We start from the raw sequence: 144,179 nt of genomic DNA, 5'->3' as shown, positions 1-144,179 counted from the left end.
GAGACTATAGAGCCTGTTACACATGCGTTATTTACATCAGTTATGCACGTATATGACGATTGCAGTACAGTACATGCATCGATAAGTGGGAAAAAGGTAGTGCTTCACTTTAAGTACATTTTCGCTTTACATACATGCTCCGGTCCCTTGCGTACGTTAATGCGGGGTATGCCTGTACACTGATTTTACCCTTTTATATTTAAAGCTGTCCATGGCTACACCATCTAGTATATCTCATCATTTCTCACCTTAAAGGCACAATCCAAGTATTTTTTCTCCCCCAACATTTAGTTTAGTTTTATTTTTTTACTCGGGATTGAAGCAGGGGGCCTCTGCAGCTGAACCCCATTTATTTCAGCTCTGGGGACCCCCTGCTTCTGGAGATACTTACCTCCATAGTAGGTGCCGGTAGCCGCTCTGGCTGAGCTAGCTGGGGTTTAAAGTTTAAAGCTCCCGCGTCACGCGGGCCAATAGGAAGCCGCACCTGATGATGTCACGGCTTCCTATTGGCCCACAGGACACGGGTGCTTTGAAACGCCCCCATAATGTGAACCCAGCTACCCGAGCGGCTACCGGTACCTACTACGGAGGTAAGTATCTCCGGAAGCAGGGGGTCCCCAGAGCAAAAATTAATGGGGTTCAGGGGCTTTTAAGCAGCAATCCCCACCAGATGCTTCTATGAGTTTAACTCATAGAATATGTTAGTATTTTATCCCCTGAGCACGTCCTGCTCTTTAAATGCTTTCTAGTGTTAAAGAAAAACATGATTTTCTTAATCTCTAGCTTCTGTTGTTACCATGGTAACCTTTACACTGCAATGAGCTTGGGAGAGTTTCATTTTAGCCTCCCGGACACTTAGTATATGGAAAGCTGATATCTAACAAATGAAGCATCGGATTTTGAAAACAAGAAGAAATGTCTTAAGATAAGTGAAAATGACGATAAAGCAGCTTTCCTCCCTGTAAATTCATCTTTAGTTCTTATCTGCACCAGAGCTTAAGGCTGAGTCCCCGCTGGCGCTGAGTGGGCGGTGCTTGGCGCGGTTACTTGCATATATATATATATATACAGTATATATATGCAAGTTCCGGCTCATGCGATGCGCGCGCGCATGCACTAGCACACACGCACGGCGCTTTTGTACATAACATTTTTATAGTTTCCCGCTTGCTCAAATAGCCCGCAATTGCGCTCCCCTCTTCCCCCCCCCGCGCGCGTCCGCAAGTTGCAAGACACCCGGCGCTCATGCTCTAAGCATGAGCGCGCTCTGCGCCAGCGGGGACTCAGCCTAACACCGCCACTCCGAGCACCAACTAAACTCCAGATAACAGGTCAACCCGCAGGAAGCTTTCTATTGGACTATTGGAATAAGCGGCCATATTATTTATCCCAGACAATTCTGGACAACTGGGAGGTTCAGGGGAAGGGGGTGGGGGGTTGTGCAATTCAGCTACAGGGGCTTTCTGGCTCATGAAATATGAAGGGATTTTTTTTTTTTTTTAAATGTCATTTAAAAATTAAGTGGTAAAAATAGAGTGACATTTCCAATGTTAAATTTACCTGGAACTGTTTTTTACAAGTAAGCCTTATATCTAATCAGCCATTGCTTTAAAGCGACAGGAAAAGGTAAGAATCGATTATCCATCCACTCCGTGAAAAAAATGATAGGTACTCACCAGCAAAGAGTTTAAAAATCTTCTTTATTAAACTACATAAAAAAACAAAAAAAAAACAGACAGCACAAACTACTCTCCCACGCGTTTCACGCCCATCATGGCGCTTTCTCAAGGAGTAACGAGATGGGGGAGGTCCCGGGTATTTAACACACTCCCCGTCATACAAGACAGCTCTTTTAAATAATGAATTAATCTTGTCTAGCAGAAAGAAGAGAAAAGAAAACCGAGGAAGAAAAAGAAAAAAAGAAGAAAGAAAACTTCCCTTCAAAGGAAAGAAACAGCAAGAAAAACTTTTACTCTTAAAAAAATAAAGTAAATAAAGAAATAGCATGATTGACAATATTTGTGTCCAGCATGTAAAAAATGGCAACTTGAATGAGTAACAGTACTCACCCGATAAAAGTTAATCAGATGTGACAGAAAACAGAGCATATCACATTAAACATATACTTATGTGCCACTAGTATGTAATTAATAGAAAAAATACTATCATAAATCCTACACATGGATTGGTATAAATAAATCAGAATGGACAGTCATAATTGAAAAGCATTCAAAAACAGTTTAACCATACCAAAAAAATGACATGATAAATAGAAAAATAATAAAGACAGACAAAAACATCAATAAATGGCAAAAATGATAATATAGCTATATCTGGAATCTATGAAGGACACCAGAGATGGGAGTGGAGACAATAAACTAGAGGATGAGGAAAGCATTGAAATGGGTTAAATTGGGTAATTGTATTAATAACTAAAACTAAATCCTCAATAAACACAGTAGACATAGATGAATCCTATGAATATTAAAGAACCATAATAATATACAACCATGATTAAGTTTAGTTAACTTATATATATAATATGAAATAATGAAAACAACATTTTCAATATCCATAAAAAATAATTAATTACAGAATTCATATTGAACTTATAAAAAACTTTTTAAATCCCACTCGATATTTAACCCATTGGGTGCTAAAGTATTGAGTGTAAATATCCAAAATGCCTCACGTCTGAAGGGAGACGCTTCTGGCAGCGTCAGGGCTGCAGCTGGAAGGAAGGGGAGCCAGACGGTGTTTCCATCGTAAGTAGAGCGTGCTCCACACCGGGCATAGCCGGGGCTAGGGAGACTGAGTGAGTAATCATCACAACGTATTGTCCCCATTGTGTTAAGCCCTCCTTGTTTCCCCCATCATTCTGCATTTATTATACAGCCTTTCAATCCGCATGTTCCGGTGTCAACTCCTTTGAATTTATTTCATTCATTATTGCCCTTTAGGCATTATTTACCATTACTCTTGGAGCTTGTACACGGTTATTTTTCTATGTATTGCTTTAAAGCGACCTACCTTCCAGAAAACCAACCTTTTACATTATTTTTTTTAGAGGATTGAAGCAGGGGTCGTCGGAGCTGAACCCCACAAATTTCAGCTCTGGGGACCCCCTGCTTCCCACGATACTTACCTCATTAGGGGGTGCCGGAGGCCACACCGCTCAGCTACCATGGTTCACATTATGGCGCTGTTTCAAAGCTCCCACGCCGTGCGGGCCAATAGGAAGCTGTGACGTCATCAGGTGCGGCTTCCTATTGGCCAGCGCGACGAGGTAGCTTTACACTTTAAAGCCCAGCTAGCTAAGCCAGAGCGGCTACCGGCACCTGCAATAGAGGTAAGTATCTCCGGAAGCAGGGGCTCCCGAGAGCTGAAATGAATGGGGTTCTATTCCAGAGACCTCCTGCTTCAATCCCGTGTAAACGTTTTTAAAAAAGCGTTTTGATTTCTCCTTTTACCCCAAGGCAACATACATATATATGTTAGTGTTCGACAAACCTATACTTTTGCACGCCCCGGGCGAGTGGATTTAACATCGTGGCGAGCTCCTATTGGCCCAAGAAGCACATGTGTGGTACTAGGTGGCGAGTAGATTTTTTTGTTCGCCGAGTAGATTTTTTGGTCATTTGTCAATATTTACTCGCCCGGGGGTTAAATCCACTCGCCCGGGGCGAGCAAATGTATAGGTTTGTCGAACACTGTATATATATATATATACACATACACGCACCTTTTTCACCCACCATAACTTTAAAAAATATATATATACACACACACATAGACATATACACAACACAGATGGTACAACAAGTGTATTTTGGGATGCGCATCAAATGTGCCTTGGTGACTGCAGTTGACCCTGCCTTTGTAAGAGACAAGAAGCCAGATCTGCCCTGATCACTACGGATCCACTCCAGACTGACATGGAATCCTACAGACGGGAAGCACAGAGCATGAAGGCAGAGAAGGAATGTTACCTGATGCTGGGACACTTGGATGTGAAACCAGCACAGAGACAAGGCCCCAGCGGGGAAAAGTCACGCTGTGCCAAGATATTGTGATGACACAAACGAAATAATATGCTTTGTAAACATTCATTTTCACCATGCCAGCTTTGGGTGTAGAAAATGATCAAATAATCTGACATCTCAATTGCAGTAAGGGACACACACACGAGAATGTAGTTTCAGGCATCTGTCAAATGATTAAACATTTATTTGTTTATATAGCTCGCTCTTTGTATACAGTACATGCAACAACGTACAATAAGTTTCTGCAATTCGGGGTTTATCCCATTTCTGCACCTGTGTAAAAGACTTCTAATGCTTCCAACTCAAGAGTATTTATTAGACACCTTTCTGTAATGTTCGGATTAATGAAGGTCACAAGGTATTGAGAAAACATTGCAGGCAAACAGATGGTATAAAACAAAACCAGAAAACTAATAAGGGTCATGAAATTGTATGCACAAAATCCCACTGAAAGCATTGGTGCTATTTCTGCCACAACAAGAAACATATTCAAGTAGGTAGCAGTATTGATGGGGTATCTGTGAAGAGAGGGTGTGGAAAACCCGCAGTAGTAGGTAAAGAAGAAGGGGATCGCTTACAGCAGGGGGTTAAACTCTAGTCCTCAAGTCCCCCACCCCCACCCCCCCAAAAAAACAGGTCAGGTTTTCAGGATATCGCAGCTTCAGCACAAGTGGCTCAATCAGAGGCTCAGTCGACTGAGCCACCTGTGCGGAAGCAGGGACTGATTGAGCCACCTGTGCTGAAGCAGGGACTGATTAAGCCACCTGTGCTGAAGTTGGGATATCCTGAAAACCGGACCTGTTGGGGAGCTTGAGAACTGGATTGGAGTACCCCTTGTTTACAGTACAGTACTCACAAGCTTCTCCCTCCCTTTAGCTATGCATGTAGCTCTGCTGCTTTCAGCCTATAACAGCCTGCAGTCGCCACTGTGAACGGTGCCCGAAGAATGAATGGAAATATACCTTATTACCAGTATACATTAGCATCTGCTTAACAGACGGTCTGCAAATTAAAACCTATTGATTACGCTTTTTCAGTGGTGGAGGTCAGTTGAGTTGTAACATGTAGAAATATATAGCTACTAGATTTATATACATAGATTGTAAGCTCTGCGGGGCAGGGACTCCCTTCCCTATTGTTTCATGCCTGAAGCGCTAATTCCCATTATGTGTTGTATTATGGCACGTGTATTGCTGCTGTGACGCTTTGTGTTCATGGATGGCGCTTTATAAATATAGATATACATACATATATTTAGACATACATTTTTTTGCATTAAATGAACAGGGATATTTCCTGGCACCACAGACCCAGCCTTACCTCAAAGAAAGTCCCTCAGTTCCAGAGCAGTTCTTCCCTGGCTATACCCGTCATTCATACCATAGTGGGGTGGATATTGATTACAGACTACGGTAGTTCCTCACATATCAGAGGCCGCGACCTTGCTGAACACGAGTGCGGAGATACTGTACTGAACACTGCAGCGGTGTAACAATTACCCCCTGCACAATTACCCCTCTGCACAATTACCCCTCCGCACAATTGCCGATTCACACATGCCAGAAATTAGGAGGAAGGGGGATATTCGGGTGTTTTCCACACAAAGAAGGCCCATCTCACTCAGGTCATATTTTCCATAGAAAAATACTCCCGCTCACGTCACTGAAGCGTATTAGCCTGTGGGATCCCATTCTACATGCGAGGCAGCCATTGTGATGGAAAATCCTTAACTGTTAATGTCTCCGGAGAATAGCGGGGGGCTCGCTCGGGGGATGATTGACGCTGCCATGTATTGTAAAACCCCATAGTTTAGATTAGGGGCGCTCAACTACAATCCTCAACAGGTCAGGTTTTCAGGATATCCCTGCTTCAGCACAGGTGGCTCAATAGGTCCCTGCTTCAGCACAGGTGGCTCAGTGTGAGCCTCTGATTGAGTCACCTTTGCTGAAGCAGGGACATCCTGAAAACCTGACCTTTTGGGGGAAGGTAGGCTTGGGGACAGGTGTTGAGCATCGCTGGTTTAGATTACAATAAAAAAATAAACATAGGCAAAATTGTTATTTTGTTTCTTTCTACATACAGTACAAGTAAAACCTTATGCCAAGTAATCTTCCCAGAAGACTGTAATAACAGTGTTTTCCCTCAAGTATGGCAACAGTGTCAGAAAAACGACACGAGCTGACAGTATTTAAGTTTCCTTCACCCCCAAAATACACGGTACTATCACACACTTCAAATCTATTCTTACCAATATCTGCTTTTAAATCTGCTAACACTATACGTTGCTACAATGTTACTGCTACAGTACCAAGACAACCAGTTTAGAGTTCTTGACTAAGCCACCTGTGCTGAAGCAGGGATATCCTTAAAACCTGACCTGCTGGTGGTCCTGGAAGACTGGAGTTGGCCACTCATGTTTTAAACAGAAAGGAGTCACATTTCTGAGAAGGGGGAAAAAAAAGTGGAGACCACGGGTACATTATCTCTGGCTGTGCAGAACGGAGTGCCAGTTATCACAATAGCCTGGGTAGAGTTTGCTTACCGCCAGTCATTTTTTTTGTCCCCCTCCCAAAAATGTATGCTTTCCTTTTAAACTGCAGGGCAGTATTTTTCCGAGTATTCAGAGTTCCAGAGAGCAGCACTCCAAATTCGTGGTACTGGTGGGACGTGCTTTCACCATGATTCAGCAGAAAAAGGCCTTTTGCCGTTAGATTTAGAAACCCACACTTAACATGCATAACAAGCAAAGATTTAGGCACATGTTGATCTTGTGTCAAGTCATGCTTAACGCCTGGCATCTCATGCACAACCTGCAACATATCTCTGTGGGAAAGGACCTCATTATTTAATTATTAAGGAAAAAAACCCACTTATGCACAATGTTCCTCTCTTTTCATCCCATCCCCCAACCAATATTTTCCAGGCATTATTTTTAATGGTGCAGAGCACACAGGTTTACGCAGGCGCACAAAAACCAAAGTATTTCAATTTTAGAAACGGAGCCAAGATAGATCACTGTTACCTATGCCAGGGGTGTGCAAACTGGGGGCGCTAGATTTTCTGGGGGGGGGGGGGCGTGGCAGTTATAGAGGTCCCACGCTCTCCCACAAGGCATTTAAATTATGCCGGGGGACAGCGCGAGGCCTCTATAACACACGTCCCTTCTCTTCCAGCGACGCGTCGTCATGGTAACCTGGTGTTAAATGATGCCGCGAGGTCATGTGACGTCACCATGGCAACGTGATGTCACATGACCCCGCGCGTCATTTGACGCCGGGGCCAAGCAGGGGGAGAGGCGCCAAGGAGAGCAGGCAGGGGTGCGCACGGGGAAATGTTTGAGCACCCCATAAGTGCGCAATTAGTCCAAGAGAATCGTGAGGTACATCAGGGGTGCTCAACTTCAGTCCCCAAGCCCTCCCTCCCCCCCAAACAGGTCAGGTTTTCAGGATATCCCTGCTTCAGCAGAGGTGGCTCAGAGGCGCAGGACTGAGCCGCTGATTGAGCCATCTGTGCTGAAGCAGGGACGGATTGAGCCACTTGTGCTGCAGAAGGGATATCCTGAAAACCTGACCTGTTGGGGGGGGGGGGGGGCTTGAGGACTGGAGTTGAGCTCTCCTGAGGGTAGATCCTCAGAAGTTCGTTAAATATTTTATCGCTGCGCTACCGCCATTTATCATATCGATACCCGTAACGCATATCCACAAAGGTGATTAGCGTTACAATGCCCTCGTGTTAACGCATTGATAAATGAGCTGTTTACCTAACATCACCGATCCTCAAACCTCCGTTCATGTTAGCGCGTGGAAATAACGCTACGGTAATTAGGTCACGCCAAAACCTACCGCTCCTCACATCCAGAGCCTGATTATCATCCCGTTATTTCTGGGGAAAGCCTATAAGCAAGGTACTGAGTATAGGACTTAACCCTTTCATTACAAAAAGTTACACGTGTCATAGAAATACAGTATATATTAGGGATCGTATAAATGTCTGAACAAATCATAAACTATATAATGGTTTTTAGTGATTACAATGAATGTAGGATATGTTTGTGTGAACTAATATGGTATATAGTGTAATCCTGACTGGATTAAGTATGGGTGTGCAATAATATTTATACCTCTCCAATAATAATTAATAATGTACAATTAAAATAAATAAAGGATGGACACTATAATAATATGTTCCTGTATAGCGCTGCTAGATTTACGTAGCGCTTTACAGAGACATTTTGCAGGCCCAGGTCCCTGCTACGTGGAGCTTACAATCTATGTGTTTGGTGCCTGAGGCACAGGGAGATAAAGTGACTTGCCCAAGGTCACAAGGAGCCGACACCGGAAATTGAACCAGGCTCCCCTGCTTCAAACTCTCAGTGCCAGTCAGTGTCGTTACTCACTGACCCGCTCCTTCTACCATAAATAACAAAAAAGTTAAGTTAAAAGTTTTATAACAATAGTTATTATAGTGTTATAACAATAATCGCATTAACTTTGAGTAACGTGTTTTGAACGCGTGGTAAAGTTTGCCCAATGCGCAGTGTGTTGATTAACACACGTGTAATAAAAAATTCCCGTTAATAGTGCTGCTACTTTTACAAATGTGCGTTATTTTTTGCATATTATTAGCTTTGTGGATACCCGTTAAACGGGTGGGAAAATAACGGATCTATTTCGGTAATGATCGTTGTTAGCGCGAATGTAACAGCGTTCTGACTATCTTCCCCCCGTGCTTTCCATCAGAGACAAGCTCAGCCAACCTTGGATTTTCCAGATGCCATTCTATACAGTGCTTGCTTCCCTCTAATTCAGGGGCACTCAACTCCAGTCACCTCAACAGGTCAGGTTTTCAGGATATCCCTGCTTCAGCACAGGGGGCTCAATCAGTCCCAGCTTCAGCACAGGTGGCTCAATCAGTCCCTGCTTCAGCACAGGTGGCTCAATCAGAGGCTCAGTCAAGACTGAGCCTCTGATTGAGCCACCTGTGCTAATGCTGGGATATCCTGAAAACCTGACCTGTTGGGGGGGGGGGGGGGGTGTTGAGGACTGAGGTCGAGCACCCCTTCTCTAATTTATTGGGATAATAATTAAAAAAAAAAAAAAAACATGATTATCTCAGACTGCCCCATATAAACTAAAAAAAAATGATCACTTCCAACTTATAACGCTCAATAATATTGTATCACTGGAATGATCTAATGACCTCAACTTCAGCTGTATTTACAGCTATGGGTGGTAAGACGAATGTGGTCATCAAATGTGATACTTACTGCTCAGTCCAGCACGATCCAAAAAAAGAAAAATCTGCATTTCCCGCCACAAGTGCCGGCATAGCAAAAAAAATATCATCATTTAGCTGTGCGTTCAATTGTGAGAATTGCTACCCAAAGCGCGGGAGAAACACGGGCAGAGCCTGCTGGCTGTGCGCAGTAAAGGAGTTATTTGAAAAATAAATAAATAAAGTACTGTAGCACTTAAAAATGTAACGGTGTAATCCCACCCAAAATCAGCTTTCAGCTAAAAACATCACATGATGGAACGGTCAATTACACGTACTAAACTAATACAGCAAATCTCTAACGCCAGTGACAATATTTTTTTTTTGCCAACGCCGCAGAGAGACTCAAAGGCCCAGACAGACTTAATGTTGCCGCTAAGCTTGCACCTTCCCTTTCAATGCAGCGGTGGCCAACACCAGTCCTCAAGGGCCACTAACAGGTCAGGTTTTTCAGGATATCCCTGCTTCAGCACAGGTGGCTCATTCAGTCCCAGCTTCAGCCCAGGTGGCTCGGAGGCTCAGTCTTTGACTGAGCCACTGATTGAGCCACCTGTGCTGAAGCAGGGATATCCTGAAAACCTGACCTGTTGGTGGCCATTGGGGACTGGAGTTGGCCAGCCCTGTCCCAATAAAATGGCTGGGGGTTGAGGCATGCTAAGTCTTAGCAACCTTTAGTGAATCTGGGCCCATTGTTGCTATTATCTGGAGTTCATTGTTTCTCTGATTATCACTGTTTATTGTCTTTCTGTCCCAAGTGAGGTCAGTGACATCATCAGATGGGAGTCACAACTTCATCTGATTCTCTGTCTGCCATGTTTTTCTACCCCAGACAGCAGGGATTTTCATAGAAACTTTCTCCCTCTGATAAAAGTCCAAGGAAGTTTATTTAGGAGCGGGTTAGAGGAATTATTATTAAAGTGGAGGCTCTGTCCTTCCAAAAGGAAAAGAAAACATCTTTTTTTCTATCTAAAGAAGAGGGGAATGGTAAATTTAGGCCGGGACCCACAGAACTCTGTTAAATCTGAGCAAATAACTGAGGCTGCATCCCCGCTAGCGCTGAGCGGGCGGTGCTTGCCGAGTTCACTTTGCAGGGGTCTCACTAAATGGCCGTCAGTGCAGCAGAAGAGGACCAAAGATGCAAAGTTCTGTGGGGAAGATCATGTGACCAGGCAGTCACTAGATATAATTGGTGCACTGCTAGAGAGAGGGCAGGGCTCAAAAAGGGGTGTACCAGAGCCTGTTTCAGAAGAGGACGGGGATGTGACTTTGTAAATGGTTGCTATAGAAACAAAAAATGCTTGTTACATTATAATACCTTAAAAATGTAATTCAGAGTTGTTGTTTTTTTTTTTTTTAAATGCTACAAGTATTTTCTCATAGTACAAAACTAATTTATGAATTAAAAAAAAAAAAACTACACGTAGGATATTTCATGGTCTGCAGCTTTAAAGCAAAGTATGACCACGAGAAAATACTCCCAACAGTAAACAGTAAACAGAGCGTTTGAAAAGAGAACACTTTAGTTCGGTAAAAATACTTTTATGTTGACAAACACTGGAGTCCTTTAGAGGTGTTGATTGCAAGTGATTTTCTGTGACCACACGTGGCATTTGAAGAAATGGCTTTTCAAAAATTCACACACAAACAACATTTCCCACGGACTCTCGTGGTCTGTTAAATGATGCGTGGGTATCCTCTCAAAGAAAAGGCCCACTCATCATATTCGTATATGCTCCTGACTACAACATATATTGATTTTTCTAATGTATTACTTTTTTTTTGTATATGTGGGCTGTAAGTTGCCTTCTGCAAATGGAAGGTGCCTTATGACCTAGCCTCACTTAGTAAACATGGCCCATTCAACTGAATGAACCATAATGTGTCTTATGGATTACCACGACAAATATGGCACTTAATGTCTGGTGGACTTTAATATTCGTTCTAGAGCCCTGCACACATGAATATCACCAAGGCTGTATATTTACTATCCCTGGTTACCCAGAATCCTCTTTGGGTAAAGTCCAACAAGTAACAATGACCTTTAACCCTTCGGGCGCCCCAAGACGTTGCCACGATGCCATGGAGTCGGGCACTCTAGGGGCCCTGTGACGTAGTGTCAACACCCTGCCCTAAGAGGGCACCTCTTCTGGTGGAGATCACGTTCTGCCCACGCGATCTATAATGCAGGGAGATGGAAGAGGACTCCTCTTTCGTTTCTGGGTCAAGGGTCGCCGCTATCACATGACTGCTCCCCAGAGAGGTCATGTGACCATGGTTTGCCGGAGGAGCCATGGCCCTCTGTTTCCCGGCCCCTCCGGCAACCAAAGGCTGGAACTAAACGAACATTTATATCATTAACTATTTTTTAAATTTTTTATAAAGGGATAGATAGGAGTTTCTAAAAGGGTGCATACACCGTGTTACATACATGTATAGCTGCATACACCGTGTTACATACATGTACGGGTACATACACCGTGTTACATACATGTACGTGCATATTTACAATTGATTATTAAATGGGTAAACATAGTAAATACGGAATCAAATTATATGTGTAGTAAAGCGCTATATACCTGGAACGGCGCTATATAAATAAAGATATACATACAGACATGGAGGGTGTGTTTTATTTGGCTGCTCCGAGCAGCTCTGCATGCAAACTATACTATGCAAATGCTGCAAATATTGAAAGACTATGGTTGAGACTACTGGACTATGACATACGTTTTTTGTAATAAGACGTTACAACCCTTTTGACAAAATAGTCTTAAAATGTGGATTTGTCGTTACTGTTACTATGACTTTGGCAGTACCTGGACTTCTTGTTACTGGGTGGATTGTAAAAAAGCTCTTTGTTTTCTTGATATTTTAAAATGTATCCCTATTTCTATAGCAGAGTAATATCTTCTGTAAGAGAAAGGTCTTCAATACATTGTTACACAATACTCTGCGGGGCCGCCAATGTCAATTGAGGAACAATCCCTTGGGGCTTATTTAAAGACTGTCACTATAGTATCATTTGTTTCACAACCTTATGGGATAAATGCAGGTGCTCCAAAACTCGCAAAGAGAGCAAACCAATTATCGGCACTTATGCGGAAAGAAAAAGTCCTTGCCCAGCATCTTAAAAGGTCTCCAAAGAGAATGAAACGTCCATCAAAAGTGTGAGAGTAAATCGAAACCTTATTGATTATATAAGTATGTGTACCTGTAGCATCTTTTCGATTCGCATAGTTTGCTTTTCCTGAGGTCTTTATCAAAACTTCCATTTCTCTTTAAGGAATTCTGCGGAAATGGAAAATACTGCACTCCAGTTTTGAAAAGCAACATAAAGTGGGGTGTAAAAGAAGATTAAACTTGATTAAACTGGGCTAGCATTCCAACTGCACTCCACCCAAATTATATCATTAAAGGGAAATGATTGTGTTCAGCATACTGATACCAAACTTGCCAACAAAAGCACAGTTGAGAAAGCATTTTTTTCTCCCTTTAAGTACTAAATAAAAGCGGAGATATCAGCGTTAGGCCTCGGCCATGGTAAGCGCTTACTCGCTGAACCGTGCTGACGCTCGCTCCCGCTCAGCACTGAGCCCCTACAGCCGCCAGCGCGCGGAAGCGTAGGTCTTACCAGAATTTAAAATTTCCCCGCTTGCCGGCGCGCAGGGCCAGTCACGTGAGTGGTTCGCCCAATGAGGGCGAACCAGCTCCGTGACGTCACTGGCCCGCCCCCTGACGGCGCGCAGGGAAAGAAACCGCAAGGCCAGGGAAAGCACCCACTTTCCCTGAGCCTCAGCGCGCCTCAGCACGCCAGCGGGAACCCTGGCCGAGGCCTTAGCATGCTGCCGCAAAGCTTTTACCCCTGACGTGACTGGTGACATGAAACAGATTGGGAGGCATGGCTTGGGAGCGAGGAGCGAGGACTCCCCGTTGGTCCGTCTGGTGAAGCTGAGTAGACGTCAGACGTGACCCCTGGAGCGTGGCCTGGCGGTTAGAGGGCCAAACGTGGGTATTCTGACGAGCTCTACACCCACGTGTATAAGTGTTAATGCACTTTTATACCTGATCTATTGTAAGTGCACTACTTACCTGTCCTTTTTAACATGTGACTGACCTTTTGCGCTTTCTCTCTTGGTTATTGATGAACTAGTTGCTCACTTGGGTTATTGTGCTCACATCGCATTGAGAGCCTACAGCTCTAAGGCTTGTTATATAGAGGCCGCGTGCGCTACGCCGTGCGTGCGGCACTTATAATTGGCTGAGGTTAGTCAGCCCTGCTATACAAGGGCCGCGTGTGCGCACGGCAGTGAGCGTGCATCCGGCCGACAGCGGGGAAGACGGGGAATACAATGATTTTGCGCCACTACCGGCGCTGAAACGTATGTATATGTGTTTGTATATATGTATGCATGTGTATGTATGTATATGTGTGTGTATGTATGTGTGTGTATGTATGTATATGTGTTTGTATATATGTATGCATGTGTATGTATGTATATGTGTGTGTGTGTGTGTATGTATGTGTGTGTATGTATGTATGCATGTGTATGTATGTATATGTGTGTGTGTGTATGTATGTGTGTGTATGTATGTATATGTGTTTGTATATATGTATGCATGTGTATGTATGTATATGTGTGTGTATGTATGTGTGTGTATGTATGTATATGTGTTTGTATATATGTATGCATGTGTATGTATGTATATGTGTGTGTATGTATGTGTGTGTATGTATGTATATGTGTTTGTATATATGTATGCATGTGTATGTATGTATATGTGTGTGTATGTATGTGTGTGTGTGTATGTATATGTGTGTGTATGTATGTGTGTGTATGTATGTATATGTGTTTGTATATATGTATGCATGTGTATGTATGTATATGTGTGTGTGTGTGTGTGTATGTGTGTGTATGTATGTGTGTGTATATATGTATGCATGTGTATGTATGTATATGTGTGTGTATGTATGTGTGTGTATATATGTATGCATGTGTATGTATGTATATGTGTGTGTATGTATGTGTGTGTATATATGTATGCATGTGTATGTATGTATATGTGTGTGTATGTGTGTGTGTTTGTCTGCACAATGTTAATAAATATTTTATTTTTACCAATGTGTTTTTTTTAAATAAATAATAAATTACACATACCTACACACACACACATATACATACACATACATACACACACATACATACACACACATACAGTACAGTCATACACTCGCGCACAGTATACACACAAAACGTGTGCGGCACGTGCACGCGCCTTCGCACAGGCACGCGCGCGTGCGCACGGCCGCACACACTATATAACAGCCCTAAGGAGCACACACATATATAGTAACAGTGCACAGGCTCCGAGTCTAAATGAAATGCTTTTATTGAACTCCAATTGTTCGATTTCCAAAATCTATCACCTAAGAACTTAACAAGGTAGAGATACTTTCTGAAGGTAAGTAGCCAGACAGCAAATGTAGGGCTCTACATAACATTCCAATCCTAGTATCTGCGAGAGACAGAGAGCACAGAACAGAAATGGGATAGAGACAGAGACAGACAGAGACAGGCAGAGACAGACAGAGACAGACAGGCAGAGACAGGCAGAGACAGACAGAGACAGACAGAGACAGACAGAGACAGGCAGAGACAGGCAGAGACAGACAGACACAGCACAGAACAGAATGGGATAGAGACAGAGACGGATAGAGACAGAGACGGATAGAGACAGAGGCAGACAGAGACAGACAGGGACAGAGACAGACAGGGACAGAGACAGACAGAGACAGACAGAGACAGACAGAGACAGACAGACACAGCACAGACCAGAATGGGATAGAGATGGGATAGAGATGGGATATTGTCACCATCTTCTAAATGGGAAAATGCAGCTTGATTTCCAGTGGCAACAAGTTATGATGTCAGATTGTTGCACATCCCTGCAACCCAGACACAATAATATCAATTATTACATTTTCAAGACAAGGATTTTCATTCTCTGTGAATTTTTGTACAGTGCTACATACATACTGTACATACATACATACTGTACATACATACATACATACATACATACTGTACATACATACATACATACATACATACTGTACATACATACACACATACATACATACATACATACATACATACATACTGTACATACATACATACATACATACACACATACATACATACTGTACATACATACATACTGTACATACATACATACATACATACATACATACATACATACATACATACATACGTACATACATACATACATAAATACTGTACATACATACATACATACATACATACATACATACACACATACATACTGTACATACATACATACATACATACATACATACATACATACATACACACATACATACTGTACATACATACATACATACATACATACATACATACATACATACATACACACATACACACATACACACATACATACTGTACATACATACATACGTACATACACACATACATACTGTACATACATATATACTGTTAACATTATCTGTAAACTGGGAAATGTATGTGAAACATCACCATAATCACATATGTTCAATATAGACTCACTGTACCTTATACCAGGGGTGCTCAACTCCAGTCTGCATGTTCCCCCCTCCCCCCGCCCAACAGGTCAGGTTTTCAGGATATCCCTGCTTCAGCACACGTGGCTCAATCAGTCCCTGCTTCAGCACAGGTGACTCAGTCTTCGGCTGAGCCTCTGATTGAGCCTCCTGTGCTGAACCTGGGATATACTGAAATCCTGACCTGTTGGGGGGGAGGGGGGGGAATGAGGATTGGATAAACAGTTCTTAAAAACAGAAAATGAATGGAACACTTCATGATGAAGAACATACATTTGGAGTTAAAGGGTGAAGTAACAGCAGTTGTACAAAGGCATTTTATCCTGCTGGGTGGGAATCCATTGTAACACACTTTGGCCAACACCATAAGATTTGGATTCTGGCGTAATTATTCATAGATATGAAGGGGCTATGTATATCCAATGATATAAAGAGGCATTTGACCTCAGATTGTAGGCCTCTTTCAAAGATGATGGACCCTGAGAGGTTGGAAAGCTTGTAACATATCAATGACTTGATAGTCCAATAAAAGGTATCATACCCCCTACTCCTCTCCTTTGTTACTACATGGAAGACAGGACCAGCACGGCTCCCACCCTTGTTTGTCAATGAAGAGAATCACTAACAAAGTTAAGTGTCTTAAACTTACTCTATAGCCTAGAGCCAGGAGGTGTCAACGGCATTACCAACATTATGCCACGTTAAAAGGCAAAAATAAATACAAGTTGAAAGTTACAAAAATGAGCACACAGTTGTGGTTGGGGATTTCTACCCATGGAGATTATATAAAGAACAACCAAAGTGTAAGGAACTTGCACTTTTGCACACACTATGTACAATATCTTGTGGTTACCAACTCCAAGACCAACATGGACATTTACTGGGGTGGCAACATTGAACCAATGAAACAATAAATCACCCTTTTGAGCACAAGTTTATGAGTGTAGTCAAGGTCATCGGTTCACTCTGCTCCTGTGGTTTCCTGTGGCCCTATGTGCACTTGTGGCAGTAAAACCTAAAGTTATTGTTACTATTTACCAACTCCAGAAGACATCATTTGCACGCATGGGATTGGGTGTAAAGTGAGTTCACTTGCCCGAGTCCAAACTTCCAACTGAGAGAATTGAAATTCTGACAAGGACTCCTAATATCTTATGAAATTGTGGATTTTTCAGAGAATACATTTGCAGTCCAATTTACCAAGTCCTCTAAAAGTTGACAAATGTGACATTAAATCGCATTTATTTGAAACGTCTAAAGTTTGAAGGCATACATCCCTGACAATGTTATCTGACTCATTCAAACCTATGTTCCTAAAGTATGTGCTGACTTAATTAAAATGAAACCTCCAATTACCTCCAAGAAATAGAGAAGGAACAAGCTGACAATATAAGGACAGATAAACTGTTAAAAACAGAAAAGTACACTTCTCCGTTGCTTATAAGAGGTAAATAACATTAAACACCAACAACTTGGGTATTAAAACAAGGGGCATAGCATTTTTTCCCATCTCATTTTAATTTAGCTTTATGTTTGTATTACTATAAGAGAGTCGATAGGCATTCTGTCTGATTTAAGTATGGGTTCCAAATTCTACAATGTGTGTCTAGAGAACAGTGGTGGTAAAAGCTGGTTGATGGTACAGTACTTGTCTTTTGTTATAATGTATAGATCCACCATGATGTTTGGCAGAGTACCTCCCAGTGACATATGATATAATGAATTATATATATCACTAAGCCTATTACTGAGTTATGCTGTTAGTGTTGTAACACAGGACACATCACATGATGCAAAGTAGGGTAATGACTCTGAGACTCATGAACAGTTCATACAGGAATATGGCTTGTTTGAAAGGTAAGTGAATCTGAAAATGTCAAAGATGCAAATATAGATTTATATAAAAATGATGTGGAAGCATAAATATGCATGAAGACATGCAGTACAGTTATTGGAAAGTAAGGGTTTGTACAATGCAAGTAGGAACGCGGTGAAAAGAGTGACCTTTCACAGTAACATACCCTATTTCCTCAATTCTAAGACTTTCGATTTTCATATGTCTGAAATCGGGGTGCGTCTTAGAATCGATGTATTAAAAAAAGTGTCTACAGTACTAACCCCTTCTTTTCACTTAACATGTTTCAGGAGAGGTCCCATGTCAGCGGAGGACGAAGTGTGCGGCGGCGGCAGGAGAAGTCCCACGTCTGCAGATGGTTGAAGATGGCAGCGGGCGGGAGTGCGGTGGCGGCGGAAGGATAAGTCACAAGTCTGCAGGTGAATGAAGATAAGAAGACAGCGGGCGTGCGGTGGTGGAGGCGGCTAATAGATCATAATAGCAGGAGCAGAGCCGCTTAGGGGAATGGCTTGGGAGGTGCACACAGTAACACCGGAAGTTGACTTCCGGTTACAGTGTGCACCTCCGAAGGCGTTCCCCTATGCCGCTCTGCTCCTGCTCAGCTCTCCTGCAATTATGATCTCCTGCCGCCGCACCCCACCGCACGCCCGCTGTCTTCATATCTTCACTCACCTGCAGATTTTGGACCTGTCCTGCTGCCGCACACCCACACGCTGTCCATCTTCAACCATCTGCAGACGTGGGACCTCTCCTGCCGCCGCCCGCTTCATTGTAAGTGAAAATGTAATTTTCCTCGATTGTAAGGGCCAAATCGATGGTGCGTCTTACAATCGAGGAAATACGGTAACTTGTCTGTGTGAGCCAAATGAAAAAGTTACATTTTACATACTGTATGTGCATTTGATAAACGTGGATGTTCACATGAATATCTTAGACCAGACCATTTACAATTGTCCTCGGTACACAAGCTAGGCAACTAACCAAAACACGCACAAAGAACCTGGAAACGGTCCAAATAGTGGGTAGCACAATTAAATATCATAAAGCATGATTCAGTATTATGACAAGTCAGCATATGAAGCATAATGCTATTATCCACAGAGTCATCAGAGAGCGTGGCAAATCATAACAGATAATAATGTATTTCAAACGTACTAATGGACATGGGTAGATCAAGCATGAACATCATCATACTTTGATGTTTAGATACAGACATTGTTTAATGGCTGGAATCTTGTTTACAGGGTACTGTATATGGGACACTGGTGACTGTGAGTCACTGAACAATGGTGCTGTGCTACAATGTAAAAATACGCTATTGACAAGTTGCTTCCTCAAATTAGAGTTAAAAAGCTAACATCAGCAAACAAACATTGTATCACTAAGGAAAGCATGTGCCTGGGTAACACATGCACTGGATCAGCACTGTGACCTTTATGGTGCAGTGCATTTCTCTCGGGTAAATAAGACTGTGTTTTTGTTATTTCCCACCCCACACAATTCCCACAGAAGTTACAATAACACTATGTCTGAATCCTATGTGCACACAGATCTGCCATCACAATGGCTTCAGCTAATGCTGCTATGGACAAGAACACCAGTTATTTGTGTGCGGAATTTCTTTGCTAGCAGGCCAGCATTAATACAGTTTCCTATGTTTTGTGACACACACCCTGTTCCCCCCCCCCCCTCCTCACCCCCCTCCAAAAAAAAAAAAAGAGAGAACAGGCTGATAATACTGTACAGGAAAAACACTGGTCTCTGAGCACAGTGCTTATTCTGTGCTACTCTCTGCAAACTGAATATTTCCATCCACTCTCTGACCCTCCACACATAGCAGGGACTCACACGTTATTCTGTATTTAACAATGTCCTTCTGATTGCATCTGCATGTATAATAACGATGCTGCCCAAAAGTTACTGCCTCAAAGCACTAAACAGTTACAGTCCACACCGTGCTCAATATCCAACTGCAGCCCCCATCAACCACCCTGTGCCTGTTGTGTAATGTGCGTCCTGGGAAAACAGCTAAAGGGATAGAGCAGCAGCAGGTTTGATGTGAAATGTTGGCGCACAGCAGCGACAGGTTCAGCTGAGAACCTGAGAAATAACCATTTCTAAAACCAGCCAAGTGTACGCTGCAAACCACAAAAGTAACACAAATAGGAACAGCAAACACAGACCTCCACAATACACAGGTCCAATGATAATCAGCCTTGCTATTACAGCACAGCGCAGATGTAGATGCATGAGAGAGTATTCTACTTACATATCTTTTTAGTTTCTTTTCAGGGGGTGATTTGATCAGCCAACCAGTGCACACAACGTCCCCTGCACTCATCTTGTTCCCCCCCTTCACCAGGAGGCAGAAAAATCCAGTGTGTATTGTTCCTGTTAATTTTCAAACTAACAGCAGCAGCAGCAGCAGCAATCAGCTTCCTTCAGCTGTGTGTGAATGCTGCTGTATCACAAGGAGGAAGTCAAGAAGACATTGATAACTGACACAGCCAGCTCCCCTCCCACTACAACACAATGCATGAGGCTGCCAGCACATGATCTGGGAGCGCTGCCTTATAAACACAAACACAGCACGTGCAGAATTACCTCTACACTAGCTTGTCTGCCCTGCAAGAAGGAGACATTTGTTGTTGTTGATGTTGTTGTTGTCAGGTGGGGGGGGGGGGTGGTCTGCTTAGCTGGGAAGTGCCACTTTGTTGTTAGTGAGAAGGGGATGGAATGCAGATGGGGGATACACTTATATTCCAGTGCAAACTCCCTGCACATTCCCAGCTGAGATAAGATGCATGGCAAACTCTTCCAATATTCAAGGTTATTTAAAAAAAAAAAAAAATGTGAGCCATCATGAGCATAACAGAGGAAAGTTACTCCGCTACCTCATACAGTACATTGGGGAGGTCATTTAACTCTTTCAGCGCCACAAAGAATGGCAGAGCAACATATTGTTAGGCTTAGTGCAGGGGTGGCCGGCACCAATCCTCATGGTCCACCAACAGGTCAGGTTTGAAAGATATCCCTGCTTCAGCACAGGTGGCTCAACCAGTTGTCTTGAAGCTGGGATATCCTTAAAACCTGGCCTGTTGCTGGCCCTTGAGGACTGGAGTTGGCCACGCCTGCCTTTGGCTGCGATGACAGTGGCTGCGCACCACCGTAACAAATGAATGTAGACCAATGAAGGTGCACAGGGGGCGCGTGCGCGATCAAGCGCTACGGAGCGACAGATAACACAGGAGACAAATGAAATTGTTTTTGCAGCGCGACGGGCACTTCACGTGAACGGTTCAGCCAATGAGGGCGAACCGCTCACCTGACGTCACGGCCACGCCTCCCTGTCGCCTCCTGATCGCCTCCAGCCTAGTTAATGTTTCGCGCGCGTGATGTCACGCGCCACTATAATCATGGTACTGGGACGGTTAATAGTAGCAGAGGAGCAGGTCTTATATTTAAAAGATCCTCAAAGCAAAATGCCATGAAAAGTTTTGCACCACACCTGTAAGTTTCCCAAGGGCCCGGTGTCAGACACAGGAGGGATGCATGTGGCAGAGGTACAGGTATGAAAACAGCACGGTATTTACAAAGAAAAAGTCTCATGATGCAGTCTTCATTATTCTTGTGCTGTGATCATCATGCAGCGATAAATCAATTAAACAAAATACAGGTGACTCTTTCCAAAACCGCAACTAAAATGTATCTGCATAGTCCATGGGATAGAGACTGTCATCATTAAGCGTAACATGTCGTTTTACTGCAAACAGCATAATTGCATATATTCTATAAATTATTATAGCATAAGCTTTTTTTTGATGGGGGTTTGGAAAAAAATCCCCCGTATTGCATAACAGGGTAATTCGGAAAGCAGACCACGGCCCACGGTATCACATCTATACATATACAGTACAAGTTGCACATATTTTTGGTTTTATTTAAGTAATAAACAGTGTTTCAGAAAGAAAAAAAACACCTCCACCATTAGTAAATAAACAAAAGAATCTCTTCCAACATTCCGAAGTAAAAAGTCTTATTATTTACTGTGCGTGGAAGTTCCCTTCACCATTTTTATCTCCTGCTAATGCCTGTGCGCTGAGATAATTTTTTAATAAACTATTAAATAGCAGTTACAAAGATATATTATAAAACAAAAATATATATGTACTGTGTGTATGTATATATATATATATATATATATATAAAAAAAAAAAAAAATATATATATATATATATATATATATATATACACACACAGAACGGTATCATCTATTTATTTGTTGACCTGCCTGAGACATGCAGATGAGCATACAGTTATATTTGCATATATATATATATATATATATATATATATATATATATATATATATATATATATATATATAAAACACTGATATTGTTATGCAATATATGCTATAGGCAGGAAGCTATAATCAGCACCACCTCCCAAGTGTTCTCCATGTTAAATGCAGTATTACAAAGAAATTACAAAAAGTTCACTTGTGCGTGGACACAAAATATCACCCTGAGAAAGCAGGTCATTTTCCTCATCTGAGGAACGGTTCCACATTAGCAGATGTATGTTTTGCTGCACTAAACTCAAATTGCCACAAGTGAAAGACTCACCAAGCAGACAGAATTCCAGCTGTCTCACACCCACCACTAATACTTCTACTCGGTGACATTCTTTCCTCTTCTACTGGTGGAGTTTTTTTTCCAAGAGAAGTCAAAACATCCATAATGATAAAAGGCCTCATAGTAAATTATAAGTATGCTGTATTATAAGGGTGGCCAACTCCAGCCCTCAAGGACCGCCACCAGGTCAGGTTTTCAGGATATCCCTGCTTCAGCACAGGTGGCTCCATCAGTGGCTCAGTCAAAGACTGAGCCACCTGTGCTGAAGCAGGGATATCCTGAAAACCTGGCCTGTTGGTGTCCCTTCAGGATTGGAGTTGACACACCTGCTGTATTATATTCACCAGTAGCAGCATGATTATTTTAGCCGCAAGAGTTGCAGATATTCAATGAGTTCTTTGTAGAGTGTTAGACTTTCTATTGAACTGTTGGATCAGAAATATAGCAATAATTTATACAACGATGTAATATAGAAACAATATATCATCCTATGGCTATTAAGTGCTTGAGTTTCTGTTAAATGTCTAAACATTGTATACTCTGCTGTACTACCGTAAACTATCTATATTCTCTAACTATATATATACAACTTTGTAAAAATATGTAAACAGCCTGTCTTGGGAAATGCCCTTAATTGACTGAAACTAGTTTCCGCAAACTGCTTAGGGCTCGCTCAGACAGGCTGCTACAGCAGCTTGCTAGCGTTCGCGCCCCCGCCGCTCGCTCCTGCAGCACAGCGATCTGTGCTCAAACTGCAGATCGCGGCATTTGGGGGCATGGCGGGGGGGGCGTGTAACGAACGCGTCACGGAGCTGGTTCGCCTTTATTGGCTGAACCAGCTCGCGTCACGCAACTGTAGCCCCAAATTTCAATTTGGGCTGTGCCGGCAAAATGTCGCAGCAACAACGTTGCACTTTGCCGCCGGTGGAGTTTTCAGTTTGAAATCTCCCACCGCACAACACAACTTATACTCACTCTGAAATGCAGAGAGAATGTGGTTCTGTGGGAGGAGGTGGCAAGGGTGCTGCTGCATATACAGCCAGTTACAGCAAGTAAAAAAACTAAACTAACACAAACATTAAAAAAACTAAAAAGATATAGGTCCGTTCTCCAGACTCCGGCTATATATTGCTCACAAGAACAATCATCATTTCTCCACGCTGAGCTGCTGCTACAAAGGGGTTAAATCCAATTCTATTGGAACTGTTAATTTATTCAGCACTGTGCACAGCAGAATAAACAGACACACAGGATGCCTCCTGCAATGGTTATTATGTAAACTTCAGTGTCTTCTGCACAATGAGGTATCCCCCCACCCCCCCCCCCCTCCAACACAAAATCTCATGCAGGTGGCACAGTACAGGATATCTCACTTTGGCCCAGATTCACAAAGCACCGCAAAGTGATTTATCGTGACGTTAACCCAGGGATGGGCAACTCCAGTCCTCAAGGACCACCAACAGGTTGGGTTTTCAGGATATGCCTGCTTCAGCACAGGTGGCTCAACTGATTGAGCCACCTGTGCTGAAGCTGGGACTGATTGAGCCACCTGTGCTCAAGCGGGGACTAATTGAGCCACCTGTGCTTAAGCGGGGACTGATTGAGCCATCTGTGCTGAAGCAGGGATATCCGCAAACCCTGATCTGTAGGTGGCCCTTGAGGACTGGTGTTGGCCAGTCAACGTTTGACCAACTGATTGAGCCACCTGTGCTGAAGCAGGGATATCCCTAATACCTGGCCTGTTGGTGGCCCTTGAGTACTGGAGTTGCCCGCTCCGGCGTTAACCTAGGGGCTCTCCACAGTCGAACCATGTTGTGGGGACCTCCTGATTCCCGAGATACTAAACGAGGAAATTGCTGCCGTTAGTGTCCTAAATGGTGGTTTTAATCTCCCACATCATGTGGGCCAAAAGGAAGCAGCCACGTCATCCACTGCATCGTCCTATTGGCCCGTGGGACGTAGGGGATTTAAATACCAGGAAATAAACTGGTGGCATCTTTCTCAATAGGTATCTCGGCAAGCAGGGGGTCACCGGAACTGAAATTAATGAGTTCAGCTCTGGAGACCCCCTGCTTCCACCCTATGTAAAAATAAATGGGGGAATAGGAAGGGGGTATGACTCCGTGGACCCCCTGCTTGCCGAGATGTCTATCTATATAGGGGGTGCCGGAATCTCTCTTCAGTTTAAATGTCCTGGTCACACTGGCCAATCAGAAGCTTCTAGGGATGACGTCACAACTTCCTATTGGCCTGCAGGACCCGGGATATTTAAGCCGCCATATTGTGAACCAATAAATGGCTCATACCAGCACCTGCTACAGAGGCAAGTATCCCGGGAAGCAAGGGGTTTCCAGAGCTGAAAACAACGCGGTCCAACTCCGGAGACCTTGCTGCAAACCTATTAAAAAAATAATAATTCATAGCTGTCAGTACTGCTCATTTAAGCCTTACTGCAGGGGTGTTCAACTCCAGTCCTCAAGGGACACTAACAGGTTGGGCTTTGAGGATATCCCTGCTAGATGGAGCACAGGAGGCTCACCCAATGGCCTGTTGGTGGCCCTTGAGGACTGGCATTGGCCACCCGTGCCTTAAATGGTGACCACACACCATTGATAGCTTTGTTGCAGACTGCATTGCTTATAAATGGACAGCCATTCTTTTTATGTAGTTGTGTATGACCTTTTGCGACCTCTAATGTCCTACTGAAGGGATTTGTGATGAGAAATTCTCACGTTGTATATTAAAACATATCACAAGCTCCGGAGCATCAGCTAGTCTCCAACGCCAGAAAAAGTATAACCCCGAAGTACTTTTTCTCGGTGAAATATCACGACTACGATTTCTACCATAAGAGCAGGACAGCATCCAGTCTCGCTTCAATCTGCACCACACAATACGTATTCAGTCACCGTGTCATTTTAAGTTTTATACAAAAAACAAAACAAAAACAAAAGCAAGAGTTAGTGAAATGGCAGAAAGAGGATTTGAAACAAATACTTACAAAGTATATCAAACAGTGCCACCTAATGTATTTTTGCAGAAAGCCTGCATGCCACCAGAATGATCGTAATAATATCAGTCAATGCAACCTTATATAACAGTATACAGTGCACATTCCGGTATGTATTTTGTGTGTACTACTCAGAGAGAGGTAACGTTGTTGAAGCAGAAGTAGAGTATAGATAACTTTGTTCTTGGCTATCCCTGTGATTTTAATATGGCCAGAATTAATTCAACGGTCCATATGAGGGATAAGTGCTAGAGAAGCAGGAGGGGAGAGAGGTGATTTGATCTGCCTTGGATAGCCAAGTTAGAGGGCCGTATAGGCTGGGTGAAGCTCTGCCCACACAATATATATATTCCGGCCAACGACTATGAACCAAGGAAAGGACTGAGATGTAGGATAACCAAGAAGGATGACATCATGGAAGGAGTTAAGAGCTATAGAACAGGAGGAACAAGTGAGTGGAGGGTGTCCTGCAGAGAGAGAGGAACTGTCCCGAGGAGCCTGGCGAGAGATACAGCTCGGTGGCAGAGCCTTCCCAGACTGGCAGAGTAGCACCGACCATAAGTGGCGGGTGCGAGCGAGCGGAGAGTACATCATCAAGTAAAGGGGACCCATGTAAAATGGGGATCCAGAAGCTGTGAGTGGAAACACATCCAAGGAATCGGCACTACAGCACCTCAGTATCATTTTCATCATGCACATCTACCACCATTTTTTGCGAACTATCAGGCCTGCACCTATTAACACACCTACATTTCACATGAGCTCCAACGCTGTGCCGGCACCAACAGTGACCAATTAGCATCTGAGCCATCGAGATGGAGCAAGAGACATTGAGGGAAAATTGCACCGAGGGGTACACTTTTCTCTATACACTTGTCATAAGTATTGCATGTGATCACTGTGTTTTTCACATATAAAGTATTGTTATCCAAAAGATATGTCTCCCTCTCTCTGCATTGTCTGACTCCAGCCTGGTCCCTTGCCAGTTGAGAAGACTATAGTACACACAGGGGAGGTGGACTCAGGCCCCCCGCCCTAGTATTTACACATGAATACATCTAGGGAAATTATGGCCCGGGGTGATGGCAGTGCCATCGGTGCCAATGCACCAAGTCCCATGCTTAGAGAGGCCCTGCGCTCTTCCACACAACAATGAGGTAGATTGCCGGGGGAGAGCGCGGGGCCTCTGATAGTCTCTTACCTATCCGGCGGCATCTCCTCTTTCAGCATCCCGCTATCAAATGACACTGTGTTGCTCTGACAACTTAACGTCACATGGCGCCGTGATGTCACGTGATGCTGCAACGTCGTCTTAGGAGGAGATGCCAACCAGGTAAGAGGCCCCGAGAAAGCCCCTGAACCAAGCCCCGCAAAAGAACAAGCCGGCCCTGTCATGTGTATATATTTAGTTCAGCTTTGTATAATCATTGCTAGCCCCTAGAACACTCAATATATATTTTTAATTTGCAATATATAGATAAGTGATCATTTCCGATAAGAATAGCAATGAACCAAATTATTACTTTAACTCTTTTTCTGGAAATATTCATTATTTGAAACATCAATTGAACAAGTACTTAAAAATGATATAAAAAGAAACTAGTGTCCAGTTTTTATGCATGTTTTGCTAACGGCGTACGAGTAACCATAGATAATAAGGTTGTAAGAATGATGTCTGCTGTAACCTTTACAAATAAGTCTTTATTTGGTCTCCTTATTTGGGTAAACAGAAAGCTCATGTAAAAATACAAACGAACGTCTGAAATATCACAGTAACTTGCAACATTCTAGTTCTGGCTTTGAGGACTCAGTTGTGAAATAACAATAATGCTGTACATGCATTTACCAATATAACATGATACTAAAGCATATTATTCATTATGTTAACATAAATCCTCAAATAACAATGAGTGATTATAAGCAATACGCTCAATGCTTATGTCCATGCCATATTTACTATTGATAAATTGAATCCCCATACACATTTCTACTGGTGTTTCCATTTTGAATTTCTAAAACTTGGAGTTTTGCTCAGATGTTCCTAGAAACGGAATAGTGTTACTCCCTTGTAACTCGCGGATTCATATCCGGGCTGGTTATAATAACACAGTTCCTCCTAGATTATTCCATATGAACTCAAAACGTGGATGCTATAAATAAAAAGTAACCACAAGGACATAGTTCAATCAGTCCCTGCTTCAGCACAGGTGGCTCAATCACCTGTGCTGGAGCAGGGATATCCTGAAAAGCTGACCTGTTGGAGGGGGCTTGGGGACTGGATTTGAGCCCCACTGTGTTAAAACATTGCATTGTTTGTTATATACCCATCAATAGGTTAATGTGGTTACATCTTTGTTACTGATAATTGCTTGTTATATAGACACAATATATACACTAACCTACATGCATAAAAAATAATAATAAAAAAAAAACCCACTAATTTGTCAGAGTTAATTAAATGATTACTTTAATCAGTATAATTATGCAGCTTAATCTATCAGACTTTAGGTTAATGCAAAATTAAGTTCTGTTGTGGAACTCTGTTCAAAACATGCCTGAAACTGGTGTGTTGACTGTAATAATCATTCATTATAAAGAACACAATGGACAGGTAATTATCCTTGACTTTGGATGTGTCACTTTGACCTTGCTAAATAAATAAATGCAAATGTTGAGTGTTTTTCTAAACAATCCAAAAAAACAAAGGTGTGCATTAAACATGCACGTTACATAGCGCTATTCCCTGCCATTTTCCATGATCGCAAATTGCCATCTTCACATATATCAGGGGATAGGTTTCTAAGCAAGACAAGTGCTGGGAAACCCTATATAATTTCCATAGAAATAAGAGATTGCGGAGTCATAGATAAATTACTGCACTGTCACACACAAGGTCATAGGTTAATTTGCCGATTTAACCACTGATACTATGATCAAAGGCAAGTGAAAAAGCTCTAAAGATTGAGTTTATTCTCTATCACTGTTCAGATCAATGATTCATAGGAGTGAGATTTAAGGATTAAAAACCCGTTTTCAATAATTTTCACTTACATCAGTGATATCCCATTGAAGTACAGAAGTCTGTTGAGGCCTGGTGTCTTCCAGCGAGTGTAGATTTGTAATGCCCCAAAACCTATCTTTTAAAAACATTTTTTACATATAGATCGACTTCTTTCAGAATAAGCAAAAACCTTTTTGTTCTTATAATAATATACACATTATTTCAGTCTTTTTAATACGAAGTTAGGGCTTTGCTTTCTTGTTGAACAGGACTAATGTGATTTCATATCTAACACAATACCCTACCTCTCTACCCGTTTTCCTTGGGCATAAATCCTCTTTTTTGTTTTTTCATCATAGTCATACTTTTTTGGACACATCCTTTGCTCTAATAATATATATTTCAATGAAGTCAGCATTTTAACAGGGCAATCCATCCTTAGGCCTCGTCCAGGGTAGAAGTGAGCACGCTGGCGCTCGAGCTGATCGAGCGATTCCTTGCCAGCAACTTGCGTGCGTACGGGGGGGCGTGCCCATGACGTCACATGAGCGGTTCACACTCATTGGCTGAATCGCGCACGTGACCAGGGCAAGCGCGACAAATACATAAATATTTGTTTGCCAAACATCGCGCCTCTGCACGCTCACGTGCACATGAGGGCAGCATGGACCCAACAATTTACTTTAATTGTTTTGATCGTGCGCTCGCTTGCGAACAAGCTCTCAGCCTGGATGCGGCCTTAGGCTTTGTACAGGGTGCAACCGAGCGTGCTGGCCCTCGAGCACCATGACGTCATGCGCTCAGGTTGACCAGGCGATTCCTGGCCAGCTAGTTGCGTGTGGGCGGCGTGTCTGGGGGCGCGGCCATGACGTCACGGAGCTGGTTCGCTCTCATTGGGCAAACCGCTCACGTGACGCGCCAGCGAGCGGCAGAATCAAATTTGTCTCTGCAAGCAGCTGAGCGCCGAGCGCTCACGGGCACGTGCGCACGCTGTACAGACTCATTGCGATCATGAGTTTGATCGCGTGACGCATGAGCGCGCTCAGCTTCATCCTGGACGCGGCTTTAGTCTAAAGTGTACTGAAGGCAGTGACTTATTTATGGGGTTCAAACTGGGCAATAGTTTTTTGTTGTTGTTTTTTTTACTAAAATCAGACAGTATTTTAAAAGTTAGAAAAAGTTCGTTTGTAAACATGGCGAGCTGAGACATGGGGTTTGATATCCTCTTGCTGGGTCTGACTGTGTGGTCAGCAAGAATTTGGTCAGGGTGGGATAAATGTAAAAGACACTGACAAACTCATTCAGAACAAGTCTTTGTGATTCATTGCCAGACACCAATAGTTAAAGCTTTGATATAGACATGGTTATGTTTGTTTGACCTTTTTACGTGCGTTTGGCCCCAATAATCGATTTCTAGGGGTTGACGACCCCATTGAAACGCAAGTTGAGCCCCCCGTCAGCAGAGAGGTGGTCTTTTTAACGCTGCTGAAGCGATCACAAAACCATAAAATACCAGACCTCAGGCACAGTTACGCTTATTGCTGGCTAAGGCTGGGGCCATGGTGCCGCAGACCGTGTTGAGGCGTCCGCGCGCTGAGCGATCAGATTGCCTTCAGGCAGTGATCGCGTCCATGCGGGCAAGAAATCAGTTGAAACTGATTTCTTGGCGCAATAGGCCGGTCACGTGATCCAGCTCCGTGACGCCCCACACAGAGCATCTCCACTGGCCACAAAACACACCCGCTTCACGCGGGTGACGGCCGCGCACGCCTCCGCACGGCGAAGGCACCATGGCCCCAGCCTAACATTGGAAAACACTTTTCTGAGAGATTTAATAGGTAAATGTGGGAGATTTCTTCATATACCATTCAATTGGATTGGGTGGAGAGTTTATGGAAAACACATAAATATAATTAAACATCATTTTTTGAGTGAAATAAGAAGACGTTCCCCACTGATACAAAAGGTAGGACTTGAAGTTGGCCACCATGGCCATTGTCTATATTTTAATATCCCTAACGTGTAAACCCCACCCTCCCCACAGGCTGAGGGAAGGAATCACTACGCACAGGCGGGAGAAACATCCCAGTTGCCTGCCAAAAAAGAACGCGCGAGGCTCTGACATGTGTAAAAAATAAATAAAAGAGCGGGAAAAAAAACGCGCGAAAGAGGGAGAGCGCGAGCCCGGCTCAGCACTGAGTGAATGCGGCGGCGGCGGCGCGCAGGAGAGCGCAAGCGTGCGCACACTCAACTGCCAAACGGGCCGGGAGCGCTCCTGCGGCGGCGCGCGGGAGAGCGCAAACGCGCGCACACTCAACTGTCAAACGGGCCGGGAGCGCTCCTGCGGCGGGAGCGGCTGCCTCGCGCACGTGGAAGTGACAGCGAGCGGGCACGAGGCCCTCCCTCCCTCACACACACTCTCCCTCTCCCCTCCCTCCTCCCTTCCTGCTGTCAGTCCGGGGCGGTCGGTTACCGAGAAAGGAAAGGAGGAGGGGAGATGGGCGTGCTCAGCCCGGGGAGGCCTTCCCTGTTGCGGTGACGTCGCTACCATCTGACACCATAGCGGGTGTTGGGGTGGGAGGGGGGGTTGTATGTGTTCGGATACACCGCGCTATTGCTTTGTTTGCTTTTAATTTCCATCACAAATAGAGATCGCACACCGCCCGGTGGGGGAGTGATGATGGACGGAAAGTCCGAGCCGCCACCGCAGGAGGAGGTGGAGGTTGAGGAGCTGCCCTCCACCTCCCGGGAGCAGCCAGCAGCAGCCGCCGCCGCCGAGGAGGAGGTAAAGGCCAGAACCCGCTGTCTGCGCCGATATAACCGGGGGGAGGGGGGGGGGGTCACCTCCCCACCTCCCCTCCCCACCTCCCCTCCCCACCTCCCCACCCATACCCGGAGAGGGCATCGCCTCCCCCATACTGGGGGGGGGGGGGGGCTCACCTCCCCCCCCCTCTCCCCCCCCCCATACCCGGAGAGGGCCTCGTCTCCCCCATACGGGGGGAAGGGGGGTAGCTAACCTCCCCCTATATCCCCCAATGTTGGCATCAGAAGCTTCTAGAGAGCGAGAGGTTGGCGAGAAGCCTGCCCCCTCCCCCTGGGCATACAGCGCCACCTGAGCCCCTTCAGCACCTGAGGGCCTTGGAAAGCAGCCATGCGTTGTGCAGGCCCCTCTGGCAAGGAAAGGGTTGGTAAACTTGGTGGCGTGAGATGCATGTACCTGTGGTCACAAGTGGCTGTTAAAATGTCACTTTCACCTGTGCCAACTTTACTCTGTTTGCGCCAATGTGGGGGGTTGTTGACGCATTATACCACTTGGGGCCCATTGAGAACAGGAGTTGGCTACCACTGTGTTTATAATATCAGAATTGGGTTTATAATATCAGAATTGGGGGTCCGCTGCCGCCTCATTTCACCTTTTATCATATTAAATTTGTTAGGTCGGAGGTGGCGTTAATCTCTGCGTCAAGTGTGAAAAAAAGAAATATATATTTTCTTTCAAAAGTTTGCTACCGATGCAGAAAGTGTCAATGGAGCAGTCGGTGGCGCCTGGGTACATATCCCCTGTTGGAGGCTCTTTTATAAAGTGTCCTGGGTGGGAAATTTGGTGGGAGGTTTTTATTTGTAATGTAGTAATTTACAACATTAGTCATATTTAATGATCATATCAAAATAAATGTAGCGACAATAACATTATTAGGGCTGGAAGAGCAAAATATCCGCCATTGCATTTCTCAGGCAGCCCCTGCTAACCACCTTGCAGAAGCCACATATCTCCGGTTGGAAACCACTGATGTATTCATTTTGACATTAAACCTTTTTGGTTGCCCACAGACATAGCCAGTACATCACGGGCCTGGCACTCCATGGGTCCCATTAAAATAGTAGCCACGTCATAACCCAATTGCTCCTTTTTTGTAGGGGGGGCGCGTTCTGTGCTCTACATGCGATCATGATTGACAGAGCGGTCGCATGATCGTGTGTCCCAGGGGTCGTGGCACTCTGGTGCCGAAGCACAACCTTCACTCAAAGGGTTAAGTTACCTAAACCGAGGGGTCTCCCGGAGATGAACCATGGTCCCCTGACCTCCGATCTTTCTTGAGATATCCGCTGGACACAATGGCAGCGGATTAAGGACTCGCTCTGGCAGCCAACAGAACTTTGCAAGGTTATGGGGCCACAATGTGACTTTCTAGTGGTGATGCCACGGCACTATAGTGTTTTCACAGAATCTACACACGAAATAAGTTATGGTGGGTAAAAATGTGACACAAACCCTGTGACACTGCTCATTTGCATGTCATTTCCCAGAATCCCTAACTGCAGTGTATTCTGAGAGATAATGGGGAAAGCAGGGTTGCAGACCTGTCTGACACCTGAATGTGCACACAAGTAGGGATGTAACGGGTCCAAAAATTGACCGGGTACCCGCGAAAAAATAAAAATAATTACCCTGCCAGATAGTTTTGACTTACCTGCAGCGGAGGATGATTATTGGACAGCTGGGGAGGAGCCCGCCACAGGGGTCCGAACCGGTATGTCTTCCGACTTCCGGGCCAGCTCCTTGGCTGTCCAGTAGCTCCTGCTTCGGTCACATCTTCCTCTGCTCGCACCGGCTGTGAAGGATATCTTTTGCTGCTCCCACCGCCACCAGGATGTCGCCGTGATGGTCCTTACCCTCCGCCGCCGGCTGCAGGTAAGTCTCTTCTGCTGCCCTGCTCCTGCTGTTCTCCAAGAGGAGAACCGACGAAGCAGAACGGAACTTACCCAGCACTGGATCTCTGCACCCTGGGCTGGTTTTGAGTAATTTCCGGGTAATTTAAATATGGCTGGCTACTCATAAGTGATATTTATTTGCTACACAGAATCTACAAAATATTAAGACTATTTTAGAGTTAAACCGGTTCAGGTAAAAATACGTAAATAAATACGTAAGTAAAAATACGTTTTCCAGGGAATTGCTAACTTATGCTTTTGAGTGCCAGAAGGGTAGTGGTGACTGAGTGCCACGGCCTTTCCGGCACAGTGTGGTCACGTGGCCATTTTCTTGGAAACAGGAGAGGAGTCTTTCATTTCACTGCTGAGCAGATCATGCCCTGCTCTCCATGCAAATGCAGGATGCTTCATGTAGTGATTGGTGAAGGGGGGAGAGAGAGGAATCAGAGGGTTAAATGACTAGATATATTTTATGCTTCATCCATAAGATATAAAAATATTTTACGGGCAAGTTATTTTTAAATGTAAATTGGTAAATATTTATTTTGCTTCAACATGAGTTTTCCCCATTTTTTTGGCAGTTCACAACGATGGCAGATTCCGTTAAAAGAAACAAAAACAAAAAACATTTTTGGTACAAAATAAATGTTACTCAGGCATTTTCCACACTGCAATAAAATCTATGTAATTGTAAATAAATTCATTTTTATGTGTTGTATGATTCCTATAAGTGTAAATTGTTAAGTGATGGAGCTCTTCTTATTGTGTGTTGCAAAACAGATAGGCATGTGCTCAATAATTACATAACAAATCTGCTATAGATATGTATTCTATATGATCTTGGAGTAGAGTAGGCACTGGTATCCAAGGCTTTACCAGTGTGGAAAGTACAGTACTTTAATGTCTCCAACCTGCAAAGAATAAAGCTCCTTCTCTGTACTCACAATTCTTTTATAGTTTCATTTGTTCCAAACCCAATGTTAGAGCAGCAATGCTACATTCCCCCCATGTGACCTTGTTACCTAAGCTGGTTTGGTGTTCCTATTATAAATCTGATTTGTGAGCCTAATGAAATGGCTGTTTCATCAAATTCACCGAGATAACTCGGCAGCTACAATGTATCCTGATATTACTAAGGTAACAGACTTGTTACAGTGTACAGCTCAAATCGCTGGGAACATTGGCAACAAATTATCACAAATAGGAGAGATACAAATATATTGCACTGCTGGGGAGGTGTGCTAAAACCTACCATAGAAGTCAAAGGATGCTTTAAAACGAATTAAAAATTACATTAACGCAGCAGTTCTGTACTATGAAAAAATACTTGTAGCATTTAAAAAAAAATAAAAGTTTTAAAGACATTTTTTTTACTGTTTCTAATGTGGGAATCATTTCCAAAGTGACAGCCCCATTCCCCTTCTGATAAGCTCTGGCCCTTTAGCCCCACCCTCATTCTAGCAGTGCACCAATTGTATCTAGTAACTGCCCAGTCAATCATATTCCAGGACTACATTGCCCACAATGCTGTGCAAGAACTGAATTAAATAACCCGGTGCAAGCGATCTATAACAGAAGAACGGATCGATCTGCAGCTTAGCTAATCACTTGTCAGTGTGAAGATTGTATTGATGCACATATTGAATGTATAGAAATATATATTTGTAAAAAAAAAAAAAAAAAAGCGGTAGCTTGAGCTGCAGTTTTAACAGTTGAATAATAATTTAAAAAACAGTCACTATTAATTACTACTACAGAACTGATTTATTAAAAAAACAATATAAGATTTCACATGTTTTGCTGCGTTAACCCCTTCAGTTATTGCGTCCTGTGGCAGCGGTCCCCCTCCCATCATCACTATCGGTCATGCGATCGCGCTCCTGCGAGTTTGATGTTAAGGGAAGGGGGCCCCCTCCTATTTTGGATGAACGCTCACTAGTAAACAAGCAAACACCAATGACATACAATAGGACTCACTGATTCTCCAAAAGGGTCAGACCAGAAAACATTTAGGAGTAGAAAGGCCACAAGCTTATTGCAATGTCATTTTAGATACATTTTATAGATTTGAAAATATATGTCAACATTTTGACATCGTTTATAACCTGTACCATATATATTTACATAAACTCACTTTTAAGTTAAGGTAAAGTGTGAGGAAAAAAAACTGCACTTAGCTGTTTAAGCCAGGGGAGCGCAAACTTTTGTTCCTGCGCCCCCCTGGCTGCTCAGCCCCAGTGCTCGCGCCCCCCCTACCTGGTGTCCGGCATCAAATGATGCTGCAGGGTCATGTCACGTGACCCCATGGAGTCATCTGACGCCGAGTCAAATGACGCCGCTTTGCCATGGCGGTACGTCGGCCGAAACCGTCGGAGAGCAGGTAAGTGAGTTACAGAGGCTTCGCGCACTCCCCGGCATGTAAATGCTTTGGGGAAGAGCGCGGGACCTCTAACTGCTGCGCCCCAAAAAATGTCTCCCCCAGTTTGTGCACCTCTGGCTTAAGCAACTAGTATGAAATTAGCAGGCCAGAGTCCCAGGCCCTTCAAGGGCCGCAGGTTGAAGTGCCCTGACATCATAAATGCCCTCAGCATGCCACCCTTCATACCATACACAGTACGTCCTATGGCAGGTGTGGCCAACTTCTGTCCTAAAGGGCCACCAACAGGTCAGGTTTTAAGGATATCCCTGCTTCAACACCGCAACTGATTGAGTAACCTGTGCTGAAGCAGGGATATCCCTAACTTTTTGGTGGCCCTTGGGGATTGGAGTTGGCCACTCCTGGTCTTTAAGGCAGGGGTCCCTTGATTTTTCACAATTTGATAGTTTGAACGCGGGTTTCCCCCGGAGCTGAACCCCACTAGTTCCTGAGACACGATTCTTGTTGCCGGTGGTCTTGCTGTGTATTTGACGTTGCGGGTTTTTATTGTCCCACAGGCGCCCCAAGATTTGGAGGTCATTTTTGTTTCCCTAAAGGGAGAGAAAACATTGGCAACTGAACCGGTAAGTTTGTCGGGAACTGCGGGGGAGGGTACCTGGAGCTAAAAATAGAGTGGTCCAGCTCTGGACGACACCCTTGTTCGATTTTCTGTACAAAAAAACAATAGGTAAAAAAAAAACAAAACCAGGTGGGATTTCTGCTTTAATGGGCTCCCATGAAAAGGCTTAAAAGTACAAGACTAAAATATCTGCAAGAATAAAGGGTTTCCCCTTAAATGTCTTCTTTCCACCCACCAGCAGAAACTTTTCAAGTTAACATTGATTATGTAGGTCTTGTAGTCTAAGTACCTACTGTACGGTAGTTTTTGACATTGTATTGTGTTGTGTGCCCTGGCAGCACTGTCACTAGATTAATGCTAGTGTACATTCCGTGTTAAATCCCTATATGATTTGCACACAATCATATATAATAATGATTAGTATTTGTATTAATATACTTGCACAGTTTATGGACTTGACATCTTTTCTGCTATTGGATCATTTTAAGATGTAAAAGTCTGTTAGTTACGTAGCAAAGTTCTGTGATTTTCTCGTTTTGACACTGAAGTACAGATTCTCCTATAAAGCAGATAAAATTACAATCAATAAAAAAAACTTCTGTCAGAGCATTAAGGGAAATAAGGTTCAATTAAACAGGGTATTGTCATATTACTACATAAAAGCTTCTGCCTTTGGTTAATTATTCTATCTTCACGATAACCACAGGGGGGTCACTTTGGCAACTAGACCCACTCATGGCGCCAGAATCAGCAAAATGAAATTGGTACTTTAAAGACACTTTACCCTTAAATTCTTAGTGTTTACGCCAGGGGTGGGTAACTCCAGTCCTCAAGGGCCACCAACAGGTCAGGTTTTCAGGATATCCCTGCTTCAGCAAAGTTGGGTCAATCAGTCTTTGACTGCACCACATGTGTTAAAGCAGGGATATCCTTAAAACCTGACCTGTTGGTGGCCCTTGAGGACAGGAGTTGCCCGCCCCTGGTTTACACGGTGTTTCTTTTTTTAAGCATCAGTTTGTTCCCATCAGAAGTGGATTGTACTATGTTAGCTGCACTGTCTCACGTAGGATGCAGTTAAATGTCCCAGTAGCCTTTTGGTCCTTGTATGTGTATCTTTATGTTTTATTGTATATCTTTACTCATAGAGCACCCACAGCTGTATTTAGTGCTTTACAAGAGAGACAATACAGTACAGGGAATTATAGTACAATAAATGCAACATAGAAGATCAGATAATAGGAAAGGAAACCCCTGCCCTGGAGAGCTTACAATCTAAGTGGTATGATGGGAGACTTACTGAGACAGCAGGTGAGAGTAAGTGCAGTAGATGGCGGCAGTTGGTAGGAATGGGTGTGGGACAGTAGCCATGAAGCAGTGCCAGCTTGATGGTGGTGCTATCAGTACCGCTGCACTGAGCCCTGCGGTTAGAGACCCCACGCTCTTCCCTCCAACAATTATACTGATTGGCGGGGGAGAGTGCAGGGCCTTTGTAACTCTCTTACCTTAACTTTCGCCATCTCTTCCTGCTAGGTCCGCTCATCATGACAGTGCGACGTCAAGTGGTGTCGCGTTGCCATGACAATGAGACTGTTGCAATGATGTCCCGTTGTCATGGCAACACGACACCATTTGACTTGGCAGCACCATGGTGAGGGACCCTGCAGGAGGAGATGGTGAAGGAGATGGTAAGAGGCCCCTGCACCGAGCCCCGCAATATTCCCAGCTGGCCCTGGCCATGAGTCCTGGCTATAGGAGCGCTTCATTTAAGTTTTTTAAGGTTTGTCTTAAAGGTGGGGAGAGAAAGTGCTTGGCGTACGCTGAAGGTGAAGGAGTACCACAGGTAAGGTGCAATGAAGGGAAAAGGTTTAAGGCGAGAGCAGTAGAGGTGAAAGGTGGAGAGGAGACAGTTATGGGTAGAGCGCAGGAGACGAGCAGTGGCATAGAGAGAAATCAAAGCTGATATGTAGGACGGAGCAGATGACTGGAGAGTCTTGAAGATAAAAGGAGCACTTTGTGGGTTTTCCGAAACTTGATGAGAAGCCAGGAGAGGGATTGAAGGAGGAGATGAGCAGAGACTATTTTGGAAGAAAGTGAAATTCTAGCAGCAACATTTTGGATAGATTGCAAACGAGAAAGTTGTGAGGCTGGAAGGCCTGTTAGCAATATGTTAAAAATCCAGATGGAAGAAGATAAGAGCATGCATTAGAGTTTATCATGAGCGTGACAGAGGAAAGGGTGGATCTTGGCAATATTACATAGGAAGAAGTGTCAGGTTTTAGCCATGCCGAAAATGTCAATGGAGAAGGAAAGGGAGGAGTCAAATGTCACTCATAGGCAACGTGCTTTGATGCCAGGATATATGGTAGAACCATTTATGGGGTGGAAAAAGGGGATATTGGGCCAGGTTTAGGGGGAAATATGAGGAGCTCAGTGTTGGCCATATTAAGTTTAAGGCGGCAGAGTGCCATCCACGTGAATATAGCCAGGAGGCAATCCAAGACTTGGGACTGGATTGCAGGTGTGAGGTTTGGGGCGGATAGATATGTGTCCTTAAGAAGAGTGGACCGGTTGTAGGTTGTGATACGTTCTAAAAGGGACTAACATGAGGGTTCTGTACAGAGCTTCCCAAATTTCACAGGTCTCTTCTTCAAGTGTACATAAATACACTTCAAGTGCTGTTACCAGCAATGTGTTTAACAAATAAATATTTTTTTACATTGTCAGTCATTGACCTACTTCTGACTACTTTGTTAAAACATTTTAACTTGTTCATAAATACGTTGTTGCTCATAAACTGCTAATATATTGGTAGGCCACATTAATATGCAGGACGATTTAATTAAATGCCTGGGGAAGAGCGTGGGGCCTCTTCAACCACCCCCCAGTTTGCGCACCCCTGCCTTAATTGAAAGGCATAATATGTTTACTTAGAAAGCAACACTGCATTATAAATGAAATATTTTTTTGAATAAGGTTGCTGATTTGGTGTATGTATCTAATTGTTTACTTTATAAAAACACTGCTTAATGTCTTGCTGCATTTATATTTTTATTCTAGAAAAATAATCCCCCCTTTCAACTAAAGCTTCCACCTAAAGCCTCTCGAATTGAAAAGGAAGTTGATTCAGAATATGAAGAGAAGATGGTAAGTAAGTGTTGGGTTACCAGGATAGCAGACAGTTAAATTTATCCTGGTATACTTTGTGTGTAAATGACTTGAGTGAAAACAATAGCAGGAAGCACAAAAATGTTACCAACGGGATGTAAAAAGGAAAGTTAGCGAGGGAGGGAATGAGGAAATCGACAATACCCATTAATTCTAACACACCCACTATCATAGTCTATCGTAGTCGTGACAGGTACTGTGATATAGCCTCTGTCTTTATAAGATTGTTCTTAATGGAAAAAAACAGTTACCAAAAATTGTTAATATGGATTAAGCGACAAGTTTGCAAGTAAAAATAAACTAACGTTTACTGTAACACAGGGGTTGGCAATTCCAGCCCTTAAGGGCCACCAACAGGTTAGGTTTTCAGGATATCCCTGCTTCAGCACTGAGCCACCTGTGATGAAGAGCTACCTGTGCTGTCTCCGACTGAGCCTCTGATTGAGCCACCTGTGCGTGACACAGGGATATCCTGTTGGTGGCCCTTGAGGACTAGAGTTTCCCAGCCCTACTGTAACGTGATACATAATGGAAGACACTCACAGATATATCCCCCACATTACGAAGGTCAAGCAGAATGCTTTGAGGAGTAGTTAATAGCTCAAATGTAATTATTGACACTTTAGTCACCATGATTAATACTGTTGGCAATATATATATATTTGTGACGGTGAATATGAAATACTGATTATTATGCAATAAATACCTGATTTATTCAGAAAACAATTAAGCAAAAAGAACAGCTTCTGCTCAGCTAGTAGGTTGTATGTTGTGAGTTGTATAAGGGGTGAATACTGGGATAAAAAACTGATGACTAACAGGAAGAAGTAATCCCTATAGTGCATGCACTCAGCCTATAAATAAGAACTCTGTTCTTCTAAAAGAGATGAAACTTCATCTCCACTAATAAGTAATTTTATTTAATCAGCACAAAAGTTAATTTTCAAAACCTAATTCAACAAATAGCGTATCAAAGTAATCTTGTATATAAACAAGGATAACTTGATAAGGGTTAGCCCATTTTACAGTAAGTTCCCCTGGTGGAGTTTAACTTTTTATAGTGAAGCCAGCAAATTTGTAATGTTTTGCATCACAAAATGCCACAACATATGGACACCATATTAGTAAAAAAAGGTATGACACAAATTAGTAGCAATAATTGATGTATTGCATAAAGTTTTATTGCTCTGTTGAAATTAATAAAATTCCTACATTGCACTTGATGGTTTTGTATGTTTGCAAGTAAATATATTGCTTGACTGCCCCAAATAAACGAGTTATTTAACCGTTCTATTGTTTGGGCTATGTATATAATTTTAGTAATGTTTTGCTGCCCTCTGGTGTTGCAAAGACGGTGTTGTTGTAATATAAATGTATTCTGCATTTTATATATAGTGTGTGTGTGTATTGTATTGTATTGTATGTCTTTATTTATATAGCGCCATAAATATACATAGCGCTTCACAGTAGTAATACATGTTGTAATCATATAAATAACAAATAATATAAATAACAGGTCATGGGAATAAGTGCTTCAGACATAAGAGTAACATTAAGGAAGAGGAGTCCCTGTCCGAGGAGCTTACAATCTAATTGGTAGGTAGGCGAATGTACAGAGACAGTAGGAGGGAATTCTAGTAAGTGCGTCTGTAGGGGGCCAAGCTTTATGTATCATGTGTCCAGGATTATCCACAGTGCTATTCATATGCTTCTTTAAGCAAATGTGTCTTAAGGTGGGTCTTAAAGGTGGATAGAGAGGGTGCTAGTCGGATATTGAGGGGAAGGGCATTCCAGAGGTGTGGGGCAGTCAGTGAGAGGTTTAAGGCGGGAGAGGGCTTTAGATACAAAGGGGGTAGAAAGAAGAGATCCTTGAGAAGACCGCAAGAGTCGGGATGGTGCATAGCGAGAAATTAAGGCTGAAATGTAAGGAGGGGCAGAGGAGTGTAAGGCTTTAAAAGTGAGGAGGAGAATTGAGTGTGAGATACGGGATTTGATTGGAAGCCAGGAGAGGGATTTCAGGAGGGGAGACGCGGAGACAGATTTAGGAAAGAGCAGAGCGATTCTGGCAGCAGCGTTTAGGATAGATTGTAGGGGAGACAGGTGAGAATGAGGGCCTGAGTCAGCGTTTTAGCAGACGAGTAACAGAGGAAAGGACGTATCTTTGTGATATTGTGGAGGAAAAAGCGACAAGTTTTAGAAACGTTTTGAATGTGAGAGGAGAATGTGATAGCGGAGTCGAATGTGACCCCTAGGCAGCGTGCTTGGGCTACTGGGTGAATGATCGTATTTCCAACAGTAATTTTTAAGGAGGTAGTAGGACCAGGTTTGGGAGGAAGTATAAGCTGCTCTGTTTTTGACATGTTAAGTTTCAGTCGGCGGATGGCCATCCAGGATGATATTGCAGAGAAACATTCAGAAACTTTGGTCTGTATAGCAGGTGTAAGGTCAGGGGTTGAAAGGTAAATTTGTGTGTCGTCGGCATAGAGGTGATATTTAAACCCAAAAGATGTGATTAGGTCACCTAGAGAGAGTGTGTAAAGAGAGAAGAGAAGGGGCCCCAGGACAGAGCCCTGGGGTACCCCCACAGAGAGATCGATAGAGGAGGAGGTGTTAGCAAAAGAGACACTGAAAGTACAATGGGAGAGGTAAGTGGAGATCCAGGCTAGAGCTTTGTTCCGAATACCAAGAGTATGGAGAATGTGGAGGAGAAGAGGGTGGTCCACGGTGTCAAATGCTGCAGAGAGGTCGAGCAATATGAGCAGAGTGTAATGACCTCTGTCTTTGGCATCATGGAGGTCGTCGGTTATTTTAGTGAGGGCTGTTTCAGTAGAGTGAGCAGTGCGGAAGACAGATTGTAGAGGGTCTAGAAGAGAATAGGTGTTGAGAAAGTGTAGCATTCGAGAGAATACAAGACGTTCAAGGAGTTTGGAGGCAAAAGGCAGGAGGGAGACAGGTCGATAGTTAGAAGGACAGATAGGGTCAAGCTTGCTGTTTTTGAGCAATGGTGTCACGGTTGCATGTTTGAAGGAGGATGGAAAAGTACCAGAGTAGAGGGAAGAGTTAAAGATCTGTGTGAGCATAAGGATTATGGAAGGAGCAAGAGGTTTTAGGAGATGGGAAGGAATGGGATCAAGAGGGCAGGTGGTAGAGGTGGAAGACAGCAGTGTCATCAGCAGTGACACATCCTCCTCCGAGATAGTAGAAAAAGAGTCCAGAAAGGCAGGAGGAGAGTTAGGAAACGGTCTGGGATGGGAGGAGGCAACAGATGGGATGTTCTGACGTATGGATTCCACCTTTTCCTTAAAAAAGTCAGCAAAGTCCTGAGGTGAGATGGAGGAAGAAGAGGAGGCAGCATAGGGTGGTCTGAGTAGAGAGTCAAAGACAGAGAACAGTCGGCGTGGGTTAGACTTGTGCGTGTTGATCAGTGATGAAAAGTAGGTTTGTTTAGCCTGAGAGAGGGCAGAGTTGAAACAGGACAGCATAAATTTGTAGTGAAGGAAGTCTGCGAGTGTATGAGATTTCCTCCAGAGGCGTTCAGAGGTTTGTATGTGTGTGTGTGTGTGTATGTGTGTGTGTAATTCACCCATCCAAGGTTTGATAAATAAGAGTAGAAACACAAACAAAAGTTCCCTAATGAATTCACTCGCAGTAACCAGTATAGTGAAAATGAGTAGAAATAAAACCCTTTTAATGGTAAATAGTCTAAAATAATTTTCTAAAGAGGGACTTGGTGTTTATAATTCCATGACCAATCCCTTAAACCACATACATATAAAATTTAGCATATATATAAATGCTTATTTGCCGCTTGTTTCTTTTTGTACCCTATGCAATCCATACATTTACTTCTAATGGAATGTCATTAATACAATCATATATTCCTTGGAACATCAGTGCTGGCCCAATTTCTCACGTTTAAATTGGTCCAATGTATGGCATTGATATTTTTACTTTTTACTAAAACCCAGAGGTAATAAATATATCTCTGGGCACTAAATCACTACGAAGTGAAGAAGCCGCGTTGGAACGGTACACCGTACACAGAACTTAATGTAAAAGAGGCTACATAAAACAGACTTTGGTAACGTAACTGCAACTCAAAAATGTATCGTTGTGGGGTCCTGTACTAGTGAAGTAGCTGAACCTTAATTAGTTGTTACAGTTTGATTCATATCCTGTAGTGTTTAAACTCTTGCAAAAGAGGAATGTTGTTCCTTTAGTAACAAGTATGTAGCAATTTCGGTATTGATGTTTAAATAGTTGCTACTCAGTCACTCACGCCAGATTTCACCAACACTCTGCCACTTAAAGCTGCGGTTTAAAAAAAAATATATATTTTTCCCATTCAATATGTGCATCAATACAATCTGCACACTAACACGTGATTAGCAAAGCTGCAGATCGATCCGTTCTCCTGTAATCGATCGCTTGCTCAGGGTTATTTAATTCAGTTCTTGCACAGCATTTTGGACAATGTAGTTTATTAGTACCTGAACTTGCGATTGGCACACAAAATTGTATATATATTTTCTATCCACATATAAGCAGCAAAATATGTGGTATCGAGTGGCAGTCAGGCTATACAGATACCGGTGTTAGTAATATCTAGCATAAGTGACTGAGCAACAACGAATTAAGCATTGACACTGAAATTGCTATACATTGGCTACTAGAGAAATAATATCCTCCCCTTGCAAGATTTAAAACATTGCAGGATATGAACCAAACTGTGACTTGGCATACAAAATGGTATATACTTTCTAACCACAAATAAGCAGCTACTTATGTGGCATTAAGTGGTGTACTATGAGAAAATGCTTGTAGCATTAAAAAACAAAAATGTTTTAAAGACATTTTTAATGTTTCTAATGTAGGAAGCATTTCCAAAGTGACAGCCCCTTCCCCTTCTGATAGGCTCTGGCTCTTGAGTCCCGCCCTCTCTCTAGCAGTGAACCAATTGTATCTAGTAGGTAAAATGATAGGTGTGTAATCAGCGCTTGTGCAAATACAATTTTAGATAATAAAAAACCTTTGATACAGAGTCCAATGGGTAGTCCTGGAGCTGCCTTAAAAAGATTATTCTGGTATCTTCTACCCAGAAATGGATTGAAGGCTGGAAATGATCTTTTCTGGCGCTGAGGTGAGGTTGAGATGGGTGGATTTGTAATTTCTTCTGATGAGCTTTGACCTCAGGAAAAGGAGAAAAGAAAAAGACAAAACATGCAGGAGACCTGCAATGGTGTATTACCCAAGGGATAACAGGATGATACAAAGAAGGAGCAATTTATTATTAAAACAACAAGGTTAAAAAACCATGGATTACAATTAATAAACATACATTGAATAAGATAAAATGAATGATGGACAGGTGCCTAGGCACTATCCGCACTCTTGTGATTTGGAACTTAGTCCAACAGTTCCGTTCTTTGCTGCGCCTGGTCTAAAATTGAAAACCTACTCACCACAGGTAAGTAGTATATAAGCACTTGGTTTTGGTGGTCTTGGCCGTTGATCTCGCCGTTCGCCTGGTGATGTAGTCGTCTCTGCTGCCGGGGATCCGATTCAGTGTTCCTTTGAGCGCTGCTTCCTGGAATACACACGATCCTCACGGCGTGATGACGTCACCCGTATTGGTCCTCGGCTATGGTGGCTCAGCGGTACCAGCAAACCTTCCTGAGGTCAAAGCTCATCAGAAGAAATCACAATTGTATCTAGTAACTGCCCAGTCAATCATATTCCAGGAACTATATTGTCCAAAATGCTGTGCAAGAACTGAATTAAATAACCATGAGCAAGCGATCTATTACAGGAGAACGGATCGATCTGCAGCTTTGCTAATCACGTGTTAGTGGGCAGATTGTATTGATGCACATATTGAATGGGAAAAAAATATATATAAAAAAAAAACGCAGCTTTAAGTGGCAGAGTGTTGGTGAAATCTGGCGTGAGTGACTGAGTAGCAACTATTTAAACATCAATACCGAAATTGCTACATACTTGTTACTAAAGGAACAACATTCCTCTTTTGCAAGAGTTTAAACACTACAGGATATGAATCAAACTGTAACAGCTAATTAAGGTTCAGCTACTTCACTAGCACAGGACCCCACAACAATACATTTTTGAGTTGCAGTTACGTTGTTACCAAAGTCTGCTTTATGTAGCCTCTTTTACATTAAGTTCTGTGTACGGTGTACCGTTCCAACGTGGCTTCTTCACTTCTTAGTGACGTCACTCCTCGTGAGCGTGAGTGCGCGTCTCCTCACCATGGCCACAGCATAAATGGGAAAAAAAGAGGGGAGACTGGCTTCAGAAGGATTAGTTTAATTGATCATCTGCTGACTGGTGTTAGAGGTGACGGAGGTGCAAACAAGCTGTAGAGATGCTATTTATCACCCTCTGCACAGAGCATTTTATATAATATATCGTACATATTGGCATTTGTTGCACATTATAACAGATTAATAAACCTAACATTGCAGAAACACAAAACTGTCTCCACACTTTTGACAGTGATTTGACATCCCCATAGCATGTTTTTTTTAAATGTTTAAAATTAGTGTTTTAGTATTGTTATAAATTGTTTCAAATTTCTTTCCAACATCACAGCAGTATAAATATAAGCAAACAATTTATTTGTCCTGAATTAAACCTTTATCAAGGTCCCTAAAAGTCCAGTCACAGATTTGGATTTCAGTCCTTTAAATAAATAAACAATTCCATGACTAATGGTTTAGTATCATTGTTAACTGCCAACTAAATCTTTCATCTCCTTGATGTGTGACCCGGATTCCTTCGAAATGCTGGCCTGCACTTTGTATGTATTTTTAGCAAAGAACATTTTAATAACATAAAACGTGTTGACAACTGTTACAAAAAGTTTTTAACAGAATGGGGACAGATGTGTGCAAAATATGTGTGATCAAATATCAGTTCATTAATAGCAGCAAGATTAGAAGTGGGGAACAACTAGAAGAAGTGAAGAATCTATTACCTTCATTCTGGAAATTATGCTAAATTATTCTTTTATTTTGTATCCCAGAAAACTGATCGTTCCAAAAGATTTGAGTTCCTCCTGAAGCAGACAGAACTGTTTGCACATTTTATTCAACCTGCAGCACAGAAGTCTCCAACATCTCCTCTCAAAGTGAAATTAGGGCGCCCAAGGATAAAGAAAGATGAAAAACAGACCTTGTTATCAGCTGGAGAGTATGTCAATTCATCTAAAGAGTAATTTTCATTAATTGAACTTTCACTTTCGATATAAACTGCATATATAATTTTTTTTACAGAAGGACAGGCACTCGCCGATGCAAAAAAGGTTTATTGTCTTCCGAGCAGCATTTCGGCCCCCAGCTGAGCCTCTCTCAGGGCATTTTGAGAAATCTCTGCTGCGGCCAAAATATTGCTAAGATTACAATAAATCTCCTTTGCATTGGTGAGTGCCTGTCTTTGAGTTCTGTTATTGCATAATATTCAGTTTTTGTATACTGGTCTACAGAGCACTCTATTATTGTTACCATCTTGCATTGTGTGTGTGTGTGTGTGTGTGTGTGTATAAATGTATATGTGTGTGTATAGACCTGTCTAAGACATGTGAATGTGCTCACAAGTAATATTTTATTTATATCTTATTATATATTTGTGAAAGCACTGTATGCCTTTCTGCATCTTCCTGTGTCCCTAGGGGAAATCTCATTGGTCCCTTGGGCCGCCCGCCCCCACACCTGTCATTGGCCTGAGGCGGAGTGACGACACACACACACACACACACACACACACACACACACACACACACACACACACACACACACACACACACACACACACACACACACACACACACACACACACACACACACACACACACTGTTGCTTGGCCTCTCCCCCGTCAGTTGGACCGCAGCTCACCTTCCACACACCCCCCCCCTCCTCTCCCGGTGCCCCTCACTCTCTCCCCCCTCCCCACCTCACCCAAATCCCCACGCTCCGCAACATCCCCAGCCGCACCATCACCCTCACCGTGCGCCGCTCCCGGAGAGGGGAAGCGCGGCCCTCCTGCTCAGCAGCAAACTCCAGGCTCCTGCCCCCTCGCTCACAACGAGGAAAAGCGCGGCGCGGCCCGGGCCTCCTGCACTCCCCCTCACGTGCGCCGGCTCCCGGAGAGGGGAAGCGCGGCCCTCCTGCTCAGCAGCAAACTCCAGGCTCCTCCCCCCTCGCTCACAACGAGGAACGGAGGGGAAGCGCGGCGCGGCCCGGGCCTCCTGCACTACCCCTCACATGCGCCGGCTCCCGGACGGAGGGGAAGCGCGGCGTGGGCCTCCTGCCACTCTTGCCCCCCCCCGCCAGCTTCCCGAACTCACCTCCTGCCCCAGCCAGATGCCACGGGGTCAAGGTAAGTCACCCACCGTCTCCCACCCACGCACTGTCACCCAGTCATCACACACCCACCCAGTCACCCACACACCCACCCAGTCACCCACACACCCACCCAGTCACTTTCACCCAGTCACCCACTTTCACCCAGTCACCCACTCACTCACCCACCCACTCAGTCACCCACCCACCCACTCAGTCACCCACCCACTCACTCAGTCACCCACCCACTCACTCAGTCACCCACCCACTCACTCAGTCACCCACCCACCCACTCACTTAGTCAACCACCCACTCACTTAGTCACCCACCCACTCACTCAGTCACCCACCCACTCACTCAGTCACCCACACACCCACCCACCCACCCAGTCACCCACACACCCACCCACCCACCCAGTCACCCACACACCCACCCACACACCCACCCAGTCACCCAGTCACTTTCACCCAGTCACCCACTTTCACCCGGTCACCCACTCACTCAGTCACCCACTCACTCACCCACCCACTCAGTCACCCACCCAGTCACTCAGTCACCCACCCACCCACTCAGTCACCCACCCACTCAGTCACCCACTCACTCACTCAGTCACCCACCCACTCACTCAGTCACCCACCCACTCACTCAGTCACCCACCCACTCACTCAGTCACCCACCCACTCACTCAGTCACCCACCCACTCAGTCACCCACCCACTCACTCAGTCACCCACCCACCCACTCAGTCACCCACCCACTCACCCACCCATTCAGTCAGTCACCCATTCAGTCAGTCACCCAGTCACCCAGCCATTCAGTCACCCACCCATTCAGTCAGTCACCCAGTCACCCACCCACTCAGTCAGTCACCCAGTAAGCTAGTGTATATATATATGTGTTTTATGTTATGTTTCTGGTTTTAAATATATATTGCCATGCTCAGTAGCACTCCTCTGTGAAACTTATATGCTTATATATATGTTGTGGGTATTTTGGGGGTTCAATTTGAGCTTGTAGGTGTTCTGTATGTTATATATATATATATATATATATATATATATATATATATATATATATTACTCAATACTGTTCTGTGATAACGAAATACTTTTATTTGTGCGAGCTTTTGAGATACACTGATCTCTTCTTCGGGCCCAAAGAAGAGATCCGTGTATCTCAAAAGCTCGCACAAATAAAAGCATTTTGTTACCACAGAACAGTATTGAGTATTTGTTTTTGATTATTAAGCTCGGCTAACACGGTATGTATGTATGTATGTATGTATGTATGTATATATTAATGTTGTGTGTATGTGTATGTATGTATATATTAATGTTGTGTGTATGTGTATGTATGTATATATACACGCACACACACACCACACACACAAAAAATATCAATCAATCTCTGAGAACTAGAGCTTTGCGTTTGATTCCTCGGAGTATACAGGTGCGCCGACAAGTATTCTAACACTTGCCTTAAACTTGCCTTGAAAATCTGTGGCTATCACCAACATGACTCAGTTTGAATGGGACTGCCAGGGACCCCCGCTGTTAAACCGATGGTCCATTAGTCTGTCTGCAGAAATGTCACTGGAATGTTGCAGCATGTACCTGGGTCTTGTTGGTGATTGCCACAGGTTTGTTCTAGAATACTCGTCGGCACTACAGTAGGTAGCAAGTGTGGGGATTTGCACAGTGCAGCAGCAGACATAGAATGGTTAGTAAGGTAGATGATTCTGGCAGCAGCATTTATGATGCATTATTATATGTGCATGAATTTAGATTTTTAGTGGATTGCATGGTGAGTAATTGTAAGCAGCAGGAATTGGTGAGGTACTAGATGTGTGGTATAAAGGAGATAAAAAAGTCCTAGACATCCGGATTGTGGTACCGGGAGGACCGTGGAGTTATCTATTGTCAGGCGTAGGGCTAGAATTAGAAAGAGCGAAAATGATTTTGGGCATGTTTAGTTTGAGTCCGGTGACAGGGAGAGAATTCAGAAGAAGATGGGTACTGTAGATGTGTGTCATCAGTGTAGAGGTGGTAGTAAAAGCCACACTAATGTATTTATTAGCCCAGGGAAGTGGTGTAAAGACAGAAGGGAAGATGTCCTAGAACAGAGCCCTTGGGAACACCAACATTGAGTGTGAAGGGAAAAGAGGAGGAACACTGAAGGAACAGTCAGGTAGAAACGGAGGGAACAGTGTCACATGTCAAATGGAACAGAGAGTATGGAGTACAAAAGATTGGCCAATAGTATCAACGGCAGCAGAGTAAGATTAGTATGGAAAACTGGCCCTGTTAATCAAAATATCAGACTCTTCAGGTATTTCTGAATGCAATATAAATGATTATACTTTTATTCTACCAAGATCTTCACTTGAATGTCATTTTTTCGTTGTATTTTCTTAATGTAGTAATCGACACCGGCGCACAGAGCAAGAAGAAGATGAAGAACTGCTGTCCGAAAGTCGAAAAACCGCCAATGTGTGTGTGCGGTTTGAGGAGTCGCCCTCTTGTACGTCATAGTTTTATCTTGAAATGAAATTGAATTCACTAGCAATACACGTAAAGCAAAAGCGTATTCGGCACCTTTGTGTGTTTTTATCAAAACATGTAGCTAAACCAACACAGCAGGGACCAACAATACAAATGTAAAGAGCAAAAACAAACCTAAAAGTGAAGTTTGTGCAGAATTATTTTGATGTATGCTACTAAAAAAGAGGACCAAAATACATAGCATAATACTTTTTATTGGACCAGCAATAGTTTACAATATACACGGCTATTTAGTTTGACATTTTTGGCCAAAATTGTTGTAAGCCCCTGAGTCAACACCACGGCAGACCACATATCAGGGGTCCCTAACGCTAATATAAATTCTTAATAACCTGAGTAATAACAGGAAGAATGATTTATAGTAAATCTGTCAATATTAAATGTCAAACTAAAAGACCATTTTACTTACTAGATATTTATACATATATATTTAGGCACTGTACCGTGTATGAGGCTCAATGGATGTGCTAAAACTGAGCTTTGTCTGTGTTTTATGTTCTGTCTCTGGTTTTAAATATATATATTGCCATGCTCAGTAGCACTCCTCTGTGACACTCATATGCTTATATATATGTTGTGGTCATTTTGGGGGTTCAATAGGAGCTTGTTAGGTGTCCAGTTTAGTTTACAATATATAAGCTTTCAAACCTTACAGGGTTTTTATTCAGGTATGGCAATTATTCAGCAAGTTACAGATTACATACAATTTCTATATTGTACAAATAATATATATAATATATTAATATATAACCTGATGCGTAGAAACCTTGGGAATGTAGTGTTTTTCTTTATATGACTTTGCCTACCGCCAGTGCTACAGTACATGTAAAAGCAGGAAATGTAGGTATTTCCTGTAACACGGATCTGTCCTAAGTGCTTACCTTACACCTTTCTTTCACATTTATTGCTGTAACTGATTGTAAATCTTTTCTCCCAAAAGTCCCGACATCTTCAATTATCAGAACAGTATTACTTTCCAATAATAGAGGAAAACTTCTTAAATTCCCAGTGTGTGTCTATTTCAGTGGAATTTTGTGTTAACTTATGTGAAAATATTTCTATTGTAGATGTAAAGAGAGGGACTCTGAGAGATTACCAGGTCAGAGGCCTCAACTGGATGATTTCTTTATATGAAAATGGCATTAATGGCATATTGGCAGATGAAATGGTAAGTAATATAAAAACAGAGACTAAAATATTCACAATTACTCATTTTCAAAGAGCGAGCAATAGGGGGTTCGGCATAGCTCCCTGAAGCAGCTAAAATTAAATTAAAATGGCTGTTCGGGTACTTTCCGTATGAAGCAGTGGACAGTCTATGATTTTTAAATAAACAAAAAATGCATTCCAGCATGGACAATAGGAATTAGCCCAGTGACTACAGTGAAAACTGAGTCAGAAAGGTTTTAAAGATATAAAAAATAGAATCCCTGATCTGTTCTTCAAAGAGGTTGAATTAGCCACCCAGAGCTTAAAAATCTCAATGACTCCAGGTCCAGATGGATTCTCTAATAAATGTTACATGAGGTTCTCAGATATTCTGATTCCATAGTTGACAGATTGTTCAATAACTTACTTGGGAGCGGAAGAACCCCTGGACGCCATTCTCACGGCCAACATTGTCTTAATACAAACAAGGGAAATATCGAAATAGTTGTTGGAGCTATAGACCCATTTCACTCATTAACGCAGATACTAAATTGTTTGCACAAAAGTTGCCAATAGTCTGAACAATTACATTCCCCGATTGATTCACCTGAACAAGTGGGGTTTATTTAAAAAAGACAAGCCCAGGATCATATAACAAGAGCAATAGACCTAATTCATAGAGCCAAAACACTGAATATTCATGAATTGATCCTATTGTTAGATGCCAAAAAGACCATTCACATGATTCTCTGGAATTACTTGTTTTAAACTTTGCAATTGTTCAGCTTTTCAGGCAAGTTCTTACAGGGATTGCAGCTCTAAACAAATCGCCTACAACTAAGATCCATGATTCTGGTGTTCTGTCGAACCCAATCCAGATAAAAAGAAATGGTACCTGGCAGGACTGCCCCTTGTCTCCATTTCTTTTTCTCCCTTTCAATCAAACCACTAACTTCCCAAATCAGAAGAAATTAAATGATATCAGATATATCTACTAAATCTCATGGATATAAATCTACATTGCTTGCAGACAACATCCTACTCACCATCTCAAAACCTCTTATTTTGCTCACTAGCCTATGTGAGCTTTTATCTATGTTCAGGACCTTCTGGGGTTTTTTTAAAATTCAACTCTGTCAAACCTACAGCAGTGAACATGAATCTACCTCCTGATATAGTGGAACTAATCTTAATTTTAATTTTGCCTGGACAAAATCTAATCTCGTATGTAGGTATCAAGACCTTTTATAGAGAATATTGCTTTAAAATGTGCAGTCGGGAAACAAGTTCTGCATCTCTGCATGGATCGGTAGAATTTTCTCTAAAAATGAATCTCCTTCTGCTTATTTTCTATCTTTTTATAGTGCTTCCCCTAATCCAAAAATATTTGAAAGGTTTTCAATATGCCAGCTCTAAATTAATTGGGAAAGATAAAAACCCCAGAACACAAACATCTGTACTCGCTAGACCCACTTCAATGGGAGAATTGTCTCGGACATGTTTATTAACCTATTACAATGCCTCTTAATAAATAATAATGCTTTTTTCTTGTACAGTATAGCGCTGAAAGTGTACGCAGTGCTGTACATAGAATTTTTGCAGTCACAAGCCCCTGCCCTGTAGAGCTTACAATCTATTTTGTTGGTATCTTAATTAAACCAACTAACTCTTTGGCACTCCTGAATAGCTATAGGGAACAATGAGCTAACCTGTGTCATTTGAATGCTCTCTTTTTGTTAACTAAATGACACTGACCTCCACATATCACAGTTTTAAATAATTAATTGAACCTATGGGACAGTTTAAAATTCAAATATAAATGAACTGCAAAAACTTCCACCATGACAACCCAGATTTTCATCCTGGTGGGAGGGGTTTTGGGGGTCCGATTTCAACTCTTGGAAAACAGCTGGAGTTTACGGAATCTGTGTCTTGCTTTCCAGAAACATGTTAGATCTTTTGAAAAAATGAAAGATAAATACAAATTAACTAATAAAGAGCTTTTCTGATATCTCCAGGTCAAATATTTTGTTTTTATCACCTACGGTACGTCCACCTAACTAGCAACTACGAAAGTCTGTGTCGAGGTCTCTCACACACAGGTCTAATTTCACCCACTATTATTTCTTTCTTACACCATACTTAGAAACAAATACTACATTTATGCTACAATAGAAAAATGGAATTGGGTCGGTCTGTGGACCTCAAAGATTGGGACAAAATATGAGAAGCGGCTGCCAAAAGCTCCATTTGTACCACCATAAACAAAACGCTTACATACTTTTAATCTGCTGGTATCTTACACATATCTAAGGCTTACAAAAATATGTATAAAAATAGCTTTCCTGTTTGTTTTAGAGGATGTGGCTGACCTGGAAGCATCTCCCACATATGGTGGTCATACCCTAATATTAAGGAGCTACAGTATGTTCAAATGTTTCTGATCTGATAAATAATTTGCTTGCTATCACGCTCATCTTGGACGCGTGGGCAGTGTTACTGAATAAATCAGGGGTGGCCAACTCCAGTCCTCAAAGGCCACCAGCAGGTCAGGTTTTAAGAATATCCCTGCTTCAGCTCAGGTGGCTCAGTCATTGACTGATTGAGCCACCTGTGCTTAAGCAGGGATATCCTGAAAACCTGACCTGTTGGTGGCCCTTGAGGGCTTGAGTTTGCCACCCCTGGAATAAACCAATACAGTGCCCCTATAAACACGGGCTCGTGTATTTGGTTCATAATGTACACGGAAATATTGAACTGATATACACAACATTTTAAAGTGTCTGGGACCCATGGATAATGCGTACTAGTGACCCTCACCGCAGAGCAAACCAAACCTTAACATGGCAACAACCACCCTCCCTTTTTTTTTCTTTTTCGCCTCTTTCCTCATATCTGTTTGTGACCACGTGGTTAAATTGTGTCTTTCCATTATCATATTCTTGTACCTCATTTTCCTGTTTTATTTTTTGTTTGCGTTTTATTGAAAAGGTGAAAACTCAAATGAATTGTTTAAAAAAAAAAAATTAATTAAAAAGTTTTAATAATGCTTGGTTTCTAAAAGGAGTGGTACCGTGGGACTCGTGTTCTTACTTAAATGGAGAAAAGTATGGGTCTGGTGGGACTGTACTGTTAAGGAATGTTGGCCATCCTTTGAAAAGCGTGTATTAAAATAAGATTATAGACGGTTTTACTACTGTGTGTCTGTCTTTTTTTTTTTTTATCACAGGGACTGGGAAAGACTTTGCAAACCATTGCTTTGTTGGGCTACCTTAAACATTACAGAAACATCCCTGGACCACATATGGTTTTGGTTCCTAAATCTACATTACACAACTGGATGAATGAATTTAAACGCTGGGTCCCCTCTCTTCGTGCAGTCTGCCTCATTGGGGATAAAGATGCCCGGGTAAGCTAATACGTACAATGCACAATGTACACAAAAGCATTGGCTGGAGACTTCCCCTAAAGTTAATAGCATACTTCAGAAAATGCTATGAAAAGGACTTTGCACATGGCCACTAACCCTAATTAAGTTGATCTTTAAATTCCGTTATTCATCCAATAGTACTTTGCAATTGGTTTGCCTGTTATCATTGTTGGATTGGGGTTGCCCTGATCGATAAATAGTTTTGTTCAGTGAGTGATTGGGTGTATGCCATGTCATTATGGCTTACTCGGTGAAAATGACAATCATTGAACAATTACCATCATTCACAGCTAGATCGCAGTGGGAAAATAAATGGCCTTAGCACTACCTACTCTCCGGCTCCTGTCAGAAACACACAGGGTAAGAGGAGAGACACTTATTATTGTAGATATTTCTATTCTTTGATTGAGCCACCTGTGCTGAAGCTGGGATATACTGAAGACCTACCTGACCTGTGGGGGGGGGGGGGGGGGAGGGAGGGCTTGAGGACTGGCCTACGTAATAATTTAGTTCAAAGTTCTAGTACTCGTATTGGTCCTGGAGAAATCTAAATTTATTGTAGGTTTTAGAGGACCACCATAAGAGCTCTTCGTATATGCAGATCTTTCTAAACCATGTTTCTTGTTCGAGTAAAAGGTATCACAACAGGCAACACATCTTGCATAATAATAAACATTCTTCCAACATTATCTTCAACATACACAGCTATACAGAACACCTACAAGCTCAAATTGAACCCCCAAAATACCCACAACATATATATAAGCATATAAGTTTCACAGAGGAGTGCTACTGAGCATGGCAATTTATATTTAAAACCAGAGACATAACATAAAACACAGACAAAGCTCAGTGCACATCCAGAAAAACTTATATACGGTACAGTGCCTAAATATACATGTATAAATAACTAATAAATAAAATGGTCTTTTAGTTTAACATTTTGGCCAAATTGTTGTAAGCCCTTGAGCCAAACATACACAGCTATGTAAGTTTCTTTGAAGGTTTACTTTTTTCACACAACGATCACCAAATGTAGTTGGAAATGCTTTTCCTGGTTTGTCTACTGTCCCTTTTCCTTATTACGTTCTCCATAGAAGTATCACATCTTTCTTACTCCCCATTAATTATAGGGAGTAGGCCTAGCAACTGAAATGCTTTTACTCCGATACATTGCAGGACATTAATGTGCAGCACACATCAAATTACAGAAGCATTAGAAAGCTCTTCCTGTTCCTTCCCTCATATCTATAGACCGTATATAAAAAAAAATCATAGAATAAATACCTTGATTTCATATAGCTCTTTTTTCCCCAATGAAATGCAAAGCACTTCACAATTAAAGCATAGTGTGCAGCAAAGCACATAGACATTTTTACAGACATGGTCCCTGCCCAGATGAGCTTACAATCAAGGTTTTTGATGCCTGAGGCACAGGGAGACAGTGATTTGCCCAAGGTCACAAGGAGCTGACACCGGGGAACTGAACCAGGTTCCTCTGTTTCAAACTCTGTCATTATCATCAGTCAGAGAGCTTTATTGTGTAAGGTGTGATAAGCGCAGATGGCGTGCTATCGCATGCAAAGCTCCATTGACTTTAATAAGGCTTTCCTGCATTAGCACGTAATCTGTGCTTATCACACATACAGAATAAGGGCCAATGTCTTTATTCAATGATCATCTCCTCCTTATACAGTGTGATAACCTCTAACCCACTAATTGGGAGACAACAGCAACACTTCACTAATTCCAGGTTATGACTTTTTCCTTTTTCTCTTATTATATTGCTGGTAAATAAAGGCATTTATTTATATAATGCAAGGATAGCCTATATTTAAATATACAGTTAATGGTTATTTCAAAACTACACTTTTTATCTTTACCCCATTTATTATTATTGTGTATTGGGTGCTACAGCATCCAATACAAAAAATATTGGATGGGTTAAAGAAAGAAGTGTAGGTTTCTGACTTCAGAAAGTACAATCGTCCGCTTCTGCGGATTCAGATTTAGCCCCCTTCGATTTGTTAATAATCATTTTTGTGCATTAGGCTGCTTTTATTCGGGATGTCATGATGCCAGGAGAGTGGGATGTTTGTGTTACCTCCTACGAAATGGTAATAAAAGAAAAATCTGTGTTCAAGAAGTTCAACTGGAGATACTTGGTCATTGATGAAGCACACAGAATCAAGAATGAAAAATCCAAGGTACACTTGATATGGACGCGTGTTATCCATGTGAGGCTACAGCGCCCTGTAGAGTTTTGTAAAAACAAAAACATGCAATACATTTATCTTGAATCTAGAAAAGTAAAAAATGAGAGAGTGGGAGTAGGTGGTATTTGACATTGAAGAGGTAACCAGGCTTACTAATAAAGGTTAAGCCTGTTTGGTTACCTCTGAGCCATGTTTTGGGGTTCAGGAGTGTCAGCTCTTGGACCCAACTGTTGTAAAAGCATTACCTGTAATTATGCGACAATAAAGAATGTTTGTGTGTTTACCTTCCCAGGGATGCCAGCAAGCAGGGATTGCTATGGTATGAGTTTCAAGGGGGGTGGGGGGAGGGGGGGTTTGCGGAGAAAGTATTGTCAGATTGTGTCTATCTAGTCAGGGCCGAGAGTTGCTGGTTCCCCTAAAAATGTACCCAGGAATCAGGTCGGATTCCTGGATGCATGTAGAAAAATTGTCTTGGTAATATCTCCCATTGAAAACGCTTGTGCGACTCACCTTTAGGGGTCCCTGCTTCAGCACAGCCCAGAAAGGTAAATGATGTAAAGTATCCCTGTAACTATAAGGGGTCCCCAGGTTAGGGGGGATACCCAATTACTGTACAGGTAACCCAGAACCTGCTTGGGGGTTCTGAGGATACTCCAATCATCTATGAGGTTGTGAGGGGACTTTTAAAAGTCCAGCCCTAATTTATTGTATAGAGTGTGGGGAATATGGCTAGTAAGAAATAACGTGCAGCTTCTTATTCTATTTCCCATAACCCACAGACAGGATATTTTGAAAGTGTATATTTTATTGAACAGTGTGTTTTAAAGCATATGCTTGTGCACAGTATTATGAGCTGGGACTTGCAGACCGTGCCACTGTGTCTACTCATACAGTGGAGATGAAAGCCATAGATGATGTCTGAGGTGTCAAGACCATTTGGACAGGAAGGAAGGACTCAAGTATCCACGTCCTGAGATCAATGGACACTCTTTGCATTTCCCACCAGACTGACAGGAGCCAGTCACCACCGGTGGCATTGAGGGAACTAGGGACAGAGGTGCCAAATTGCATATGCCCCTTGGTTCATTCAGATTTCCGGGTAACCTTTTTTCTTCCGGTTTGTCTCGAAGTGGTTGCTGAGAATATTCTCACGCTTCTGATAGGGGGGTAGTATTCTGTGAATGAAAGTCAGAGGTATTATAAACCCTTGCACACATCAGATAGTTAGTTCTCCAGTCCTCTAAGATTCTCAGATTCTAAGTTTCCAGTTTCAAGTCTCCAGCAAGAAATGGGCTGCTTCAGCAAAAGCTGCCTGGAATATTTTCTGTCCTGTTTTTGCAACTGTTATCAGGGTTAGGATTCCCTGCACCTAGGAGAGTCTAGGTTATTACCCCAATTCCCAAGTAAGTGTGTCTTTTTGCTGTAGTTTGTGTATCATTGTGTGTATGCCTTTCTAGTGAATATATTTACAATTTATTTCATTAACTTGTTTTGCTCAATGCATGATCCTGGTAAAAAGGTGTAAATTGCCTGGTCCTCCATGACAGGGTATGGTACCTTTTATTGGTCCAGCAAGTACGTAGTAAGTAGATATGTTAGAGGGAGCGGCTCAGTTAGTAAAAAAACTGACTAACACTGAGTTTGAAGCAGGGGAACCTGGTTCAATTCTCGGTGTCGGCTCCTTGTGACCTTGGGCAAGTCACTTTATCTCTCTGTGCCTCAGGCACCAAAAACATAGATTGTAAGCTCCACGGGGCAGGGACCTGTGCCTGCAAAATGTCTCTGTAAAGCTCTACTAAAACTAGCAGCGCTATACAAGAACAAATTATTATTATTATAAGCTTTCCAACCTCTCAGGGTAGGGGTAGGACCTGATGAAGGAACCTGAGCTTGGACTTGTTGGTCCAATAAAAAGTATCATACCCTCTACTCCCTCTCCCTCCTTTGTTACTACATGGAAGAAAGGACCAACACGGCTTCTTTGCTTATTATGGAAGATAGAAAAGCTATGTAATATAGATTATATTTTTAACCGCTACATTTGTTAAAAGCTTTTTGAATCGTTTGCTGTGAACCATCTAAACGTCCACGTTTTTTTAAATGGTAAGCCAAGTTAAAGTTAATTGCTTCTCTGGTGTTTTTCCCCCAGTTGTCTGAGATAGTTCGTGAGTTCAAGACCACAAATCGGTTATTGCTGACAGGTACTCCCCTCCAGAATAACCTACATGAGTTGTGGGCATTACTCAACTTCCTTTTGCCTGATGTTTTCAATTCAGCAAATGTAAGTGTAGTCTTTAAAAATCCTGGTTATTCACATTGGAAGTCTCCAAATATTAATAATATAGCATTTATGTTGCTGACGGAATGTAGAACAAATGTCATATGTAAAGTTGGGATAACTTGTTTTTTTTTTGTTTTTTTTGCAAAGGTGACACACTGCACATTTGCATGTCATTACCCAGAATCCCTGGCTGCAGTGGGAGCACAGTATGCTAAGAGATAATGGGGAAAGGGAGGTTTGTAGTCCAGTCTGAGACGTGAATGTGCTCTCACGTGGGGTTTTTATTTGGAAGATGCATACAATAGTATCAATACTGTGATTGTAACACTTTTTAAACATCCAGTATATATTATTACATTAAATATTTTTCTTTATAGGATTTTGACTCCTGGTTTGACACCAATAATTGTCTTGGTGATCAAAAGCTAGTCGAGAGACTTCATGCTGTAAGTAATACGCTGCACTTTTATTTAAGAACTCTTTGTTTTCATTTTTTAAATAGTAACTTATGTTGTTTCAATTTTTTTTTACAAGGTGTTAAAGCCATTTCTGTTACGGCGCATAAAAGCAGAAGTAGAAAAAAGCCTCCCTCCTAAAAAGGAAGTTAAAATTTATCTCGGACTCAGTAAAATGCAGAGAGAATGGTGAGATTGATTTTTAAAGAGACCTGTGTAATTCATGTTAATATTATGTTCTGTCTTTGTGAAGCTTCCTTACATAACCCATTACTGCCAAGAAAACAATAACCTATTGCTGTGCAATGCATGGCGGGTCCCTCTGATGGAAAAGCTGCTAATATGAACTCTACATACCAACTAAATATCGACGTTTGGTCATTGATCAAATATCACAATTTACACTTTGCCGTAAACTTCTCATAACTTTTTAGGTATACAAAGATTTTAATGAAAGATATAGATATTTTGAATTCAGCTGGGAGGATGGATAAGATGCGTCTGTTAAACATCCTGATGCAGTTACGCAAGTGTTGCAACCACCCGTACCTGTTTGACGGTGCTGAGCCGGGGCCTCCTTATACCACAGACACACACCTCGTCTACAACAGCGGCAAAATGGTAGCTTTGGATAAACTGCTTTCCAAACTTAAGGTGCAAGGTAAATATTTTAAGTGGAGTATTGTCATAATACGTAGTTGACGTGAAAAATATTTTAATGCAATATAATAAACTTCACAGTAGGTGCTCATAATACAGTATTATTATTTTTTAAGCGCTTGGATTTGGGATCACAAATAGCATTTTAATGGAAATAGACTGGCACAAAGAGGTCAGAGCAGGTGATATTTTATGCCAATAATAACGTTTTTTTCTTAAGTCTCCGTGCTAGAACTTACCCAAAACCTTCAACTTCTAAAAGTCCCCAGATTAAAATGCACTAGACGAGCTGGTCGTGCCCCTTCGGTACAGGGAGACAGGGAATGGAACGCCTTCCTCATACCCATCAATAACATCAAAGACCATCCCACTGCTCAGAAAACAGCTCAAGACTTGGCTCTTTGAAATCGCCTTTCCAAACCTCGATTGATTCTTCACTCCAACTTTTTGGAGTTTTTAAAAAGCGCATAAGAGCAGGGCTCTGTGTATGAGCTATACAAGACCCTGAGATAGTTTACCCTGTTAAATAGGTAGCGGCTATGGATGCCGAGGCACTTCCCAGTGCTCATCTAGTTTTAACATCACACACATACGCCGGGATTCACTGAGGTCCAATGCCCGTTACCGCATCCCGATGCGGCTTTAACTACCAGTGACTTGAGTGGCAGTTAACGCCGGATCGGGGTGCGATAGTTCACATTGGTCCTTAGTTAGTCTGCCCCATGGGCCTTTACTCAATATCCTGTAAACCTGACTCCCTGCGCTGGAGAAGATTTTTGTCCCATTCATTTGAATGTTGCTGAACTTTTCTTGACGACTGGGAAGTGTGTTCGCCTCATATTGAATAGAAGCTCTAGTTGCAAATGTACAGCATGAAAGAAAATAGAAATATCTCTTTTTGCAGTAGATGGCACTCTTCAGTCATTTTTTGCACGCACATTTTAGGAGTCCAAATCAATGCAATGACAATGTCTTTCAGGCGGTTTGTTTTTTCCATGAGAAAGAATAAACATTAAATTCAAAACCGTCTTTTTGAATTCATGTGACAATTTTTGCCAATTTGTTACATGAATTATTCAGTCGGATGAGTGCTTCTTATAAATACAACATTCTTAACATGTGTTTCATAGTTGGAACATTTCCTCAGAGGGTGTTAGTGCTGATCCAACATTAAAAAATGCCGTTACGCATGGAAGAATTACAAATCATAGATAAACACCAGAGCATATATTTTCATTGCCTTCACACACTAAAGAAATCCTGATTACAGTACCTCTGCTTACATTTTTTTGCAGGAAGAATGTTTTAAATGAACAATAATCTAAATTCCTTTCTGCTTTATTTGTCAGATTCCAGAGTTCTGATTTTTAGCCAGATGACCCGTTTGCTTGACATCATGGAAGATTACTGCATGTGGCGTGGGTATGAGTACTGTCGGCTAGATGGACAGACACCACACGAAGAAAGAGAGGTAAAAAAAGACGTCCATCGCACAGGCGTAACAATTCATCTATGACAAATGTCCTCAATATGACACTATAACATGTTAACAGTGTATTATTATAAGGGTATGTTTCTAATATATTATTGTTTATTTTTAGATAGCGTTTACCATTTACGCAGGCGAGTACAGTAAAAACTTACAGGTGCAACTCCCTACTCCAATTTTATTTACTGAAAAAAAACACAGCTGGAGTCCATAAGTGGTTCATTTAAAAGAAACAATAACGAAAAAAATAAAACCCTTTACTTTAAAATTGGATGTATAATTCAACTTGGTTTAAGGAATCATTCCTATTCACAATGATGAGTCATAAGCTTCTGTGTTACATCTACTGCTCTCTGTTGAATTAAGTGAGCCCTATAGTGCATGTGACCATGAGCTTTGATGGGCACTGTGAGCAGGGCCGCCGACAGGGGGGGACCGCCGGGACAGGTGTCCCGGGCCCCCGGTATCTGCGGCCCTGACTGTGAGGAGGGTTTTGGTGCTTCACACAATCCCTGTTAAATTGTTTGGCAAAACATGCCATATCCAAGATAATTATCTGCTATGTTATTGTGGATTTGTAAAATATAACAAGTAACAGGAAGGTTTAGGATAGTGGGAGCGGTAAAGCTCAATGATACAAAAATGAATGATGTCATGGAAGTGATTAAAAAGTATTAAAAAAACAAGAATTCAGGAGCAGACTCCTGTTAGTATGTAATCAGACGCGAGCATCTGCTTCAAAATCCACCATACTATATAGAAAAATATCCCCACAGGGTGAATTTCCATTAAATAGACCCCTTAGTGTGAATTTTCATTAAACTGAACAAATAGACTTATGCCAGTCTGTGTGATAAAAAAGGGGTCAAATACTTTAAAATAACTATTCCTGTGTGCTTGTTTATCAGGCCTATTAAAATGTAGAGTACTTTTCTCTTATTGTTTAAAGTCAGTATAAACACAACTATAAGAACTAATGTCTTTGAACTTATTCAATTATTAGGAAGCAATAGAAACCTTTAATGCTCCTAACAGCAGCAAATTCATCTTCATGCTGAGTACCCGTGCTGGAGGTCTTGGAATAAATTTGGCAACTGCGGATGTAGTGATTTTATATGATTCAGACTGGAATCCGCAAGTGGATTTACAAGCAATGGTCAGTTATACTATATGCTTTCTTGTTTAATGCTCCTTATATTGCCCAGTGCATAAAACAATCATACTGTGTTTTCTAGTTATGAGCATTGTACTACTTTTTCCCCCTTTTCCCCCTAAAAGCTTCTAAAGATATTAATGTGATGTTATGTGTATATGATCTACACGAATAATCCGGTGCTTTAAAAAATCTATTTTATCACTGTCACTATCATTGACAGATAGCATCAAATGAAGAGGCCAAATATTCTTGTATGTATGAAACTATACGAAGCAAAATAAAAAGCTGTGCTTTTTGTGCAAATGGTACACTTGATGTTCTCGCCCACAAATAAAATCACTTAATATGAACATTTTAGAGACTCCTTCTGAAGGCTGTGCACAAGCGTTTCAGTGCTTGGTTCGTTTCCAATAGGATCGCGCTCATCGTATTGGGCAGAAAAAGGCTGTACGTGTATTTCGTCTTATCACGGACAATACAGTGGAAGAAAGGATTGTAGAAAGAGCTGAGCTTAAACTGAGGCTTGACTCTATAGTCATACAGCAAGGTATCTAACACCTTATATTATTACTCCTAGAATTTTTTAGAGTCTAAATATGGAAATGTTTATTTAGTAGACGTCTTGTGTACATCTATTAATCTTGATATGTGGTGGGAGCAACAGATGTAGCAGTTACTATTACAGCCCTTTATTGCACAATAACGTGTTACCATTCACACGTTTTATAATGGGATTTGCCGCAGCTCCATTAAAACAAAAGGAGCCGCAAGTTAAAATATTGCGTGATTTGCACGCCAAATCGCTCAATGTACTGTAGTGCCTGACCGCGCGATAACAGGTACAATAATACCTGCTACATCTGTATTCATACAATGAAATAATACTTGTTTTAAAACCTTAATATGCAGTAAATTCAATAAACCAGTAAAGTGCAATAGCTATTATTGTTTTGTAATGGCCATTCATTTTGGGTTAGAGGTGAAATATGGCAAATGGGCTTTGATAATGAAGTTACCTTCCAGTTTTTCATGACATGACATAATTTATTCCCTGGTAGTAACAATTTTTTTTTGTACAAAGCATATGTATATATATTTTCTGTAAAGGAAAAACAGTTTTAGGAAAACAATCACTATAGGGGAGATTCACTAAGATCTGATATGGATTATAATACCGCAATCTCGCATTAACTGCCATTCACATTAAAGGCGTTAACACGGAATCACGGTGCGAAAACCCAAATATGGTAGGTTAGTGAATTCCACTGTATAAACCATGGAGCCTACACTCTTGATTAGGGAGAAGGGAGCCTAAAGCCACCAAGCTCCCTCAAAATACGCAGCAAAGTCAAGGAGAACTTCACAAAATACATAGGCCATATTTATTAAGCAGTGCTATTCTATAGGACCCCTTCAGGCACCGGAAAACACTTCTTATCCCAATAACTTGAGTGGGCTGTAATGTGTCGGAAGATGTCTTAGCACCGCTTAGTAAATATGTACCGTAATAGGTGATGTATTAACATATGTTTTCCGCTTTGCATAAAATGTAAGAGAATTTCTGATAATATTTGTGATACTTGGAAAATGTGAAACATCATGCACACTGATGCAGAATCTGATACATAGCATTGTGAATAAAATAGAAATAGCCCTGTTAGACACACAACACTTTATAAGAGACAGCTCCTCCTACTGACACTCCACACATTTCAAGATAGTGCACAATTGGAGCAAAATGCCTTGAACGAAGAGATAAAAAGGACACCATATGCATCAGTTTTGATCGAAAATTGTCTTGATACATCTCTCTGATAGAGATCAAAGGTGGCAATTCGTTAATTACAATAAAATTACTTGTCTTAACCAATGGCACAATAACGTTTTTGAACATAGAAAATACATTTCAAATCTTTTTATCATCTTGATTTGTTATCTATTTTCCAGAAGGTACATAGGAGTTCTAAATCTTTTATCACACAAACCGACTGCGCCCAGATAAAGTCCACTGCATCGGTACTCCAATGTCCAGATTGTGTATACAGCTTTGAACGTGAATGTCTGTAATGCTGTGAAATAAATTGTTATAATTTAGCTACAGTATATGTATATCCAGCTACTTGATTGTGATGATTAGCATGCAGCAAATGGAATAAACTTATAGCAATTACAATAAGTGCTATTATATCTAGGAAGGTTAATAGATCAGCACTCCAACAAACTGGCAAAGGATGAAATGCTGCAGATGATTCGCCATGGAGCCACCCATGTGTTTGCTTCAAAGGATAGTGAGCTGACAGATGAAGATATAACCACGATTCTAGAAAGAGGGGAAAAGAAGGTAACATCCTGATTTGTCTTTCAGGTCTCCAAGTCCTCTAATCCAAAGGTTCTCAACTCCATTCCTCAAGGTGCACCCAACAGGTCAGGTTTTAAGGAAATCCCAGGTTCAGGGATATCCTTAAAAACTGACCTGTTGGGCGGTCTTGAGAACCCCTGCTCTATACAGCTTCTTCAGAAAGCCAGAGTCCATTATTGTGTTGTGTTCCACAAAGAGAAGAAACAGATAACAGTTGAAGTTTATTGTCTTTCAGTCTATTCATGCACTTTTGACAGCAGGCAGCAGTTGAAAAAAAACATTTGCGGGCAAAAAAAAAAAGAACGGAAAACATAGACAAGACCTCCTGGAACATTCTAAAACCTATAAAAAGATCTTGTGCTCCCTAACACGTTAGCATCATTTGTCACAGTTTCCTTACTGGACCAAGGCAATTTCTTTATTGCACTTATTGCCCCATATCCTATAAAGTGCGATCTGGTGCTTTTACACGGAAACCCCCATTGAAATCAATGGGGCGTTCGGAGCTATAGTGCTGTATACAGAAGGCTCTCTCGCATTCTTTAGCATAAGAGCCATAGTCTTTGAACTTTGATCAACGACAATCTATTATGATGGTATGTTTTACATCAGATGGCATATAATCCAAAAGATGAAGGCACGCCAGTGGGCACAATACAAAAAAAAGCAATTTATTAGTTACAAATGATCAACATTTCACTCCAATCTTGACAAAGGTCCTACATTGAACTGAAACGTTGATCATTTTTAACTAATAAATATGTTTTTTTTGTATTGTGACTTGACTGTTTGGATTATATGGATGTTGCTGATTCCCCTTTGTGTGAGGATATTGATGGTTGTGCACCTGTGGCCAAGTAAACCTCAGTATTATGCGTGCTCCTACCATAGAACAGCAACACAACTCCAGTACAGAATTGTTAACCTTTCCAGGAAGAAAAGCTTAGATCTGTACTTGTCTTATGTTATTACAAAGAGTACACAAGCCTTATCTCTTTATTAGGTTATGACAATTAGTTCAGATATTTGTGCTCATGTTGGGGACTTTCAGTAAAAATGAATCATAATTGGAACAGTAAAGTGGCTTGCTAAAATGTGATGCATTTTGAGATTGTGCATTTAACTGGATTATTCCTCATGTAATTTAATAATGATGTCTGTGCAGTACAAATATTCTTATCTGAAATAGGTACAGGCTAATGTCTTATTTTAAGTACAGCCAAGCAAAATCATGCTGCATATTGAGACGCAAAAGTGACCTTTGTATACACACTGGGAGAAAATTTGAAATGCTGAAAATGTTGCGTTGATGCGTTTAATGGGTTGAATAAAAATTAAAAGACCAAAATAAGAGTTGTTTCTAGCACTAGTGGAACACTAATTTCCAAGACTCCAACTACCTTCTTCAGGCGTACTATAACTGAAAAACAATCCCATCCTTTTCTTCCTATGCTAGTTATTTTTGCTTATTAGAATTCAGATAAACTTGTACACGCACACACAAAAAAACAAAAACAAGCTTGTAGGCTATAATTTGCCATTGTGATGTTTTGAGCAGAGTAATACAAATTGTATTTAATTACTTGAACTAATTTTATTGCTGCCATATAACGGTGCAATACAATCTACTGGTATGTTTTTTTTGCAATATGTACTGTTGTTTCTTGTCTCTGAAAACCCTCATAGGAGAAAATAAAGTAAGATTTACAGGATGCAGTTTTCATACAGCTTAAGTGCTAGGAGTTTACAAGCATGTTAAATGTGAACTTTTGTTGAACCTCTAACCAGTGAAATCATTAAATGCACACCTCCAAGATACAGGAGCTATTGTGAAAGCTTGGAATAAAGAAACGCATGCCAGTTTATACTGTACTTCAAAGCCTGTCAGGAAGAAGGCATCTTTTAGCAGTAAGATTTTGGCTAGGGAGAAGGAGTGGCTCAGAACCTGGTTCAATTCCCGGTGTCAGCACCTTGTGACCTTGGGCAAGTCACTTTATCTCCCTGGCACCAAAAATACAGATTGTAAACTCATCTAGGCAGGTACTGTCTGAAACAATTCCTGTGTACAGTATTGTGTACTATACTGTAATTGTGAAGTGCTTTGAGTCTCAGTGGGAAAAAGCACTATATGCAATATGAAATAAAGTTATTATATGTACATTACCTTAGTGAATCATGTGATGCAGCCATCGCCTGTAAAAAACAAAATCTCAAATGTCTTCATGAGACAAAAGCTTAGTAGCACGTCGCGGCGCTACCGTCGTGATTGGTATGTGCGCTTTCATTGCGTTTTATTGTTTTGAAGCTGCGCCGTCGCGCACGATTTCTGGTATAATCGCGGCCTTAGTCGCTCAACGGCAGAGTGCTGCTTTTTTATCCTGCTTCTGACACTGCTCCACAGCAGTTAAATTGTACACTTTTTGGAAAGGAATAATTTAGATTCATATGTGTTTACTGTCCGCACTAGATAAAATGCGTATTGTTAAAATTAAAAAAAAAAATAACAATGATTAAGCAGACATTCTAAATGCTTATGTTTTAATATGCTACCATTTTTAAATGGGGTTTCAAACGATGTTTTTTCAGACTGCTGAAATGGCAGAGCGTTTGGAAAAGATGGGCGAGAGCTCACTTAGAAATTTCTCTATGGACACAGAAACAAGTTTATACAACTTTGAAGGTGAAGATTACCGAGAAAAACAAAAGGTAAAATTGTATCTATAAAAGAGTGATATATTGGGTTCTATGTACAAAATAGACAGTTTTAAAGTTGTGCAGTGTGAGTGATTACCAATTTTGTTGATGGCCAAATGTAATAAAATAGATCACCAACTTGTTATATGTTTGATGCACAAATATCGTAGGCAGATTACAGTAGGTGTATGACGAGGCTTAAAAAAATATTAATTATGTATCCTCTTGCTGTATAAAGCAGGGGTGGCCAACTCCAGTGCTCAACGGCTACCAACAGGCCAGGTATTGGGGATATCCATGCTTAAGCACCGAGCCACTGATTGAGCCACCTGTGCTGAAGCAGGGATATCCTTAAAACCTGACCTGTAGTTGGCCCTTGAGGACTGGAGTTGGCTACCCACGGTATACAGTATATCCAACCCACATAGGATAGGGCTAGGGGATCATGTAAATGCAAAGAGCCAGTGATGCATACACAAAACTACATTGTTAAAGTCATTTTAAAGGCGAAATTGCCATGAATCAATACATAGACCCCTGTGTGGTTAGCAATCTTGAGCAGAGAAAACTGAATGACTGAATTGTAATCAACTATTTTCGAGAAGCATAATTAATGCTTGTAAGGCTGCGCTTATAGTGACAACGACGCGACGTTGCGTCAAAACAAATGCATTGCTACCGTCGTGTGCGCTTATAGTAAGCGCGATGGCGCGACGGAGCAACGCCTCGGTCCCTTGAAGTTATCTCAATTTGGTTTTTCCAGCGACCGCAGCTTGCCGTCGCTGGCACTATAAGCGTAGCCTAAGTTACCTACATTGCGTTGTACTGTGGCATCACAAATGACATTTGGAATTGTGCAGTAAGTCAGTGTATGAAACGAGGATTCTAATCAGTTGTATCTCTACCAATGATCTAGACAGACATTGTTTTTCTTCTGTCACATTCTCATGTTGTTTTAAAAATATATTGCCTTCCTCTAGTTCAGGGGTGGCCAACCCCAGTCCTCAATGGCCACCACCAGGTCAGGTTTTAAGGATATACCTGCATCAGCACAGGTGGCTCAATCGGTGGCTCAGTCAACGACCGGCCACCTGTACTGAAGCAGGGATATTTTTAAAACCTGATCTGGTGGTGGCACTTGAGGTCTGAGGCTTGAGATGGCAACCCCTGCTTCCATTCATTGCAGCTGAGTCATCAAGTGGGAGTTCAGAATTATAATTTCATTTCTTGGTGCACAATCTTAATTAGGCCACTTAAATACCATAATCTTGTTTTGTGATGTCCAGTAAAGGGGAGACCGTTCTCACATGTTTTCTTTCTTGCTCATACATTTAGCTGAGCTTGATGGAATGGATCGAGCCCCCAAAACGGGAGCGCAAAGCTAATTATGCCGTGGATGCATATTTCAGAGATGCTTTACGTGTTAGTGAACCCAAAGCTCCAAAGGTAAAAACATATTTTACACTATTAATACATGTTGTAGACTTGTACAATTGATGCTAGCAAGTCGTATTGCTATGTTGCAGAGATCTCACATTTGGTTGTTGAGAGAATTAGTATTGTATGTATGTATGTATGTATGTATGTATGTGTATGTGTTTATGTGTGTGTGTATGTGTGTGTGTGTGTGTGTGTGTGTGTGTGTGTGTGTGTGTGTGTGTATGTATGTATGTATGTATGTGTGTGTGTATGTGTATGTGTGTGTGTGTGTGTGTATACATTTATTTACATAGCGCCAACAGTATATGCAGAACTTTACGAGGGCGGTTAAGTGCATCTGCAGTTAATAGTATAGTCGTAGATAATTTAATTATATATATTTCGTTGAGTTGGAGAATAAAAACTTGATTTCAGAGTTTAAGTAGGTGTGTCGGACCTTGGGATGTGGTGATTTGTTAAGAGTTGTGTTACCTTTTTATAGACAAGTCACCGTTCGGCATAGATCAGGGGGGGACAAACTTTTCTGTTTGCGGCCCCCCTCCCCATTCCGGCTCGGAGCTTTGTGGCGTCATGTGCCGTTGTGTTGCCATGGCAACGCGTTGACATTTGACGCCGCATTGTCATGGCGACGCGTCGCCAAAGAGGCAGCTCAGACCATCAGGTAAGAGAGATTTACAGAGGCCTTACACCAAGCCCCGGCATTTAATTTAAATGCCTTGGGGAAGAGCGCGGGGCCTCTGTAACCACCGCGCCCCCCACTTTTGCGCACCCCTGGCATAGATAACATTACTGTATACAGAGTTTCATGTACTTACTGTACACAGGGTAAACACGCAGAGAATGTATGGAAAGTTAGGGCCCTATTCAATAACATCTGAAAATGCAACTTTGGAAAACAATCTTCTCCCGAATATTTTTTAGACTCTAATTTGTGAAGAATTTTATCAGCACAGTTCTTTTTGTGAGACGGCAGTTAATTTGCTAATCCCTCCCCCAAAAAATGTTGGTAAAAGTGTCACATTTTTAATTTTATCCCTAATATCAAAGATGCCATGTGTATATTGAATTGTAATATATAACTGTCATAATCGATAATAACCATAATCATAGTGGCCATGAAGTCATGCATCATACGTTAACTAAAGCGTTAATACAGCTGTAGCACGCCTTAACGTCTTCGGTACCACGGCCACGCGTGTTCATGGTACCGAAGGATTAACACGGCGGGGGGACCCATTCAGAAGCATGGATCCTCCTCGGCGTGATGGTGATGGCACTGTGCCTGGCACCAAGGATTTTTTCTTCTTCGTCTACGGCGCTGGGGACAGTAAGTCTTGGTGCATCTGTATTTCTGAACTCGCCTTATTTTAACTATCTATCTATTGCATGCCATACTGTAGATCTGTGGTTCCCAACTCCAGTCCTCATGAACCCCCAAAGGTTTGAAGGATATCCTGACTTCAGCACAGGTGTCTCAATCAGTGGCTCATCAGTGACTTAACCACCTGCACTCAAGCAGAGGTAGCCATAAAACCTGACCTGTTGTGTGTTCTAAAGGACTGGAGTTTGGAAGCCCTGCCATATAGGCTGGTACGACATTGCCATGCTGCCATGGCATACAAAGGCTTTTACACCCACCATCCCCTCACCAAAGAATGCCTAACCTGTAACCTCCCACCCAGGCACATCTAACTCCATCACTCATTCCAACACGCCGAACCCCCCTCTATGATCTATCAGTCATGTTTGGCCAATAGGCTGGTAACCATTGTTAGATGTGTAGGCTGTGGACTAAAATATAAAAAAAAATGTTGCGCGCCATATAGATTTCCAAATTAGCCGTGTGCCACTCTGGACTAATAGAAAAAGAATTTGCCATCTAAATGGCTGTGAGTGCTTCTACCGTAAATATGGCTGCGGGGTCACGGATAAAAAGTCGGGAAATCTCCTGATGACGTTGCAACTTTTAATTCACTACAGGAGTGAGCCCTAACCATGCTGCCATTTTTGACCACAGGGCAAGCATTCTTGCCCAGTGGACAAACTTACCTGGTGACTGGGAGCTGGGGGTCCCCAGAGGTTGGCAGACCACAGATCAGCACTAGTCCAGGTAAGCTGAAAAAAAAAAGGGAAATGTTTTGAGAAATTGGTACGATTTGCAGCTTCTGTTTTAATTCAGAAGTTCAATTTAGCATAAACTGTTTTTGGGATCTATCTCATTTGTTATCGTTTGATGTAATAACAAGTCACATTTGTCTTGCCAATTTTTTATTTCAAATGTCTCTGCCTTGCTTTGGATGAATAATGTAGCCTTACCTAGCTATAATGTCATATACATTTCACAAATTGATTAAATATTCTTTACAATCTCTGTTTGTTTAAGGCCCCCCGGCCCCCAAAGCAACCCAACATTCAAGACTTTCAATTTTTCCCCCCACGATTGTTTGAGCTGTTGGAGAAAGAAATTCTTTACTATAGGAAGACCATAGGGTATAAGGTAATGCTGGTGATACAAATAATATTAAATGTTTCCGCTCTCTACATTTCTCAAAAATGGACTTGAGGTATAATCTTAATCATCTCCATATGATCATTGCATTTAACTCAAATACCATTTGTTTCAATTAAACGCCCTTCAGGGGAACAAGATGCAGTATAAACTACTACTGTATGTGGCCGCTGGCCTTGATGTGACTCTTATACAGTGCATGTTGTCTGAGCTGACCCCTTTAGAGAACTATTTGAAGAGCCCTGCTCTACATCATTATTCTGTTTTAAGGCTCGGTCAGCAAACATGAACGGCTAGTTTTCTCTGTACATGACACAGTCACAGCATCATTATGAGTTTGACTGATTGGAACTTCTGCACTTTTAAAGTTCCTGGGGAAAATAAATCAAAGTCTGGTGAAATAATGAATCCAAAATATGTCTACTGGACTTCAATTTATTTAATCATCATGTAAAAATGGAGTACGAATCTTGGCTATGTTTAGCAGTCATAAATGACCTGATAGGTTGTGTCGTGATAAAGAGCAAATCAATCTGTTCATCTGATTCCTTCACAAATTATACTAAAGATGTTCTCTTACTGTAAATAATTAAGTGTAAAAGAAATGAATGTATAACTCTTAACTGTAGTGTTACTTTAACATTTGTTATTAAAGAATGCATTTTATACTTCTGCACATACAGATATTTGTTGCGGTAACTGGAACCTAATTATTTGGTTTCACATTCCAACCAACCTGCATCTTAAAGGAGCAATCCAAGTCATTTATTTATTTTCATTTTTTTTTATATAAGATTAAAGAAGTGGGAGCTGAACCCCATTCATTTAAGCTCTGGGGACACCCTGCTTCCAGAGATACTTGCCTCCAAAGGGGGTGCCGGTATGTCCTGTAGTTTTTTGCAGTTTAAATCCTGTGTCACATGCAGGGCCATCTTAATAACATTAGGGCCCCCGGGCAAAGCAGTGCACGGGGCCCTGCGTACACTGTCCCTCCCAGCCTCCCACGCGCTCACTAGCAGCAGCAGGCACCGGAAGTGCTGCACTATTAGGCTGCGAGCGGTTGTGACGCGAGCGGGTGCCGGGCGAGGGGAGAGCGAGCGGAGCCGGGGTGCCGGGCGAGGGGAGAGCGAGCGGAGCCGGGGTGCCGGGCGGGGGGAGAGCGAGCGGAGCCGGGGTGCCGGGCGGGGGGAGAGCGAGCGGAGCCGGGGTGCCAGGGCGGGGGGAGAGCGAGCGGAGCCGGGGTGCCGGGCGGGGGGAGAGCGAGCAGAGCCGGGGTGCCGGGCGGGCGGAGAGTGAGCGGAGCCGGGGTGCCGGGCGGGGGGGAGCGAGCGGAGCCGGGGTGCCGGGCGGGCGGAGAGCGAGCGGAGCCGGGGTGCCGGGCGGGGGGAGATCGAGCGGAGCCGGGGTGCCGGGCGGGGGGAGAGCGAGCGGAGCCGGGGTGCCGGGCGGGGGGAGAGCGAGTTGAGCCGGGGTGCCGGGCGGGGGGAGAGCGAGTAGGGCGGCCAGGTGGCTTGTCCAAAAATACTGGACACAATGGTGAAAGGTGCGACGCGCTCGGGAATCGTTGGTGGGAAGAATGTTATTTATAAATGACCTGACTTATGTCATTTGTTCTAAATTTCACTCCAAGTATTCACCAATTTGCACCAATTTATATTCTATTTCAGAAAAAATCTGGGGAGGAGTCTTGGGAGGGAGTGGGAGGGAGTGGGAGGGAGTGGGAGGGAGGGAGGGAGCACCCTTCCGAGGATTGTTTTAGGAAATAGAATATGAAATAGTGCAAATTGGTGCATGCTTGGAGTGAAATGTAGAACAAATTATGTAATGGTCAGATCATTTATAAATAACTGACCTGCAGTCATACTGTACACGGCGAGCAATACTGATCTTACTGCTCCTCCCACAAATTCCAAGATTGTTGCACCCCCTCCTCATCCTCTCTCTCCCCCCCTTGTCCTCTCACCCCCTCCATTCATCCTCTCTCATCCCCCCACCCCCCCTCCCTTCATCCTCTCTCACCCCCTCCCTTCATCCTCTCTCATTCTCCCCATCCCTTCATCCTCTCACCCCCCCCCTCCCTGTCATTATTAGTACATTAGCTTTCAAATTTAGACTTCAAAATCCAGCTTTAAATTGCACATTAAATCATGCCATTGAATAAGTAACCTGCTCTGCCTTCTTGGGGATGATCTGTAAGTAAGGCCTCGTTCAGGGTGCAGGCTTCGGAGGGAGGGCGTGCTGACATGCGTGCGGCCGTGGGATACAATGTATTTAAAGTGAACTGTGGTTGTCAGGGTAGCAGCTGCCCTGTCTCCGAAGTAGGGAGTTGACGCAGGCTACAGTTTCAATAAACAAAAAATTAGTTTTTTGAAGCTGCAGCAGCGTCACTGGGACCTCGGCAGCCAATGAAATCATTCTTGAGAATGATTTCAAGACTGCAACTTGGATCCCTAACCTGCCGTCTGTAGCCCCGCCCCCTCCCCGCCTCCTCAACTCCTGAAAAAGTCTGCTGGGAGGATGAACACACATTGCCCAGCAGACTGCCGCCCTCCCTCCCGAACACCCTCCCGAACGCCCTCCCTCCAACTTCTGCCTCTGGCACCCTGAACGAGGCCTCAGAGTGCTGCAGAGATTGCAATGCTGCTGTGATGAGAGCTGAGTTATGGAGCCTTTCTGAGAATGTACAATGCGGGTTATTTTTAATAGATCTTGAAAATGGGAAGACTGTTAGTATAGTAAAAGAAAAGTAAGGGTGAGTGAGAAATTAAACAACGTTGCCAGTACTGTATGTTATGTCTGTCACCACACACACACACCGAAACATTCACTCACTCACTCACTCACTCACACACACACACACACACACACACTCAAACACACTCACTCAAACACACACACACTGAGGCACACACATACAGGCATACCCCGCATTAATGTACGCAATGGGACCGGAGCATGTATGTAAAGTGAAAATGTACTTAAAGTGAAGCACTACCTTTTCCCCACTTATCGATGCATGTACTGTACTGCAATCGTCATATATGTGCATAACTGATGTAAATAACGCATTTGTAACAGGCTCTATAATCTCCCCGCTTGCGCACAGCTTCGGTACAGGCAGGGAGCCGCTATTGCTGTTCAGGGCGTGCTGACAGGCGCATGCGTGAGCTGCCGTTTGCCTATTGAGCGAGATGTACTTACTCGCGAGTGTACTTAAAGTGAGTGTCCTTAAACCGGGGTATGCCTGTATACAGGCAGAACACAGGACAGACAGAAAGACAGACACACTGAGACACACACACACTGAGTCACACACATACACTCACACAGATACACACATACACATACACACACATACACATACACACCCACACACACACATACAGACAGGACACACACTGAGATACACACAGGCAGGACACACACAGGCAGGACACTGAGACACACAGACATAGCCTCACCTCTCTGCTGGATGCTTTTCCTCCACTCTTTGGCCCCACCCCCCAGGCTCCTGCCACCTCCCGATTGGCTGAATTACACAGCAGCAACCAATCACTTGCTGCCCAGCCCCCTAGCAGCAGCAGCCCTGCTCTATCCCATGTCCGGTACTATATCTCATATTTTACCAGACAGGGGTGCCGGGCGGGGGGAGAGCATTGGTGGGCACGCATGGGCCGGGCGCGTGGGGCCCCCCTATGCTGTGGGGCCCCCGGGCTACTGCCCAGCGTGCCCATACGTTAAGACGGCCCTGGTCACATGGGCCAATAGGAAGCCGCACCAGGGGACGTCTTGGCTTCTTATTGTCCCACAGGGCCTAGGAGCTTTCAAAAGCAGCCATAATGTAAACCCTGGATTGGCTACCGGCACCCACTACGGAGATAAGCGGGGTCCCTGTAGCTGACATTAATGGGGTTCAGCTCTGGAAACCCCCTGCTTCAATCCTGTCTTTAAAAAATGAAGGGAAAAAAACCCCACTAGCTTCGATTGCCTCTTTGTAACAAAAGAAAAAATAGTAGCAGTGACTTTTATTAAAAAAATTATGTCTTAAATGGCTTTTGGGGAAATCCATTTAATAAATGCAAGAAATCGCATAGAAAATACATTATTCTGAAATACTAAATCCGAACTCTTTTCTGGTGAGTACCCACAAAAAAATGCATTATGACACGCACAGTGTTAACCATTTTGATATGAATTATAGGATTTAGCCACTTTACGGGGCAATCCTTCAAAACGCATTTTTTTTGAGCAAGCCAATGGATACCAGAGCACTGTTAAAATATTCAGTATTTGTCGTTTTTTTTTTTTTTTTACCTTTTTTTAAAATTTAATCAAGAGACAACAAATCTGCTATTTCCTGAAAAAGTAACACATACAAGTGGATACCTCGGAGATTGCTACATCATGAAAATAAAAAAGGATGTATGTAGAGCGCCTTAAAAGGCCTGGTAAATGGTAATAGTAATAAAACAGTATTGTACAGTATGGAGCATGTTGCAAATACATCTGTTTCAATGCCTTCCAACACTAAATAAACTGCTTTGAAATAAACATTGCTAAAGTGATTTAATAAATGAGTTCGATATCATTACATTCTGTTATTTCCTACAGAGAGACCTATGGATTTCTTTTTTTAAATTTTAGGTACTTTGTTTCTTAAAAAGTCTTAGCAATAAAAAGCACCAACTTTTTATGGTGGTTTGCTCTTTGCCCGGACTGCAGTTATTTTTCATTGTTGCTGCATTTGAGTGAAATATAAGCAGTGCTACAGAGTGCTACTTATGTGGCATGGTTCTAAAAATCCCTTACTGCTATGGCTGGGTTATTAAAACAGCTGAAATGTTATTCTTTGTGACAAATGCTGTGTGGTGAGAACTCCATCAATCCTTTTATCAGCTTTACCTTGCTCCATTTATGTAGTGTGTGCTGTAAAGTAAGATTGATATGGGTGTGAATCTATAATAACATTGTTCCTTCACAGCTTATGCACTTCTTGACTCCTGATTTTAGGTCCCTAGAAATTCAGACCTCCCAAATGCATCTCAGGTACAAAAAGAAGAACAGAGAAAGATTGATGAAGCTGAGACTCTCTGCCCAGCAGAGTCGGAAGAAAAAGAGAAACTTCTCGCACAAGTACATTGCAAATATTATATTGTAAATTGCAATATGTAAATAGATATGGGTACCCCCGCATCATCTTAACAGTAGGGTAGGGAGCGGTGCTAATGGGTAGGGTAATAACTATAAACGCTGAAGGAAAGAACCCCAAGTAATAGCATTTGTGCTGCCCCTCTGTATGTTAATTGTAGTAATTAAAATAACTTTATTAGTATAAGCAAATAAAATAATGGGTGTTAAAATTGACAATGCTAGACACACTGCAAATCCTATAATGGGTGTGCAGATAAGCACCCTGGGTTCATATTAGTAGAGATAAGTAATAATAGTATATGGCAATTATCCCAAAATTGGATTGCTCTAAATAGCAGATCCAAAAAAGAGCAGCGGGTGTCGGGGATACCACCTAATGTAATAGCTTGATACCAGAGGTGTAACAAACCAAAATATGTTCAGTGTTTACGTTAATTAGTACAATTAACATACAGAGGGGCAGCACAAGTGCTATTACTTGGGTTTCTTTCCTTCAGTGTTTAAAATTGCAATATGTGCATGCTACTTTATGCAATATCCTATCTTGTGTTAATTCATTTAATTTGCTGCATCATGGGTCCATTTAGTTAGAATTGTGCCTTAGCGTGACCCTATAAATATAGCTATAGGAAGCCTTCAAATATTTAACTTTTTTAGGCAAGTGCTTCAATATTCATTGAAATGCTAACCACAGTAGAATGAGAATTTATGGCATTTTGGGGCTAATATACCAATGCGCTGTTATTCCAAAATACACCATCCAGTGTCTGGACAACACCTTATGTCCCTTTCAAGGTCTCTTCTTGTGCCACAGGGTGTGTAATGGAGTAACACTGGTTAGTGAACATTGCCCTATACACAGTATTACTTGGGACTAGAATAACAGCTTTGTCATTAATCCCCCCTGTCCAAGAGCAGATTGCCTCCTCTTCAATGGGCCTTTCAGTGTTACTTAGACAATTCTAATGTCACCGGACAGTTCCTGTCGTATTGCCAAATCCCTGTGGCTTGCTGAGGCCGAAAGTAGAATCATGTTCTCCAACTTCTCACCTGCTCTTTGCTGTTAGAATTACAAGTTATTTTAAATACCACAAACACGATAAACTAACATACAGTTATAGCCAATATCGCAACCCATAGTGCGCTCCTGCAAGTGAAATAGCACGATAGCCCCGCCCCATTTTAATTGCAACCTGGGTGCCCTCCCTTTTTGCATGCGGCTGATTCAAAACAATGGCCGCTTCTCCCGCTAATGCGTTGTGTATGTCCCATAACAGCGCACGACTAACCTTGGCTACATTTGTACTGTCAATCCATTGAAATTGTACGGTGCTAAAATGAGATTCTAAAAGACTTGAGGGATTACATCTTAGTTTAGAAGTCTGAGCTCAGTGTAAAGATGTATATACAACATGACTATGCTAACATTGTATAACTTGGGATATTATCTTAATTGATAATAGTTATTTTATCGTCCTGGACAAATAAAAGCACAGTCACTGCTTCAGCTGATAGAAGTAGTAAGAAACCGTTGTGTCAGGCTCTCAATGGTTTCTGTACAACCGTTTGCTCTGCACCTAGCACAGATGAAAATTGTATGTTTTACCTATTGCCTCTGTCGGGGTCCTGCTTATATAATATTCTATTCAAGATACCGTTTCTCATGTAGGCATTTGCCTCATGGATTATAACAAAGTAGTGTGCATGTCATTATTAGCCACAGTTGTGAGAAGTAGCCCAGTGTAAGCACCTGTCTTCTGCTTGCTCCTCCTGTGTAATGTTCTTTATATAAATATATTGTTTATAGGTTTGTTGCTCATGTTCTTTCAGAACTGAAATCTTAGTAATAAATAATAACTATTTCATATAGCGCTTTTCTCCCAATGGGACTCAAAGTGCAGTTAGAGTATATTTACAGTATAACGCGCAGTACGCAGCACATAATAATTTTTATAGACACAGTCCCTGCCCTGATGAGTTTAAAATGTATGTTTTTGGTGCCTGAGGCACAGGGAGATAAAGTGACCTGCCCAAGGTCACAAGGAGCCGACACCGGGAGTTGAACCCCAGAATCAGTGTATTTACTCACTGAGCCACTCCTCCCATGAACTAATAGGGTCTTTAAAGCTTATATGAATCATGGACGAAAGAATGGAAGAAATCCATTTTTTTCCCAGGACAAATATGTCCTCTTCTGTAACTTAATTCACCAGATAAATTATAAATAAAATATTGTCACAAACAGCTCAGTACATAAGTCTTTTATGGTTCACAAGCCAAATGATATATGCTATGTGTTTTAGTGAAGCAAAATTTATTTCATCGAGCACTTTTAATGGGAACAAAAGATAATTAATTGTTTACATACTCAGAATTGTTGTTTCATATTCATTTTTGAACGTAACATACGAAAATGAAAATTGCCTCTGTAGATTGAAGCAAATCACTGTTCAAAATTGCACCAAATTGAAGACTTCTATTTCCTAAATAATTGTCCTTGCCAATCTCACAAAACACATATAAATTGCCTCGTTTAAAATGATGTTATGTTAAAGATTAAAATAAATGTCTAATATAACATGTGCTTTCCCAAGTAATGATGTTCTTCTCTGTTTTTGGAGACATAAAAAAAATGTGCAAAAAAAGAGGACAATGTGTTTTCAGTCCTTGGACAAGGAAAGGCCGGGTCCTAAAACCTGTTCTCAGGAAACCTAAAATAGGGCCAGCTAATAAATATTAATAGAAACCCTCTCCATGTTTAAAATGAACCACAGTTCGGTATAAAAGATGTGTTTACATATTAATTTGTTATTATTCTAAAAATCAGATGTCCCTTGCGGACCCGCAGAACAGATTTAGAAGCCCCCTGTGTTATGATACTAATTATCTGCTATAAAAAAAAAATCAGTTCATCAGCAAACAAAGTCAAAGAGAGAGCTGTTTAGCATGCAAGTCTCAGTGAAACATTCACTTAATGACACCTTGTTTATTCGTCTTGCTTCATAGGGTTTTACAAATTGGAACAAACGAGACTTTAACCAGTTTATTAAAGCTAATGAGAAGTGTGGACGTGATGATATAGATAACATCGCTCGTGAAGTGGAAGGAAAGACACCTGAGGAGGTCATTGAGTACTCAGGTTTGATGGTCTTTAAATTACTACATGAAGTGATTTTCACATTACCAGGCTGAGATTGTGGGGTTGGGAACAGGCTGCCCCTGATGTCTATAGATGCTCCTCCTCTCTAGGGCTCCTGGTTGTTGAGATTTTTTCTGCTCTATACTCTTAGAACAGGGGTGGCCAATTCCAGTCCTCAAGTGCCACCAACCGGTCAGGTTTTCAGGACAGTCCTGCTTCAGCCCAGGTGGTTCAATCAGTGCCTCAGTCTTTGACAGCACCACCTGTGCTGAAGCAGGGATATCCTGAAAACCTGACCTGTTGGTGGCCCTTCAGGACTGGAATTGGCCACCCCTCCCTCAGAAATATGTTACTTGAGATTTTAATTCCTACAACTTGCATATTTGTGTCATATTTTTTTTGTCCAGTTAAGAATCATCTTCATAATAAATGCCAGAAGAACATACAGTATTCACAGGCACACCAATATGGGTAAAGCTTTCAGTGTATTCGGTTGATGGGAAAGAGAATTAAATATTAATTGTTGAACTTCTGTTTTGGTTTCATCTCTTGATACCTGCACTTCAAAATAAAAACACAAGAAGAAGAAATATATTTGAGAATTGCATGTAGTCAACATGATCTTCAACCCTTCTATTTTGGACAATTAGGTTAGATAGGTAAATCAGAAATCGAACATAATAAATGATGACACATACTGTACTACAAACAAATATTTAAGGCGCTTATTGACGCGAATAGTTTTTACAGCACTTGGGCGGTGTGGTTAAAAGTAAACTTTAGGCTCGTTGAGATGATGTTGATTTGTTTTGGTTTCCAGCTGTTTTTTGGGAACGGTGCAATGAACTACAAGACATTGAGAAAATCATGGCTCAAATTGAACGAGGTGAAGCAAGGATTCAAAGGAGGATCAGTATCAAGAAAGCCTTGGATGCTAAAGTAATGTTTCCCTTAGAATATTTATTTACCTTAACAAATATATACCATACTATTGTTAAACTTAAATACTTAGGACTAGATAAATAAGTATCCACATTATTTTGGGATTTAGCAACAAATTATTTCAGAAGAGCGGGTTACTACTGTATACGGTACGAGTGAGTAAAATAAAAAGGGACACTCATAATCAATCTTTTCCACTAGAAACTCATATGTATCCATGTTCCAACTGGATTCATTAAAACGATGGATAATAATCAATTGAGTAAAAATACATACAAAGTTAAGGGGCATTTGCTGTGTCATTTACTATCTTGTCTACAACCAAATGTTCAAATATTTATGTGGTAAACGTTATATACTGTAGGTGAAACTTAGAGGCAATCCAATAGATTTAAAATAGGTTTGAAACAGGGGGTCTCCGGAGCTGAACCCCATTAATTTCTGATCCGGGGACCACCTGCTTCCTGAGATGCTTAACTCCTCAGGGGGTACCAGTAGCAGCTTCGGCTGGAATAGCTATGCTTCTCGTAATGGCGGCTTCAACGCTCCCGCGTCCTGCGTGCCAATAGGAAGCCGTGATGTCATCCCTTGCGGCTTCGTATTGGCCCGCATGAACAGGACCTTTAAACAGCACTAACATACCAGCACACACCATACTGAGGTCTGTATCTTGGGAATCAGGGGGTCCCCGGAGCTGATATTTATTGGGGTTCAGCTCCGGAACCCTCCTGCTTCAATCCAATTCTTGGAAAAAATATTTGAAATTGCTACACAAGCAAAAATGAAGAAGCATTTTGCGTATTTGCAGTTTACGGTCTATGCACACCTCCAAACTGTATGAAGAGCTTGAACAAACCTACTTCTTTTCTATAAGTACTATTACCTTTCAATGGGCAAATAATAATAATTAAATCTATCATCTGTCTGAAGTCTTAAAATAAAAGTTGCCTCAAATCAGGTGTAAGTGCTTGTCCTTCAAGCACTGGCTTTAATCAAAGGAAAGAAACAGAGAAAACAAGGGGAGCGCGAATCAGACACACAGCTATAAAATATATATATATATACTGTTAGGTCCGGAAATAATTGGACACTGACACCATTTTCATAATTTTAGCTCTGTACGCCACCACAATGTATTTGAAATGAAACAGCCAAGATGCCATAGAAGTGCAGACTTTTAGCTTTAATTCAAGGGGTTGAACAAAAATATCAAATGAAACGTTTAGGAATTGCAACCATTTTCATACACAGTCCCCTTATTTCAGGGGCTCAAAAGTAATTGGACAAATTAACACAATCATAAATAAAATGTTCATTTTTAATACTTTGTCGAGAATTCTTTGCAGGCAATGACTGCTTGAAGTCTGGAATGCATGGACATCGCCAAACGCTGGGTTTCCTCCTTTGTGATGCTTTGCCAGGCCTTTACTGCAGCTGTCTTCAGTTGTTGTTTGTTCGTGGGTCTTTCTGCCTTAAGTTTTGTCTTCAGCAAGTGAAATGCATGCTCCATCGGGTTGAGATCAGGTGATTGACTCGGCCATTGCAGAATATTCCACTTCTTTGCCTTAAAAAAACTCCTGGTTGCTTTCGCAGTATGTTTTGGGTCATTGTCCATCTATAAAGTGAAGCGCCGTCCAATCAATTTAGCTGAATTTGGCTGAATCTGAGTAGACAATATATCCCTATATACTTCAGAATTCATCCGGCTGCTTCTGTCTTCTGTCACATCATCAATAAACACTAGTGACCCAGTGCCTTTGTAAGCCATGCATGCCCATGCCCTCACACTGCCTCCACCGTGTTTTACAGATGATGCGGTATGCTTTGGATCATGAGCCGTTCCAAGCCTTCTCCATACTTTTTTCTTCCCATCATTCTATTACAGGTTGATCTTAGTTTCATCTGTCCAAATAATGCTGTTCCAGAACTGAGCTGGCTTTTTTAGATATTGTTTGGCAAAGTCTAATCTGGCCTTTCTATTCTTAAGACTTATGAATGGTTTGCACCTTGTGGTGAACCCTCTGTATTTGCTCTCGTGAAGTCTTCTCTGTATGGTAGACTTGGATAATGATATGCCTACCTCCTTGAGAATGTTCTTCACTTGGCTGGATGTTGTGAAGGGGTTTTTCTTTACCATGGATAGGATCCTACGATCATCCACCACTGTTGTCTTCCGTGGACGTCCAGGCCTTTTTGTGTTGCAGAGCTCACCAGTGCGTTCTTTTTTCTCAGAATGTACCAAACTGTTGATTTGGCCACTCCTAATGTTCCTGCTATCTCTCTGATGGATTCTCTTTTTTTTGCTGCCTAAGGATGCCCTGTTTCACTTGCATTGAGAGCTCCTTTGACCGCATGTTGTGGGTTCACAGCAACAGCTTCCAAATGCGAATGCCACACCTGGAATCAACTCCAGACCTTTTACCTGCTTAATTGATGAGGAAATAACGAAGGAATAGCCCACACCTGTCCTTGAAACAGCCTTTGAGTCAATTGTCCAATTACTTTTGGTCCCTTGAAAAAGAGGGGGTTACATATTAAAGAGATGTAATTCCTAAACCCTTCCTCCAATTTGGATATGAATACCCTCAAATTAAACTGATAGACTGCACTTTAAGCCCATATTCATTATTTAACTGTAACTTGAATTTATTTTGGTACACAGCCGAAATAACAAAACTTGTATCAGTGTCCAATTATTTCCGGACCTAACTGTATATGTATAGTAAAATCAGCAATGATTGTTGGAATATAATCCACTATAAATGGTGGTCTAAAAGAGACAAAAAGTCTGCAAGTCGTGGAAATAAAGGTGAACTATTGTCAATACTCACACGGACTAGTGTGAGTAAAAACCCATAGGGGTTTAACTCTGTAGAGGGGTTTCTTCTAAAACCGTACGTCTCTCGTCTGGCAGTTGCCCAAAACACAGATCCTCAGGACATCAAGTTACCCCCACAAAATAATGAGAGATCCAAGGGTGAGTATCAGTAGGTATGAACTGACATAGATAGATATGAATATAATCAAATACTCTCACACGGGCCAGTGTGAGTAAAACCCCTAAGGGTTAACTCTGTAGAGGAAATTATCCTTGGACTGCCCGCTTGTCTTCTGACGGGGCTCAAGTCCTTGGTGCCTCCAGGATCCCCGAAAATGCAAATAAATGATCCAGATGTAAAAAACACTTATTTAATGATGGATAACAGAATAAAATAATCTAAACAACACATACATTAATCCAGCTGGATGTAGGCAGGTCGTAGAGGTGTTTTCTGTGATGGTGACTCCTTCCCTTCAGCGTCTGCAGCAAGCTGAAGTGTTGGAACGCACGATGTGATTTGGAACGCACCCCTCACTTCCTGGCCACGGAAGCCGCCGGTGGACAAAAAACAGCAGGTGGATCGAGCAACGCGTTTCGCTTGCGTCAGCCTGAGGAAGCTTGATGACGCAAGCGAAACGCGTTGCTTGATCCACCTGCTGTTTTTTGGCCACCGGCGGCTTCCGTAGCCAGGAAGTGAGGGGTGCGTTCCAAATCACATTGTGCATTCCAACACTTCAGCTTGCTGCAGACGCTGAAGGGAAGGAGTCGCCATCACAGAAAACACCTCTACGACCTGCCTACATCCAGCTGGATTAATGTATGTGTTGTTTAGATTATTTTATTCTGTTATCCATCATTAAATAAGTGTTTTTTACATTTGGATCATTTATTTGCATTTTCGGGGATCCTGGAGGCACCAAGGACTTGAGCCCCGTCAGAAGACAAGCGGGCAGTCCAAGGATAATTTCCTCTACAGAGTTAACCCTTAGGGGTTTTACTCACACTGGCCCGTGTGAGAGTATTTGATTATATTCATATCTATCTATGTCAGTTCACACCTACTGATACTCACCCTTGGATCTCATTATTTTGTGGGGGTAACTTGATGTCCTGAGGATCTGTGTTTTGGGCAACTGCCCCTCTACAGAGTTAAACCCCTATGGGTTTTTACTCACACTGGTCCGTGTGAGTATTGACAATAGTTCACCTTTATTTCCACGACTTGCAGACTTTTTGTCTCTTTTAGGCCACCATTTATAGTGGATTATATTCCAACAATCACTGCTGATTTTACTATACATATATATATATATATTTTATAGCTGTGTGTCTGATTCGCGCTCTCCTTGTTTTCTCTGTTTCTTTCACATATTGGGGAGAAAAGGTTATCTCCCCTTTAGGGTGTTTGTGCTGCGGACGGTGGACCCCTGGACGTTTACACCTTATAAAGAAGGGAACACGGGTTCCCTGAGTGTGGTAATATTTTTCCTCATTTTCTGCTATTAGCAATAGTTCTAATCTCAGAGAGCGCCCAGGCACCTTTCCTTTTTAATCAAAGGAAGTGATAAATAATAGGTGAATGTTGGACATATTTATTTATTCACTAGAATAGAGACTTTTCTCTGAAACCCCAGAGATGCCGTTTAGGCTGGGGAACGCCCATTTAAGAACGGTATTGGTGCTAAAAATTTTATTTTTTTTTAATCCAAAAACTACAAATGATACTTATAAAATGTGCTCTGGTGTTGTATGTTTAGATTGCCAGGTACAAGGCTCCTTTTCACCAGCTACGGATCCAGTATGGAACCAACAAAGGCAAAAACTATACAGAAGAAGAAGATCGGTTTCTCATCTGTATGCTGCATAAGATGGGCTTCGACAAGGAAAATGTATATGAAGAGTTACGTCAGTGCGTCCGAAACGCCCCCCAGTTCAGGTTCGATTGGTTTATCAAGTCGAGGACTGCCATGGTATGCATTATTCTTCCAGCCATTCATTTAAAGTTACCCTTTTCTTCGCACTCTATTCTGTTTGCAATAATTACTGCAAAGTTCTTGCATGTTTATGAAAACGAATATTTACAGTCGTATTTTACATCCATCATGTATCCTCCATGGAGGGGTTTTGAACAGACCGTAACCCTTTGAGGCCCCAGGACGTAACCGCGCCATGGTGCCTGGCACTCCAGTGTCTACGGCTGGGGCTCTCAGCTCGTTTTCTAGGGGAGATGGCATGCTGCGCTTCTGTCGGGCGCTAAACGCGATCTGTCAGGCAGACAAACGGAAAAGGACTCCTCCTCCGTTCACATGATTGCAAATGTGAACTTGAGGTCGCCACTCAAAGGGTAAATCCTGTGTCCGTGCATAACCACCACTTAATATAGATTTGCAACACACTGGGGCCTATGTACTAAGTGACGTGAACGGCTTTTTCGGTGCAAAATTGGTGCATGTCAATTTCAGTTGCGCTTCCATGCGTCTTCCTCCATCTGCACCAGCTGTCGTTTTGGCGCCCCAAACTGCGCTTAGCGAACAGGGGTACATGGTATGTATTAAAAAAAGTTAAAGTTGCTATGTATCAATCGGAAAACATTTATTTGATGCTGCAGGGAAGTTTAATTATATAGGTTAAAAATACATTATTTTCCCAACATGGCTACTTTTATACATAAAGTTAAAGTAATAAGTGATATTTACTAATATTAAATACTAAACTTATACTGACCGCATGAGAAGTCATATTGTGATTAGACTTTTGGAAGTGTCGTACTTGGCTATAACACACAGTGCAACTTTTAATTTAAAATAAAAAGAATGGTTGCTGAGCAAAGCTACATATTACAAAAATGGTAGAACATCTGTGTGGTGATAACTGCAACGCCAGTTTGCACATTATGGTGCTGGTAAGACATCAATGATTGTACAGAGGAAAAGTGCTAGTAGATCATGATTTGGCTTTGTATATGTTTCATGGGATTTATTAACTTCAATAGAGGAGCAGACTAGAGGAGCAGACAAAACCGCAGTAAAAGGGAAAATAGATAATAGTTTTTACGTTCAATAAATATAATTCTCTTAATTGAAGGTTGCAAAACAACACGTATTTTGTCCAGCCTTTGATTCAGAATGCATTCATGTCCTTAAAAGTACGTCAGCAGAAGTAGATGATTTTGTAATGTACTATATTTTATACCAGTTGCACTATGCAGATAAAACTATTTGGCTAGCTAGGCACAGTTGTCTGTTTTTGGTCTCAAACCTAACACAAAGACACAGTCTGTCTCATCTGTAAATGGGTTAGTCTCTGCATCTATGATGATCTATTCAGAATAAGAGAATGTATTCAATTTACAAATGATCGAAAAAGATTTAAGATGATTTCAAAGGAAAAATACCACCATCCTTTATAGAGCTGGAAATGGAAAAAGCATACTTTAACTGAATTAATGTTGTAGGCTAATGATATTACATGTGTAGAATGTCTTCTACTGAACCTGAAAGCACATCTGCTGGTATTTATCGCCCATGGGTACATGTGTTGTCGATGTATCACTGCAAAAATGGAAAATAAGGTCAGAGGTTATGTCTCCCTCTTGGCTTTCCCCGATGGTAGCCAAAAATGGACAACTCTCATTCATCGGCTTTTTTGTGCTTCAAAAGATTATCCAGATAAATCATATTTACTTCCAGACATATTTGTATTTTCAGCATGCCTAATGTTTGCTTCTGCTTATATTTGTATGTTTTCTGTTAAAATTACACGTAGCATAAATAATGTATTTTTGTCCTTTCTTACTTAATGTTTTCTTTTCTTGTGCAGCTTTCTTTATATACTGAACAATATAAAATAAGATAACTGGTTAAACTACATTTAAGAAAGTCTAATGCTATCTATACAAATACCATAAAGTGGTTGTGTGATGGGCGTGTAGATAACACATTTTACCACAATGAGCTCAACAGAAGTGGTGGGCAACTCCAGTCCTCAACCCCCCCCCCCCAAAGGTCAGGTTTTATATCCCTGCTTCAGCACAGATGGCTCAGTCAGTCCCTGTTTTAGCACAGGTGACTCAGTTTTTGACTGAGCCATTGATTGAGCCACCTGTGCTGCAGCTGGGATATACTTAAAACCTGACCTGTTGAGGGTCTTGAGGACTGGAGTTGACCGTCCCGGCTCTACAGGACCAAGTGGATAATTCAACTAATTGACAGCGTACAAACATTTGCGAAGCCACTAGGTGTCTCTCAATGGTAATAAATATTTGCGATTCTCTCAGTTCACTTGTTTCTTTGTTGTTATTTTCACCATCGCAATAACCCAGTTTTCCCTTTTCCATTTATCTTATGTAACGGGTTTATCCCCCCCCAATCTCACATTGGCCCGGGTGATCTAAACTGTCCCCATTACATGTTGTGTCTGGTGGTGCACCTGTAGGCAACAGGGCTCCTGAGTCTCCCGCTTGATGGTATTAGGGGATTATCAACAGACAGGTGGCTGAGGTAGTGTGTGCGAGTCCAACTTACATCATGTGCAGCGCCTCCACCTCATCAGGATCTGTGCTTCCGCAGGGAGATGGTCCTGGTTAGGAACTCCTTCTTGGTGGTGCCATCCACTTGCGAGTAATTTCACACTCACATAGTGGGGGTCTCGTTGAACAAGGCATCTTTATTATTGACGGGGATGTGGCAGACTGCCCCATGCAGCTGCCGGCTCTAGCTGCACATCTCTCTGTGCTGTCCCTTCGCAAGGTACGCCCTCCTGAATTGGAGTGGGATTCCCTATTCTCCTAGGGAGATCCTCTCTGCGCCAGGTCCCTGGACACAGAGTGGCTTGACAGGCTGATTGGTCAACCCGGACCGCTAGTTACCTCACTAGGGTCACAAATTGTTTCCTCAATCCCTTATGCAGGTCGTACTATCCTATCAGCTTTCCGCCGCTGCCAGAACACTGTAGAACTAGAACTCTGAACTCTCACTCCAAAATCCACCACCAACACCCAACCAACACATCTACAGCTAACTGTGTTGTGCCTTATATACCTCAGGAAATAGTCGCATCCCTGATGTCACTATCCAGGGACTCAGAGCATACAGCCACTCCCCTCCATACATAGGGCACCTCACCATTGGATGAGGGAAAACCTCCATAACTACTGTGGGCATACCTGTTCTTACCAGGACTTACTGCCCACAGAGAGGAAAGCAATAAACCATTTATATACATGGCTATACTTATGATTTTATTCTTCAAATTCATGCCCCATATGGAACACTGCATGCCTATTCTATATGTCCGGTGGTCCGAAGAGTAAACCAAGGCGGCTTCCATAAAAACTCCACAATCCTTTAACAAAAGCTGATGAATATTTGTTCACAAATGACACTTTTGTTAACACGTAGTATCTTTTCTATGTCTTTCTGATGTGTCCCTCTGTTTACATAAAAAAGGTTGTGCTGCATCACCGATGTCTCCACTAGGGAGATCAGCATTCTGCTTACTCATTATTGTAGAGTCCTGGCAATAATATATCTCCAAAGTAATACATATTTAAAAAGCTGTAGAACACACGTATAGGAAAACAGTTTTTTCATTACGGTGATAGAGGAGAGAGAGAGATGGAACTTACTTCTGCATGGTTGCAGTGTAATAACTTGTTCTGAACAATATCCGATTCAGATTTTTCCTATTTTCAACTGTTTTCATCTAAAACAGTGCTGCGAAATGAGCAAATAAATTCAGTGAAAATATTTCACATTGCTTCAAGTCATCCTGGTTTCATGCAGTTCAATTTGACTAATTCTAATAGTCTCAAATGTGCAGTAATGTTTTTTGGGGTTTAAGTAATTCATTACTACAAAACAAGTTGTACGTTTACCATGGTGACAAGAATAAATTTAATTTGCATACAATTACTTTAATAACGTTGCCCTAATTCAGGGGTGCCCAAACTAGGGGGACGCAATATTTTCGTGGGGGGGAGGGTGCGGCTGTTACAGAGGCCCCGGGCTTTCGCTGGGGGTCCACGCGAGGCCTCTAACAAATTCACCTTGCCTTTCAGCGATGCGTTATCATGGTAATCCGGCATCAAATGACGCTGCGGGGTCACGTGACATCACGGGGGGGGGGGGCAGCTAGGAATGAGAGCAGACACGAGGAAAAGTTTGCGCACCCCTGCCCTAATTGACACCAGTTTTATAATCGTTTTATTTTTTTATTGTCTTTACAACCCAGCTACAGATATCCATAGTTACCTGAAGATAGAAATAGTAATATCTTTGAAGTATTGAAATTGCCATAAGGTTTATTTTTAATTTTTTGAGCAATGGAAAAAAAATTATCAATGTGTGTAAGTAATAGAGGCAGCAAAATGTTTGACGCTTTGTTTTAGCTTCTCAGATATCAGAGAACAAGGTGTATTTCCTAGCGTAGTGGTTCACAAACTGGTCCGTGAAGTCTTTAATGGTAGTCCTTGCAACCTTGCAGTTTTCTTTGGTCGTCCATACTGTAGCTTGTCTTATACTGAAAGATTATTTTAAAATATGTATATTAGATCAATAGAACCTATAAAGTATGGAAGTCCTTCAAATGATAATTAACATGGAAGTGGTCGACCAATAGGAACATGTTTGAGAGCTTCTATCTTAGCACATGCTGGGACTGTGGGGGTTCAGTCTCCTGGCAGCAAAACTGTTACAAAAATGGCAGACATCAAAAATAGGCAAAAGGCAGATTAACCTGAAGTGTTTTGAACCACCATTGCCGCAGTTTTGTAGGTGGAAGACATTGACAAATGAACTCACGGTACTCATAGGGGCGGCGTATGTAGAAAGCGTCGCTAAAAGCAATTTTGTCGTAAAACAGATGCAAGGAAATGTAGCAAATTCTAGCACCTTTGTGCGCCAATGTAGTAAACGGATTTTGGTGAGCGGCGCGGCATGTGAGGCAACTTTTATTCACAAAGAGAATGGCGCTAGGAGGCGGAGTTGAAGGCGAAGTTTAGATGGTTGTGGAAGCGCGTATGCCTGGGGTGACCAACTCCAGTCCTCAAAGGCCACCAACAGGTCAGGTTTTAAGGCTATCCCTGCTTCAGCAGAGGTGATGCAGTCGTTGACCAAGCCACTGATTTGAGCCTCCTGTGCTTAAGCAGGGATATCCTTAAAACCTGACCTGTTGGTGTCCCTGTAGAACTGGAGTTGGTCACCCCCGGTGTATGCAAATGATATGTAATAATAAATTACGCAAATGCGCCACTTGGGTGCGCCAAAAATGCAGAAAAATTGTCAGTTGAGTTTTTCTTGCCGTAGAAGACAAATGCATATAGACGTTAACAATTCTTAACAAATTCATATGTATGAACTTGACACACACCGTACAAAGAAAACATTTGCCAGATAGACAGTAAGAACATAAATAGATCATAAAGAATACATACTTTATGCCACAAACTGTTTTAGGTGAGAAATGTATTTTGTAACGCAATTCCCTCTGTTAATTTGTTCATACATAGCCCTTATAGAATATATGGTGAAAATATAACCCAAGACATTTTATCCTTCTGCCATAAGGCTGCAGTATTTTTCAGGTTAATATTTCAGCCCCTTATCATTAATATAGTGTGTCGGGTATAAAATAGAAATGCGGTGTTCAGCTTTTTCTTTCAATGCTTTGACTTTTACAGTTTTTTCAGCGTCTCTTATATAACCTCATCAGTCAGCAGGAAAACCATTACCCAACACATATTCTCAAACATTTCTCCCAATTAGGACACTCCCTGACCTGACTTTACTAATGCTAAAACGTCACTTCTAAAAAAAATGCAGTGTCATGGAATCAAACGGATATTTCTTTGCTGGACTCCACAGACAGCAACACTGACAAATACAGTAATGTACCTGGATGTATAAGCATTGTGTCATGCACATCTGGTCACTGCTACAGTTCTGTATTTAATCCAACACCTTGCTACATTGAGAACAACTATAGCTACTGTACCAGCAGAAGTAAGCTTTGTATATTTATGGCAGTTCCATCACAAATCACTGTAGTGTTAAGGCCCACTATTTAAAACTTCTTAGATATTTATGCTTCATCCCTTGAATATTATTGTAATATCTGTGGAAGGGACTTTAGTGCAGGGGTGGCCAACTCCAGTACTCAAGGGCCACCAACAGGCCAGGTTTTCAGGATATCCCTGCGTCAGCACAGGTGGTGCAGTCTTCAAATGAGCCATTGATTGAGCCACTTGTGCTGAAGCAGGAATATCCTGAAAACCTGACCTGTTGGTAGCCCTTGAGGACGGGCGTTGCCCACTCCCGCAATAAAACATGAACTGACTTCAATTGCAAAGCTCTTTGGTGCTGTTATTGTGTGTCATCAACAGTCACCTGCTTAAATCTCCGGAGAGCTGGGTTATTGTTCTTGCGCTGTCAGGAATCATTAGTCTTTGGCCAACAACAAACTGGTATAGCTAAAGGCCATCATATACTATGTGTGCACTGAATGATATAGTACTCTGTCATTCCACAAGTTCCATTAACTGCTAAGAGGCTTTTCAACCATGTGTTGGATTTTTTTTCTAAAATATATTTACTCCTGCAGATGGACCTATCCAATCCAGTTTATTTAACTCAAATTGTAGGTGGTTGATATTTGCTACCAATTTGGGCTGCTTCATGCCCAAAATATGTTCTTTGGAGAAGGCACTTTGGGCATTTGATTGTAGTAATACATACTCTAGATCTTTAGAAAGACACATGTTTAATTACTTTTATTTGTAAAATATGTCACATGACTAATGTGAGTACTCCCTGGTCATGTGACCTTTCACATCAGGGTGGTAACCCTGCGGATATTTTGGGGCGAATGTTCCTGTTTTTGGGGCTGGAGGGGCTTCAACAGAAAAACAGCTATTTTTGCAGTTTGCAAACTTGTGCGACCAGTTTGGGCATCTCTAATAAATCAACATTTGCTGAGGTCGATTTATTTGTTAGGGGAATTTGAATATAATTTATAGTATTGTACATATAAAATGTTTCTTCTAAATGTACTTCATGCAGTGGGGCATTTTTAGGTTGTTCCTTGTAACTTTTTCCGGGGATAGTTGCCTTGTATTTATAGTACATTAATGGTTTATTATTATTTTCATCATTTTTTTTTTTTTTTTATACTGTTGGATATGTAATTGTTGGGTAATTTGTATTTCATTTGCTATACCCGATTTATTTTTGTTTCTGCTAGAACAAATAGTTTTTCTTTGGTGGTGGAAGAGTTTGGTCAATGACAGGGGTAGGCAACTCCAGCTCTCAAGGGCCACCAACAGGTCAGGTTTTCAGGATATCCCTGCCTGAGCACAGGTGGCTCAGTCACTGACTCAGTTGAAAACTGCACCACCTGTGTTGAAGCAGGGATATCCTGAAAACCTAACCTGTTGGTAGTCCTTGAAGACTGGAGCTGCCCATCCCTGTTCCCTAGATTAAACCGGTAACTCATCACAAAAAAAATAATGAACTATTTATATGATTTGAAGGCAAAAACTATTAATTGGTCTAAAAATAACTGGATTACCTTGTTTGTTTTTTTAATTTATTTTATATAACAATAGTAAATATGTTAAATGTTCTCATTAACCAATTCTTGATTGTAGTCAGTTACTGCGTAATACAGACCTAGCAGGTCATTAATCCCTTTTTAATTTCCCTCTGCACGGTTTTGAAATCTTGCCTTTAAGTAGCAGACTTGGTTCTTCAGAATAGCTCATTAATACACTACCTCGGGTAACTACAGTATGATCAAGGAGTTTCCTACCTGAGATGAATTTGCAACACTAGTAATCTTTCTTAATGTACTAATTTGCAACAATGCCAACTCACAGGGAGATTTGATAACCGTTTCTCCAGTCCTCTGGCAGACAGCTTGTAACAAGGAGTTTCTGACATGGTTTGGAAGAAGTCATATCGCCATATTTACTAAGCTGTCCTATTTAAACCTTCCACTTAACAAAAAAAGAACTACAGACAATCCTTTGATTAAAGTGCTGCGACGATCAACCATTTCCCATACAAATAAGGGGACGATATATTTTAACCGACTTTGGGCTTACTCATATGTAAATCAATTGGTAATGAGCAGTTTACCTAACAGAGATCCTCAGATCTCCGTTCATGTCAGCACATGATAATAAGGCTACCATAATTAGCACCTTCCAAATGCTGCCCTTACTCACATACAGATCCTAAAGGCAATGTACTTACTGAGGGTAGGACTTAACCCTATCATTACACAAAGTTATGTCATACAAAGATATATATATATTATGTATCATATAAATGTCTGAAACACATCATAAATATATTATGTTTTTAATGATTAAAGTGATATATTTGTGTGAACTAATATGCTATATAATATAATAATGACTATATAAATTATGGGTGTACAATATTGTATATCCATCCATACCTCAACAAAATTAATTAAGGCAGAAGCAGGGAGAGGAGAGAGCTGACCGCTGATGCAGATGCTGGGTAAGCCCTGCATGGGAGAACCGCTGCGTCGCCGGGTCTGGGACAGCTGGGTGAGTTATCCCAGCTCTCCCCCTCCGGCGGCCTCGGAACCCTTGATCGGTGCAATGGTCGTGGCCACATTTCCCCCCCCCCCGATCAGCATATAACGCGATCGCATTCTGTGGGCCCCTAGCACCATGCTATAACGGGGTTTAGCTGTATTGCAGCAATGTTATTAGCTAGTGCTAACTCCATTCTCTTAAAGAAGCAGTTTAAATGTTTAGCCACTAGCAAGAGTATAATAATGAAGAGACTAGGGATATTTGGGGACTTTAGGGTAGAAGTGTTGAAAAGAGGAATAGAGTAAGTAGTCAAGAATCATTTGGAATTCTTAACTACTAAAGTCTGTTCCATTTATTGTTGCTCTCAGAGCCTTTGTTTTTTTAGTTGCTTGTTATGTTAATATAGTTCTAATTTATATTATTTATTAATATATTGATTAATTATTTAGTATTTATTAATATATTTATAATTTTTTAAATACCCTTAGTTTAAGTGCGTCACTGATACATTATATATTCATTGTTTCATAAGCTATTCAGTGTTGGAGGTTCTTTTCGTTTTAAGATCGGGGGCAATAAAAGTGAAGTCTTAACATAGGACTCAAGTAAGTTTTTTGAAGTTAGATGTGCACCTTAATCACAGGATTGTCTATTGCTTTTGTGTTATGTATTTTCTAAGCTTCTCACGAAGCCCGATCCTAAGGTTGCACGTTATTTAAGTCACCTAAGTAGAGTGAGGTACCGCACTTTTTTCTCTATCATTGGCCCTTTCACTGCCAGAGGGACTAGTGACCCTAGTCCTGAAAATGCTGTAAAATAGCAGGAAGGGGCCTCTAGCTACACCGCCATCCCAAGAAGGTGTCTTGGCGTAGGTGCTCTGGAAAAACTGAGCTGCCTTTCCTGATGAAATTGCTAGGTACAGTATATATTGATTTCTAATATATCGCTGGCATATCCAATAAGGAAAGGCTTCATTATTGACCCCTTAGTAACCACAATGGTCTTGAAATCATGCACTATGCATGCGCTAATCACTGCCATGGCAACCAAGGCGTTAATGGCCCTCACTCCGTCTTAACTACTCACACCCTCTTTGAGTAGGTGATCTGGAAGATGCCTTCTGATGGATGTTTAGCTACCGGCATTTAGTAAATACTGTTTTTTATTCAAATGAGTTTGTTTTAATATAAGACACTGGACCGCATCTTCCCCGGAACGTGTCTCCCGGAGGCATTTTCTGTAGGCGGACCATGTCTTCCAGCAGCCACAAAAGGCCTTCCAAACGCTTATTACTGGTAGTTGGAAAATGCTGTGTTATCCAGACTGCTGGCTAGCAAATCTCTCCTATAATCTTTCATCTGGGTGATTTTTTACTAAGATTTTTGTTTCTATATTCATGAAGTCTTTGAGACAAACCGTTTTAAGAGTGTTTATATATGTAACTAGTAGCAATGAAACAGTTAAACACAATAACATTTAGTTCCGGTGCCTATATTCCTTTACAAGATTGGGATGCACGTTGGGCTTTATGAAACTGCAGGAAATGTGATACAATATATAGCACAGTGCCGTTTTTGATACTTCTTTATTACTTTTATTAGGAGCTGCAAAGACGTTGCAACACTCTTATATCACTGATAGAAAAGGAAAACTCGGAGATTGAAGAAAAAGAGAGAGCGGAGAAAAAGAAACGAGCACCAAAACCATCGGTGAGTGTTTTAGCTTTTAAATAATCAAACCATATAGAATCATGTGTTAGTCTAACTCCTCCTTTTTGGTACAAGAACATTCCTTTGCAAAGCATTGATGATTTTATTAATGGTTGTGTATGGGGGTGATGTAACAAGACAAATACGGTGTACAATGTGCGCAAATTGTGTTCTTTTCATCGTGGGTCAAAGTTGTAAGCTCTGCTCCAAGTCCTGTGTACGTCAGCTTGTGGTTTGTGTTACAAAGTAGATGAGGTTGAAAAAAGACATACGTCCATCAAGTACAACCTATGTTAAATAGACGACAGATACTTCTCCGGTATTTGTACAGATGCAGTGCTATCTAAGTTGCCTTTGGGCGTGAGCTAACTGCTGATGAACAAGAGCCCGACCTCGGCCTGATCGCAGCTTTCTCGTGCCCAAAAGCCCAGTAATGCTGGCTGCCCTGAAGGAATTAACGCAGCAGGGCCCCCTGCAGCCACCGGGCATGGGACACTTGTCCTGTCCCCGAAAATGGAGCAATGCGTCAAAACAATCTTCTGTTCGCAATTTCTTTACGTTGATACATCTCCCTAAAATTTGTATATTCACTTTAGAATGATATAAACAGAAATGTAAAATAAAATGATTAGCCATGCTTTCTTCACAGGTGGGAAGACAGATGATGTTAATTTGTGATGTCATTTTTAACATTGAAAGGCTGATTTAAAGTACATTTACAGTAAATGCCTTACTTATCCTTCTGACTTCTCCTACCCTATCTCTTACTGCTGAGGTTTAACACAAAGGAGAAGAAACAGGACAGGTTTGTTCTGTTGCAGAAGAAGTAGCTGGCAGAAGGATTAGTAATAAATGTCTGTGCTCGTCAACAGCTACAAATAGTTCTTATCTTGGTCCAATATATACTGTATGTATCTTAATCTGTCTGGCGATGGGTTGGTTAGATTAAGTTTTTAGTTAACAGCTGCCCTTAATGAACAAAGAGACCCTGTGTGATAAAGAAGACTAATGAACAATAACACCTCTGAGTATTAAAAAGCAAGTCATATCTACCAGCTGTACCATTCTAGCAGTCATTTTTCACCACACCTTAGTTCAGGGGTGGGCAACTCCAGTGCTTAAGGGCCACAAACAGGTCAGGTTTTCAGCATATCACTGCTTCAGCCCAGGTGGCTCAATCTTTGACTTTGGACTTGCCCACCCCTGCCTTAGTTGGTTTAAGCACACTGCCAGTTTTGCATTATATATATATATTTTTGAAGCGTGTGCCCCATAGTGTATTACCGCTTAATAAATTGGAGTAACCTTAAAAATGCGCACTCACAAGCATTTGTGAAAAAATCGCAGTGTTAAAGAACCTGACAACATTGTTGATATAATATATATATATACACACACACACACACACACACACACCGTATATATAATATTTGAATTCTCTAATGTGCTAAACAGCCCGTTTTGTGATTTGATTTTTAAGATCTATGTTTTTAATCTTATTTTTAGTCGCATAAAAGAAAAGCCGATCCAGCCTCAGAGAGTTGTGGAAAAAAGGACGCGAAGAGAGCAAAGTCTTAAAGCCGAGTAACACCGTGTACGCTAACCGCTCAGTACAAAACTGCCATGTTATTCTCTTGCCGTATAATGAGGCCTCTAAAGTTAATTGCCAATATCTGTGTATTCAATAAACTCACTACGAGAAAAGGTTTTAATTTTGGCAGAATTGGTATATTTTACAATGTCCTTATTAACCTGGAATATGTGTAGCATTATATTTTATGCGTTCCAGTATTTACGTCTATTGTATTTTGTGAATTCCATGGTACCAAGAAAATTCACCCAGTCCTTGTTTTTAAAGCGTCAATCCAAGGCAGTGAATTTTTTGCAAATGTTATATATATATATATATATAGGGTTGAAGCAGGGGGTCTCCAAGCTGAACCCTGTTAATTTCAGCTCCGGGGACCCCCTGCTCCGGAGATACTTACCTGCGAATTAGGTCCCGGTCGCTGCTCTCCTTGACTACCAGGGTTCACAATATGTTCGCTCTTCAGATATTTCCTGGCCTGCTGGCCAATAGGAAGCTGTGACATCATCGGTGTGGCTTCCTATTGGCCCACGGGACGTGGGAGCTTCAAACTTGGAAGCCCTGCTTGCTGAGCCGGAGCAGCTACCGGCACCTACTGCAGAGGTAAGTATCTCCGGAAGCAGGGGGTCCCCGGAGCGGAAAGTAATGGGGGTCAGCTCCAGACTCCCTGCTTCAATGCTATATTACAAAAAAAAAAAAAAGTTTAACAACATTTGCTGGATTGGATCGCTGCTTTAAGATAGTGCAGAGGTTTTAGCTTTTGTATGTTTTATACTGTATGCTGCTGCTTTGAAATAAAATGTAAACCTGATGGCTGGTGCCGGTTTTTGTTCTGTGCTTTCTGTGTGGGGAGGAACATCAACTTTATAATATTTGAATCACATGGTGGTTTAATTCTGAATAACACATTTTAGATCACTAGCTAAGGGTGCATTACACCAAACCATATCTTAACAACATAAGAAAGAAACATTATATTCTTTCTTTCTTAGAAATCAAATAGCAATGTATCCTGTATATGCAATATGTATTACAGGTATTTCATAAACATCAAGTAGGTATCTTTTGACTATATCTTCTTACTTTGCAAGACCATTAAAGAAGCACTTTGTTTATTGAGAAATCCTTCTTGAGAATAGTTTATGCATTTCTGATATCTCTGCCTTTGACGTTTTTGTCTATCCACAGTTCTTGAGAGAACATCAAGATACATGGCCGACAAAAATGTCCATTAGTTCACCTTTCTACATTTCTTGCAAGGACAGGTATAATCTGAAGATATTTGTACACAAAAACTTTCCAAGGCTAAGGTAAAGAAGATGATCACTTTTCTTCCCCCCCCCCCCTAAGAACGTTGATGGTTAATATAAATCTTGCCTAGCAAATGTCAAAATGGGATATTTTCTCATGTAGAGAATCTCTCGAACCTAATATGTACATTATTACCCAGAGGATCTTGTTATGTTTGCAAACATAACAGTTCTGTAGAAAAGGCAAGTACTGTATAACTTGCCTTAGATGCTAAATAGGTCATGTTAAGGAGACATACAGCATGCTACGTATACAGAAGTAGGCAGTGAAGCGATTTTAATTAGCTGTTTGCAGAAACAATAATACATTAAACTAGTTTGTTTCCATAACTTACAAAACATGATTTTATTTTTACTAGTAATAATACATTCAGTTGTGCGTACTCACCAACAATATCTGTTTACTATTGTAGAAAAAAAACTGTCATGTATCATCATTTTTAATGAGGGTTATTTTTGTAAAAAGAACCTCAAGAGATTAACAGTATGTCCCAACACATGGTGCACTTGTATATTTAATGAATGTATTCATGAGAAGAATTAATTTTACTTTGTTTATTGATATTTTAGAAAGTTTGGCTAAGAAGTTAAGAGATGATCTGATTGTTATTTATGTTTTAAATAACTAATATTTTTTAAAAAGGAACTTTAAGGGGTTTATAGGGAAGGGATACAGGGATAAAAGGAGGTGTACTGTACATTGAAAAGTCAAATTACAATATCAATAGTTGTACAGCATTACATACATTTACACGGACATTATTATAGACCAGGGTGGCCAACTCCAGTCCTCAAGGGCCACCAACAGGTCAGGTTTTGAAGATATCCCTGCTTCAGCACAGGTGGCTAAATCAATGGTTCCGTCGATATCCTGAAAACCTGACCAGTTGGTGGCCCTTGACGACTGGAGTTGGCTGCCCCTGTTGTTATAGACTGTTATTTATCCGAAAGTAATATGCCGTCGATGGCTATCATTCAAATATCCAAACATTTATATTATATCAAATCACAAGAGTTACAATGAAAGATATCTACCATCAGTGTTACAAGCACAGAAAACAACTGGGATAAATAGGGAGCCATCTCTAAGCAAAGACCAGCCAAGAAACCCAAACTGTATAAACCGTTTCCATAGTTTGGCACTTCCTCTTTTCATTGTGAAAACCTTGACCATCCTTGAGCTGTGGGCAGGTTTGTATTGTAGTGGGCAGTAGTTTGTTTTTCCAGGTAAATGCAATTGCACATCTCACTGCAGGTAAAATAAGGGCTCTATGTATCAAAGGTCATTATTTTGTCGCAACTCACACTGAAATATAGCTGTGCCAGGCAGCGTTTATGTAGTAACCTTAGCACCATTTTTGGTGGGTATGTCTGCTTCTGTCTGTGACAAGATGAGGAATATACAGAGCAAGTGGGAGGAGTTAGGGCGGAGTTATATTTGCATATTGGCGCAGGTATTAAACATGTACGGCTCGCATTACTTTTCTTCGTGGGTTTCTGCATTGGTTTTCTCCCTCACCTTAAAGGTGGCATTTATTCGCGCAGAATACTAACGCAGTACAAGTCAAATTCTTAAACAGTACGAATCAACGTCTAGAATACGTCGCATTTCAGACAGAATTATTATTATTATTATTTTTTTTACACAACTGCATCAGTGGCGCGCATTACTTCTAGAGCAGGATGAGCAGACATCACGGTTTTTGGGATTGTGTCCCGTGTCCCAATGCCTTTTTAAAAGTGGCAAAACGTCCCGGGTTTTTTTGTTTGCCTGCGCCAATCGCAAATGCGCTGCCGTCAAGGTCCAATGGCGAATGCCCTAGATCGGCTCTTCTCAGCCGCGCATGCACGATTAGTGTAAGTCGTTCGCGTATGCCGCTTCGTACAATAATATTGTACAAAGTCACTAACTTGCTCAAAGGCATACAGACTTCCTATTGTAGATGCAAAAATAAAAACGTGTCTGCCTGTTATACGATACATACTCTTGTTTAAAAGCAAAACACATTTGCTAATATATTTAGATTCCATAAGCATTATTATTTAAAAGGGATAATTTACTCTTATAAACACATGTTAAAATCCTCAACAAAATAGCCCTCTTTGAGTTTATGCAGAATATACAGGTCACCATCTGACTTTGTGAGGCTTTTAAAAATTTCATGAAATGCATGCATGGTTTAAATAAATAATCAGTTCGCACTTTTAAATAACCATAACATTAAGATTCTTTTGCTTAAGGAATGACTTTCATGCAATTTTGAATCCTTGAAGAAGTTAAGTCTAGTAAATGTTTAATTAGATGTCAGTCAAAGTGAGAGACCAATTTTAAAATATTACCATTACATAGCAGTCAGCAACCCATGGAATTACTTTATTGGTAAACAAAAAGCTTTCTTTGCATATTTGTAATCATTATGTCAATTGATATTTTTCAGGGAATATAGGTATAAAAGTTGGCGGGTTATAGCAGATCTTATTTGAAAACTTCTTTGCCTCTGTGGGCTTTTTTACATTTGTGCTTAATTCACAGTCTTCGTTCATTTTACATAAAGGAATGGCACAGTTAAAATACTCTTTTTGCGATTCACTGTTGTAGGCCGTGTAGAACTTACGTGTATAATTCAGTACAGCAGTGAGCACAAAAACAATCTCCCAGGACGAAAAGTCCACGTAAATCCTGAAAACAAAAGCTTAAAACAACAAACACTTGATCTCACTGCACCTTGTAATGCTGCAATCTTCTTGTGTCATCAGCATGTTCCGCTGAGCCTATTGCATCTTCCGGATTTATCATATCGTTAGACTTTCGGTCCAAGGGTTTTGTTGTTGTTGTAAAGAGTTAACAGGCGGACAGTTCACCTAGAAGCCGGTGAGGAAATCCACCGAAGGATATGCTGTGAATTGCTTCCCCGCGCGGGAGAAGATTGTAACTCCATGAATATGAATCTTCCCCCTGCAGAGGCCACCTACGCCTCACCTGGTGAAATGGAGAAGAACGAACGTGCACGTTTCGCTTGGTTTTGCTCAACTGTTTTATAAGTCCTAAAATTCGCAAAACATTTCCCTCGATCTTTTCCGACCCAAAAAGTTCTGAAAATGTAGCCGAGTGCTCATTTGCATGCCATTACCCAGAATCCCTGGCTGCAGTGGAAGCCGTGTATGCTACGAGATAACGGGGAAAAGCAGAGTTGCAGACATATGTAGAAGAAAAAAAAAAGTACAGCAGCGCACTGCCAGGGAGTCAAATGGTTAAAAAAATATATAAATGTATTGATCAAATGAACATCACCCACGGGGGTAGTGCCAGCCTCCTACGCGTTTCGGACGTGTAGTTCTTTAACAAGGAGGGTTGCAGACTTGTCTGAGACGTGCATGTGCTCACAAGGAGTACTTTTATTTACTGAAAATGTACCTGGAACGTGTCCAAGTTCTAGCGAAATTGGCGTGAATTTCACCAGCAAAAAAATGGCTAATTTCTCATGGCTCCCAAACTTGGGCGAAAAATTTGCTCTTCTCTGCTAAGTATTCTCTCTGCGGGTGTCCCTGTTCAATGTGCTTTGGAGTAGTTTAGCTCCATTCTAATGAGTGAGACTGAAATCTTCTCCAGCGTTGGAAAGACTGTTTCACTGCATATTGAGTTGTGATAATGTATGTACTGTATAATGTATGTACTGTATGTAATGCCCACAGTGTACTCGGCACTAGAAAAATTATCATTGCAAAGGTTTAGAGCAGGAATAGCCAACTCCAGTCCTCAAGGGACACCAACAGGTCAGGTTTTCAGGATATCCCTGTTTCAGCATTGAGCCACCTGTGCTGAAGCAGGGATATCCTGACCTGTTGGTGGCCCCTAGTTTAAAGCTTCGCAGGATATAGCTACATTGAGTACAATGACTAGGGAGTATACAGCTGCGGCCGAGCTTAGTCTAACACTTACCCGGTCTCGGCCGCATCTGATCTCGGGCGCACGCAGAGGTGTCCCGCGCGCGTGCCGGAGCCTCGGAGGATCGGTCCTCCGATCGGGGCTTCCCCCTCCCCTCTCCAGGTCCGCCGGGTCCCCCGGAGCCCCCCACCGCATCCCCCACAACGCGGGACACCAGGGCTCCCTTTGGGGAGCCCTGGGCACGCACGCCGTGCGCGCACGCTCCCGATGAAGCGTGACCGCGCATCGGTGACGCGCGGCACGCCGAGGGGATTCTCCATCAAATGTTACATTATTATTATTATGTATTATTATCATTATGTACATTATCGCGTTTAGGAGAGGACTACCAAGAACATGTTGATTATTGGAAATAGCTTAGTATGAAGTTTGTATATAAAGTGTGAACTTTATTAGACACTAGCTGAGAGACCCGGCGTTGCCCGGCATGTAAATGCGTAATAGGTAGTATTATTTATAAATTGTGGAACAATAGGTGAGTATTTGTTGTAAAGGTTGGATAATAATATTGAAAAGAAAGATGGAAGAAAATGTAATACGATGTTGTATAAAAATGGTTTATTGTAACCACACCACAGTACAATGTATATTTTGGTGGCATAAGTGATGTAAAAATCTGAGTCGTGTGTCCTGCTAGGGTGTGAGGCGGCGGGTGGCGCGTGGGTTGTGAGTGCTGTGTGCGAGTGGGGGTCCTGCTAGGGTGTGAGGCGGCGGGTGGTGCGTGGGTTGTGAGTGCTGTCTGTGAGTGGGGGTCCTGCAAGGGTGTGAGGCGGCGGCTGGCGCGTGGGTTGTGAGTGCTGTCTGTGAGTGGGGGTCCTGCTAGGGTGTGAGGCGGTGGGTCAGTGATGTCGGTGCGTAGGGGCGGGAGGCAGCAGGTGTGTGTGGCGGCAGGTATGTGTCGAGTGTGGCGGCTGTGAGGCGGTGGGTGAAAGGCAGAGGCGGCCGGAGTAAGGGCGGGTGAAAGGCAGAGGCGGGGGTGGGGAGGCGGTAAGGCGGGCATGAAGGCGAAGGGAGCGGGAAGGGGAGGAGGGGGTGGAGGAGGGGGGCAAGGGGTGGAGGAGGGGGGCAAGGGGTGGAGGAGGGGGGCAAGGGGTGGAGGAGGGGGGCAAGGGGTGGAGGAGGGGGGAAGGGTTAGAGGAGAGGGGGGAAGGGTTAGAGGAGAGGGGGGAAGGGTTAGAGGAGAGGGGGGAAGGGTTAGAGGAGGGGGGGGAAGGGTTAGAGGAGGGGGGGAAGGGTTAGAGGAGGGGAGGAAGGGTTAGAGGAGGGGGTGGAAGTGTGGGAGGGGGTGGGAGGGGAAAGGGGAAAAAGAGGTGATGGGGGGGGGGAAGAGGAGCGGAGGGGGGGTGGAAAGGGGAGCGGAGGGGGGGGTGAAGGGGAGCGGAGGGGGGGGTGAAGGGGAGCGGAGGGGGGGGTGAAGGGGAGCGGAGGGGGGGAAGGGGAGTGGGGGGGGGGGGGAAGGGGAGAAGTGGTGGGAAGGGGGAGGTGGTGGAAAGGGGGAGAAGGGGGGAGGTGGTGGAAAGGGGGAGAAGGGGGGAGGTGGTGGGAAGGGGGAGAAGGGGGGAGGTGGTGGGAAGGGGGGAGGTGGTGGGAAGGAGGAGGAGGGGGAAGGTGGTGGAAAGGGAGAGAAGGGGGGATGTGGTGGGAAGGGGGAGGAGGGGGGATGTGGTGGGAAGGGGGAGGAGGGGGGATGTGGTGGGAAGGGGGAGGAGGGGGAAGGTGGTGGGAAGGGGGAGGAGGGGGGAGGTGGGGGGGAGGGGGGAGGTGGTGGGAAGGGGGGGATGGTGGAGGTGGTGAGGTGGTGGGAAGGGGGGGAGGTGGTGGGAAGGGGGAGGAGGGGGGAGGTGGGGGGGAGGGGGGAGGTGGTGGGAAGGGGGGGATGGTGGAGGTGGTGAGGTGGTGGGAAGGGGGGGGAGGTGGTGGGAAGGGGGGGAGGTGGTGGAAAGGGGGGGGAGGTGGTGGAAAGGGGGGGGAGGGGTGAGGTGGTGGGAAGGGGGAGGAGGTGGGAAGGGGGAGGCGGAGGGAAGGCGGGGGGTGGGAAGGCGGGGGGTGGGAGGCGGTGGGATGGCGGGGGGTGGGAGGCGGTGGGAAGGGGGGGGAGGCGGTGGGAAGGGGGGGGGGAGGCGTGGGAAGGGGGGGGGAGGCGGTGGGAAGGGGGGGGGGGGAGGCGGTGGGAAGGGGGGGGGAGGGAGGCGGTGGGAAGGGGGGGGGAGGGAGGCGGTGGGAAGGGGGGGGGGGGAGGCGGTGGGAAGGGGGGCGGGGGAGGCGGTGGGAAGGGGGGCTGGGAGGCGGTGGGAAGGGGGGGAAGGGGGGAGGCGGTGGGAAGGGGGGGAGGCGGTGGGAAGGGGGGGAAGGGGGGAGGCGGTGGGAAGGGGGGGTGGAGGGGAGGTGAAGGGGGGGTGGAGGGGAGGTGAAGGTGGGGGGGTGGAGGGGAGGTGAAGGTGGGGGGGTGGAGGGGAGGTGAAGGTGCAGGGGAGGTGAAGGTGGGGGGGGTGGATCTGACGCGGGAGGCAGCGTGTTGTGGCCGCTCTCCCGCTGTGTCCCGGGCGCTCACTCGCTCCCCCGCTGACTGTAGCGGCGCCGGGGGGGTATCGGGGAGACACTGACACTGGAGGGGAGGGGGGGGGTGGAGGGGAGGTGAAGGGGGGGTGGAGGGGAGGTGAAGGCCGCTCACTCACCCATCCGGCAGGTCCCAAGTGGATCTGAGGCGGGAGGCAGCGTGTTGTGGCCGCTCCCCCGCTGTGTCCCGGGCGCCGCCATCTTGGGCACTCGGCGCCGCGAGGCAGCCTGCCTGGCCACTGGCTGTTCCCCCGCCGGGGAGGGGTGAGTTGTAGCGCCGGGGAGGGGGGGGGCATGTATATGTGTGGGGGGGGGGAGAGGTGGCAGATATAGAGGGGGGGTCTCGCACGGCCGCTGACACTGGGTGGGGGGGGGGGGGGCGCTGAAGGGGTAATAATAGTGTGTGTGTGTGTGTCCCGCTGACTGTAGCGGCGCCGGGGGAGGGGGGGGGGTCGGGGTGAAAGCGCGGGAGACACGGGGAGAGGAGGAGGTGCGCGCGGGTGCTGCTAACACTGTGAGCCCCGCTAATGTATGTAACACTGTGTGTGTGTCACTGTGTGTGTGTCTGTCACTGTGTGTGTGTGTCCCTGTGTCCCTGTGTGTGTGTGTGTGTGTGTCTGTCACTGTGTGTCCCCCTGTGTGTGTGTGTGTGTGTCCCTGTGTGTGTGTGTGTGTGTGTGTGTGTGTCCCTGTGTGTGTGTGTCCCTGTGTTCCCTGTGTGTGTGTGTGTCCCTGTGTTCCCTGTGTGTGTGTGTGTCCCTGTGTGTCCTTTGGCCCGTCACTCCGCCTCAGGCCAATGAGAGGTGTGCGGGGGCGGGCGGGCCAAGGGACCAATGAGATTTCCCCTAGGGACACCGGACATCCAGGCAGGCAGGCAGGCAAACATACAGTGCTTTCACTAATATAGTATATAAGATAAGATAAGATAAATAAATTTGGCAAATGAGTTATATTGGTGTTGTAAACCTCAGAGAGACGAGATAGGAAAGTTAATTGTAGACGTTAATGTAATTCTGATTTTACACAATCTGCAATAAGTTTCTTTAGTGGAAAAGTGTTCAGATCACAAAATGAACAGTTTTATTGTAAATTCAATGCCTGACTCAGCACTTCAAAAATGTGCTTATATACTATCTGCATCTACATTTTAATGCTGCCTTTCTCTCAATATTCATTGAAGCTTAATTGACATTTTGTCAGGTGCAGAACTGACAGGATGTTCTGTCATCTAAGTTCTTTTTATTGCTGAGCTGTTGGTTATTGTAATTGCGTTATCGTTATGCTTTAAAATCATGAATAACTAAACCACTTTTCTATAAACCTGATCACACAGTAAATAATAAAGTGAATATAGCCCCCCCCAAAAAAGTTTGTTGCACTCAAGACAAAAGATGTATTATAATATTGCATTCTTAGTATAAGTATTATTATAAATAATGTATGACATGCTACATACTGTGTGGCACAGAGCAATTCAATGCAATGCGGAGACAATAAGAATAATACAGTTCCAACATTAACATGCCGTAAGGCAGGGGCGGCCAACTCCAGTGCTCAAGGGCCACCAACAGGCCAGGTTTTATGGATATCCCTGCTTCAGCACAGGTGATCAATCACAGACAGAGCCACTGATTTAGCCACCTGTGCTGAAGCAGGGAGATCCAAAAAACCTGGCCTGTTGGTGGCCCATGAGGACTGGAGTTGGCTGCTCCTGCTCTATAAAGTTTACAAGCGTTCATTGTTCTGCCAGAAAATGTTTTTGTTTTCACCTCTACTTGTAATTTCATGTGCGATCTGGGAAAACATCTTAAAAACACACACGAATTTGCTCGCTATAGTTTTTCTGCGCGTTGGCAGAGTTTCCTGCTTGTGTCTATAAGGTACTTGTGGTTAGTACAGTGCATTGGGTTCAAATATGAATCAATAGAAAATGAAAAATATAAAAGACACACATTTTGTTGTATGCTTTATTTTGTTTTGTTAAGTACTGGTAAGAGAACTGATAATATTCAATTTGATCAAATCCTTTTGGTAGAATGTGGTCTATATATAAATTAGTACAGGGGTTCTCAACTAAAGTCTTCAAGCCTCCCCAAAAAGTTAGGTGTTAAAGATATTCCTGCTTCAGCACAGGTGGCTCAATCAGTCCCAGCTTGATCACACGTGGCCCAATCAGTGGCTCCGTCAAAGGTGGAGTTGCCTTGCTGACTGGAGTTGAGCACCCCTGATTATTAGCACGAGGATTGAAAAAAACAGTGTATAAGCCCTCATATAAAACTTATCTCTAGAGAAACCTATACATTTGAGTTTGGTTTGTTAGCATAAAAGGAAACAGATCTGCAAATTGATGCTCAGCAGTAAGCAAAACTTTTCTGCCTAAAAAATACAGTATTTTTATATTTCTACAAATATCCAGGTAAGATTAAACCACCTTTTTTCCCCATTGTAAAGGTTTAACAAGAGCACAACTGCACAATAAGCCTGACCTTTCTATTCTAATTTAGTCTAGATTTACTCTATCCTATTTTATTAAAAATAAAACTACTGAAGCAGAATTAAATCCTTTTGCATCAACTCACAGGCACATCATATTTCCTTCTACCGTTGGAACAAATTAATTATTACTCGGCTACAGTGTTTTCATAGTTCCAGAAGCGGATTCTGTTTGCTAGCAGAGAACATTTTAAGGTCATACACAAAATCCTCTTGTTTACATTCTACTTTCACTTGTACTGCAGGCGGTTTAAAAATCCCCACAATACAGTACATTGGGCTGCACACTTAGAGGTAAAATAACGTGTGGGGAACTGATCAAAAATGATTGTCTGTTTACGCTCAGTATCCCTGTAATGTGTGTGCAGATGTGGCAGACTTTTTTGTTCTCCTTGTGATATGTTGGGATATATCGTGCTATTACTGTCACTGAATCTCAGGGATATTCTGATTTATACTGGGGTGTGTTTGTGTTGAGACAACCTATTCTTATGAGCCACATTAGATAGACTATTTATTGTTTATTCTATGTAGCTTCACACTTAATATATTAGTTTGCATACTATGATTGAGGTTTTTACATTTATATTGCAAGGAATTTCGACTGTCAACCCTAACCGCCAATAAAAGAAAGATATTTACTCCACCACAAAACAGAAATACATTCTTTAGGGACCTAACGAGATACCTAAATAATATATTTCCTATTGCCTGATCTTATTTGTTGCACTTATTGTACTTTAATTCCCTGTTCTGTATTGTCTCTCTTGTAAAGCGCTAAATACAGCTTTGTGCGCTACATAAATAAAGATATACAATAAAATACCTATAAGTCACAGGGACACAATTGTATGTAATTCCGGGGGGAGGAGAAATGAAGTGATGATCTCTACAAAGGTTTTTACAACACGATGAAGACGTGGTTGAAATCAGGCTGGGAATGTCTTTTTGTCACGAGTAGGAATTTCTCACGTATTCCAACAAGTAGTTGATATGTTACAAGCTTTCCAACCTCTCAGGAGCGGCCCTTGGGTTATCTGCCCCTGCTAATTTCATTGCAGTTAATAAGGCAACCTAAGGGATCGTTTAAAGCTGAAACTCACAATAAAGCTAAGCATAAATGGGTGGGGGGGCCGTGCTGGTCCTGTCTCCCATGTAGTAACAGAGGAGGGAGCGGGAGTAGGGGGTATGATACCTTTTATTGGCCCAACAAGTAGTTGATACGTTACAAGCTTTCCAACCTCTCAGGGTCGGGGTCGGACCTGATGAAGGACCCTGAGAGGTTGGAAAGCTTGTAACATGTCAACTACTTGTTGGTCCCATAAAAGGTATCATACCCCCTACTCCCTCTCCCTCCTCTGTTACTACGTGGAAGATAGGACCATCACGGCCCCCACCCGTCTTTGCTCTCCTATTCCAGTAACTGCTACAATTTAAATTTACTCTGGTTCTCTTTCTAGATACAATGTTATAAGAGCTGGCAGGAAAATCATTCCATTACCTTTCTATTCTGTGCCGTCCTTAAACAGGCTGAATTCTCTCGGAAGCCATACACACAAAGCTGCCATTTATCTAGTTTGTGTGGCAATGATACCATAATAACTGAAAATATCTTCTTTTTTTTTTAGCGTAAACCACAGATAAACAGTCCATTAGTGCAGAATACCCATGAGACATAAAGGCTTTTAGTATCCCTAATGACAATGGTAAAAATGCGCTATTCAGTCTTGTAATAAGAGGACTGGTGTGTACTTTAAAAAAACTGCAGGCTAACTACAAGTGTATCCATAGCCCTTAAAGCAGCAAAGCATCTGGCACTGCGCAACTTAAATATATAAATATATATATATTGGATTGAAGCGGGGGTCTCCGGAGCTGAACTGCGGTAATGTCTGCTCCGGGGACCCGCTGCTTTCAGAAATACTTACCTTTGTAGAGGGCGCCGGTATCTGCAGCCATAGAACTTGTGTGCCTAACAAAATGGCGTGTTTAAATGTCCAGCGAACCAATAGGAAGCTAGGACATCTGTCCTGCTTGAGCTGGACATTTAAACTCAACACCGATCCCTGCACGCCCTACGAAGGTAACTATCTCTGGAAGCGGGGGACCCCGGCTACGAAGGTAACTATTTCTGGAAGCAGGGGGTCCCCGGCTACGAAGGTAACTATTTCTGGAAGCAGGGGGTCCCCGGCTACGAAGGTAACTATCTCTGGAAGCAGGGGGTCCCCGGAGCAGACATTAACGCAGTTCAATCCTGTAATAAAAGTTAAATTACTTTGCGCAGTGCTACATGTTTTTCTGCTTTAAAAGCTATGGCTGTGCTCCAGCGCAATATAGGAAGTTATTCAAGCATTTACTTAGGCCTAACTTTAAAATGCGTTTTTTTTAAAATAATTTTTAGCCCACTTGTATAAGGGGGATATAGATAAGTACATTCCACTTATAACCATACATCCGAATACAAAATAATTCATTTACAAATGGTGCTAATTTTGATGGTAGTAATCTGAGCTTCTCTAATTCCAAGTGAATCTCCCCTATTCCTCTTTGCCAAATTGCATATGGCGGTGCCACTCTCCCGGGCCGGGTCTTCAATAACCTCTTCTTTTACAATGACTGGGAAACTGAACCGTCGTTGTCTGAGCCACTTAGGGACCCCTTGATAAAGTGCTTTGCACGAAACGCGGAGGAGTGGTTATACCCTCCGTTTTTTAAATGCAGCTACAATAAATACATTTTTTATTCTCAAGACCTCTCCAGGGCTGTGCGCTGATCCCTTTCTTTTTTGTGATTTTAAAACAGCATTTCATTCAACATCCTACCTGTTTTTTTTTATTTTATTTTTTAATAATTCAGTGGTGTAGTATTAGATAATACTGCATTGTTTTCGCTCTTTATGCCCTTTAGGAAGCTACATATACCACTTCCTCTTTTGAAATAGGCAGCCATATTTAGTACCCTGGGATCAATCACGGGAGAACGGATCGATCGGCAGCTTAGATAAATGCATTGCTGTAAAGGCAAAAAACTGCTTATTTTTTTTTTTTTTATATTAGGCAAGAGAAAATACTCTTTAAACCTTTAGTTGTTTTGGGCAAAATAAGCAACAGAGAGGGTACGATCTGAAATAACAAGAAATATTTTGATGTTTACTGTAAAACTCAAGTGTGCAAGATGAAAATGAGCTTTCATGTGAATTTCAGTGTTAGAAAAACTAGAAAATTGACAAGTAGCTCAGCGAGAAATGTAGTTACTGGACTTCTGACATGTAGGTAACTCCAGGGATCAGAGCCTGTTTAGAAATGAGATGCAAGACACTGGGGATTATCATTGACAACATCAGCAAAACTGAGAAGGATTCCTGGCTGCCCCCAGAATCGTCGACAGAACAGTTAGGAAAGATGATGGACAGGCCTTGGGCATGACAACCTAATGAGCTAGGGAGCTCAGCTTAAAGAAAACCCTCCCTGCGTATCAACAGTAAGAAATCCAGCTTTCAGTGTATGCTGAGCATTACTGTACTCATAAAGCCCCACGGACATGCTATAGACTGTAGGTCTCCGGTGGTCTACACAGCTGGGAGGTTATGGTTAGTAGGTTATACCAGGGGTGCTCAACTCCAATCCTCAAGTCTCCCCAAACAAGTCAAGTTTTCAGGATATCCCAGCTTCAGCACAGGTGGCTCAATCAGAGGCTCAGTCAAAGACTGTGCCTCTGATTGAGCCACCTGTGCTGAAGCAGGGATATCCTAAAACCCTGACCTTTTTGGGAGGGGTGGGGGCTTGAGGACTGAAATGGATGACCCCTATAGGAAGGAAAATAATTAATCAACGCGAAACAGGGAGTTTGAGGAAAACATATTCCCCCCCCCTCTATGGGTACGCAGCACATCATCACGTCTGTTGCGCCAGAATTGTGGGTTTGATTGGCACTTGAATAGTTCATCATTGCAACGTTCCCATGAAGCAGCGTGATGACCTCGGGTGGCATATGACCTGCTGAACAGAGACAGAGTGTGGGCTCTCTAGCTGAGTAAGGGCAAGGTGGCAAGGGGCCCACGCATCTATTCATCACAATTTGGGGCTGGATTCTAGTCTGACGGCTCAGTGGGACAGCCAGCGTCTCTCCGCCTCACATTCCTGCGTCTCGGTTGACTGGACTGGTCTGTCCATGACAAGATCTTGTATAATCAATTAGAGGCAGCCCTGCTCACTGCTAAAAGCTTGGGGCAAATAACAGCATCACTGGAAGCGAACATATGCCCATCGTGTAATGATTTATATGCAAATGTGTACTCCTGTTCCTAATGACATTTAATAGCAGAAAATGATTCTCTTCAAGTAAATGCTAGTGTCAATCTACATTTGCTTTCATCTGAGGGGTGATGTTTGCGCTCATGTAAAGGCCGCTATTGCATTTAAAATCATAATAAACCTACTTTATCCTCATTTTGGGGACTTAAATGGCAGCAAAGGAGAAAAGGAGACGTTCGTTAACTCACTCGCTCTTTAACTCTTCGCTGCCTGGCGGTCAGCAAAACATGGACGGCGAAGGGTTAAAAAAATAAGGTAGTAACCGCACTAGCGCTGGAAAAAGAAATGGTGGGAGGGGGGAAATGAGAGCACTTTTGGCTACTTTTCATGAATAATTCCTTCTAATCCCTTTCAAACTAAACATTTTGTAAAACATTGCTTTGAAACCGTGACGTCATCAGAACTTTTCTACTGACCGCTGCGCCGAGCTCTGACCCCGCTGCCGTATTGTATCTTGTGGGCACATATTGGGGTTGGAATGGGGGTGCAAGGAGGTGCCCTGTATGTCAGGTATGCCATGAAGCAGGTAAGATAGAAAACGAAATAATAATGGGGGGAATTTGGTGCTTTAATTCACAGTGTGTATCCAAGTGGCACACTACCTATTCCATATCTGAATTTATTAATCAATTGTTGAAAAGGCAAGGGGTTGTATGGCAAAGTGCTTTCACATTATTGCATTGTATGTTGCCAAGTGCAACTTTTTACATTAAGAATTTCTTGTTTGGGTTTGTGCTTCGTTATGAGACGGGGGAGACGGTCAACGTCTGTCTCGTGGAATTTCCCAGAGCTTTCCATTCAAAATCCGTTCCGCGGCGTAAAATCCGTCAGCGGATTGTTCCAGTTTCAATTCGTGTGGATTCATAAAAAAAACAAAAAAACAAAACGCCATTTGGATACAATCCGTAGGTGGGTTTTTACCGACCCAATCTCCCGGTGCCGCAGTCCGCTGACGGATTTTAAGAATCCGCCAATTGGGTTGTTGATAAAAAAATAAATTAAAAAAAATCCGGAAAAGACGAATCGCCCTTTTGGAGACTGATTGGCAGAACTCCTCGGACCGACGGATCTAAATGATCAAACATTTTTTTGCCCGTCTCTATTAGTTGCGCTCACTATCATTGTATATATAGTGTGTAATGTTCATGCTCATGGGAGGTGGAGCAGGATTTATATTCTGACTTCTCCCATCGGTGTCGGCATCTTCCCACATAAGAGGCGATGCCACCAGTCCTGTGATTGGCTCCCAGTGGCAGAAACGAATTACTTTGTAGCCAGCAGCGCAAACTGGGTAAAAACACAAACAGTTTGTCAACTGATCTCAGTTTCTCTGACACCCGCAGGTGCTGCTTTCACATCCCTGTTTAGACTGAGCCTCTGATTGAGCCACCTATGCTGACGCAGGGACTGATTCGGCCCCTGCTTCAGCACAGATGGCTCATTGAGCCACCTATGCTGAAGCAGGGATATCCTGAAACCAGTCCTGACCTGTTGGTGGCTCTTGAGTACTGGAGTTGGCCCACCTCTGCTCCAAGAGAAAAGACAAACGGAAGCCCGTGTTAGAACTGCATGGCCAGGGCAAGTGTGTGCGTTAAGTGTGTGCTTGTACATGGGGGGGAAGGTTTGCTGTGATTGTTCTCTTAGTATGTTGATAGGAAATGGAAAGGAAATAAACAGGGCTGTGAATGCACCACTATGGGTTTAATACTCGGCAAAATGTGAACTTTAAAAAAAAACAAAAAAAAAAACGAAAATGTGCCAAAGACAGAGAGAGAGATACCTGGGAAATAAGCTCATTTAAATATGCAAATATACTAATCAGCTCTTTTGAATATGCATATATGATTATATCCTATTGATGTGTATCTCTCTCTCTCCTCTCTCTCCTCTCTCCCACCCTCTCTCTCTCCCCCTCCCTCTCACTCTCCCACCCCTCTCTCCCCCCTCTCTCCCACCCCTCTCTCCCACCCCTCTCTCTCCCCCTCTTTCCCACCCCTCTCTCTCTCTCTCTCTCTCTCTCCCCCTCTCCCTCTCCCTCTCTCTACCCCCCGCTCTCTCTCCCCCCGCTCTCTCTCTCCCCGCTCTCTCTCTCCCCCATTCTCTCTCTCTCCCCCCTCTGTCTCTCCCCCCTCTCTGTCTCTCTCTCCCCCTCTCTCTCCCTATCCCCCCCATTCGCTCTCTCTCCCCCGCTCTTTCTTCCCCTCCCCTCTATCCCTCTCTCTCCCCCCTTTCTCTCCCCTCCCTCTCTCTCTGTCCCCCTGCTCTCCCCCCCACCCTCTCTGTCTCTCTTTCTTCCCATCCCCCTCTCTATCCCTCCCCCTCTCTATCCCCCCCATCTCTACCGCCCCCCTCTCTCTCTCACCCCCCATATTTCAGGTTCTCTATCTTTGGCAAAGCTTTGCACACCTCCAATCAGAGGCACCAGCAAACTTACGTATAACTTCTTAAGAGCTCTCCTGCAGTTTTGATTGAAATTCAATTTGTATTGAATAAAAGTAGAAACCGAGCAGAGAAATGCAAGTAATTATCTCATAATTAAATATCTACTACCAAAGAAATGACAAGTATGGCTGCTTAGTGGCCTTCCGTGACTGTTTTATGCAATCATACATTAAATTACATTTCTGCACTTCTTCCGTGATATAAAACCTCAAACAAGAGAACTGAAAAGTGTGAAATTAAAGCTGCAATCTCCCCCCTAACAGGGAGTCCCGGGAACCGAACCTCGTTACTTTCTGTCCTGAGCACCCCCCCAGTTTCACAAATACTTGCCGGTGAAGGTACCAGCGTTACTTACCTGAGCGTTGACTCACCCCGTGTCACGCGGGATAATAGGAAACCGTGTGATGTGGGAGATTAAAAACGCCATTTTCGTTACGCTGGAGGGGCTGAAATGCCGTATGGTCGTCGGTATGTATCTCTGGAACCACAGGGTTCCCCGAATTAAAAACAGTGCAGTTCCGCTGCAGGAACCCCGAGGCTGGGTGCAATCCTGCTATCCTTTCTTTTTTTAAATCTACTTTAGCATTATAAGTTTGAGGCAGGGGGTTTCCGGAGCTGAACCGTGTTAATTTCAGCTCCGGGGACCCCCTGCATTCCCGAGATACGTACCTCCCTAGGGGGTGCCGGTAGCAGCTCCGGATGGGCTATGTGGGGCTATCGAAATGGCGGATTTAAAGCTCTCGTGTCATGCGGGCCAATAGGAAGCTGTGACGTCATCCCTTGGCAGGTTCCTGCTGGCTCGCATGACCGGGAGCTTTACACCGGTGGAGCTGCTACTGCCCCTCCCCTACCCCCACCCCCGAAATGATTGGGGTTCAGTCAAAGACTGAGCCACTGATTGAGCCACCTGTGCTGAAGCAGGGATATTTATAAACCTTTGTTCATCCTAGTTGGCGATCACAAACCAGTCGCATGTGATCCTTTATATACCATCACGTACTGAAATTTTCTCAAAATCCTGGCAAATTTGGCAAAATCCGGTGGTAATCTGGTGAAAATGTTGCGCCTAAATCCTTCTTTTTTTTTTTTTTTTAAACAGAAATGCAAAACATTTTGCGAAGGAAATTTGATAATGAAACAATGGCAGGGGTGCGTTAAAGACGTTTAAAAATAAAATACTGTATACAATAAACATATCGGCATCATAGCAACCTCAAAACCGAGATAGGATTTGTACTTCTAATAAATATACTTCTTCATCAAATAAATTAAATTCTGACCCTAAGGGCGTTATTCATGAAACTGCGATAGTGCCGGTCAGGGCAATATTGCATGGAAACTCCTACTGAAGCCAACGTGGCCCAATTGGCTCTATCGCAATTTAATGAATAACCTACTATGGCCCATATTAACAACACGGTGCTAAGCTTTAGCACAGGGGGTCTCAAACACTTGTCCTCAAGGGCCACCAACAGGCCAGGTGTTATGGATATCCCTGCTTCAGCACAGGTGGCTCAATCAGTTAGTCACTCATTGACTGGCCAACTCCAGTCCTCAAGGGCCACCAGCAGATCAGTGTTTACGGATATCCCTGCTTCAGCACAGGTGGCTCAACCAGTGGCTCTTGAGGACTGAGTTTGAGGGCCCTGCTTTAGCAGGTATATATCCTCCCGTTCATATGAATGTTATCACACGTTAAGCACATGAAGGGGAGGAAAGGCCTGCTAAACCTTAGCACCGTTTTGTGAATCTGGCCCTAAGAGCGATAATTGGGGACTCCAGTACACTGCTACGCCAGTTTTACAACATCATTTACTACCTGAGAGATTTCCTCTAAATAAAAGGGAGGATGTGTACTATTAAAGCGTGCAACATATGTTATCAGTCATAATACTCCTACCCATACCACTTACAAACTCACATTGGCCATTAACTACATCTCCTTTTTGGGATCGGGAAAGAGCCACGTTGTGGCAGCTCCCTTTTCCAGCTGGAAAGCTTCAATTAACGGCCTCCTGTAATTGCTACAATACTTTATACTCATTGCATTTTTCTATTAAACCGCCGGTCTCATCTAATGGCTTACTGGGAATAATTGCAAAATTAAAAGCACTCACCATATTAATAACTGCAAATTATGCCCTTTTTTTTTTTAAAACCTTTTTCCTTTTAGACCAGGAAGCCTACATTACAGGACAGCCACGGACCCTACTAATTACAAGGTCAGCCCCAAGCATTAACCTGCTGTATTTTGCAGCTTGCTACGTTAATTCTGCTTTAACCGTTTCACTGCCAGAATCAGGGTTGCCACCTTTTATTGAAGGCGAACCCGGAGACTTGGTGCAATGAAATTACATTTTTTACATTTATTTATATATTTACTTCTCCTACCTTCTCCGGTGGCGGCGGAAGCTCCCGGGATCTCCTCCTGCAAGGTCCCGTCAACGTGGCTCCGCGATGTCAAATGGCGCCACGAGACGTCGAGGTTGTCCAGTTGCCCTGGCTATGAGATGCCTTAAGGCGCCACGTGATGTCCCGTTGTCATGGCAACGCGAAGCCATGTTGATGGGACCCTGCAGGGGGAGATGCCGCCGTCGGAGAAGGTAAGAGCCGAGGCCCCGCCCCGGAGATATAACCGATAAAACCGTAGCCCGGAGATACGTGGGAGAGAGCCGGGGCCTGGTGGCAACCAGAGGTCAGGCAGCCGGATACAGAAGTTAGGCCTGGTCAGGTCCACTGCAGCTGGTGGGCCCCGGGGCACTTATCACGGCTCTCCCCCCCTGTCGGCCTCTCTGGTGGCCCTTGAGGACTGGAGTTGGCCTCCCCTGTCCTAATTGGTCAGCTTTAAACTCTGCTTCCATAGGGCTGCCAGGTGTCCAGTATTGAACCGGACTGTCCTGTATTTGGACACTGTGTCCAGTAAAATGTGAGAGCTAATACTGTACATGTGTGTGTATACCGGTTTTACCTCTCTGACTTGTATGTGTATACCGGAATTACCTCTCTGGGAGTATATGTGTACCGGAATTACCTCTCTGGGCGTGTATGTGTATACCGGTATTACCTCTCTGGGCGTGTATGTGTATACCGGTATTACCTCTCTGGGCGTGTATGTGTATACCGGTATTATCACTCTGGGCGTGTATGTGTATACCGGTATTACCACTCTGGGCGTGTATGTGTATACCGGTATTACCTCTCTGGGCGTGTATGTGTATACCGGTATTACCACTCTGGGCGTGTATGTGTATACCGGTATTACCTCTCTGGGTGTGTATGTGTATACCGGTATTACCTCTCTGGGTGTGTATCTGTATACCGGTATTACCTCTCTGGGCGTGTATGTGTATATCGGTATTACCTCTCTGGACGTGTATGTGTATACTGGTATTACCTCTCTGGGCGTGTATGTGTATACCGGTATTACCTCTCTGTGCGTGTATGTGTATACCGGTATTACCTCTCTGTGCGTGTATGTGTATACCGGTATTACCTCTCTGGGCTTGTATGTGTATACAGGTATTACCTCTCTGGGCGTGTATGTGTATACAGGTATTACCTCTCTGGGCGTGTATGTGTATACCAGTATTACCTATCTGGGCGTGTATGTGTAGTTATTACCTCTCTGGGCGTGTGTGTGTATACCGGTATTACCTCTCTGGGCGTGTATGTGTATACTGGTATTACCTCTCTGGGCGTGTATGTGTATACCGGTATTACCTCTCTGGGTGTGTATGTGTATACCGGTATTACCTCTCTGGGCGTGTATGTGTATAGTGGTATAACTTCTCTGGGCATGTATGTGTATACCGGTATTACCTCTCTGGACGTGTATGTGTATACCGGAATTACCTCTATGGGCGTGTATGTGTATACCGGTATTACCTCTCTGGGCGTGTATGTGTATACCGGTATTACCTCTCTGGGCGTGTATGTGTATACTGGTATTACCTCTCTGGGCGTGTATGTGTATACTGGTATTACCTCTCTGGGGGTGTATGTGTATACCGGTATTACCTCTCTGGGCGTGTATGTGTATACCGGTATTATCTCTCTGTGCGTGTATGTGTATACCGGTATTACCTCTCTGGGCATGTATGTGTATACCGATATTACCTCTCTGGGCGTGTATGTGTATACCGGTATTATCTCTCTGGGCTTGTATGTGTATACCGGTATTATCTCTCTGTGCATGTATGTGTATACCGGTATTACCTCTCTGGGCGTGTATGTGTATACCGATATAACTTCTCTGGGCGTGTATGTGTATACCGGTATTACCTCTCTGGGCGTTGATGTGTATACCGGTATTACCTCTCTGGGCGTGTATGTGTATGTTGGTATTACCTCTCTGGGCGTGTATGTGTATGCCGGTATTACCTCTCTGGGCGTGTATGGGTATACCGGTATTACCTCTCTGGGCGTGTATGGGTATACCGGTATTACCTCTCTGGGCGTGTATGTATATACCGGTATTACCTCTCTGGGTGTGTATGTTTATACCGGTATTATCTCTCTGGACATGTATGTGTATACCGGTATTACCTCTCTGGGCGTGTATGTGTATGTTGGTATTACCTCTCTGGGCGTGTATGTGTATGCCGGTATTACCTCTCTGGGCGTGTATGTGTATACCGGTATTACCTCTCTGGGCATGTATGTGTATACCGGTATTACCTCTCTGGGCGTGTATGTGTATACCGGTATTACCTCTCTGGGCGTGTATGTGTATACCGGTATTACCTCTCTGGGCATGTATGTGTATACCGGTATTACCTCTCTGGGCGTGTATGTGTATACCGGTATTACCTCTCTGGGCATGTATGTGTATACCGGTATTACCACTCTGGGCGTGTATGTGTATACCGGTATTACCTCTCTGGGTGTGTATGTGTATACCGGTATTACCTCTCTGGGCGTGTATGTGTATACCGGTATTACCTCTCTGGGCATGTATGTGTATACCGGTATTACCACTCTGGACGTGTATGTGTATACCGGTATTACCTCTCTGGGCGTGTATGTGTATATCGGTATTACCACTCTGGACGTGTATGTGTATACCGGAATTAACTCTCTGAACATGTATGTGTATACCGGTATTACCTCTCTGGGCATGTATGTGTATAGTGGTATTACCTCTCTGGGCGTGTATGTGTATACCGGTATTACCTCTCTGTGCGTGTATGTGTATACCGGTATTACCTCTCTGTGCGTGTATGTGTATACCGGTATTACCTCTCTGGGCTTGTATGTGTATACAGGTATTACCTCTCTGGGCGTGTATGTGTATACAGGTATTACCTCTCTGGGCGTGTATGTGTATACCAGTATTACCTATCTGGGCGTGTATGTGTATTTATTACCTCTCTGGGCGTGTGTGTGTATACCGGTATTACCTCTCTGGGCGTGTATGTGTATACTGGTATTACCTCTCTGGGCGTGTATGTGTATACCGGTATTACCTCTCTGGGCGTGTATGTGTATACCGGTATTACCTCTCTGGGCGTGTATGTGTATAGTGGTATAACTTCTCTGGGCATATATGTGTATACCGGTATTACCTCTCTGGGCGTGTATGTGTATACCGGTATTACCTCTCTGGGCGTGTATGTGTATACCGGTATTACCTCTCTGGACGTGTATGTGTATACCGGTATTACCTCTCTGGGCGTGTATGTGTATACTGGTATTACCTCTCTGGGCGTGTATGTGTATACTGGTATTACCTCTCTGGGTGTGTATGTGTATACCGGTATTACCTCTCTGGGCGTGTATGTGTATACCGGTATTATCTCTCTGTGCGTGTATGTGTATACCGGTATTACCTCTCTGTGCGTGTATGTGTATACCGGTATTACCTCTCTGTGCGTGTATGTGTATACTGGAATTATCTCTCTGGGCGTGTATGTGTATACCAGTATTACCTCTCTGGGCGTGTATGTGTATTTATTACCTCTCTGGGCGTGTGTGTGTATACCGGTATTACCTCTCTGGGCGTGTATGTGTATACTGGTATTACCTCTCTGGGCGTGTATGTGTATACCGGTATTACCTCTCTGGGCGTGTATGTGTATACCGGTATTACCTCTCTGGGCGTGTATGTGTATAGTGGTATAACTTCTCTGGGCGTGTATGTGTATACCGGTATTACCTCTCTGGGCGTGTATGTGTATACCGGTATTACCTCTCTGGGCGTGTATGTGTATACCGGTATTACCTCTCTGGGCGTGTATGTGTATACCGGTATTACCTCTCTGGGCGTGTATGTGTATACTGGTATTACCTCTCTGGGCGTGTATGTGTATACTGGTATTACCTCTCTGGGTGTGTATGTGTATACCGGTATTACCTCTCTGGGCGTGTATGTGTATACCGGTATTATCTCTCTGTGCGTGTATGTGTATACCGGTATTACCTCTCTGTGCGTGTATGTGTATACCGGTATTACCTCTCTGTGCGTGTATGTGTATACTGGTATTACCTCTCTGGGCGTGTATGTGTATACCGGTATTACCTCTCTGGGCGTGTATGTGTATACCGGTATTACCTCTCTGGGCGTGTATGTGTATACCGGTATTACATCTCTGGGCGTGTGTATACCGGTGTTACCTCTCTGGGCATGCATGTGTATACCGGTATTACCTCTCTGGGCATGTATGTGTATACTGGTATTAGCTCTCTGGGCGTGTATGTGTATACCGATATAACTTCTCTGGGCGTGTATGTGTATACCTGTATTACCTCTCTGGGCGTGTATGTGTATACCTGTATTACCTCTCTGGGCGTGTATGTGTATACCGGTATTACCTCTCTGGGCGTGTATGTGTATACCGGTATTACCTCTCTGGGCGTGTATGTGTATACCGGTATTACCTCTCTGGGCGTGTATGTGTATACCGGTATTACCTCTCTGGGCGTGTATGTGTATACCGGTATTACCTCTCTGGGCGTGTATGTGTATACCAGTATTACCTATCTGGGCGTGTATGTGTATTTATTACCTCTCTGGGCGTGTGTGTGTATACCGGTATTACCTCTCTGGGCGTGTATGTGTATACTGGTATTACCTCTCTGGGCGTGTATGTGTATACCGGTATTACCTCTCTGGGCGTGTATGTGTATACCGGTATTACCTCTCTGGGCGTGTATGTGTATACCGGTATTACCTCTCTGGGCATGTATGTGTATACCGGTATTACCACTCTGGGCGTGTATGTGTATACCGGTATTACCTCTCTGGGTGTGTATGTGTATACCGGTATTACCTCTCTGTGCGTGTATGTGTATACCGGTATTACCTCTCTGTGCGTGTATGTGTATACCGGTATTACCTCTCTGGGCTTGTATGTGTATACAGGTATTACCTCTCTGGGCGTGTATGTGTATACAGGTATTACCTCTCTGGGCGTGTATGTGTATACCAGTATTACCTATCTGGGCGTGTATGTGTATTTATTACCTCTCTGGGCGTGTGTGTGTATACCGGTATTACCTCTCTGGGCGTGTATGTGTATACTGGTATTACCTCTCTGGGCGTGTATGTGTATACCGGTATTACCTCTCTGGGCGTGTATGTGTATACCGGTATTACCTCTCTGGGCGTGTATGTGTATAGTGGTATAACTTCTCTGGGCATATATGTGTATACCGGTATTACCTCTCTGGGCGTGTATGTGTATACCGGTATTACCTCTCTGGGCGTGTATGTGTATACCGGTATTACCTCTCTGGACGTGTATGTGTATACCGGTATTACCTCTCTGGGCGTGTATGTGTATACTGGTATTACCTCTCTGGGCGTGTATGTGTATACTGGTATTACCTCTCTGGGTGTGTATGTGTATACCGGTATTACCTCTCTGGGCGTGTATGTGTATACCGGTATTATCTCTCTGTGCGTGTATGTGTATACCGGTATTACCTCTCTGTGCGTGTATGTGTATACCGGTATTACCTCTCTGTGCGTGTATGTGTATACTGGAATTATCTCTCTGGGCGTGTATGTGTATACCAGTATTACCTCTCTGGGCGTGTATGTGTATTTATTACCTCTCTGGGCGTGTGTGTGTATACCGGTATTACCTCTCTGGGCGTGTATGTGTATACTGGTATTACCTCTCTGGGCGTGTATGTGTATACCGGTATTACCTCTCTGGGCGTGTATGTGTATACCGGTATTACCTCTCTGGGCGTGTATGTGTATAGTGGTATAACTTCTCTGGGCGTGTATGTGTATACCGGTATTACCTCTCTGGGCGTGTATGTGTATACCGGTATTACCTCTCTGGGCGTGTATGTGTATACCGGTATTACCTCTCTGGGCGTGTATGTGTATACCGGTATTACCTCTCTGGGCGTGTATGTGTATACTGGTATTACCTCTCTGGGCGTGTATGTGTATACTGGTATTACCTCTCTGGGTGTGTATGTGTATACCGGTATTACCTCTCTGGGCGTGTATGTGTATACCGGTATTATCTCTCTGTGCGTGTATGTGTATACCGGTATTACCTCTCTGTGCGTGTATGTGTATACCGGTATTACCTCTCTGTGCGTGTATGTGTATACTGGTATTACCTCTCTGGGCGTGTATGTGTATACCGGTATTACCTCTCTGGGCGTGTATGTGTATACCGGTATTACCTCTCTGGGCGTGTATGTGTATACCGGTATTACATCTCTGGGCGTGTGTATACCGGTGTTACCTCTCTGGGCATGCATGTGTATACCGGTATTACCTCTCTGGGCATGTATGTGTATACTGGTATTAGCTCTCTGGGCGTGTATGTGTATACCGATATAACTTCTCTGGGCGTGTATGTGTATACCTGTATTACCTCTCTGGGCGTGTATGTGTATACCTGTATTACCTCTCTGGGCGTGTATGTGTATACCGGTATTACCTCTCTGGGCGTGTATGTGTATACCGGTATTACCTCTCTGGGCGTGTATGTGTATACCGGTATTACCTCTCTGGGCGTGTATGTGTATACCGGTATTACCTCTCTGGGCGTGTATGTGTATACCGGTATTACCTCTCTGGGCGTGTATGTGTATACCAGTATTACCTATCTGGGCGTGTATGTGTATTTATTACCTCTCTGGGCGTGTGTGTGTATACCGGTATTACCTCTCTGGGCGTGTATGTGTATACTGGTATTACCTCTCTGGGCGTGTATGTGTATACCGGTATTACCTCTCTGGGCGTGTATGTGTATACCGGTATTACCTCTCTGGGCGTGTATGTGTATACTGGTATTACCTCTCTGGGCGTGTATGTGTATACTGGTATTACCTCTCTGGGTGTGTATGTGTATACCGGTATTACCTCTCTGGGCGTGTATGTGTATACCGGTATTATCTCTCTGTGCGTGTATGTGTATACCGGTATTACCTCTCTGTGCGTGTATGTGTATACCGGTATTACCTCTCTGTGCGTGTATGTGTATACTGGTATTACCTCTCTGGGCGTGTATGTGTATACCGATATAACTTCTCTGGGCGTTTATGTGTATACCGGTATTACCTCTCTGGGCGTGTATGTGTATACCGGTATTACCTATCTGGGCGTGTATGTGTATACCGGTATTACCTCTCTGGACATGTATGTGTATACCGGTATTACCTCTCTGGGCGTGTATGTGTATGTTGGTATTACCTCTCTGGGCGTGTATGTGTATGCCGGTATTACCTCTCTGGGCGTGTATGGGTATACCGGTATTACCTCTCTGGGCGTGTATGGGTATACCGGTATTACCTCTCTGGGCGTGTATGTATATACCGGTATTACCTCTCTGGGTGTGTATGTTTATACCGGTATTATCTCTCTGGACATGTATGTGTATACCGGTGTTACCTCTCTGGGCGTGTATGTGTATGTTGGTATTACCTCTCTGGGCGTGTATGTGTATGCCGGTATTACCTCTCTGGGCGTGTATGTGTATACCGGTATTACCTCTCTGGGCATGTATGTGTATACCGGTATTACCTCTCTGGGCGTGTATGTGTATACCGGTATTACCTCTCTGGGCGTGTATGTGTATACCGGTATTACCTCTCTGGGCATGTATGTGTATACCGGTATTACCACTCTGGGCGTGTATGTGTATACCGGTATTACCTCTCTGGGTGTGTATGTGTATACCGGTATTACCTCTCTGGGCGTGTATGTGTATACCGGTATTACCTCTCTGGGCATGTATGTGTATACCGGTATTACCACTCTGGACGTGTATGTGTATACCGGTATTACCTCTCTGGGCGTGTATGTGTATATCGGTATTACCACTCTGGACGTGTATGTGTATACCTGTATTACCTCTCTGAACATGTATGTGTATACCGGTATTACCTCTCTGGGCATGTATGTGTATAGTGGTATTACCTCTCTGGGCGTGTAGGTGTATACCGGTATTACCTCTCTGTGCGTGTATGTGTATACCGGTATTACCTCTCTGGGCGTGTATGTGTATAGTGGTATAACTTCTCTGGGCATGTATGTGTATACCGGTATTACCTCTCTGGGCGTGTATGTGTATACCGGTATTACCTCTCTGGGCGTGTATGTGTATACCGGTATTACCTCTCTGGGCGTGTATGTGTATACTGGTATTACCTCTCTGGGCGTGTATGTGTATACTGGTATTACCTCTCTGGGTGTGTATGTGTATACCGGTATTACCTCTCTGGGCGTGTATGTGTATATCGGTATTATCTCTCCGTGCGTGTATGTGTATACCGGTATTACCTCTCTGTGCGTGTATGTGTATACCGGTATTACCTCTCTGTGCGTGTATGTGTATACTGGTATTACCTCTCTGGGCGTGTATGTGTATACCGATATAACTTCTCTGGGCGTTTATGTGTATACCGGTATTACCTCTCTGGGCGTGTATGTGTATACCGGTATTACCTATCTGGGCGTGTATGTGTATACCGGTATTACCTCTCTGGGCGTGTGTATACCGGTATTAACTCTCTGGGTGTGTATGTTTATACCGGTATTATCTCTCTGGACATGTATGTGTATACCGGTATTACCTCTCTGGGCGTGTATGTGTATGTTGGTATTACCTCTCTGGGCGTGTATGTGTATGCCGGTATTACCTCTGGGCGTGTATTGGTATACCGGTATTACCTCTCTGGGCGTGTATGTGTATACCGGTATTACCTCTCTGGGCGTGTATGTATATACCGGTATTACCTCTCTGGGTGTGTATGTTTATACCGGTATTATCTCTCTGGACATGTATGTGTATACTGGTATTACCTCTCTGGGCGTGTATGTGTATGTTGGTATTACCTCTCTGGGCGTGTATGTGTATGCCGGTATTACCTCTCTGGGCGTGTATGTGTATACCGGTATTACCTCTCTGGGCATGTATGTGTATACCGGTATTACCTCTCTGGGCGTGTATGTGTATACCGGTATTACCACTCTGGACGTGTATGTGTATACCGGTATTACCTCTCTGGGCGTGTATGTGTATATCGGTATTACCACTCTGGACGTGTATGTGTATACCTGTATTACCTCTCTGAACATGTATGTGTATACCGGTATTACCTCTCTGGGCATGTATGTGTATAGTGGTATTACCTCTCTGGGCGTGTATGTGTATACCGGTATTACCTCTCTGTGCGTGTATGTGTATACCGGTATTACCTCTCTGTGCGTGTATGTGTATACCGGTATTACCTATCTGGGCGTGTATGTGTATTTATTACCTCTCTGGGCGTGTGTGAATATACCGGTATTACCTCTCTGGGCGTGTATGTGTATACTGGTATTACCTCTCTGGGCGTGTATGTGTATACCGGTATTACCTCTCTGGGCGTGTATGTGTATACCGGTATTACCTCTTTGGGCGTGTATGTGTATAGTGGTATAACTTCTCTGGGCATATATGTGTATACCGGTATTACCTCTCTGGGCGTGTATGTGTATACCGGTATTACCTCTCTGGGCGTGTATGTGTATACCGGTATTACCTCTCTGGGCGTGTATGTGTATACCGGTATTACCTCTCTGGGCGTGTATGTGTATACTGGTATTACCTCTCTGGGCGTGTATGTGTATACTGGTATTACCTCTCTGGGTGTGTATGTGTATACCGGTATTACCTCTCTGGGCGTGTATGTGTATACCGGTATTATCTCTCTGTGCGTGTATGTGTATACCGGTATTACCTCTCTGTGCGTGTATGTGTATACCGGTATTACCTCTCTGTGCCTGTATGTGTATACTGGAATTACCTCTCTGGGCGTGTATGTGTATACTGGAATTACCTCTCTGGGCGTGTATGTGTATACCAGTATTACCTCTCTGGGCGTGTATGTGTATTTATTACCTCTCTGGGTGTGTGTGTGTATACCGGTATTACCTCTCTGGGCGTGTATGTGTATACTGGTATTACCTCTCTGGGCATGTATGTGTATACCGGTATTACCTCTCTGGGCGTGTATGTGTATACCGGTATTACCTCTCTGGGCGTGTATGTGTATAGTGGTATAACTTCTCTGGGCATGTATGTGTATACCGGTATTACCTCTCTGGGCGTGTATGTGTATACCGGTATTACCTCTCTGGGCGTGTATGTGTATACCGGTATTACCTCTCTGGGCGTGTATGTGTATACCGGTATTACCTCTCTGGGCGTGTATGTGTATACTGGTATTACCTCTCTGGGCGTGTATGTGTATACTGGTATTACCTCTCTGGGTGTGTATGTGTATACCGGTATTACCTCTCTGGGCGTGTATGTGTATACCGGTATTATCTCTCTGTGCGTGTATGTGTATACCGGTATTACCTCTCTGTGCGTGTATGTGTATACCGGTATTACCTCTCTGTGCGTGTATGTGTATACTGGTATTACCTCTCTGGGCGTGTATGTGTATACCGGTATTACCTCTCTGGGCGTGTATGTGTATACTGGTATTACCTCTCTGGGTGTGTATGTGTATACCGGTATTACCTCTCTGGGCGTGTATGTGTATACCGGTATTATCTCTCTGGGCGTGTATGTGTATACCGGTATTACCTCTCTGGGCATGTATGTGTATACCGGTATTACCTCTCTGGGCGTGTATGTGTATACCGATATAACTTCTCTGGGCGTTTATGTGTATACCGGTATTACCTCTCTGGGCGTGTATGTGTATACCGGTATTACCTCTCTGGGCGTGTATGTGTATACCGGTATTACCTCTCTGGGCGTGTGTATACCGGTGTTACCTCTCTGGGCATGCATGTGTATACCGGTATTACCTCTCTGGGCATGTATGTGTATACTGGTATTACCTCTCTGGGCGTGTATGTGTATACCGATATAACTTCTCTGGGCGTGTATGTGTATACCTGTATTACCTCTCTGGGCGTGTATGTGTATACTGGTATTACCTCTCTGGGCGTGTATGCGTATACCGGTATTATCTCTCTGTGCGTGTATGTGTATACCGGTATTACCTCTCTGTGCGTGTATGTGTATACCGGTATTACCTCTCTGTGCGTGTATGTGTATACTGGTATTACCTCTCTGGGCGTGTATGTGTATACCGGTATTACCTCTCTGGGCGTGTATGTGTATACTGGTATTACCTCTCTGGGTGTGTATGTGTATACCGGTATTACCTCTCTGGGCGTGTATGTGTATACCGGTATTATCTCTCTGGGCGTGTATGTGTATACCGGTATTACCTCTCTGGGCATGTATGTGTATACCGGTATTACCTCTCTGGGCGTGTATGTGTATACCGATATAACTTCTCTGGGCGTTTATGTGTATACCGGTATTACCTCTCTGGGCGTGTATGTGTATACCGGTATTACCTCTCTGGGCGTGTATGTGTATACCGGTATTACCTCTCTGGGCGTGTGTATACCGGTGTTACCTCTCTGGGCATGCATGTGTATACCGGTATTACCTCTCTGGGCATGTATGTGTATACTGGTATTACCTCTCTGGGCGTGTATGTGTATACCGATATAACTTCTCTGGGCGTGTATGTGTATACCTGTATTACCTCTCTGGGCGTGTATGTGTATACTGGTATTACCTCTCTGGGCGTGTATGCGTATACCGGTATTACCTCTCTGGGCGTGTATGTGTATACCGGTATTACCTCTCTGGGCGTGTATGTGTATACCGGTATTACCTCTCTGGGCGTGTATGTGTATACCGGTATTACCTCTCTGGGCGTGTATGTGTATACCAGTATTACCTATCTGGGCGTGTATGTGTATTTATTACCTCTCTGGGCGTGTGTGTGTATACCGGTATTACCTCTCTGGGCGTGTATGTGTATACTGGTATTACCTCTCTGGGCGTGTATGTGTATACCGGTATTACCTCTCTGGGCGTGTATGTGTATACCGGTATTACCTCTCTGGGCGTGTATGTGTATAGTGGTATAACTTATCTGGGCATGTATGTGTTTACCGGTATTACCTCTCTGGGCGTGTATGTGTATACCGGTATTACATCTCTGGGCGTGTATGTGTATACCGGTATTACCTCTCTGGGCGTGTATGTGTATACTGGTATTACCTCTCTGGGCGTGTATGTGTATACTGGTATTACCTCTCTGGGTGTGTATGTGTATACCGGTATTACCTCTCTGGGCGTGTATGTGTATACCGGTATTATCTCTCTGTGCGTGTATGTGTATACCGGTATTACCTCTCTGTGCGTGTATGTGTATACCGGTATTACCTCTCTGTGCGTGTATGTGTATACTGGTATTACCTCTCTGGGTGTGTATGTGTATACCGATATTACCTCTCTGGGCGTGTATGTGTATACCGGTATTATCTCTCTGGGCGTGTATGTGTATACCGGTATTACCTCTCTGGGCGTGTATGTGTATACCGGTATTACCTCTCTGGGCGTGTATGTGTATACCGATATAACTTCTCTGGGCGTTTATGTGTATACCGGTATTATCTCTCTGGGCGTGTATGTGTATACCGGTATTACCTATCTGGGCGTGTATGTGTATACCGGTATTACCTCTCTGGGCGTGTGTATACCGGTGTTACCTCTCTGGGCATGCATGTGTATACCGGTATTACCTCTCTGGGCATGTATGTGTATACCGGTATTACCTCTCTGGGCGTGTATGTGTATACCGATATAACTTCTCTGGGCGTGTATGTGTATACCGGTATTACCTCTCTGGGCGTGTATGTGTATACCGGTATTACCTCTCTGGGCGTGTATGTGTATACCGGTATTACCTCTCTGGGCGTGTATGTGTATACCGGTATTACCTCTCTGGGCGTGTATGTGTATACCGGTATTACCTCTCTGGGCGTGTATGTGTATACCGGTATTACCTCTCTGGGCGTGTATGTGTATACTGGTATTACCTCTCTGGGCGTGTATGGGTATAGCGGTATTACCTGTCTGGGCGTGTATGTATATACTTGTATTACCTCTCTGGGCGTGTGTATGTGTATACCGGTATTACCTCTCTGGGCATGTACGTGTATACCGGTATTACCTCTCTGGGTGTGTATATTTATACCGATATTATCTCTCTGGACATGTATGTGTATACCGGTATTACCTCTCTGGGCGTGTATGTGTATGTTGGTATTACCTCTCTGAGCGTGTATGTGTATGCCGGTATTACCCCTCTGGGCATGTATGTGTATACCGGTATTACCTCTCTGGGCGTGTATGTGTATACCGGTATTACCTCTCTGGGAGTGTATGTGTATACCGGTATTACCTCTCTGGGTGTGTATGTGTATACCGGTATTACCTCTCTGGGCGTGTATGTGTATACCGGTATTACCTCTCTGTGTGTGTGTGTGTGTATATCGGTATTACCTCTGTGGGCGTGTATGTGTATACCGGTATTACCTCTCTGGGCGTGTATGTGTATACCGGTATTACCTCTCTGGGCGTGTATGTGTATACCGGTATTACCTCTCTGTGTGTGTGTGTGTGTATATCGGTATTACCTCTCTGGGAGTGTATGTGTATACCGGTATTACCTCTCTGGGCGTGTATGTGTATACCGGTATTACCTCTCTGGGAGTGTATGTGTATACCGGTATTACCTCTCTGGGCGTGTATGTGTATACCGGTATTACCTCTCTGGGCATGTATGTGTATACCGGTATTACCTCTCTGGGCGTGTATGTGTATACCGGTATTACCTCTCTGGGCGTGTATGTGTATACCGGTATTACCTCTCTGGGCGTGTATGTGTATACCGGTATTACCTCTCTGGGCGTGTATGTGTATACCGGTATTACCTCTCTGGGCGTGTATGTGTATACCGGTATTACCTCTCTGGGAGTGTATGTGTATACCGGTATTACCTCTCTGGGCGTGTATGTGTATACCGGTATTACCTCTCTGGGCGTGTATGTGTATACCGGTATTACCTCTCTGGGAGTGTATGTGTATACCGGTATTACCTCTCTGGGCGTATATGTGTATACCGGTATTACCTCTCTGGGTGTGTATGTGTATACCGGTATTACCTTTCTGTGTGTGTGTGTGTGTATATCGGTATTACCTCTCTGGGCGTGTATGTGTATACCGGTATTACCTCTCTGGGCGTGTATGTGTATACCGGTATTACCTCTCTGGGTGTGTATGTGTATACCGGTATTACCTCTCTGGGCGTATATGTGTATACCGGTATTACCTCTCTGGGCGTGTATGTGTATACCGGTATTACCTCTCTGGGCGTGTATGTGTATACCGGTATTACCTCTCTGGGCGTGTACGTGTATACCGGTATTACCTCTCTGGGCGTTTACGTGTATATCGGTATTACCTCTCTGGGTGTGTATGTGTATACCGGTATTATCTCTCTGGGCGTGTATGTGTATACCGGTATTACCTCTCTGGGCGTGTATGTGTATACCGGTATTACCTCTCTGGGCGTTTATGTGTATACAGGTATTACCTCTCTGGGCGTGTATGTGTATACCGGTATTACCTCTCTGGGCTTGTATGTGTATACCGGTATTACCTCTCTGGGCGTGTATGTGTATACCGGTATTACCTCTCTGGGCGTGTATGTGTATACCGGTATTACCTCTCTGGGCGTGTATGTGTATACCGGTATTACCTCTCTGGGCGTGTATGTGTATACCGGTATTACCTCTCTGGGCGTGTATGTGTATACTGGTATTACCTCTCTGGGCGTGTATGGGTATACCGGTATTACCTCTCTGGGCGTGTATGTATATACTTGTATTACCTCTCTGGGCGTGTATGTGTATACCGGTATTACCTCTCTTGGCATGTACGTGTATACCGGTATTACCTCTCTGGGTGTGTATGTTTATACCGATATTATCTCTCTGGACATGTATGTGTATACCGGTATTACCTCTCTGGGCGTGTATGTGTATGTTGGTATTACCTCTCTGAGCGTGTATGTGTATGCCGGTATTACCTCTCTGGGCATGTATGTGTATACCGGTATTACCTCTCTGGGACTGTATGTGTATACCGGTATTACCTCTCTGGGAGTGTATGTGTATACCGGTATTACCTCTCTGGGCGTGTATGTGTATACCGGTATTACCTTTCTGTGTGTGTGTGTGTGTATATCGGTATTACCTCTGTTGGCGTGTATGTGTATACCGGTATTACCTCTCTGGGCGTGCATGTGTATACCGGTATTACCTCTCTGGGCGTGTATGTGTATACCGGTATTACCTCTCTGTGTGTGTGTGTGTGTATATCGGTATTACCTCTCTGGGCGTGTATGTGTATACCGGTATTAGCTCTCTGGGCGTGTATGTGTATAACGGTATTACCTCTCTGGGAGTGTATGTGTATACCGGTATTACCTCTCTGGGCGTGTATGTGTATACCGGTATTACCTCTCTGGGCATGTATGTGTATACCGGTATTACCTCTCTGGGCGTGTATGTGTATACCGGTATTACCTCTCTGGGCGTGTATGTGTATACCGGTATTACCTCTCTGGGCGTGTATGTGTATACCGGTATTACCTCTCTGGGCGTGTATGTGTATACCGGTATTACCTCTCTGGGCGTGTATGTGTATACCGGTATTACCTCTCTGGGAGTGTATGTGTATACCGGTATTACCTCTCTGGGCGTGTATGTGTATACCGGTATTACCTCTCTGGGCGTGTATGTGTATACCGGTATTACCTCTCTGGGAGTGTATGTGTATACCGGTATTACCTCTCTGGGCGTGTATGTGTATACCGGTATTACCTCTCTGGGTGTGTATGTGTATACCGGTATTACCTCTCTGTGTGTGTGTGTGTGTATATCGGTATTACCTCTCTGGGCGTGTATGTGTATACCGGTATTACCTCTCTGGGCGTGTATGTGTATACCGGTATTACCTCTCTGGGTGTGTATGTGTATACCGGTATTACCTCTCTGGGCGTATATGTGTATACCGGTATTACCTCTCTGGGCGTGTATGTGTATACCGGTATTACCTCTCTGGGCGTGTATGTGTATACCGGTATTACCTCTCTGGGCGTGTACGTGTATACCGGTATTACCTCTCTGGGCGTGTACGTGTATATCGGTATTACCTCTCTGGGCGTGTATGTGTATACCGGTATTACCTCTCTGGGCGTGTATGTGTATACCGGTATTACCTCTCTGGGAGTGTATGTGTATACCGGTATTACCTCTCTGGGCGTGTATGTGTATACCGGTATTACCTCTCTGGGCATGTATGTGTATACCGGTATTACCTCTCTGGGCGTGTATGTGTATACCGCTATTACCTCTCTGGGCGTGTATGTGTATACAGGTATTACCTCTCTGGGCGTGTATGTGTATACCGGTATTACCTCTCTGGGCGTGTATGTGTATACCGGTATTACCTCTCTGGGCGTGTATGTGTATATCGGTATTACCTCTCTGGGCGTGTATGTGTATGCCGGTATTACCTCTCTGGGCGTGTATGTGTATACCAATATAACTTCTCTGGGCGTTTATGTGTATACCGGTATTACCTCTCTGGGCGTGTATGTGTATACCGGTATTACCTATCTGGGCGTGTATGTGTATACCGGTATTACCTCTCTGGGCGTGTGTATACCGGTGTTACCTCTCTGGGCATGCATGTGTATACCGGTATTACCTCTCTGGGCATGTATGTGTATACCGGTATTACCTCTCTGGGCGTGTATGTGTATACCGATATAACTTCTCTGGGCGTGTATGTGTATACCGGTATTACCTCTCTGGGCGTGTATGTGTATACCGGTATTACCTCTCTGGGCGTGTATGTGTATACCGGTATTACCTCTCTGGGCGTGTATGTGTATACCGGTATTACCTCTCTGGGCGTGTATGTGTATACCGGTATTACCTCTCTGGGCGTGTATGTGTATACCGGTATTACCTCTCTGGGCGTGTATGTGTATACTGGTATTACCTCTCTGGGCGTGTATGGGTATACCGGTATTACCTGTCTGGGCGTGTATGTATATACTTGTATTACCTCTCTGGGCGTGTGTATGTGTATACCGGTATTACCTCTCTGGGCATGTACGTGTATACCGGTATTACCTCTCTGGGTGTGTATGTTTATACCGATATTATCTCTCTGGACATGTATGTGTATACCGGTATTACCTCTCTGGGCGTGTATGTGTATGTTGGTATTACTTCTCTGAGCGTGTATGTGTATGCCGGTATTACCTCTCTGGGCATGTATGTGTATACCGGTATTACCTCTCTGGGCGTGTATGTGTATACCAGTATTACCTCTCTGGGAGTGTATGTGTATACCGGTATTACCTCTCTGGGTGTGTATGTGTATACCGGTATTACCTCTCTGGGCGTGTATGTGTATACCGGTATTACCTCTCTGTGTGTGTGTGTGTGTATATCGGTATTACCTCTGTGGGCGTGTATGTGTATACCGGTATTACCTCTCTGGGCGTGTATGTGTATACCGGTATTACCTCTCTGGGCGTGTATGTGTATACCGGTATTACCTCTCTGTGTGTGTGTGTGTGTATATCGGTATTACCTCTCTGGGAGTGTATGTGTATACCGGTATTACCTCTCTGGGCGTGTATGTGTATACCGGTATTACCTCTCTGGGAGTGTATGTGTATACCGGTATTACCTCTCTGGGCGTGTATGTGTATACCGGTATTACCTCTCTGGGCATGTATGTGTATACCGGTATTACCTCTCTGGGCGTGTATGTGTATACCGGTATTACCTCTCTGGGCGTGTATGTGTATACCGGTATTACCTCTCTGGGCGTGTATGTGTATACCGGTATTACCTCTCTGGGCGTGTATGTGTATACCGGTATTACCTCTCTGGGCGTGTATGTGTATACCGGTATTACCTCTCTGGGAGTGTATGTGTAAACCGGTATTACCTCTCTGGGCGTGTATGTGTATACCGGTATTACCTCTCTGGGCGTGTATGTGTATACCGGTATTACCTCTCTGGGAGTGTATGTGTATACCGGTATTACCTCTCTGGGCGTGTATGTGTATACCGGTATTACCTCTCTGGGTGTGTATGTGTATACCGGTATTACCTTTCTGTGTGTGTGTGTGTGTATATCGGTATTACCTCTCTGGGCGTGTATGTGTATACCGGTATTACCTCTCTGGGCGTGTATGTGTATACCGGTATTACCTCTCTGGGTGTGTATGTGTATACCGGTATTACCTCTCTGGGCGTATATGTGTATACCGGTATTACCTCTCTGGGCGTGTATGTGTATACCGGTATTACCTCTCTGGGCGTGTATGTGTATACCGGTATTACCTCTCTGGGCGTGTACGTGTATACCGGTATTACCTCTCTGGGCGTGTACGTGTATATCGGTATTACCTCTCTGGGTGTGTATGTGTATACCGGTATTATCTCTCTGGGCGTGTATGTGTATACCGGTATTACCTCTCTGGGCGTGTATGTGTATACCGGTATTACCTCTCTGGGCGTTTATGTGTATACAGGTATTACCTCTCTGGGCGTGTATGTGTATACCGGTATTACCTCTCTGGGCTTGTATGTGTATACCGGTATTACCTCTCTGGGCGTGTATGTGTATACCGGTATTACCTCTCTGGGCGTGTATGTGTATACCGGTATTACCTCTCTGGGCGTGTATGTGTATACTGGTATTACCTCTCTGGGCGTGTATGGGTATACCGGTATTACCTCTCTGGGCGTGTATGTATATACTTGTATTACCTCTCTGGGCGTGTATGTGTATACCGGTATTACCTCTCTGGGCATGTACGTGTATACCGGTATTACCTCTCTGGGTGTGTATGTTTATACCGATATTATCTCTCTGGACATGTATGTGTATACCGGTATTACCTCTCTGGGCGTGTATGTGTATGTTGGTATTACCTCTCTGAGCGTGTATGTGTATGCCGGTATTACCTCTCTGGGCATGTATGTGTATACCGGTATTACCTCTCTGGGCGTGTATGTGTATACCGGTATTACCTCTCTGGGAGTGTATGTGTATACCGGTATTACCTCTCTGGGAGTGTATGTGTATACCGGTATTACCTCTCTGGGCGTGTATGTGTATACCGGTATTACCTCTCTGTGTGTGTGTGTGTGTATATCGGTATTACCTCTGTGGGCGTGTATGTGTATACCGGTATTACCTCTCTGGGCGTGTAAGTGTATACCGGTATTACCTCTCTGGGCGTGTATGTGTATACCGGTATTACCTCTCTGTGTGTGTGTGTGTGTATATCGGTATTACCTCTCTGGGTGTGTATGTGTATACCGGTATTACCTCTCTGGGCGTGTATGTGTATACCGGTATTACCTCTCTGGGAGTGTATGTGTATACCGGTATTACCTCTCTGGGCGTGTATGTGTATACCGGTATTACCTCTCTGGGCATGTATGTGTGATACCGGTATTACCTCTCTGGGCGTGTATGTGTATACCGGTATTACCTCTCTGGGCGTGTATGTGTATACCGGTATTACCTCTCTGGGCATGTATATGTATACCGGTATTACCTCTCTGGGCGTGTATGTGTTTACCGGTATTACCTCTCTGGGCGTGTATGTGTATACCGGTATTACCTCTCTGGGAGTGTATGTGTATACCGGTATTACCTCTCTGGGCGTGTATGTGTATACCGGTATTACCTCTCTGGGCGTGTATGTGTATACCGGTATTACCTCTCTGGTAGTGTATGTGTATACCGGTATTACCTCTCTGGGCGTGTATGTGTATACCGGTATTACCTCTCTGGGTGTGTATGTGTATACCGGTATTACCTCTCTGTGTGTGTGTGTGTGTATATCGGTATTACCTCTCTGGGCGTGTATGTGTATACCGGTATTACCTCTCTGGGCGTGTATGTGTATACCGGTATTACCTCTCTGGGTGTGTATGTGTATACCGGTATTACCTCTCTGGGCGTATATGTGTATACCGGTATTACCTCTCTGGGCGTGTATGTGTATACCGGTATTACCTCTCTGGGCGTGTATGTGTATACCGGTATTACCTCTCTGGGCGTGTACGTGTATACCGGTATTACCTCTCTGGGCATGTACGTGTATATCGGTATTACCTCTCTGGGCGTGTATGTGTATACCGGTATTACCTCTCTGGGCGTGTATGTGTATACCGGTATTACCTCTCTGGGAGTGTATGTGTATACCGGTATTACCTCTCTGGGCGTGTATGTGTATACCGGTATTACCTCTCTGGGCATGTATGTGTATACCGGTATTACCTCTCTGGGCGTGTATGTGTATACCGCTATTACCTCTCTGGGCGTGTATGTGTATACCGGTATTACCTCTCTGGGCGTGTATGTGTATACCGGTATTACCTCTCTGGGCGTGTATGTGTATACCGGTATTACCTCTCTGGGCGTGTATGTTTATACCGGTATTACCTCTCTGGGCGTGTATGTGTATATCGGTATTACCTCTCTGGGCGTGTATGTGTATGCCGGTATTACCTCTCTGGGCGTGTATGTGTATACCGGTATTACCTCTCTGGGTGTGTATGTGTATACCGGTATTATCTCTCTGGGCGTGTATGTGTATACCGGTATTACCTCTCTGGGCGTGTATGTGTATACCGGTATTACCTCTCTGGGCGTTTATGTGTATACAGGTATTATCTCTCTGGGCGTGTATGTGTATACCGGTATTACCTCTCTGGGCGTGTATGTGTATACCGGTATTACCTCTCTGGGCGTGTATGTGTATACCGGTATTACCTCTCTGTGTCTGTGTGTGTATACCGGTATTACCTCTCTGGGCGTGTATGTGTATACCGGTATTACCTCTCTGGGCGTGTATGTGTATACCGGTATTACCTCTCTGGGCGTGTATGTGTATACCGGTATTACCTCTCTGGGCGTGTATGTGTATACCGGTATTACCTCTCTGGGCGTGTACGTGTATACCGGTATTACCTCTCTGGGCGTGTATGTGTATACCGGTATTACCTCTCTGGGCGTGTATGTGTATACCGGTATTACCTCTCTGGGTGCGTGTATGTGTATACCAGTATTACCTCTCTGGGCGTGTGTGTGTATACTGGTATTACCTCTCTGGGCATGTATGTGTATACCGGTATTACCTCTGGGCGTGTATGTGTATACCGGTATTACCCCTCTGGGCGTGTATGTGTATACCGGTATTACCTCTCTGGGCGTGTATGTGTATACCGGTATTATCTCTCTGGGTGTGTATGTGTATACCGGTATTACCTCTCTGGGCGTGTATGTGTATACTGGTATTACCTCTCTGGACGTGTATGTGTATACCGGTATTACCTCTCTGGGCGTGTATGTGTATACCGGTATTACCTCTCTGTGTGTGTGTGTGTGTATATCGGTATTACCTCTGTGGGCGTGTATGTGTATACCGGTATTACCTCTCTGGGCGTGTATGTGTATACCGGTATTACCTCTCTGGGCGTGTATGTGTATACCGGTATTACCTCTCTGTGTGTGTGTGTGTGTATATCGGTATTACCTCTCTGGGTGTGTATGTGTATACCGGTATTACCTCTCTGGGCGTGTATGTGTATACCGGTATTACCTCTCTGGGAGTGTATGTGTATACCGGTATTACCTCTCTGGGCGTGTATGTGTATACCGGTATTACCTCTCTGGGCATGTATGTGTGATACCGGTATTACCTCTCTGGGCGTGTATGTGTATACCGGTATTACCTCTCTGGGCGTGTATGTGTATACCGGTATTACCTCTCTGGGCATGTATATGTATACCGGTATTACCTCTCTGGGCGTGTATGTGTTTACCGGTATTACCTCTCTGGGCGTGTATGTGTATACCGGTATTACCTCTCTGGGAGTGTATGTGTATACCGGTATTACCTCTCTGGGCGTGTATGTGTATACCGGTATTACCTCTCTGGGCGTGTATGTGTATACCGGTATTACCTCTCTGGTAGTGTATGTGTATACCGGTATTACCTCTCTGGGCGTGTATGTGTATACCGGTATTACCTCTCTGGGTGTGTATGTGTATACCGGTATTACCTCTCTGTGTGTGTGTGTGTGTATATCGGTATTACCTCTCTGGGCGTGTATGTGTATACCGGTATTACCTCTCTGGGCGTGTATGTGTATACCGGTATTACCTCTCTGGGTGTGTATGTGTATACCGGTATTACCTCTCTGGGCGTATATGTGTATACCGGTATTACCTCTCTGGGCATGTATGTGTATACCGGTATTACCTCTCTGGGCGTGTATGTGTATACCGGTATTACCTCTCTGGGCGTGTACGTGTATACCGGTATTACCTCTCTGGGCATGTACGTGTATATCGGTATTACCTCTCTGGGCGTGTATGTGTATACCGGTATTACCTCTCTGGGCGTGTATGTGTATACCGGTATTACCTCTCTGGGAGTGTATGTGTATACCGGTATTACCTCTCTGGGCGTGTATGTGTATACCGGTATTACCTCTCTGGGCATGTATGTGTATACCGGTATTACCTCTCTGGGCGTGTATGTGTATACCGCTATTACCTCTCTGGGCGTGTATGTGTATACCGGTATTACCTCTCTGGGCGTGTATGTGTATACCGGTATTACCTCTCTGGGCGTGTATGTGTATACCGGTATTACCTCTCTGGGCGTGTATGTGTATACCGGTATTACCTCTCTGGGCGTGTATGTGTATATCGGTATTACCTCTCTGGGCGTGTATGTGTATGCCGGTATTACCTCTCTGGGCGTGTATGTGTATACCGGTATTACCTCTCTGGGTGTGTATGTGTATACCGGTATTATCTCTCTGGGCGTGTATGTGTATACCGGTATTACCTCTCTGGGCGTGTATGTGTATACCGGTATTACCTCTCTGGGCGTTTATGTGTATACAGGTATTATCTCTCTGGGCGTGTATGTGTATACCGGTATTACCTCTCTGGGCGTGTATGTGTATACCGGTATTACCTCTCTGGGCGTGTATGTGTATACCGGTATTACCTCTCTGTGTCTGTGTGTGTATACCGGTATTACCTCTCTGGGCGTGTATGTGTATACCGGTATTACCTCTCTGGGCGTGTATGTGTATACCGGTATTACCTCTCTGGGCGTGTATGTGTATACCGGTATTACCTCTCTGGGCGTGTATGTGTATACCGGTATTACCTCTCTGGGCGTGTACGTGTATACCGGTATTACCTCTCTGGGCGTGTATGTGTATACCGGTATTACCTCTCTGGGCGTGTATGTGTATACCGGTATTACCTCTCTGGGTGCGTGTATGTGTATACCAGTATTACCTCTCTGGGCGTGTGTGTGTATACTGGTATTACCTCTCTGGGCATGTATGTGTATACCGGTATTACCTCTGGGCGTGTATGTGTATACCGGTATTACCCCTCTGGGCGTGTATGTGTATACCGGTATTACCTCTCTGGGCGTGTATGTGTATACCGGTATTATCTCTCTGGGTGTGTATGTGTATACCGGTATTACCTCTCTGGGCGTGTATGTGTATACTGGTATTACCTCTCTGGACGTGTATGTGTATACCGGTATTACCTCTCTGGGCGTGTATGTGTATACCGGTATTACCTCTCTGGGCGTGTATGTGTATACCGGTATTACCTCTCTGGGCGTGTATGTGTATACCGGTATTACCTCTCTGGGCGTGTATGTGTATACCGGTATTACCTCTCTGGGCGTGTATGTGTATACCGGTATTACCTCTCTGGGCGTGTATGTGTATACCGGTATTATCTCTCTGGGCGTGTATGTGTATACCGGTATTACCTCTCTGGGCGTGTATGTGTATACCGGTATTACCTCTCTGGGCGGGTATGTGTATACCGGTATTACCTCTCTGGGCGTGTATGTGTATAACGGTATTACCTCTCTGGGCGTGTATGTGTAAACCGGTATTACCTCTCTGGGCGTGTATGTGTATACCAGTATTACCTCTCTGGGCGTGTATGTGTATACCGGTATTACCTCTCTGGGGGTGTATGTGTATACCGGTATTACCTCTCTGGGCGTGTACGTGTATACCGGTATTACCTCTCTGGGCGTGTACGTGTATACCGGTATTACCTCTCTGGGTATGTATGTGTATACCGGTATTACCTCTCTGGGCGTGTATGTGTATATCGGTATTACCTCTCTGGGCGTGTATGTGTATAGTGGTATTACCTCTCTGTACGTGTATGTGTATACCGGTATTACCTCTCTGGGCGTGTATGTGTATACCGGTATTACCTCTCTGGGCGTGTATGTGTATACCGGTATTACCACTCTGGACGTGTATGTGTATACTGGTATTACCTCTCTGGGCGTGTGTGTGTATACCGGTATTACCTCTCTGGGCGTGTAGGTGTATACCGGTATTACCTCTCTGGGCGTGTATGTGTATACCGGTATTACCTCTCTGGGCGTGTATGTGTATACCGGTATTACCTCTCTGGGCGTGTATGTGTATACCGGTATTACCACTCTGGGCGTGTATGTGTATACCGGTATTACCTCTCTGGGCGTGTGTGTGTATACCGGTATTACCTCTCTGGGTGTGTATGTGTATACCGGTATTACCTCTCTGGGCGTGTATGTGTATAACGGTATTACCTCTCTGGGCGTGTATGTGTATACCGGTATTACCTCTCTGGGCGTGTATGTGTATACCAGTATTACCTCTCTGGGCGTGTATGTGTATACCGGTATTACCTCTCTGGGGGTGTATGTGTATACCGGTATTACCTCTCTGGGCGTGTACGTGTATACCGGTATTACCTCTGTGGGCGTGTACGTGTATACCGGTATTACCTCTCTGGGTATGTATGTGTATACCGGTATTACCTCTCTGGGCGTGTATGTGTATATCGGTATTACCTCTCTGGGCGTGTATGTGTATAGTGGTATTACCTCTCTGTACGTGTATGTGTATACCGGTATTACCTCTCTGGGCGTGTATGTGTATACCGGTATTACCTCTCTGGGCGTGTATGTGTATACCGGTATTACCTCTCTGGGCGTGTATGTGTATACCGGTATTACCTCTCTGGGCGGGTATGTGTATACCGGTATTACCTCTCTGGGCGTGTATGTGTATAACGGTATTACCTCTCTGGGCGTGTATGTGTATACCGGTATTACCTCTCTGGGCGTGTATGTGTATACCAGTATTACCTCTCTGGGCGTGTATGTGTATACCGGTATTACCTCTCTGGGGGTGTATGTGTATACCGGTATTACCTCTCTGGGCGTGTACGTGTATACCGGTATTACCTCTCTGGGCGTGTACGTGTATACCGGTATTACCTCTCTGGGTATGTATGTGTATACCGGTATTACCTCTCTGGGCGTGTATGTGTATATCGGTATTACCTCTCTGGGCGTGTATGTGTATAGTGGTATTACCTCTCTGTACGTGTATGTGTATACCGGTATTACCTCTCTGGGCGTGTATGTGTATACCGGTATTACCTCTCTGGGCGTGTATGTGTATACCGGTATTACCACTCTGGACGTGTATGTGTATACTGGTATTACCTCTCTGGGCGTGTGTGTGTATACCGGTATTACCTCTCTGGGCGTGTAGGTGTATACCGGTATTACCTCTCTGGGCGTGTATGTGTATACCGGTATTACCTCTCTGGGCGTGTATGTGTATACCGGTATTACCTCTCTGGGCGTGTATGTGTATACCGGTATTACCACTCTGGGCGTGTATGTGTATACCGGTATTACCTCTCTGGGCGTGTGTGTGTATACCGGTATTACCTCTCTGGGTGTGTATGTGTATACCGGTATTACCTCTCTGGGCGTGTATGTGTATAACGGTATTACCTCTCTGGGCGTGTATGTGTATACCGGTATTACCTCTCTGGGCGTGTATGTGTATACCAGTATTACCTCTCTGGGCGTGTATGTGTATACCGGTATTACCTCTCTGGGGGTGTATGTGTATACCGGTATTACCTCTCTGGGCGTGTACGTGTATACCGGTATTACCTCTGTGGGCGTGTACGTGTATACCGGTATTACCTCTCTGGGTATGTATGTGTATACCGGTATTACCTCTCTGGGCGTGTATGTGTATATCGGTATTACCTCTCTGGGCGTGTATGTGTATAGTGGTATTACCTCTCTGTACGTGTATGTGTATACCGGTATTACCTCTCTGGGCGTGTATGTGTATACCGGTATTACCTCTCTGGGCGTGTATGTGTATACCGGTATTACCTCTCTGGGCGTGTATGTGTATACCGGTATTACCACTCTGGACGTGTATGTGTATACTGGTATTACCTCTCTGGGCGTGTGTGTGTATACCGGTATTACCTCTCTGGGCGTGTAGGTGTATACCGGTATTACCTCTCTGGGCGTGTATGTGTATACCGGTATTACCTCTCTGGGCGTGTATGTGTATACCGGTATTACCTCTCTGGGCGTGTATGTGTATACCGGTATTACCACTCTGGGCGTGTATGTGTATACCGGTATTACCTCTCTGGGCGTGTGTGTGTATACCGGTATTACCTCTCTGGGTGTGTATGTGTATACCGGTATTACCTCTCGGGGCGTGTATGTGTATACCAGTATTACCTCTCTGGGCGTGTATGTGTATACCGGTATTACCTCTGGGCGTGTATGTGTATACCGGTATTACCTCTC

The 144,179-nt window shown here is 43.3% G+C and overlaps 2 protein-coding genes across 6 annotated transcripts in view; one reads left to right on the top strand and one right to left on the bottom strand.

Moving 5' to 3' along the window:
- GAB3 (GRB2 associated binding protein 3) overlaps positions 1–20,366 on the bottom strand; it is a 75,298-nt gene extending 54,932 nt beyond the window's left edge. The window contains exon 1 of the mRNA XM_075573429.1: positions 20,061–20,366. Coding sequence (XP_075429544.1) covers positions 20,061–20,132 — 72 coding nt within the window. The 5' untranslated portion in view covers positions 20,133–20,366. The remainder of the gene's footprint in view (positions 1–20,060) is intronic.
- Positions 20,367–30,745: 10,379 nt separating this feature from the next.
- SMARCA1 (SNF2 related chromatin remodeling ATPase 1) lies at positions 30,746–98,794 on the top strand. Of its 5 annotated transcripts, none has more exons than XM_075573426.1 (25): positions 30,749–31,224; positions 36,087–36,152; positions 39,206–39,292; positions 46,356–46,522; positions 50,090–50,190; positions 51,299–51,399; positions 54,610–54,789; positions 56,862–57,017; positions 59,176–59,307; positions 59,685–59,753; positions 59,842–59,951; positions 60,197–60,423; positions 61,772–61,893; positions 62,915–63,067; positions 63,482–63,614; positions 65,260–65,408; positions 68,013–68,132; positions 69,456–69,566; positions 71,944–72,057; positions 77,080–77,202; positions 80,227–80,359; positions 81,180–81,298; positions 85,880–86,092; positions 96,288–96,395; positions 97,902–98,794. In XM_075573426.1, the coding sequence occupies exons 1-25, from the start codon at positions 31,117–31,119 to the stop codon at positions 97,971–97,973; spliced, it is 3,174 nt and encodes a 1,057-aa protein (XP_075429541.1). In that variant the 5' UTR covers positions 30,749–31,116; the 3' UTR covers positions 97,974–98,794. The 5 variants fall into 5 exon arrangements, 4 of the variants coding, with proteins under 4 accessions (XP_075429541.1, XP_075429540.1, XP_075429543.1 ...); XM_075573425.1 differs by having other exon boundaries at positions 46,356–46,543; XM_075573428.1 differs by lacking the exon at positions 36,087–36,152.
- The last annotated feature ends 45,385 nt before the right edge of the window (positions 98,795–144,179 follow it).

Source organism: Ascaphus truei, chromosome 16 (assembly GCF_040206685.1).
Source record: "Ascaphus truei isolate aAscTru1 chromosome 16, aAscTru1.hap1, whole genome shotgun sequence".
Taxonomy (NCBI): Eukaryota; Metazoa; Chordata; class Amphibia; order Anura; family Ascaphidae; genus Ascaphus; species Ascaphus truei.
This window is presented reverse-complemented; position numbering and strand designations above follow the sequence as displayed.

Bases quoted from the DNA above. Each gene is read 5' to 3' on its own strand.
- SMARCA1 (XM_075573425.1), top strand. From the start codon at position 31,117: ATGATGGACGGAAAGTCCGAGCCGCCACCGCAGGAGGAGGTGGAGGTT. The intron at 59,308-59,684 runs GTAAGTGTAGTC...TTTTCTTTATAG, and splicing joins ATGTTTTCAATTCAGCAAAT to GATTTTGACTCCTGGTTTGA. The intron at 72,058-77,079 runs GTAATGCTGGTG...TCCTGATTTTAG, and splicing joins GGAAGACCATAGGGTATAAG to GTCCCTAGAAATTCAGACCT.